General features: G+C 39.0%; 1 protein-coding gene across 3 annotated transcripts; it reads left to right on the top strand.

Annotated features, from left to right (window-relative positions):
- The first annotated feature begins 2,399 nt into the window (after positions 1-2,399).
- LOC126187843 (uncharacterized) lies at positions 2,400-85,170 on the top strand. Of its 3 annotated transcripts, none has more exons than XM_049929152.1 (7): positions 2,400-2,485; positions 2,893-2,963; positions 24,790-24,939; positions 24,995-26,554; positions 41,961-42,129; positions 42,367-42,565; positions 82,894-85,170. In XM_049929152.1, the coding sequence occupies exons 3-7, from the start codon at positions 24,808-24,810 to the stop codon at positions 83,078-83,080; spliced, it is 2,247 nt and encodes a 748-aa protein (XP_049785109.1). In that variant the 5' UTR covers positions 2,400-2,485; positions 2,893-2,963; positions 24,790-24,807; the 3' UTR covers positions 83,081-85,170. The 3 variants fall into 3 exon arrangements, with proteins under 3 accessions (XP_049785109.1, XP_049785111.1, XP_049785110.1); XM_049929154.1 differs by having other exon boundaries at positions 25,019-26,554; positions 82,894-85,169; XM_049929153.1 differs by having other exon boundaries at positions 2,415-2,527.
- The last annotated feature ends 59,009 nt before the right edge of the window (positions 85,171-144,179 follow it).

Raw genomic sequence — 144,179 nt, forward strand, 5'->3', positions numbered from 1 at the left:
TTTCTATGCATGATATGTGTGTTTATTTTCTCTTGTTTTCAGTGGAATAAGCTACACAAATATAGATATATTCAAAACTATTTAGACACTCTTGAGTTCTAGCTTATGTCATTGAATCAGTCAACCTCAACATAAAGTTGATCAGAGTTCCGATGTCTCAGGCCAGGGACGAGTACATGTGGTGTTTTGTGTGTGTGTTTGGGGGGGGGGGGGGGGGGGAATCTAGTTTGCAGCGCCAGAATTTGTTGGTGGTAAGTAATTGTTTTTTTGGGTCTGTTCTTCTCGAGTTGATGTTTTGTGTATTTTGGATTTTTGAGGTGTTGTGGTTTTGTTTTTATTTTTTGTAGTTGTAGGTGTTGGTTTTTTGCATCAATAGTTGTAGTTGATCTATATAGATCAAGGGAAATGACCGATTCTAATTTTCGCAGTTTTAGGTGAAGGTGTTGGTATTTTGGTAGCGTCAGCCGTGGTTGACCTATATGGGTCAAGTGAAATATCAGTTTCCTTTAGATTTTGTTGGTGTAGCCAGAATGTTGTAATTTTTTTTTTTTTTTTGTCATTTAGTGTGTTGTGGGATCATGCTGTGGTTCTTTTTTTTCTATTACGTTTAGCTTGTCCCCACCCTGACACCCCCCAGTTTCCCGCGGTTGTCCCATTAGTTTGACTGTATATTTGAAGGGAGATGTTATTGTCTTATTCATATGTATTTTCATGTTTGTTCCGTGGGTATGTAGTGACATCATAGGCGACATAGTGGAGACGCTTAGAATAGCCATTTCTGCCATATTGCTGACATCATAGGTCAAATCAATCAGGTGGAATCGGACACTTCTGTAATCCCAAACATTCATTATTAAAGAAATACTGAGTATTTCTTGGTACCATGTGTTGGTACGTATAGAAGTTATGAAGGAACACATAATTGGAGAGCAGCTACCAAAACTGCTTCAGTATCCAATGGGTATTTCAGTGGCAGACGAATTATTTGTGAACAAAGTTGTGAAATGCAAATTGTAAAGCAGGAGCACAGAAGGAATAGATTAAGGAATCCAATTTCAAAGCATACGAGTTCATTGAAAAGTAGAGATGTCTGCAAGTATTTACATTTGTAGGACCCTGCTGAATCAAGTCAAAGGTCATGCCAACTGAACCTGGTATACCGGATGTTGGATTTGTCTTGTATCATAATGATGATGTGGTGTATGATGTCATAGATGTGCAGACTGAATGAGAATGGAACACTGACAATATTTATTTTGTGTCTGTATTAATTTTAGGAATGTAGGTTCTGGCGAAGTACAAATGAAAGAAATGCAATGTGCTACTCAAAAACGTTCAATGGTGCTGGAGTCTTCCATTGGTTAAGGCCATATATTTGCTAAACTCTTTAGGAGGGAAACACCAAGACATTAGTCTGACAGAGACTATAATCAGGCATTCAACTACAACCAATCATGTCTTGCTTATCCTCCTTGGATTTAGATAATACCTATTAAAATCATATCTGTTGTTGTTCCTGACAGAAAGTAACTAAAATGTGTATTAAATCAGCTGACTTATCCGGCTCTCCACTAAAACACTTCATAACAACATGATGGCATGGCTGCCTATGCAGTATGGTAATCAAACAATGGGCACCAGTCACAGGCTACCTCCCTCACTGTACTATCCATTCATTGTTTTTTTTTCATCAAGAAGGAGAACCTTCTGGAATGCGTGATAAGTTAACATAGGCCTACACATTAACGAAACAGAAGCAACTTTTATGAACTTATGCTATAATAGACCAAGTTCTGTACGAACTCCTATCACGGTATCTGGGTCAACATCACCTTATTGAGGAATAATACTGTATGAAAATCTCTTCCTACGAACAGTTAATTGTTTTTACATGTTGGAGTCTGGCGCATGCTCCTTACAATGACCGCAAATCATCCAAACTAAGGGTAAACGAATCGGGAGTTTTTGGCAGATTCGTGCCACACAACAGAACCGTTGTCAAACTGATAATATGGACATCGGCAACTTCTGAATGCAGGAAATATGGATCAATAAGTTATTGTTCAGCAATTAAGAAAAAATACTTTCATAACATCCTATGGTGCAGTATCAGTTCTGTAATGCTCCAATAATAGGTGAAAATGCTTTCCGAGAAACAGAAACAGCTTACAGAGAAACGGAAATCTGAGTATTACACAGGCAGGGCAATGATTAATAGAAGACAGAAATGAATAAAAAATGTAGAATGTAACTGTTAAACGATTTTCTCCAACAATTTATCGTCAGATCCTACGAACAGCCGAAACAGCTTCGCATAAGCAATCATTGACAACCGCAAAGTTCGCACTACGTCGCTCTCAATGGGAGATTCCTCGCACGCAGCATCCTGGGTAATGTAGTAAAACAATATGGCGTTACTATCATGTAGTACCATTAAGACAGACAATTTTTATTGATTTATGTATTTGTTATGTAGCTGAGGAAAGTGAGTAATGGAAAGGAGAAACATTCAACTACTTTGATGCATGTACTTATGATATTTTCTTTAACTGTAAACGATGGAAATTTTGTAGTGGATTAAACGTCATTTGATGAATGTAAATAAGCCAAATACGTATTTGATCTTATTTTCGTAGCTTGCAGATAGCTCCAGTTATTTTTTCTGTACGTTACCAGAAAGCCCTGGCTACATAGTTTTCCCTCAAAACAGATTAATAATTTCTTGTTTCAACTTCACGAAAATGACTGTTCTCACTTTGGTAGATGTAATTCTTAAACACAACTGTATAGTAAATATGTACTATTTAGTATCACAAAATTATGCAGTACCAGTAAGAAGTAATTGGATTCAGACCTACTACATAATACATTATTTCATTTTATTCGTTACAGTCATTTGCATACGCACATACTGTACGCCTTAAATCATGCACGAGAAGTCGCGGGGCTGGATAACCTAGCAAGTAAGTATAGAGACGTATAAATTTGACTTATAGTGTAACGTGTAACTCGAAATTGATTCCTGTACATTAAAAGTTAAGATAACGGAACAACTAATTTTTAGAATGCAAGTACCAAACTTCACGGTGATTTTCGGAGCACATACGTCCCTACTTTAGATACCACAGTTTAAAAAAATCCGTACTTAATGTCGATGCCGTAGAATCCACGTCTCCATTTACAACTGCAGCCACTTTATTATTATTATTATTATTATTATTAAAGTTACATTTTCAACAATCTGCTGTGACTTTGCTTTTTAACTGTTTGCCCCTGTGCTTTCTTTTATATTTAATAAATGATTATTACAAGCATTTCCCACCTGTGATTCATCATTTAGGGCCCTTCTATTCAGTCCAATAGTGCTGCTGCATTGTTCTGTGACTGGTTCTCCTGTCTCTTGCTTCACTACATTCCATGTTGCCTTAAGTCTGTTGTTGGACGTACTGATTTGGGACATTGGGTGCAGCTTCTTTGATTTTTTAATAACTTTTCTTTGTAATTTTGTGTAGTGTGCAATACCGCAGAATCCCTACTTGTTCTTTCTGAAAGATACATTCCATTTCATTTCCTTTCACAAGATATTTTAGTGCCTTCATTGGTCCATGTTTTTTTATCTGTCTGTTTAGTGTCCTTTCTGACTAGCTTACGCGAAAGCTGTTTCCAAGTAATGATATGAATTTATCATGGAATAAATTAAATTTTGTGTTAGTGTTTGGTTCATTATAAATTACATCCCATGTCATCTCCTTTAAACTATTTTTAAAAACATTTGCCCTGGAGTCACTAGTTATTCTAACTGATTACTGCTGAGGTATCCATACCAAAAGGTGCTATGTTGTTTATCCTTATTAACTGTGCTTCATGATCAGAGAGACCGTTTGTTACTGGGTAAACAATTATTTTCTTTCTTTGAGCTTCATCAAAGAAAACATTACCAATTAGAGTCCACTTGTCTTTATCCACCCACTGGTCTCACTGATGTGTAGTAAACCTTTTTATGGGATGTATTCATTTTCATCAAGCTGTCACATTTCATTCACACCACAATCCTAGCAGTCAGTTCCTGCCTCCAGCCTTGTGAAAATTCACCCATTTTTCTCTCTCGTAATAATGCTAATCTCAGTGAATTGTTGTTTTCTGATTGTTAGAAGATAGGAAATTGCATGTTTCCACAATAATTAACACCTGTTATATCATGAAATACAAATTCTGTAGCTAAATGAGATTGCATATGGTCTGGTTCAGAACATTATTTTGGTATATGCAGCAAACATATCTGAAGTGGGTGTGAAATTCTGCTTGAAGTACCACAGTGGTTTTTGCTAACTGTGCCTCTTGAAATGGTTGTATCAGTTGTGTACCCAACAATGTAAAAATCTATATCTTATTACCTTATTGTTTGGTATATGTGGAGTTTTTCCCTGATGATGATGATACAAACTTTCAGGAATGTTGGAGGATGACAAATACAGCAATCTAAAATAAAGACAATCAAGTTATAAGTTAAAAGGCTGAAAATTTTGTATCATATGCAAGCAGTCGAATACAATGGCTAGTGTTTAATTGTTTGAGGTAATAAATTGATTTTTAATGGATGTAGGTGCTAACTCTGCTTAGGTAGATATATTCGCATAGTTTATTTATGTGATGCTATTGAAATGACGTGCGTGTACAGCTGTTGATGCATGCTGGCCAGTTTCAGAATAGTAAATATCTCAGTAGCTTAAATAGGTCATCATCGCTTCTCATGTTACAAGAGAACGAGAGATGTAACAAGAAAGTACAATATATGTTTCTACAGTCATCCTCATGCTATAAGCATTAAACTGAGTAATTATCTATAGGTAGGAGATAGTATAGAAGAAATCATTTTAGCTTAAATTTAAAATTTATTGTGTAACTCATCAGATTTCTTCCATGTTAAGCAGCATCATGCGAAACATGACTCGCGCTTTTCTTATGTTACATTCTGTTAGCCGTGGATCAAGACAATAGGGAGTATCTGGTATTTCAGACTCCAAAAACTATTTGACTCAGTACCATACCAACGTTTATTGACAAAAGTATGGCAATTTAAAGTATCAAACAATATTTATGTTAGGATTAAGGATTTCTTGGTAGGTAGGATGCAGAACATTATCTAGGATGGAGGGTCATAGATAAGAGTAGTAGTAGCTTCAGGCATGCCCCAAGGAAGTGTATTGGGATTGTTGCTTTTCATTTTCTGTGTTAATGACCTGGCAGTCTGTATTTATAGTAACTTAGACTTTTTGCAGATGATTCAGTTATTTTCAGTGAAATTCTGTTTGAGATAAGCTGCAAAAATATCAAGTCAAATCTTGATCAAATTTCATTGCGTTGCAAAAATTGGCAACTTGCTTTAATGTTCAGAAATGTAAAATTATGCGCTTCACAAATTGCAGAAAAGCTGTATCTGTGTGACAAATTTGAAATCAGTCAACTTGTACGGATTATTTGAATGCAACATCTTGAAACGGATATGAAATGGAATCATCACATAGGCTCACTTGTGGGTAAAGCTGGCAGCAGACCACGTTTCATTGGCAGGACACTGGGAAAATGTAGCCAGTGTATGACGTGCTTGTAAAACTCCTGTATGGTCCATCTTAGAGTACTGCTCAAGTGTGTGTGACCCATACCAACAGGACAGACACAAACTACGAGACATATTCAAAGAAGGGCAGCACAAATGGTCATAGGTTTGTTTGAATCACAGGACAGTGTCATGGAATTGCTGAAAACCTGAGTAGACGGACATTTGAACCTAAAACACCAGTTATCCTGTGGATGCTGACTTACAAAGTTTCAAAAACAAGTATTTAATGAAGAATCTGGAAATGTTCTTCATTCGTGATGTATCACTTTGTAAGAAATTAAAAAGACAGTCAGTATTAAAGTTGCACTTGGGGGCATTGAAGCATTCACTTTTCCCACACTCCATAATCAGTTGGAACGAGAAGAAACACTAATGTAATACAGTTAATTACCCTCTGCCATGCACTTTCAGAGTGTGTATATAGATGTAGACTTTTTGTGGTTTCATATTGAATTCCTTTCTGAGTCACTAGTAGCTTAAGTGATGAGTAGCTAAGGGTTTTTTTCCCTTATTGTTGTAACTGTGAATGTTACCGTTTTCCTCAAATTGCAGTGGGTTATTTATGACATATTGTTAGCAGATACATGTATAATGTAGAGATATAGTTAGAATGCCTAACTTCTTGGGAGACGCCAATGGGATTACTATGGGAGAATTCCACAAATTATTTTCACTTCATTTTTGTGCAATGAGTACTGTCTTCCTAAGCAGTGAGTTACCCAGGAAATCATGGTGTAAGACATTAATGAATGGATAAAATTTGAAGCTTTATATCCTATTCACGTGGTTCATACACTACATTGATTGTTACTTTTTTGTTATATAGAAATGAATTTAAAAAAAGAAGAGATGAGTCCATTTACGGACAACCACTTATTATTTCTTTGAAAAACTTTACTAACAATCTCTTCTGTTACTGTCTCTCTGACAAGATTGATTATAGCATTTGTGTCTTCTGTGAAAAGTACAAACTCTGCTTGATGTGTATTAAGTGAAAAATTGTTCACATACATAAACAGAAGGCGTGTGACAAAAACTGAACTCTTAGTTACACTTTTCAGTAGTTTCCCCAATAACTGAAATTTTCTCCCTTTCCAGAATTATACGGCACCACTTTTTTTTTGTAAAATGTGATTTAAAGCAGTTGTTTTTAAAAACATTAATTCCACAAAACTTTAAACTTTTTCAAGAGAATGCCAAGATCTACAAAAATTCCTTAGATAGATCACAAAAACTACCAACTGGTGATATTTTGTTATTTGACACTTTCCTGCTGAAACAATCAAAAACTGTACAAAAGGATATAATATTCTAGGGGAATATCACCAAATCAACTAAAATAAGTGTACTGCCTTGTAATGCAGATGTATCTTTTTAAGATTATGTAGGCCTTTAAAATGCAAGTGGGACTTCTGATTTTCATCAGGATGTATCCATCCTACCTGATACTAGTTTACATTAACCATAACAATTCAAAACCAGTTTATAAACATCGAAACCCTTACAATAATGTCCTTTGATGTCAGAAGGGCTCACAGTCTTCTTACAAAATGAACACCACAGCTCTGCAACAGTGTGTCTTTTTTTCTGTCGTCTGTGGCCAGAGATATTGAACTATCACAGCCAAAGAGTTTCCTGTACTACAGCTGAGGTACACAGCTGTCTCAACAGGATGCCGGTACATGAATTCAACTCCATGCTGTTATATGACTCTAGAAGGCAGGCAGATATTTAAGTCCTAGTGAAACACCAGTTTATCAATTAAAGAATTAGAAGAGATATTATATACAAACAAGCTGTTAGAAACTGGTTTGGACCAAGTATGCACAAAGGAGACATTCAACACATGCCATGTTTCTAAGAATGTTCCAGTGGATAAGAGAAATGGGGCCAGTGGTGCCACAGTACAATGAGGCAGACACGAAATTGCACTACCTCTCAACTGGGAGACCGTGTGTTAACCAGCATGGATGAAGAGCCTTAAGTTGGCACTTGATCAGTTGTACATGAAATGGCCTTTGTCCATAGTGACATTCTTCACCTCATTGCAGTATTATCTTTAGAGAAAGTTTTTCACTGGGCTCTGGCCCTCTTTCATAGTATGATAAAGCTTCTGTTTCCTCGTTCATGATATTCTAATTCCATTAGTTATTCAGATTGGTTACTTTGTAGAATTCTTGCTAAATATGTGCTTTGAGAATGGCTGTAAGTGTCTGCATCTCTGTACCTCTATATATTTTGTTAGATATTTGCTTGTTCATTGGATCATTATCTAAAATTTTAGAAAACATTCTTGCCTGGAGGACAGTGATCAGTATAAAATTTTAAAAGTTAATAAAAACTGTCTCCATTGTGTTTTCAGATTTTTTTTATTTTTGACAATGAGTTTTGGCCCTTTCCTTGGACTATTTTCTAGCTTACACTGCTGTAATACAGTAATAATACGGATTCAGTGTAGGGAGATGAAAATATAGCAAACAACATCTAAATTATAAACTACAAAGAATGAGGTTATACCCACTATGGCTGTTGGTGGCGGCAGATAAGTGTGAACCATAGGAGTACAGTTTTCACTGCTGAATAAGGCAGCTTTGAATGAGATTATATACTGTAAGCTCCACCCATCACCACCTACAGCATTACGTCATTGATGACCAATCATGTATGAGATATACCTAAAGGAGGCTTCAAGTCTAGGATGGGGTATGGGCTGATAAATATTGATTCTAATGAATTAGGAGAAAAACAATTATGTGGTAATTACATTGTTTATACATAATTGTGCAAAATTGGACTAAAGTAATTGTAGCGTGATGTGCTACTGCCAAGTAACGTGGCTCAATAAAACTTGGACCATACACAGAAAGGATTGCTGCAGTGTAGTACAGAAGGTAACAGAAATACGCAATGAGATTTAGAGAAATGATGCTTCTATTCAAATACAATAATTGCACTGAAATCACTGGAATTTGTGTGGTCTCCTGTACATTACAAATGGTGGGTCATGATTCTTAATTGGTTGCATGATGACCATGATCTGTTGTGTGCTCTGAATCTGGCCCCAAGGTTGGGAAGGAATTCTTGTGCTAGGGCATTCCATTCTTCCACCAGCACAGTAGACAACTACTGGATGGTCATTGGTGCCTATGGATGTGCTACAACACGTCTCCCATTTATGCTCAGTGGGACTTTAGTTGGGGGCAACAGTAAGGTCAGTCCATTTGCCAAATATCCTTGTATTCCAAGAGCTTCTCCGCCTGCACTGTTGATGTGGTCGCGCATTGTAATCCATAAAAATAAATATCCTCCCCACACCATAACACCTGGACCACTAAAACAGTCATGTTCGACTACCCTTTTCTGGTGAGGGGTGGGTACACATAATACACCCAGCAACATTGTCAAACATTTTTGTGGATGACAACAAGAGGATATTCACTGAATGGAGTGGCCTGCCCATTCCCCAACTTAAATCCCATTGAGCACATGTGGGACGCATTGGGGATATGTATTGCAGCATGTCCACATGCACCATCGAGCATCCAGCTTTAAACTGTCAGCTCCACTGATGGACGAATGGAACACCCTATCAAAATAACTCCTTACCAGCCTTATGATCAGAATGGTATCACCTTGCAGAGTATCCACTGTTGTCTGTGTTCATCACAAACCCTATTAAGAACCTTGTCCCACCTTGTGTACTGTTCAGGGGACCATCATGAATTACAGTTACTTCAGTCTCATTATTTGTTTTTGAATAAAAGTGTCATTTCTGATTGTCTCACTGTGTATTTCATTTAGTTACCATCTGTACTATACTGTAGCAGTTCTTTTTATCTGTGTTCAAAGGATCTTCAAGATACGTTTCTTGGCAATGACACATCATGTGGAATTTGCTTTCTTTGCTAAGTTTTGTACATCATTGTATTTACCAGTGTCACTCAAAGGGTTAAGAACTGATTCTAGCACAGTGTCAGTCTGGACACCTGTAATCTGAATTGGGGTTCTGTAGAGGCCATTGAACAGTACCCAATAATTTGTTGAATAAAGAATTTCCACAGGTGACCTCTTTTGTACTGAACTATACTTCTTTGGGATTCTTCCAATAAATCTGAATCTGGCATCTGCATTTTCCACAGCTGGGTTTCTGTGGTCATTATGCATTAAATTTCTCCAGATGATGCTCATAATTGAAATTTCTGACTAGTTCCTGTCTAAAGACAGATGAATTTAAATTCTGTGTGTACTCGTGTGTGTTGTACGTCTGCTTTTATCATTAATGTACCAGTTATTAATTTCCAAAGCTTATACTCGTATGTACTCACCACACTACTCCTGTGTACTCACCACACAGTGATCATGCAGGCACAAAATATCTTGTCTTTCAGAAATTTGCAATAATTTTGTGCAAACAAGAAAAATATTTATTTTGTTAGGAGTTTCTTGTTGCAATATCCCCCCACTTTAGCTGAACAGATGTATCAGTATTCATAAATTTTTGCATTAAGAACAATAATAAGTGTGTGTTAATAACATCATTTTGAGCATAATTTCATACACAAATATTGCACAGTAATGTTTTGATAAATCTTTGTGGAGAAAAAAAATCACTATACAAAATGTATTAAGATCATTAAGCAGACTCCAATATTAACATTTTGTAAACATCTATTTAAAAGAATATGGACAGTAGCCTTTAAGGTCTTTAGACAGGAACTAGTCAGAAATTTCAATTATGAGCATTGTCTGGAGAATTTCATGCCATTTACAGATTTAATACCAGAAGAAAAAAATGATGTGCCTATCCTCCGCTGACTCAATTTATGCCCAAGGTACAAGTAAAGTACAAAATTAAAAACTGTTTAATAACCCACTGAAGGAAATTAAGTGTGTGTGTGTGTGTGTGTGTGTGTGTGTGTGTGACAGATCAGTGATGATGTGTGTACCATGTATGAATTTATTCATTTGCTAGCAAACCTGGCAATGCTTCATAATTGTTAAATATGTATGGAAATTGCATATACAACCTATATTCCTTGCCTCTCTTCTCTTTCTTTCTGTCTTGATGTTCAGTAGCTCTGTACATCTCCTCCATCCCCCATTTCTCAGCACGTAACCTCCTTACCTCTCTCTCTGTCCATCTCCTCCTCACCTCTCTCATTTCTGTCTGAATGTTCAGTAGAATATTGTGTAAAAGTTTGAAGTAAATTTGTCAAGATCTTTTTGAGATTTATGGTAACAACATTTCCCCTTTATATATTACATATGTATGTTGTAAATTACAATGATATATAGCCTATGTCTGTACAAAAGTTCATTAGAGTATTGTGTAAAAGCTGTAGCAAATTTGTCAGGAACTTTTCGAGATTTATAGTAACAGTATTTCCCCTTTATATATTACATATGTATTATATATACAACTGTCAAACTCAACATAAAATATTTTATTATTTTCTTTTTCATGCCAAAAATACCATTACCAGCCACAATTACGAACACAACGGGAGGGGGGGGAAGAATTAACTTAATTGTTGAGGCTGCTCTGAAGCGGTGATCTTTCACAATTGATTTTAATTTCAGCCTCATCTGGTGGATTTTCCAAAACTTTTCTTTCATACAACCGTTTCCTGAAAATTATGAACACAACAATGAGAAAAATTAACAGAATCTGTCGAGCCATTCTTAATCAGGTATATTTTGTAATTTCTGACCTTTCCATTGAATTTTCCAAAAAATTTCTTTCATTCAAACCTTGTCCTGACAATAACTAAAACAACAACAACAACATCGACCAAATCGGTCAAGCCGTTCTCAGGTGATGACCTTTCATACAGGTGGCAATGAATTTTTTATTTATATAGATTTACTCATCAATAGGCTATTTAGAACCATGGTATTGGACATGTCAGAAACATTACAGAAATAATACATACATATAAAATATTAACAAAATACGATAGGATAGTTGAGTATAGGGCACAAAATCGACTGTGGCCTAATCAAAGGAACCACCCAGCATTCACCTTAACGACAAGGGGAAATCTTGGAAAACCCAAGTCAGGATGACTGTATGGGGTAGAAACAGTGGTCCTCCTGAAAGGGAGTCCAGTACATTAAAACTGCACTGAATTAAAATAAGTTTTCCCTCAATCAAGGAAAAAATCTGAGTAATTCAGTGGCAGCAGTGTGACGGCCCACAGATATTGACCAAATATTTGTTTTATAAAAAAGGGATTACTTAGTCCAACAGAGAGGAGAATAGGAGGAAATGAAGCAAATTTCAAACTATATGCTGGACTCAGACTCAAACCTGGAACCGCACATTCTGCAGTTAGTGGTCAACATTTGTGTCCTCCGCCTGGCAAACACTTTTAATATGTTCCAAAGTTACAACACATGGTGCATTGTGCTGCAGAGTGAAGAATTTGTGGTGTAAACAACCGCAAGGCTGTGCCTAAGCCATTTGTTCAAGGAAACCTTTTTTAAAAGAATGCTGATCCTGCTGGTATGTGTGGGAGCTCGTGTTTTCTGGGAGCTAGAAAGGAGGCGCTGACAATTGGAGCTGTTTGGGCGGGCCTTGAGTTGTGCTTGGGTCAGACAGTCAGAGAGAGTATTGCATGTGAAAATCAAGGTTTCCAGTTAAGGTCCCAGTCTGACATACAGTTCGCAATTTCTCAGGAAGTTTCAAAACAGTTCATACTCCGCTGCAAGTGAAAGATTCATTATGGAGGGCTAAAATAGCATTAAATTGGGCATCAACAGTCATTCTGGTTCAAGGGTAATACAATAGGGGCAAGTTGATAGGGAAGTCAACACTTGCTAATTTTGCTTCCTCTAGTCCTTCCCAAAACTGTCTTGTGTAACTTTTTTGTATGTGTGCATGGCTGCTGTTTATAGGTCATTAGCTTTAGGATTTTTTAATAATATTTTGTTAAACTTCTAATTTGATAGAAACAATCAGCTACCTATCAGTATGCCACATATTTAGTAGCGTATGGTTTTCTATATGTATACAACTGTTGCACAAATGGCACATTCCATGTTGTCATGTGTATCGAGAATATCCTTGGAGAGATGTTGGCTGGATATTGCTGATAGAAGAAAAAGTGGAGTAGCCTGTATTTTTGGCCAAAACAGTGTCATACTTTTTCACTACCATTTGCCCAATATTACTGAGGTCAATCATCCTGCAATTGGCATTCAACAATTTCTGACAGTTTTTGCAAAAGCAACCAGATTATAGGTTTGGTGAAATCATTTTGTGCCTATCATATTGAAACTTAAGATTCTGTTGGAAATTAATCAAACACAGATTCCATGGCATGAAAATGTTCATTATAAAAATTGACAGCTTCGGTCCATGCACACCACACTACATTAGGACAAGCTCGGGCAGCAATGCTAGGTTCAGCAGCAGTTCTCTATACGGCAACACACACTGCAGAGATTTGATAAACACTTTCTTAGTGTATGAAATTATTTTATTTACTTGTGGACAGCTGCCAACACTTCTTCGGCAATACACTGCAGTGCATGGACCAAACTGGTGAAATGGGTTAAATGCCGATAGAATATGTGAAGGGCAGTTGCCACTTTCAGTATGAAGGTCACAGCATCTAAATACATGACAAGAACTTTTTATACTCGGACTCCCCCAAGCCCTAGCAATTTAAGACTGTCATTCACAAAATGAGCTACTGTTGAACGATTTGTGCATTACAACACTTCGCAGGATATCAGCACTGGCTTTGACAATTCTTCTCAGTTGAGGTTGCTGTTGAAACATCTAAATATATCTTCTGCTTCGTTGAAAACTATCCAGCAGTTTTTCCTTATTGTCAGTTCACCAGGAACCTGTTACCCACAGCACTTTCATAGAAATGCACGGTATTCAGGCACTTGAAACTCGTACCATGAGATGATTGCAGCAACAGTAGTGGAGCACATACCATGGAAAAAATCATTTGAGGAGTTTCAAGCCTTTTGCACCTGCATCACTAAAATTCATTTTTTAGAAGATTGAATCACTTTGTTCTTTATGTGCTGTTTGTGTACATGTTGCTGAAGTTGGGCCTTCATAATACATCCGATCCGCTTATTGCATGCTTGGCATAAAACAGTCTCTCCATCAGTACTGAAAGATCATCCTTCGAAACTAAAGATCTTAATTTAGATGATAATTTTGATGTGACAGGAGGCGGCATGAACATAGTCATGAACTCTTAAGAAGTACTATTTAGCAAAATTTTCTTGGCACCCACACTCCTTAGTTCTGCTGAATCTGTAGAAGTTGCTAGTAGATGGAAAACATTGGACTGCTAGTCTTTTGTTTGCCCCATTACCAATCTCGACAGCACATTAAGCCCTTTACTACACACAATAATGGCTACGGCAATGTTACACGTAGTATTGTTATTGTATCTGCTTTGCTTTTTAGGGTTATAAAAACAAATTCAAATAGGGGTAATGCAGGAGTAGGTTTAATAATGAATAAGAAAATAGGAATGCGGGTAAGCCACTACAAACAGCATAGTGAACGCATTATTGTGGCCAAGATAGATACGAAGCCCACACCTACTACAGTAGTACAAGTTTATATGCCAACTAGCTCTGCAGATGATGAAGAAATTGAAGAAATGTATGATGAAATAAAAGAAATTATTCAGATAGTGAAGGGAGACGAAAATTTAATAGTCATGGGTGACTGGAATTCGAGTGTAGGAAAAGGGAGAGAAGGAAACGTAGTAGGTGAATATGGATTGGGGCTAAGAAATGAAAGAGGAAGCCGCCTGGTAGAATTTTGCACAGAGCACAACTTAATCATAGCTAACACTTGGTTTAAGAATCATGATAGAAGGTTGTATACATGGAAGAACCCTGGAGATACTAAAAGGTATCAGATAGATTATATAATGGTAAGACAGAGATTTAGGAACCAGATTTAAATTGTAAGACATTTCCAGGGGCAGATGTGGACTCTGACCACAATCTATTGGTTATGACCTGTAGATTAAAACTGAAGAAACTGCAAAAAGGTGGGAATTTCAGGAGATGGGACCTGGATAAACTGAAAGAACCAGAGGTTGTACAGAGTTTCAGGGAGAGCATAAGGGAACAATTGACAGGAATGGGGGAAAGAAATACAGTAGAAGAAGAATGGGTAGCTTTGAGGGATGAAGTAGTGAAGGCAGCAGAGGATCAAGTAGGTAAAAAGACGAAGGCTAGTAGAAATCCTCGGGTAACAGAAGAAATATTGAATTTAATTGATGAAAAGAGAAAATATAAAAATGCAGTAAATGAAGCAGGCAAAAAGGAATACAAACGTCTCAAAAATGAGATTGACAGGAAGTGCAAAATGGCTAAGCAGACATGGCTAGAGGACAAATGTAAGGATGTAGAGGCTTACCTCACGAGGGGTAAGATGGATACTGCCTACAGGAAAATTAAAGAGACCTTTGGAGATAAGAGAACCACTTGTATGAACATCAAGAGCTCAGATGGAAAGCCAGTTCTAAGCAAAGAAGGGAAAGCAGAAAGGTGGAAGGAGTATGTAGAGGGTCTATACAAGGGCGATGTACTTGAGGACAATATTATGGAAATGGAGGAGGATGTAGATGAAGATGAAATGGGAGATACGATACTGCGTGAAGAGTTTGACAGAGCACTGAAAGACCTGAGTCGAAACAAGGCCCCCGGAGTAGACAGCATTCCATTGGAACTACTGACGGCCTTGGGAGAGCCAGTCCTGACAAAACTCTACCATCTAGTGAGCAAGATGTATGAAACAGGCGAAATACCTTCAGACTTCAAGAAGAATATAATAATTCCAATCCCAAAGAAAGCAGGTGTTGACAGATGTGAAAATTACCGAACTATCAGTTTAATAAGCCACAGCTGCAAAGTACTAACACGAATTCTTTACAGACGAATGGAAAAACTAGTAGAAGCCGACCTTGGGGAAGATCAGTTTTTGATTCCGTAGAAATACTGGAACAAGTGAGGCAATACTGACCTTACGACTTATCTTAGAAGAAAGATTAAGGAAAGGCAAACCTACGTTTCTAGCATTTGTAGACTTAGAGAAAGCTTTTGACAGTGTTGACTGGAATACTCTCTTTCAAATTCTAAAGGTGACAGGGGTAAAATACAGGGAGCGAAAGGCTATTTACAATTTGTACAGAAACCAGATGGCAGTTATAAGAGTCGAGGGACATGAAAGGGAAGCAGTGGTTGGGAAGGGAGTAAGACAGGGTTGTAGCCTCTCCCCGATGTTATTCAATCTCTATATTGAGCAAGCAGTAAAGGAAACAAAAGAAAAATTCGGAGTAGGTATTAAAATCCATGGAGAAGAAATAAAAACTTTGAGGTTCGCCGATGACATTGTAATTCTGTCGGAGACAGCAAAGGACTTAGAAGAGCAGTTGAACGGAATGGATGGTATCTTGAAGGGAGGATATAAGATGAACATCAACAAAAGCAAAACGAGGATAATGGAATGTAGTCTAATTAAGTCGGGTGATGCTGAGGGAATTAGATTAGGAAATGAGACACTTAAAGTAGTAAAGGAGTTTTGCTATTTGGGGAGCAAAATAACTGATGATGGTCGAAGTAGAGAGGATATAAAATGTAGACTGGCAATGGCAAGGAAAGCGTTTATGAAGAAGAGAAATTTCTTAACATCGAGTATGGATTTAAGTATCAGGAAGTCATTTCTGAAAGTATTTGTATGGAGTGTAGCCATGTATGGAAGTGAATCATGGACGATAAATAGTTTGGACAAGAAGAGAATAGAAGCTTTTGAAATGTGGTGCTACAGAAGAATGCTGAAGATTAGATGGGTAGATCACATAACTGTTGTTGTTGTGGTCTTCAGTCCTGAGACTGGTTTGATGCAGCTCTCCATGCTACTCTATCCTGTGCAAGCTTCTTCATCTCCCAGTACCTACTGCAACCTACATCCTTCTGAATCTGCTTAGTGTATTCATCTCTTGGTCTCCCCCGACGATTTTTACCCTCCACGCTGCCCTCCAATACTAAATTGGTGATCCCTTGATGCCTCAGAACATGTCCTACCAACCGATCCCTTCTTCTGGTCAAGTTGTGCCACAAACTTCTCTTCTCCCCAATCCTTTTCTATACTTCCTCATTAGTTATGTGATCTACCCATCTAATCTTCAGCATTCTTCTGTAGCACCACATTTCGAAAGCTTCTATTCTCTTCTTGTCCACACTATTTACTGTCCATGTTTCACTTCCATACATGGCTACACTCCATACAAATACTTTCAGAAATGACTTCCTGACGCTTAAATCTATACTCGATGTTAACAAATTTCTCTTCTTCAGAAACGCTTTCCTTGCCATTGCCAGTCTACATTTTATATCCTCTCTACTTCGACCATCATCAGTTATTTTGCACCCCAAATAGCAAAACTCCTTTACTACTTTAAGTGTCTCATTTCCGAATCTAATACCCTCAGCATCACCCGACTTAACTCGACTACATTCCATTATCCTCGTTTTGCTTTTGTTGATGTTCATCTTATATCCTCCCTTCAAGACACCATCCATTCCGTTCAACTGCTCTTCCAAGTCCTTTGCTGTCTCCGACAGAATTACAATGTCATCGGCGAACCTCAACGTTTTTATTTTTTCTCCATGTATTTTAATACCTATGCCGAATTTTTTCTTTTGTTTCCTTTACTGCTTGCTCAATATACAGATTGAATAACATCGGGGAGAGGCTACAACCCTGTCTTACTCCCTTCCTAACCACTGCTTCCCTTTCATGTCCCTCGACTCTTATAACTGCCATCTGGTTTCTGTACAAATTGTAAATAGCCTTTCGCTCCCTGTATTTTACCCCTGCCACCTTCAGAATTTGAAAGAGAGTATTCCAGTCAACATTGTCAAAAGCTTTCTCTAAGTCTACAAATGCTAGAAACGTAGGTTTGCCTTTCCTTAATCTTTCTTCTAAGATAAGTCGTAAGGTCAGTATTGCCTCACGTGTTCCAGTATTTCTACGGAATCCAAACTGATCTTCCCCGAGGTCAGCTTCTACCAGTTTTTCCATTCGTCTGTAAAGAATTCGTGTTAGTATTTTGCAGCTGTGGCTTATTAAACTGATAGTTCGGTAATTTTCACATCTGTCAACACCTGCTTTCTTTGGGATTGGAATTATTATATTCTTCTTGAAGTCTGAGGGTATTTCTCCTGTTTCATACATCTTGCTCACCAGATGGTAGAGTTTTGTCAGGACTGGCTCTCCCAAGGCCGTCAGTAGTTCCAATGGAATGTTGTCTACTCCCGGGGCCTTGTTTCGACTCAGGTCTTTCAGTGCTCTGTCAAACTCTTCACGTAGTATCGTATCTCCCATTTCATCTTCATCTACATCCTCTTCCATTTCCATAATATTGTCCTCAAGTGCATCGCCCTTGTATAGACCCTCTATATACTCCTTCCACCTTTCTGCTTTCCCTTCTTTGCTTAGAACTGGCTTTCCATCTGAGCTCTTGATGTTCATACAAGTGGTTCTCTTATCTCCAAAGGTCTCTTTAATTTTCCTGTAGGCAGTATCCATCTTACCCCTCGTGAGGTAAGCCTCTACATCCTTACATTTGTCCTCTAGCCATGTCTGCTTAGCCATTTTGCACTTCCTGTCAATCTCATTTTTGAGACGTTTGTATTCCTTTTTGCCTGCTTCATTTACTGCATTTTTATATTTTCTCTTTTCATCAATTAAATTCAATATTTCTTCTGTTACCCAAGGATTTCTACTAGCCCTCGTCTTTTTACCTACATGATCCTCTGCTGCCTTCACTACTTCATCCCTCAAAGCTACCAATTCTTCTTCTACTGTATTTCTTTCCCCCATTCCTGTCAATTGTTCCCTTATGCTCTCCCTGAAACTCTGTACAACCTCTGGTTCTTTCAGTTTATCCAGGTCCCATCTCCTGAAATTCCCACCTTTTTGCAGTTTCTTCAGTTTTAATCTACAGGTCATCACCAATAGATTGTGGTCAGAGTCCACATCTGCCCCTGGAAATGTCTTACAATTTAAAACCTGGTTCCTAAATCTCTGTCTTACCATTATATAATCTATCTGATACCTTTTAGTATCTCCAGGGTTCTTCCATGTATACAACCTTCTGTCATGATTCTTAAACCAAGTGTTAGCTATGATTAAGTTGTGCTCTGTGCAAAATTCTACCAGGCGACTTCCTCTTTCATTTCTTAGCCCCAATCCATATTCACCTACTACGTTTCCTTCTCTCCCTTTTCCTACACTCGAATTCCAGTCACCCATGACTATTAAATTTTCGTCTCCCTTCACTATCTGAATAATTTCTTTTATTTCATCATACATTTCTTCAATTTCTTCGTCATCTGCAGAGCTAGTTGGCATATAAACTTGTACTACTGTAGTAGGTGTGGGCTTCGTATCTATCTTGGCCACAATAATACGTTCACTATGCTGTTTGTAGTAGCTTACCCGCATAACTAATGAGGAAGTATTGAATAGGATTGGGGAGAAGAGAAGTTTGTGGCACAACTTGACCAGAAGAAGGGATCGGTTGGTAGGACATGTTCTGAGGCATCAAGGGATCACCAATTTAGTATTGGAGGGCAGCGTGGAGGGTAAAAATCATAGGGGGAGACCAAGAGATGAATACACTAAGCAGATTCAGAAGGATGTAGGTTGCAGTAGGTACTGGGAGATGAAGAAGCTTGCACAGGATAGAGTAGCATGGAGAGCTGCATCAAACCAGTCTCAGGACTGAAGACCACAACAACAACATTGCTTTTTAGAACTGAAATTACAAATCGTGGAAAATTTAGCAGAAACATGCCCTTCATAATTCAATTCAAAGTGCAGTTAACTCTGTTGTATTGCACTATAATGTGATTTTGGAGATAATTTACTTCCTGTGATTAACTTTTATGGTATGTCTGATTTGGATGTTTTTCTAGGGAGCAGAGATGGTCAGAAGGGTAAAAAAGTGATAATATGTAATTTTACATAGTGTAAAGTTAAAATATGTAAATAGATGTAATCATAGTGAAATACGTAAAAATATGTGATGATACGATGAAATATATCCAAGCTGGCAAATAATTCATGAACATTTACCATATTTACATGCATAGGAGGGAAGGAACCAAATATGTAATTACATAAAAATCTAGGTTCTGTTGATGGTATTAACAACTCACAACAATGACTGAAACACTGGTCTGCAAAACATGGTGAAGCAGTCACATACCTAGAAAAGATTTGATGAAGGAGATGGTGGCCACAGAAATCCATGCTCACATTCTCAAGTTGTTGACTGTAGGACATGGGTGACTAGAAACTGTCACCAAAGACAGTTTGCATAATGAACAGTTCAGTCTTGAGTAAGTAACATTGTTGGAGGAAACAGTTTGATCTTATGCCTGTAGATCAGTGAGAGAGTTTTATTGTGTTAATTGAAGAAAGTTAGAAATAATGGATGAAACAGATTAATGACATACTATCTGTAAAAAGTCCACATACATCCAATAAGATTTCATAGTGGTGCAAATATGTAGAAATATAAAATTGTTTACATCAGAAAATACAGAAAAGTAGTATCCTATGACGACAATATCAATGACTCCCAGTTGGAATCAGCCAATTTATACAAATACCCGGGTGTAATTTTTGTGGGGATATGAAACTGGATGATTACATTAGCTGAGAACTAGGTAAAGCTGACAGCAGATTATGGTTTATTGGCAGCATACCGAGAAAAGAGAGAGTGTTTACAAAAGCTTGTGCATCCAATCTTACAGTATTGCTCATACGTGTGGGACCCATACCAGGACTAATAGGGGATACTGAATGTATACAAAGGTCAGTATGAGTGGTCACAGATTTGCTTAACTCACAGGAGAGCTTTATGAAAGTGCTGAAAAATCTGATTTGAAAGACGCTTTAAGATAGATGCTGATTATCCCGCAAAAGCCTTCTTACAAACTTTCGAGAACCAGTTTTAAGTGAAGAATCTAGAGATATACTTCAGCCCCTTATGCACCACTCTTGAAGGAATTGTAAAGATATGATTACACTAATTATAGCACACACAGAGGCATTTAAGCAGTCATTTTTCCTGCACTTCATATGCAGTTGGACTGAGAAGCAGCCCTGTTTGTTGTACAATGCTAAATGTCTTCTGTCATGCCCTTCACAGAAGTTTGCAGAGTCTGTATGTAGATGTAGAAAGCTCAATAACAGATAAAAATGCAAAAAGAACAAATATCAAAATTGTGTTATCAATAAAGTGAACAATATATATTTATTAAAAATTTCTGTTTATAGTAGAGAGAACATTGAAATGAGCTTCCTTGGCAGATTAAAAATGTTTCCTGATACAGGGACTCGCCCCCCGAAATAGTATGAGACAGATACCCTTAAACGGCAGTTGGTGAAATTATGAATTGTGATCAAATAGTTGATTTGGTAGATTGTTGTTTACGAGAAACAAAAATATATATTCAGGTACCAGTTTGGTATATAGTTTTAATCTGTTAGAAAAGTTTGATCATGGCAGAGGTGCATTTACTGAGTACAAAGCAAGACAAGAAATCCTCTTATCACTACCTCATGTTCAACAGCAATTTGTAAAAGACAGTGAGTGAAGTAAAATAAGTAAGATTGGAAGAAGGGAGAGGAGAGTTGTTTGTTTGATGGCTACATCACATTTCTTGTTGAGAGTAAGAATCACCAGAAGAAATATTGAATGGAATATATAGTCAAGATTGTAAAGAATTAGTGTTGATGGTAAATTAAGGACTGAGTATCACTCTGGGGAGATAAAGGAGTTTGAACTATTGTCAGAACAACACAGTTGAGGCAAGGAAGATTCACTGAAAAATTGTAATAAATTCTATGATCTAGGAAGTGATTTCTACTATGAAAGAGGAGCTGCTTGCCAGTCATCAAAGAGGAAAATAGTGCAGACAAAGAAAACTTTTTTCTGGCAGATATATTTCCAATTTTGAAGAGTGAAGTGCGAAGCAGTTGCTATTTTCTGAAGCTGCTTGTATGAATTTTGGCTCAGTGTATGCGTTATAGATGACTATAAATTCTAAGTGCAGTGACTATGAGATTATTTAGAGCAGTGGTTCTCAACTTGTGGATAATTACCCCAAGGCGGAAAAACTAAACAATTCGATTCTGTTTCAGTCATGAAACTAAATTATTTTCAGTCGATCATTACCATTATCACAATTTTGTAAGACTCATATATTGATTATAGAAGTTATCAATAATTCCTTTTTTCAATTAGTGGCATTAATGCGGTGGAGGTTATAAGTTCCTCAAGTAGTCAACCCACTACACAAGGTGTGCTTTGTTGTGTACATCACTGATGATAAAAGTGAGACGTATGCATAACAAATGCTAAATATCTCAAGAAAATATCTTCTCCAAGTTGTAGATAGTACCTGCAGCAGTACAAAAATTGCTTCACCACTTGCTTCGAAACAGATATATGAATTAATTAACAGCATGACACAGCAGTAACTATGTAAGGGCACAAAGCATTAGCAGCCTGAAGTCTTTCAATTTCTGCCAGTTCAAAAGTAAGGGGTGCAGCAATCAAGTGATTTACAAACAGTAAGTATAGTGCAAGCATTTTAAATATGGTTGCAGTGTGCAGGTCAAGCTAGTGCCACAATGGAGAGGAGTAATGCAGGGGAATTACATTTTGTAACAAGTGGCTATTATCAAGGTGGATAGTTAGCTTTCTTATCTGAGGAGTTGTAGGTAGCACTAGCAGTGCACCACGAATTTCTTCATCATTCATTCTAAAAACACACACACACACACACACACACACACAAAATGACATTCATATTTCATCATTTTGAAAATAAAAGTATCCAAGACAAGTCTGTCATTCTGCAGCTTATTTAGGTGCTAGAGTTTATAGAGTTGGTGATGGTGTTTGTGTGTGTGTGTGTGTGTGTGTGGGGGAGGGGGGGGGGGTTACTAGCTAATGTCTAATTGCACTTGTGGGTAAGGGTCTAAGAAAGTTTGGGAACCAATGATTTAGAGGAAGGATTAGGAAATATCCAGCAAATAAGGGAATTAATAACTCATTGTAATGCTGGTCCACAGTCTCTATAAAGTCTTTTACCTATGTCATTTTCAATTTCTAGCTGTAACAGTTTTTATTATGCTGTTGTTATTTTGCCCCATGGACTATTCTCAGGGACATGGTTATTTTGAACCTGTTTTTATGCCATAATATGACATAGAACCTTATGCATGACAGTGGCACAAGGGCCAAAAATGCAGTGCACCGTCAGAAACAGTCATGGCCAAAAGCAAATGATGACATCATCGAAGAAATAATGAAAGCTAATATACTATCAAACCAATACAATAACAGTGTAAAATTACAGTAAAATATGAATTTCTACTTGTGTATATTATACTTCATTGATGATGTTTTGGACGTCTAGATTGCTCTAGAAATAACCGCCATGAAATTACTATATCTAACCATGAACATTTCGAATGAACAGTCATGAATCATTTCATTGTTTTCTTTGGATCTTCACAAACATGTCACTGTCCTAAGAGTGTCTCATTTTTCAGCAGTCTCTTTAAGTCCCGTGCGGCCCTTAGCAAAAATGTTCAGACAGCTATGTATCTTCCTAGGCAGTGTTACCTGAAAGAGAATGTTAACTGTAGCTGTTTTGTGGTGTCCTTGAAGGCATATATAAGTGTTTTGCCACTCTTCTTCTAGGCTACATGATGTAGATTAAACTGATCGTTCAATACAGACCTATTTAGGTTTCACATTGGACCCAGTGAGTGATTCAGTCTGTCTTTTATTGTGAACTTGTTAAAGTCACAGCTTTAGTTTGCACACAGGTTGTCACTGAATTCTGAAAGAAATGTAATCTAGTGTGGCAGTTGTAGTTATCTTAAGAGAATATGAAGCTTATTTTCAGAAGAAGTACTAAGTTTTCCAGTCATCTTTGGAGTAATGGTAGCTTTCATGAAATTCTGTTTTCTCACATTGGCTTATCTTGCAGTTTTGTGCTATGTGCTTCTGAATTTAGGTCGTCACTATTAAACTTATTGGTCTGGGTTGTTGTTGATTGTTGTATTTACAAATATCCAATTTAATCCATTGTGATACGTTTGCATAACATTCATTATAATGCTTTGACAGGATATTCTGGTGATGTCATCCATGAAGTTGGAATAGCAGCATTTTTGTGCAATAATTTCTTTTTACAAGGTAGTTTGGATTCCATGTCAGTAATTTGAAATTTGGAAAATATTCTTCTTCCATTGCCTCTCAGTGTTTCTTCAGTTGAGAGATAATAGCATGCCCTGAGGGTATTTTTGTTCTGTCATTGCAGTGACAAGAAAATGAGTGTTTTTTTCACCTGATGCAGTTCGCTTTTTTGAGGTAAAGCATCATCAGTGGTGTGTAATTATAGATATTTACAATTTAATTAAGATCAAAAAACAGTTTGTTAATAATATATTGCTTTTTACTTACATTGATTTCCGCTTGGTTTCTCGGCTACATTGGAAAATCCCGTCTGCTGTGAGGTTTCGATGTAAGCTGACAATATATGATTGTGAAATATTTGTGTAATTTATAGCAGTTAATGAAGCATATGTTGAGTGTCCTGTCATACATTTGTAATTGCAATAACTGCATCAAAATGTATTTAATACTTGTGGCAGATTAAATAGAAAGAAACATTAAAAATCTTGAAACTTTTATTTTTTGTGCCTAGGTGACAGTACCATTCTCTTTTTACTAATAGAGAATATCCTTGAAGAATTCTTTTAATGTAAGTTACTGCAAAATTTTAAAGGCTAATCTTGTCCATTTGCTTCCTTATAAGAAGTCAGTGTGGAGCTCTGTTTAGAAATTTCTGCCTTCTCTTACTACTGTGATAAGTGTGACCTAGTAAATATGTATTAGTTTTTTCTTTTTTACCTAAAAATCTTAATAAATATGTGTCTTTCTTTTAACATACACCTTCAGAACCTTTTGATTCATGTTGCTAAACACTTACAGTGACACTTTGGTTTAACTACTTGGCACACTCCACCTGATTAAATGCTGTCTCATTGCCCCTGCAGTTGTATTATATACAAGTATTTTTCACAGATGACTTGAGGGGGAACGATGGAGTCACCGCCTACCTGCTCTACGTGGTCAGAAGTATTTCCAACAAGCGACGACAGTGGACTGCTGCTGACCAGTGGGCACAGTGGCTCCATCTCCAGTGGCAGTGGTGGTGGCCAGTTGCCACTCGAGGTAAGCGACAAAACTTGAGATCCGCAAATCAGAAGACTATTACCGTGTTAATCAGTTTTCAAAACTTGATGTCTTTCAGCTCCTCGAGAGCGACGGAGAAGAAAAGTCTCTTTCGCAAGATGACTCCCTGGACTACTCGGACGGCATGTGTGGAGAGAATTTCAATACACTGAAGAAAGGTCCTGGCTGGCCTGACCTTCCGGGAGATGGCTGCAAGCATGTGATACCTATCGATCCCCCACCAGAATTTCAGGACAGCCCTCCAGAATCACTACTGAAGTTTGAGCGATGTCTGGAAAGGTTTGCATTGCGCCTTGTGGCTGCCGTTTTAGAAGAAGCACTTCGTGTGTCTTCCAAATCTGTGGTGCATCCGGAAAGTGTGAAACCTGACAACAGTCCAAAGAAGGTGCAAGTGACAAATGTCCAGCAGCAGTTCCGCAGTCGAGCGCGGCTGTGTTGGACCCCTGAACTGCTTGCATTCAGCCCCTGTCACCGGCCCAGTTCTCGAAGTTCACTTTCATCTTCGCGGCTTTCCAGCTCACACAATTCATTATCGGTTCCCGCAGCAAATCGTGCCGACGATTCGAGCTTCATCACTTCTGCTATGTCACATGATGTTCTTACTGCTGGTGACATCAGTGATGTGTATAATGTGCCGTTTGATAGTGACATATACGCGGTACCTGTAGACGTGGTGCGCCCCGAAGTGAGAGTACCACCCAGTAGGCCCAAGCGACACCATCGGAAACCGCGAAGAAGACACACCTCGTCATCTGGAGTAGGTAGTGCAAAGTGTGCACCTGGCAACACTGGCTGTAGAAGTGGAAAGCCCACACCCCCTGTGAGTGTGTGCTCAGGAGGGGGATCTGGAGGCGGCAGCAAACGGCACAGTGTTCCTGGTACATCAAAACGTCGAGTTGCCGAGCCCGTCCACATGACTCTCCACGAAGTGAGGCAGTACCTACAGAATTTGTATTCCAGTTCTAGTGACTCTTCAGAAAACAGACCCATTGCAAAACACCGTCAGACTGGCAACACTGCTCCTTCAGTTACAAATACATTCGGAACTGTTTCTGGGAGTACCACAGATGCTGCTGATATTAGGAGAAATAAAAAGAACAATTTTGTAATAAATATTAAAAATAAGAAAGCCAAAGAATCATGTGATATTGTTCAGGACAGGGGAAATATTAAGAATGAAAATTCTGTTTGTGAAAAGGAAAAACAAAAGAAATCATCTGGTAGACATAGCTTTACAATGAGCTTGAAGCAAACACTTTGCAACATATTTAGATTTCGAAAATTTTCCTCGCCTGACCGCAGTGTGATCAAGCGGGAACCTGTTGCACAACAACCGAAGCCTTCAGTTGAACCTTGCAAGATATCTAATGGCACGGTTAATTTGGAAGGAAAACCACCGTTCCTTAGACGGGCTCTTCCACCGCTTCCAGCTGTAACATCAAATGATGCTTTGGAAACAAATGGCGCAATGGATGCAACACCATTGCCCTCTCCCGATGATGGACAGTTAATAAATGAAGATGATGATGATGTGGAAATTGCAGGAGAAGAGTTGAGCATGGACTTTGCTTCCAGTATAGAAAAAGTGAAAGATGTAAGTATACTTACATTCTAATAATATATTTTGATGTGTGATAAGATAATCCGTGATTCTCGTTTGCTTCAATTTCAACTGCATTTCTCATGATTTTTATTTTAGTTAATAATTGTAGTCAAAAGTGGAATAGTTTTGACCTTTTTAAGGATTCCACAAAATCTCTTTTTAAATCTACCATCATATAAACTGAACATTGCATATGCAGAAAAATGTGAACGTCATGTTTGTTTCGAGAACATATCTTTTTTTAGTGTGTATTATTGAGCTGTTTGTAGATTTAATTATTCCATTGTAAGTAGCAGTGTATCATACGTAGAAATAGTCTCATCTAAGTCACTGGTTCAAGCTCCTGAATCCCAAATGTGGCATAAAAATTCATATCATTTGATGCTACACTAACATTCCTTTTTTTTCCCAGTCACAATTTCTTTTACAGATATTCTGGCCTGCATTTGTAATTGTGCAGCATTGTGCAAGTCTGATATCAGCATGTTGCTTCCTAAGAAGATAACATTATAAAGAGCACAGGGCCATAATGTATGTCCTGAACGAAAGAGGTGCTTATTACCTACTAATGAGTGATCACTAGATTGAGAATGCAGGGCGAGTCAAAAAGGACTTTACAGCTTTTTTTTCCCAGTCACAATTTCTTTTACAGATATTCTGGCCTGCATTTGTAATTGTGCAGCATTGTGCAAATCTGATATCAGCATGTTGCTTCCTAAGAAGATAACATTATAAAGAGCACAGGGCCATAATGTATGTCCTGAACGAAAGAGGTGCTTATTACCTACTAATGAGTGATCACTAGATTGAGAATGCAGGGCGAGTCAAAAAGGACTTTACAGCTTTGGAATGCTATAAAATTTTATAAAGAGAACTTACAGAATCAGTAGATGTGTCATTTTTTAGCAGATAATCTCAAGTTTCACATAAGAGTGTGAAGTGTCATTTTGGTTTGATGTGACTGTCATTTGTGATGTGGCGAACATCCCACTGGTAATAAATATCTTCCCACACTCATTGCAGCAAATTGGTTGTAACTTGTGCAATGACAGCATAGATTCGATTTTTCAGCTCAGCTAAATTGTTTGGTAGGGGAGGAACATACACATGGTCTTTAATGCAACCCCAGAGAAAGAAATCCAGTGGTGTCAAGTCTGGGGAGCGAGGTAGCCATGCATTTGACCCTTCACGGCTAATCCACCAACCTGCAGAGCAATTGCCAAAAAAAACCTCGAACTTCCTTGAAAAATGAGGTGGTGCACCTCTTGCTACTAGTAAACCATCCCATCTCTGTCATCTTCATCGATCTGTGGAATTAAAAAATTTGAAGCATATCCAGATACACAATACCAGTGACAGCACGCTCAGCACCAGTGAAAGTTGTCATTTTAACTTTGATGGCGGAATGGGGTTCTGATGCACTGCGTGAATCAAACTTGAGGTTGTTGCTACAAAATGATACATCTATCGATTCTGTAAGTTATCTCAATAAATATATATCTATATTATTCCAGAGTTGTAAAATTTTTTTTATCTCACGAGACTCGGAGGGCTATAGACACAGGTTCCCAGGTAGATGCCATGTTTCTTGACTTCCGCAAGGCGTTCGATACAATTCCCCACAGTTTTTAATGAACAAAGTAAGAGCATATGGGCTATCAGACCAATTGTGTGATTGGATTGAAGAGTTCCTAGATAACAGAACGTAGCATGTCATTCTCAATGGAGAGAAGTCTTCCTAAGTAAGAGTGATTTCAGGTGTGCCACAGGGGAGTGTCGTAGGACCGTTGCTATTCACAATATACATAAACGACCTTGTGGATAACATCGGAAGTTCACTGAGGCTTTTTGCGGATGATGCTGTGGTATATAGGAGAGGTTGTAACAATGGAAAATTGTACTGAAATGCAGGAGGATCTGCAACGAATTGATGCATGGTGCAGGGAATGGCAATTGAGTCTCAATGTAGACGAGTGTAATGTGCTGTGAATACATAGAAAGAAAGATCCTTTATCATTTAGCTACAATATAGCAGGTCAGCAACTGGAAGCAGTTAATTCCATAAATTATCTGGGAGTAGGCATTAGGAGTGATTTAAAATGGAATGATCATATAAAGTTGATCATCGGTAAAGCAGATGCCAGACTGAGATTCATTGGAAGAATCCTAAGGAAATGCAATCCGAAAACAAAGGAAGTAGGTTACAGTACACTTGTTCGCCCACTGCATGAATATTGCTCACCAGTTTGGGATCCGTACCAGATAGGGTTGATAGAAGAGAGAGAGAAGATCCAATGGAGAGCAGCACGCTTTGTTACAGGATCATTTAGTAATCGTGAAAGTGTTACGGAGATGATAGATAAACTCCAGTGGAAGAATTTGCAGGAGAGACGCTCAGTAGCTTGGTACGGGCTTTTGTTGAAGTTTCGAGAACATACCTTCACTGAGGAGTCAAGCAGTATATTGCTCCCTCCTACATATATCTTGCGAAGAGACCATGAGGATAAAATCAGAGAGATTAGAGCCCACACAGAGGCATACTGACCATCTTTCTTTCCACAAACAATACGAGACTGGATTAGAAGGGAGAACCGATAGAGGTACTCAAAGTACCCTCCGCCATGCACCGTCAGGTGGGTTGCGGAGTATGGATGTAGATGTAGATATTACCTTAGCTAGTTGTCATCTACGTTCTGCTGACTTGGTAAACCTCAAGTTGTGAAACCCTTACATCTGGTCGTTCACATAATGGGGAAACTACCACTCGTCAAAATGTGTAGCTTTTTCTCAGGTTGGTGAAACCTGATCATTCTCATAGGAGGTACAGAACTTAAAATGTAAAGTTGTTCCCTGCCTGTAGATTGATTTGAAACACCACAATACTTTATGAGGCAAGGCCCTGTTATAGGTGGTATATCCCATTGCTCTAGTGACCTTTAAACTGACTTTCCCAGCCATTTACATGCATAAAATTCCCCAGCAAAAGTATACAAAAAATAGAATCATGAAGAGAGATGAATTGTCATTGTATACGAACTGTGTAATATTGATGTGCAAGTATTAATATTTTTTCCACACAGTATTAATATTTTTGGATTATCAAAATATTACTATATTGCTGCTGTTTGTATATGCTACTGCAGCTGCTGTGCTGATGTGGAAACAGCAAATAGGAGGAGGTTGTACATAGCATCAAACATGTACTGTATCACGCACAATAATTTCTTATATGATGAGCAGTACATTGTACACAGGACTCTTAACGAATCATACAAGTTTATCTACAATATTAGCTATTTGCCAGGGTACTTCAATATGTTTGAAACTCTGTCTCTCCTGTTTGACATCATCTGCTTCCGGCTGTAGACTTGCGGTACATGTGCCATTGCAACAGCACACAGTGTCCAAAAACACTACAAACACTACAGAACAAAACATTATGAATGTGAATGCTGTCACTTGTTTACTATGTAGGAGAAATTAGTATTTTCAGACAAACTTCACTTCAAACTGCCCTGTAGTGATTTCGGTGTATATATTAGACATTATTGCGCTGGCCACACCCACCCGGATAGCCAAGCATATTAAAGCGCCGCCTCCAGGACGGGGTGTATGTGGTTTTTAGGCAGTTTTCCACATTCCATAAGCTGAATACCAGGCTGGTATGCATGTCCCTCACCGGTTACACAGTTTTCAAATATTTCAAAAATTTTGCTCGCTTTCACCTGAATAACACTATAGATGGATCAGAATAACGAAGATATTAATGTCTAGTTGTTCACTGGGCTGCTACCGCAGCAACAGCCAATCAGAGAATGCACTTGACTGCACCTCCTGTTCCGTTCACCATTGTTGAATCTCCCTGTTACTGCAGGTAGCGGCTACTGTAGCCATTTGTAGATTATGCTTGCAGCCATTAACATTAACAGTTGGAATCTGTTTCATTTTGTGGTTTATTTCTCTGTGCAGCGAGTTTATTTTGCACAGCAGAATGTCTTATACCACTAGCGGAAATGTGCATAAAAGTGTGGCTGCTAAACGGAAAGTTCAGTGATCTACTCATACTTTGTGTGTCAGGCACATGACTTTGTGTGCTCGGTGTGAGAATATTTTGAGAAAGAGAGAGACAATGGTGCAACTCTGTTGCCTCTTAACGAAGGTTGTCGAAAGAGCTGCAGACACCTTGAAGATACACACAAATACTGTCATCAGAATTTGTAAGATACACACAAATACTGTTGTCAGAATTTGTAAGGAGAAATACTGTGCAGAAGGGAAAAAGCCTGATTCATCCAAACAGCAGATACCTAGGAAGAAGAGCAGGAGAGAACCAAGCGTAAAAATTCAACAATATGCTGTTTGGCACCACATATATGGATCTTGCAATTGAAAAGAACATCCAACTATTAAAAAATTGTGGGTTACTCATCGTGAGGCAGAGTTATTAAGTGGCAGCAAAATGTCTCTGTTAATGGTTGTCAGAGCCCTTGGTTTTTGGTAATGGACAGAAAATTGTAATGGGGAGAGGCAGCATTGTAGTATGGCATTGTCGATTTTTGAGAACTGTTGTTCAAGTGCCATTTGAAGACGTTATATGGCTACATCTACATCTACATCTACATCTACATCTATACTCCGCGAGCCACCTTACGGTGTGTGGCGGAGGGTACTTATTGTACCACTATCTGATCCCCCCTTCCCTGTTCCATTCACGAATTGTGCGTGGGAAGGACTGCTTGTAAGTCTCCGTATTTGCTCTAATTTCTCGGATCTTTTCGTTGTGATCATTACGCGAGATATATGTGGGCGGTAGTAATATGTTGCCCATCTCTTCCCGGAATGTGCTCTCTCGTAATTTCGATAATAAACCTCTCCGTATTGCGTAACGCCTTTCTTGAAGTGTCCGCCACTGGAGCTTGTTCAGCATCTCCGTAACGCTCTCGCGCTGACTAAATGTCCCCATGACGAATCGCGCTGCTTTTCGCTGGATCATGTCTATCTCTTCTATTAATCCAACCTGGTAAGGGTCCCATACTGATGAGCAATACTCAAGAATCGGACGAACAAGCGTTTTGTAAGCTACTTCTTTCGTCGATGAGTCACATTTTCTTAGAATTCTTCCTATGAATCTCAACCTGGCGCCTGCTTTTCCCACTATTTGTTTTATGTGATCATTCCACTTCAGATCGCTCCGGATAGTAACTCCTAAGTATTTTACGGTCGTTACCGCTTCCAATGATTTACCACCTATGGCATAATCGTACTGGAATGGATTTCTGCCCCTATGTATGCGCATTATATTACATTTATCTACGTTTAGGGAAAGCTGCCAGCTGTCGCACCATGCATTAATCCTCTGCAGGTCTTCCTGGAGTACGTACGAGTCTTCTGATGTTGCTACTTTCTTGTAGACAACCGTGTCATCTGCAAATAGCCTCACGGAGCTACCGATGTTGTCAACTAAGTCATTTATGTATATTGTAAACAATAAAGGTCCTATCACGCTTCCTTGCGGTACTCCCGAAATTACCTCTACATCTGCAGATTTTGAACCGTTAAGAATGACATGTTGTGTTCTTTCTTCTAGGAAATCCTGAATCCAATCACAAACCTGGTCCGATATTCCGTAAGCTCGTATTTTTTTCACTAAACGTAAGTGCGGAACCGTATCAAATGCCTTCCTGAAGTCCAGGAATACGGCATCAATCTGCTCGCCAGTGTCTACGGCACTGTGAATTTCTTGGGCAAATAGGGCGAGCTGAGTTTCACATGATCTCTGTTTGCGGAATCCATGTTGGTTATGATGAAGGAGATTTGTATTATCTAAGAACGTCATAATACGAGAACACAAAACATGTTCCATTATTCTACAACAGATTGACGTAAGCGAAATAGGCCTATAATTATTCGCATCTGATTTATGACCCTTCTTGAAAATGGGAACGACCTGCGCTTTCTTCCAGTTGCTAGGTACTTTACGTTCTTCCAGCGATCTACGATAAATTGCTGATAGAAAGGGGGCAAGTTCTTTAGCATAATCACTGTAGAATCTTAAGGGTATCTCGTCTGGTCCGGATGCTTTTCCGCTACTAAGTGATAGCAGTTGTTTTTCAATTCCGATATCGTTTATTTCAATATTTTCCATTTTGGCGTCCGTGCGACGGCTGAAGTCAGGGACCGTGTTACGATTTTCCGCAGTGAAACAGTTTCGGAACACTGAATTCAGTATTTCTGTCTTTCTTCGGTCGTCCTCTGTTTCGGTGCCATCGTGGTCAACGAGTGACTGAATAGGGGATTTAGATCCGCTTACCGATTTTACATATGACCAAAACTTTTTAGGGTTCTTGTTTAGATTGTTTGCCAATGTTTTATGTTCGAATTCGTTGAATGCTTCTCTCATTGCTCTCTTTACGCTCTTTTTCGCTTCGTTCAGCTTTTCCTTATCAGCTATGATTCGACTACTCTTAAACCTATGATGAAGCTTTCTTTGTTTCCGTAGTACCTTTCGTACATGATTGTTATACCACGGTGGATCTTTCCCCTCGCTTTGGACCTTAGTCGGTACGAACTTATCTAAGGCGTACTGGACGATGTTTCTGAATTTTTTCCATTTTTGTTCCACATCCTCTTCCTCAGAAATGAACGTTTGATGGTGGTCACTCAGATATTCTGCGATTTGTGCCCTATCACTCTTGTTAAGCAAATATATTTTCCTTCCTTTCTTGGCATTTCTTATTACACTTGTAGTCATTCATGCAACCACTGACTTATGATCACTGATACCCTCTTCTACATTCACGGAGTCGAAAAGTTCCGGTCTATTTGTTGCTATGAGGTCTAAAACGTTAGCTTCACGAGTTGGTTCTCTAACTATCTGCTCGAAGTAATTCTCGGACAAGGCAGTCAGGATAATGTCACAAGAGTCTCTGTCCCTGGCTCCAGTTCTGATTGTGTGACTATCCCATTCTATACCTGGTAGATTGAAGTCTCCCCCTATTACAATAGTATGATCACGAAACTTCTTCACGACGTTCTGCAGGTTCTCTCTGAGGCGCTCAACTACTACGGTTGCTGATGCAGGTGGTCTATAGAAGCATCCGACTATCATATCTGACCCACCTTTGATACTTAGCTTAACCCAGATTATTTCACATTCGCATTCGCTAATAACTTCACTGGATATTATTGAATTCTTTACTGCTATAAATACTCCTCCACCATTGGCGTTTATCCTATCCTTGCGGTATATATTCCATTCTGTGTCTAGGATTTCGTTACTGTTCACTTCCGGTTTTAACCAACTTTCCGTTCCTAATACTATATGCGCACTATTTCCTTCAATAAGAGATACTAATTCAGGAACCTTGCCCTGGATACTCCTGCAGTTTACCAATATTACGTTAACTTTTCCTGTTTTTGGTCTCTGAGGACGGACGTTCTTTATCAACGATGATAATGTCCTCTCTGGTAAGCCGTCAGGTATTTTATCGTTTTGCCCAAGGGGGGGTCCCTCTAACCTAAAAAACCCCCGTGTGCACGCCACACGTACTCTGCTACCCTAGTAGCTGCTTCCGGTGTGTAGTGCACGCCTGACCTGTCTAGGGGGGCCCTACAGTTCTCCACCCAATAACGGAGGTCGATGAATTTGCAACCATTATAGTCGCAGAGTCGTCTGAGCCTCTGGTTTAGACCCTCCACACGGCTCCAAACCAGAGGACCGCGATCGACTCTGGGCACTATGCTGCAGATATTAAGCTCAGCTTGCACTCCGCGTGCGATGCTGGTTGTCTTCACCAAATCAGCCAGCCGCCGGAAGGAACCAAGGATGGCCTCAGAACCCAAGCGGCAGGCGTCATTCGTTCCGACATGTGCTACTATCTGCAGCCGGTCACACCCAGTGCGTTCAATGGCTTGATGAAACCTGAAGAAATGTGGATCATTCTGTCAGGAAAGACTGAACAGATGGTAGTTTATGTTGAAATTCTGCTATTGTCCTGGGAAAGGACGCAAGAATTATTGTCTTGTGTGCTGGAAGTGCATCTGGTTTCTTACCTAACTGTCTCCACATTTACAAATTGAGGAAAACAAACGACTACCATGAGGAGATGAACCACAATAGTTTTCTGAAGTGGTTCAAGGGTCAACTCTGGAAAATGTAAATCAGCTGTCTGTCATGGTAATGAATAATGCCTCATACCATTCAGTTATTAAAGATAAAGTGCCAGTGATGGCAACGAAAATGTTGAAGTGTTGAAACACCACAATGTGAAAATTCAAAATGATTTATGTAAGGCAGAACTCATGGAAATAATAAAGATAAGCCACAGTTTCAACAGTATGTTATGGACAAGGTAGCTAAAGAACATGGCCACAGGGTTCTTAGGCTTCCACCATACCACTGCCACTATACCACCATCGAAATGCTTTGGGCACGAATTAAAAGTTACGTGGCAACAGAAAACAAAGCTTCACTGTTGCAGAAATTCAAAGATTATTAGAGGAAGCAATGGCACAAATAACACCAGAGAAGTGGAGAAATGTTATACACGTTTGTTAAAGAACCGTGGAAAAGTGAAATGAGTGTTGAGACTAATATAGAGACTAATATAGAAAATATAATTATATCCTTGGGCAATTCCAGTGGCTAGTCCATGGACCAGAACTCATATAACAGCAGTGTCAAGGAAGAAAGCAATTATGAAGTGGCATTTACCCTTTGCCTCAATTCGTCTTTATTTTTATGTTTTTATTTAGAATTTTTGACTGAATGGTGTGTAGTGCGGTTGCACAATAATTATCATCTCATTATTAAGGTATACACAAGTGTGACATTCTGCATGCACACTTCAGTGATTGGTAAGTACTCAAGCAGTTTATATTATTTTAATATTATTAGTTATTGTATTTACATAAACAATTCATACCCATTATAACACTCCTTACATATTGAATACGACAACTGAACATGATTTATTCTGATTATTGTAAAAACAGTGCTCTTCTTGTTGCTTTTGATGAGATATACAAATAATAAGAACACAGTATCATTTTATATATGGGAGTGTGTTTGTCAAGCCACAAAGATATAATGATCCTGTAAAGCGAACTCAATACTGTACATTAAAAGGGCAACGTGAGAAGGTACTGCAGTAAGGAACCACACAGCTGTTGCTGCTACAGCCATAGTGCGTACACACGCACCAGCAAACCAAAAACCTCACTTCCTTTCATTCTCAGCTGTGCCTCATTGTCAATCACTGTTATTCTGATCCGGTCATACATACAGACATTTGGGGGGGGGGGGGGCGGTAAACATATTCTATCCTGGTGGCCTAATTGGGTGGCAACAGGAAGGGCATCCGGCCACCCCTTAAACTAATCATGGCAAATCTATAAATAACCTTCCCAATCCTGTGCCGATGCAGGACAAAGGTGCAGGAAAAAGAGATTATTGTGGTAACCTTAACATTACGTCCTGTATGGGAGTCCAATGGTAGAGGCATTATTGCATGCATCACATGATAATTGACCCACATTTATTGAGTGAAATTTGAACAGCAACCACTACATCTGGCAGGTTTGAGAGCTTGTGCAACCACTAAATCTGGCAGGTTTCAGAGCTTGTGATGCTGCCCCTCTTTAAAGCAATTCTGTATGACATTTTTTAACAAGATGATGATTGGCCATTTGTGCCAAGGAATGTACGAACTGTTTCAAGAGAAGGGTGGATGTCAATGCTTTCCTGGTGGCAAATTTGCCAGATATGTCAGTCATTAAACATGTCTGGTTTGACAATTTATTTGTCACCCTCCTTCAGCAAGCACTGTTGTGCTTTGTGGACAGTAATATAAATTATTTGTGTGTGGGGCAGTTGATTTCATAGACTATAGTGAAGCCCTGTTTAAATTCATACTGTGACATTTAAGAGGCTTTGATGGCAGAATATGGAAACTTTGGAACCTTCTTGATAATCAAAGTTAGAGGTTTAAGTTCATGTAAAATGTGTTGCCAACATGCTCATTTTCCTTCAAAGAGTATGTTGTATGAATGCATAGCTGATAATATGGTTTCTTGGTCACAAACAAAACTCTGATTTGATTTTGTGTGTGCCGTGCAGTTAATATAAGACCTATTGAAAATAATTCCAAAAATGGAGTGTAATTATTGCATAAAGCACTGTAGTCATTTTATTTGATTTCATAGTCACTTTCATTTTCTGTAAGTGTCTTAGAATTCCCTCACTGATTTAATCTTTTACCTGTTACCCAACTTTTGTAATTCTGTTCCAGTTTGTTGTCTATACAGTCACAATCATTCATCTTATTTGGATTATTCTGAATACAGATACTTGTTGTATGTTTGCACTATGTGGACTTCCTCTTTTTGCTATTAAGTTTTGTGTCATCATAATTCTCTCCCCCTCCCTCCCTCCCTCCCCAAATTAGAGATTTGATTTGCCCATTAAATAATATCATCATTTGGCATTGGTAACTGGATGTCTTGGTCATTGCATGTAAATTTAATTTATAATGCCATTTTCATAATTCTGCCATTCATGTAATGCTATATGTACAATGTTACTCTTTCAAGGAGGGAGAGCGCATCAGTGTGTAATGCACACATTATTATAATTTTACTGTAGTAAATAGCGTTTCAAAGAGGCATTTTCCATATGTTTTGTGTTCTGTTAGGACCCACTGGCAGTGAGGTACTAACAACACATGTGCTAAATGGGAGAGGGAGTGGTGGTAAGAGAAAGAGAAGGTGGGGGGAGTGACCACAGGTTTTCACTCTTATATTTTCTCTGGGCTTATTTCATTGTGTATTTTGCTTCCCTTTCTGCTAAACTTGGTGATGATGAATAGTTATTCTAAAGAATATTGGCCTGGTGACCAGTCAATGCATCATCCTTGACCTAAGGTGTAATTTGACTTGAGATCAGCAGACAGTTGTCCCAGCTATTGGTGTCATCTTTTGTAACCTGGCCTCTACATCTCCTTCAAGCAGATACTCAATTCTCCCCGAAATGCCAAATGGGACCTGTTCCAGTCCTTTCGCTAGCAGGATAAATACATAATGTGTAAGCCACCAACCTGATTTCCTGCAGTCTCTTGTCACCTCTTTGGTAGAATGTCAGTCTATTGTCTTGAAGTTGAAAATCTTATTTAGTTTTTGATGATGTTTGCGTGGAAAATGTAACCAACACCACAGTTTAGGTTGCTCTGTTTTTTACTCATTTGTTAGCCTCGGTGTTGTATTGTTGTGACATTGACCAGTTTTTCTTTGTGAGATTATTAGCACCGAAAAGCCAGTTGGCACCCACAAAAAACCAAGAGTCTAGTTGCAGAATTACTCAGATAAATTGTAAAGGTACGGAAGCACTAATAATGAAACACTGTCCAATAAACAGTGATAGTTCTGACAAGTCACCAAACAAAAAAATTTAAGTGTGGCATAGAACGCAGCCCATATTTACACAAATCACCGTAGTTCACATACAGCATTTTCTTTTTAGTAATCCACTAGATAGATGTACACTGCAGTAGTTCACTTAGTTCAGTCATTAATGAAAGTCACAATTTTCAACAATCTCTCGTTCTGCTGACAATAATAGTCCAAGCCTTATACCAAGTCCAACACATTTCATTCAAAATATTCTTCAACTTAAGTTAAAAGACATCACTTTAAGCTTTTAAACATGGACATTATTGTTTTCATGTATACCGATACAGGTATTTTTGCAAACAACTTGTGCATGGCAATTGCATGAACATACACTGTGGCCATACTTAACTAAAGTGTTGCATGCTTGATACTTCAACTAGGACTGGGCACAGACTGTAGACTTTGAGTGACGTCTGACTGTATAAAGACTGTTAAATGAACAAATTGTTATTTCAGGAACTCCAAAAGCATTTAAAAATGGCAAGGTTAGATTTTGCTGTTTATTATGGACTATAATTATTGCTAAAACTTTGGTTTACCAAAAATGTGTTACTCGAGAAATTTAGAAAAGTTTATGTCTTCACTTCATGCATCCACATTGGGAGTATCTTACATATGAGTACAAGCACCATTAAGAAAATTATTGTAAATTGTGCAAAAATGTTAATTGATGACTCAGTCAATTAATAAAGTCTCATCTGGTGAATGAAAACCTGGTTAACAAAAGTAGAATGGCAAAGATCAGAAGCTAACGAGTACTGAGGTGCAGTCAGCAATGGCAGATGTAGCTGTTTCTCAAACTGAATATTAATTGTTTCATAAATTAATTAGTTTCACATAAATTTGAAATCCATTGTAGAATTTGCAGTAGCACCAACAGAATTGCTCACATTGAAGTTACAAATTCTCTTGTGTGGGTCTTTGAGGTAGGCCCCATATTTTCGCCATTTTGGAATTCATGATACACATTTTCCAGGATTTCCTCTGGTCTGCTCTTTCCTCTGATGGACACTTTATCCGTTGCACTTTTTGCCATTCTCTCTCTCTCTCCCTCTCCCCCTCCCCCTCTCCCTCTCCCACTCCCCCTCCCCTCCCCCGTAGCGATGAAGCAGATTTGAGGTCAAAACACAGTATGATTAAACTATTTAAGCTGTGCTTGACAGAATGTGGTCCTTCTAGTGGTCGGGGCATATTGCTAATATTTGGTTTTTTGCTTATCATCGACTTTTATATTCAACTTATCTTGAATTTTTGAAGGCTTCTCCTTTGTTTGTTAATTTGTCATAATTTGGTGGACAGTTTAAACAGTAGGGTTCGACATCCTGTTGACAGTGAGGTCGTGGGAGATGAATGCTACTAAATTATGATCGGGCAAGGTTGGGGAAAAAAATTGACAATGTCCTTTTATAAGGAACTATCCTGGCATTCTCTTTAATTAAGTTAGGAAAACGCCAGAAAACCTGAATCAGGATGGCAAAACATGGAAGTTAAACAACACTCATCCTGAATGTGAGTCCAGGGCCTTAACCTCTGTTCCATGTCACTTCATGTCTGTTAAAAGATGCCATTTTGAAAAGTAAAATGACTGGTGAGTGCCCACGTACTATATTACCAATGAAGAAGTTTTGTAGAAGTGGTGCCTTACACAAATCAGCTTTATGGAGTCCACTTAGTAAAAATATGATCATCGGAGATGAAAACTGCCCACTGGAATTATTGATGGCAGATTTGGAAGAACAACTAATCAGATTCAGCATTTTTGTTTATTAACCCAGAAATGGTGATGACATTGAACACAGATATGGAGTTAATTCTGAATTATTTCATGTGTTGAACAAGTGGATATCTGTTTATTAAAACCTCAGGCCATTGCTGAATACAGACTCAACATACACTATGTGATCAAAAGTATCCGCACACCCCCAGAATCATGTTTTTCATATAAGGTGCATTGTGCTATCACCTACTTCCAGGTACTCCATATCAGCAACCTCAGTAGTTATTAGACATCTTGAGAGAGCAGAATGGGGTACGCTGCGGAACTGGTGGACTTTGAACCTGGTCAGGTGATTGGGTGTCACTTGTGTCATATGACTGTATGCGAGATTTCCACACTCCTAAACATCCCTAGGTCCACTGTTTCTGATGTGATAGTGAAGTGGAAATGTGAAGGGACACATATAGCACAAAAGCGTACATGCCGACCTCGACTGTTGACTGACAGAGACCTCCGACAGTTGAATAGGGTCATAATGTGTAATAGGCAGACATCTATGCAAACCATCACACAGGAATTCCAAACTGCATCAGAATCCACTGCAAGTACTATGACAGTTAGGCGGCAGTTGAGGAAACTTGCATTTCATGGTTGAGCGGCTGCTCATAAGCCACACAACATGCCGGTAAATGCCAAACGATGCCTCGCTTGGTGTAAGGAACATAAACATTGGATGACTGAACCGTGGAAAAACGTTATGTGGAGTGATGAATCATGGTACACAATGTGGCGATGTGATGGCAGGGTTGTGGGTATGGTGAATGCCCGGTGAATGTCATCTGCCAGCGTGTGTAGTGCCAACAGTAAAATTCAGAGGAGGTGGTGTTATGGTGTGGTCATGTTTTTCATGGAGGGGGCTTGCACCCCTTGTTGTTTTGCTTGGCACTATAATAGCACAGGCCTACATTGATGTTTTAAGCACCTTCTTGCTTCCCACTGTTGAAGAGCAATTCGTGGATGGTGACTGCATCTTTCAACACACTCAAGCACCTGTTAATAATGCACAGTAACATCTCTGTAATGGACTGGCCTGCACAGAGTCCTGACCTGAATCCTACAGAACACCTTTGGGATGTTTTGGAATGCCGACTTTGTGCCAGTCCTCACCGACTGACGTTGATACTTCTCCTCAATGCAGCACTCTGTTAAGAATGGGCTGCCATTCCCCAAGAAACCTCCCAGCACCTGCTTGAACGTATGCCTGCGAGAGTGGAAGCTGTCATCAAGGTTAACGGTGGGCCAACACCATATTGAATGCCAGCGGTACCGATGAAGGGCGCCACAAACTTGTAAGTTATTTTCAGCCAGGTGTCTGGATACTTTTGATCACATAGTGTAATCTGTCAATTGAACAGTAATATGTATGATTGTGATGGTTACATTCACAAGCTTTTTTGTTTGGAATTTATTGTCTTTCAGGCTAGAGATGTCAACAGATTGTTTCTCGGATTTCACTTCTGTGTAACTGCTATATCTCATGATTGAGTGGTGCCATATTATGATAGTTTGATGCAAAGTATGTATTTAATTTGTTATATGTTGGTTTGAGCTTTGTTGGCCGGTTGCTCATTGTCATATCAGTAGAAAAACTTTACGTATGATAAATGAAACAATGAGGAAAGCAATTTTTGTTGCTAATGTGTTGCATTTCAAATAAGTTTTTGTCAACTTGTGTCCATCTTGCATTGTTTAACAAAATTTCATCTTACAATTGTTGTAACAGTTATGAAGAACAAACCAGCTCCAACTGTTAGTGGCTTGTTTAATTATCCATATGTTTCAATCTTCGCTAAATCCATTTTCAAATAATAACAGAACTTGGCTGAGCAAACTGTTAATCAGTTTCTTGACACTGAATTGTTACTTATTCTACAAGAAGTTATCATGTTTCATATACAATAAGAACATTTTGTATATCTAGTAGTAGCCTTTTTAGTGCAATTTTTGTGAGTGTGTATGAAAATAATTGAGTGTTGGCAAATTATTATTCATTTTTCCAAGTAACAACATAGTAGTTTGGGAATGGTATAGTTTCCCATTTTAATTTGAAGATTCGAGTTCTTCTCCAGTTATACTCTGCAAAATTAGTTCATAGAAACATGATGTCCCACATCCTTCCCATAAATTAGTCTTAGCTCATTTTATACAGCTTATTTATTACATCTTGTCTTACAGTACGGTTGGTATTGGGGTCCAATTTCTGGAGAGGCAGCTGAAAAAATTCTGTCAAATGAGCCTGATGGGTCATTTATTGTTCGTGATAGTAGTGATGATCACTACATCTTCTCACTCACTTTTAAACTGCATGGTTGCATTCGTCATGTTAGGATAGAACATGATCAAGGTATGTCTAATATTAGGTGTCTTTTTTGTAAAGTGTTTACATATTTGACCTTTCTTGAATATTGGGTTGCAGCACATTGTTATATATTGTTGATAACGTTGTCTGGAAAAGCTTATGGTACAAAGAACTACAGTTTTTCTGCCTTTTTTCGTGCGAAATAACCATTACATTTATTTTACATTATATTTATGGTTATACTTTGTGATTTGGCATCAAATTTCATTGTTTTTCTCATAGGAAATTTTAGCTTTGGAAGTTGTACAAAATTCAAAAGTCATACTATTGTGGATTTCATCGAAAATGCAGTAGAACACTCAAGAAGTGGGCGTTATTTATTCTTTCTGCATCGTAGACCAGTACTGGGCCCGATGCGAGTGCAGCTATTGCATCCGGTGTCTCGCTTCAAGCAAGTTCAGAGTCTGCAACATATGTGTAGGTGAGTATGCCTGAAATAGATAAAAATTTTATATTGCCATAAGATGTTAGATTTAGCAACATCATTTAAAAGATTCACAGAATCTTGAAAATTGTGAAAGAAAATGCTTTTTTGAACTCCCAAACAGAAATTGATAGGGGAAGAGTGTAGAGGAAGAACTCCAGGAAGCACAGAAAACATACATAGTAAAAGAAAGGCTCATTTACCAACAAGCTGAACAAACAATTGTAGCAGGGCAGGGAGTCAGATTACAAGCATAGGTGATTCTTTAGCTGTCAGAACAGTTCCTTAGGCAAGAGAGAGGGAAAGATAGGGAGTAGAAAGAAAGGGAAAGATAACATAGAGCAGGGGGGGGGGGGGGGGGGACGACACAATCATGTCAAATGTTTGGTGTCAGAAAATTACAAGGTGGAGGGAGGGAGAAAGTGGTGAATATTAAAATTTAATTGCATTAAAATGAGCTGGCAGTTACTGATATGTCAAAGATGAAACTAACCTCAAATGAAATCACGGGTTGCTAAAAGAAAGAGAGAGCAGACAAAAGCTGATAAAATGCATTGGGAATGGGGGATGAAGTGCATGAAATTATTAGAACAGTCAAACAAGGAGACAATCACTGATAGAGAAATAGAAGTTGAGTGTTTGAAGTATAACGAAGAGGGGTGTAATTAAGGGTGTAATAAGACAGTAGGAAGCATCATGTATCCCTGTACACAGGAATTGGGTTCAAATTACAATTTTACAACTTTATCCAAATTTTCATTTGTCACAAAATATTAACTCTCTAACTGCTGCAGAGGTTGTTGTTACTTGCAATTTCGGCCACTGCATCATCATCAGTTATCTGACTACCTGCTCGCTAAGTTACTTGTGCTCAGACTGCTATTTGGTATTGAGTGACGCATGCAGCCTACCTCACACTGTGCTAGATATTTTCTGGAGTGTACAGTGGTGATTCCATATGGTGCTCTGACTTTGGCCACTGTTAATGTAACAGTTATTCGGACACTCAAAAGTTCCTGATTTCAACGATTCTCTGTGAATGTGTGCATGTCCGAAGGAACATTACGTCATACTTCTTCACAACAGAGGCACTGCAATTTGTATTTATCGGCCAACACCGGGCTTGTGACTTCCAAATAAAATGTCTCCCCTGTGTAGGAATAACATTAAAGGGATGTATAAGTACAGGTAAGACACATGAACGACGATGTATGGAAGTTGGGTTCTGTCCGAGAGTTGTGCTCACACAGCTGAAGCAGTTAAGAGGCAGCCACTTGCATAAAGTGAGGAATCTGTGTTTGAGTCCCAACCCAGCACTAGTTTTCATTCTCTTCATTCCACTATACAGCTGAAGGTGGTTCATATTCACAACTGCGAATACATTTCATGAAATTATATTTGTCTGCTGCCACAGCCATGGTAGTACTACTACTTTTCCAATGCATACTAGGTGGTCATAAAAACGTGAGCTGTGAGGCAAACCACCATACTATAGAAGCCCATTTCTTATATCACTTACTTGTCTCTCATGACGTCTATGAGTTCTTCCAAATCTAGATCATCCATTGCATCCATGTCTCTTTCATCTGTTTTAACTTTGAACAGAATTTAAATCTTCATATTATATTTTATTGTAATTGATTACCCAGTTCTTTTATATTATTTTTAACAATCCACCCTCTTTCTGATTTACTGAGCATTTTGATTCTTTTGTAGGCTACTGTTTGCCCCCATGAGTACTATTTTCCGTTACACCTATAAATATTCCCATGAATCTTGATGGGATTTTTTTATTGTTTTCTTAACATTATTTACTTTTTGTTGACAAATATGGTGAGTTTCTTCGGATGGATCGCTGCTCTATTATTTAAGGTAAGATTCGTACTATAAGGATGACATGTTGAGTTGCAGACAGACACGACAAAAAGAAGCTTACGCACTAGCTTTTGGCCAAAACCTTTGGCAGAAAAGGAAACACTTACACACGTTTGTTCACACAAGCAAGCACGCCTCATGCACATATGGCTGCATTCTCTGGCAGCTCGGACTGGAATATTCCATTGTTTTTCTTGTTTTTTGTTGATTAACCACTTCTATCGCTTCATCACAAATTTGTAAACCTTTTCATTTCCTATCTTTTTCTTTTCACCAACTGCTTCATCAGCACCTTCCTTGATCAATTTTTGTAGACTGTGCTATTCTTTATCAGTATTGTTTTTCGTATTTGTTCTACAGTGTTGTTTACAGCTGAGGCTTAAGCCATTGCACAAGTCAATTTATAACTATACAGATGAAAGACTTCTATGTGTACTTATTTAAGATCAGAATAATTCAGTTCAAACATTTAGTATTTATGTAGCACACTTCATAAATTTATCTATTCTGTAGTTGAATAAAATCAATGATGCAGTAAATATATCTTTAAAGATTTTCCAAAGCTTTTGAGCTTAGTAATTGTTTTTATGTTTCTGAGAAGTTTGTTATAAAGTTTTACTCCCTTGTGGAAACCACTGTTTTGGCACTGGAATGTGTTGATTTGAGTCCTATGTAAGTTTTTGTTTTGTCTGGTAAAGTGATCATGAATAACATTTCTCTCTCTCTCTCTCTCTCTCTCTCTCTCTCTCACTCTCTCTCTATCTTCCCCTCCCTCTCCCCCTCCTTCCCTCCCCCCTTTTTTGTAGTCTGCAGTCATTACCTATATTACATTTATTTTGAAAAATATAAGGGTTTCCGTAATGTAAGTGCATAGTAAAGGACAACACCGGAGATCTTAGAGGTTTACAAGAGTCTCTAGGTTTACATCCAAACTGATTCTAATTGCTATGTTTTGCAGTTTTGAAATGTATTTAAAAGAACAAATTTTGTTTAGAACAGTGGGCAAACATACCATTAATGAATGTGGAAAATAGACTCTCAGTTTATGATATGATTATGACCAGAGTACAAAACACTCCAACAGACTAAAGATTTGTAGACTTAGTGACTATGCAAAAATGTATGATAGATAAGATGCATGTAGGAATGGCAGATGCTGCAGCTGTTAATAATCACTTATTTGACACCAATGAACTGCCCTTTAACATGATTTAATGTTCATTCATGGCTTGATGTTTGCGTGACTGGAACTGGTGTTCAGTGAATAAATACACCTTAGGGGGGTTTTGTGAAATGTTTATTCACTATTCCTAACAACACATTACAGTAAGCTGTGGATTTGTCTGTTTTCACTGCCTAAGGTACGTAGACTGCTCTCATCTTTAGCCCATCTAGCTTCATTTATACAAGGTGTCCATAATTAAAGTTCCATTTTCAACATACTGTAGAAAGAGAACCACTGCTCAGAATGATGTCAAATTTGAAAGGCATATTATCGCTGCAAGGGGAAATGTCATGGAAGGAAAAAAAATTAATGAAAATTTTAGCAATATGTAAATGGGCTCAGCTGGAAATGACAGATAAATCGCAATACGACAGCTATGGTTGGAGTTGCACATTACACCAGCCATACAGTTCGTTGTGCATGGCTGCACAAGTTTGGCAGTCAACAGTTGTGGCACTGTTAGTTAGGTAAGCTCGTCCATCATGGCTAGGTCGTCCTACATTGGATGGGAAAAATCAGTTTTTAATTGTCCTGAGGCCAAAAACCATACGAAAAGGAAAATGACATTGGTTTTCAATTGTCATGGGACCAAAAACCGCGTGGTCGCCCCACATTGTCTCAAAACATTGGAAAGCGGAAGCTGATAAGGCTTGCGCCGGAAGTTGCACTTGGCTTACGCCCAAAGTTGTGGTTGATAAAGCGTGCTCACAAGCGCACACTGCCAGTATGTGTTAAGCTGCTACAAAGGCAGCTACATTGAATGAAGCACAGGGATGCCTTGTTACTTTCATCTTCACCATTCTACGATGTGCAAATCAGTTGGATGTTTGGAGCTTAAGAATGGAGAGAGAACATTTACAAACAAGAATAAGGCAGCAACTTCAAGAGGAATTGTGTGTTATGCACTCTTGTATCATTACGTACCTTTCATTTCAGACAGATAGCAAACAAAGACTTTGGTAATGCTTATTTGATTTGTAATTGGCCAATGACTGTATTTACTTGTGGTCATTGTAAGGTTGGTGAAGGTGTAGGTGTTTGTCTTGTGCACAGGTCATGGTGTCTATGAACAGGTGACCTAGACTGCCGATTGTATCTTATCACAGATAAAGTATGCCATGATTTAACCCAATTGCCCTTTCTTTGAGGGGAGACTTGCCTTCAGTTTTTAATTGTGTTGGTGTGAGAAATCACATAAAAAAAACAAAACGACATTTTCCAGTTGTCATGAGACTGGTGAAGGACATGTTCAATATGCTGTTCACTGTTTTCTGCCAGAAGTTGAAATCGGAGAAACAGCATGTTCCACAACAGGTGGGAGTGTCTTGGGGGATCATGTTCGAATGTATTGCACAATATGTACCTTCAGCTTAGCTATGTTCATAATTGGAGCACTGAACACAACATCTTTCATATAACTCCAGAGCCGGAAGTCACACAGATTAAGATTAGGTGATTTGCACAGTCAAGCTGTAGGGAAATAATGGCTGATAATTCTAGCATTTCCAAATTGTCTATACAGCAGCCATTGCACAGGTTTTGCAATGTGCGGAAGAGGGCCATCATGCACAAAAATGATCCTACCCACACATCCACACTGTCGAAGGTTTGGAATGATGTTGGTGTGCAAAAGACTCACACTATTTACCAGTGAATTACAAGGAACAGGACCCACAGGATTCATCTCTCAAAAAAATGCGGCCCTATGATAAATGATGCCATCAATCCGCACCGCGCTGATCACTTTTGTACTGGTTGTCATCTTTCTCGTTTCTTAGAGATCTGAAAAATTGTTTGTGGAATCTTACGCGGTATATTGTGGTAGGACAACACTTTCACCACATGTTTTTGAATGGGAATAATACGACCAGTTCCAGCACAGTTTCAGCAAGAATTATTTTTTAGTAGCTGCTGAAAGATTACACACTGCAGATCTTGTTTGTCTAGGGTTTTTTTGTAGTTTTGTCTGCAAAATAATCTCTCCAATATCAAGCATGGCCTGGGTTTTGTTCTGTTTAAAATAAACTCCACCAGATTGGAAATACTTTCAGCTAAAAATTTTATTTATTCGTACTTTTTGTTAGGAGCTACACCATTTTCACTATCAAAATTGATAATCTAAATCCATTATACTACACTTGTCATGAAAGCATGTCCATCTTCCTCCAGTACTGATAAAGAAGTGGCGGGCAAGCCAACATGTGCCCGGAGGTTGGAGACATTCCCACTTCCTAGATTCTTTGGATAAACTGTATCTTTGGCGGTTGATTACGTTACACTAGCCCACCAGACTTACAAGTGTACCCTGGTCCACTTGTCAGTCCGATACAGAAATTGCATAACTGTCTTGGCTTGTATACAACTTTTTATGACAACTCTAGTAAATTGTGGTGCTACAGAAGAATGCTGAAGATTAGATGGGTAGATCACATAACTAATGAGGAAGTATTGAATAGGATTGGGGAGAAGAGAAGTCTGTGGCACACCTTGACCAGAAGAAGGGATCGGTTGGTAGGACATGTTCTGAGGCATCAAGGGACCACCAATTTATTATTGGAAGGCAGCGTGGAGGGTAAAAATCGTAGGGGGAGACAAAGAGATGAATACACTAAGCAGATTCAGAAGGATGTAGGTTGCAGTAGGTACTGGGAGATGAAGAAGCTTGCACAGGATAGAGTAGCATGGAGAGCTGCATCAAACCAGTCTCAGGACTGAAGACAACAACAACATCACCCATTGATTCCCTGCTTTGTCTCACAACATAAATTACACAAACACATATATTGGTTTGTTGCCCAGAAACTTACTATAAAATAATACCATAGTTAAAACATTTTCTCATATTAGAATAAACAGAGCGCTAACTCCTATATCATCACTGATGTTACAAAAGTATATCAGTTCAACAATACTAAGCTCTCGTGAACCTTGTAGATTATGTGATATATATCAAGATTAAGAGGTGAAAGAAGCCAGCATAAAGTATCTGCATTGTGTGATCAACACAGCCAAATAAAAATGGTTATTCATGGTGAGCATGATGTGAAACAAAAGCACACTTGCATATACAAGAAAGTATAGTCTATTAACTATAGAACTTATAAGCATTATGGTTTATTTAAGTGAATGAGCAAGATTTCAAAAATTATGAGATTTGCTATTCTCACAATGTCGAGGTGGGTGACATGTATTGTCTCCTAGCATCATCATTAAAATAAAATCCCTCATTTGTCAAGTATACATATTTTGCAATTCATTAAATACCGCACAATTACTTAAACAAGCACGTTGGAATTAAGAAATCTAATCTTATAACAGAATTAAGTGACAATCAGTCTAGATACATCATCATTTTGCATGAGATATGTTACATGACTTAGTATGGTGGTTGCAATTTGTTCCTGTGACTTTATCTCACAGCATTTCATTTTTACAGTAAAATTCTTTCCAGATAAAGGCATATTTGTAGGCTCAATTTGTCCTTTTCTCAATATACGGCTTCAAAGAAACAACATTCCTAAGACCAAACAGCTTTCTCGACTTGTGATATACTAATCGGTCCGCATTCAGGTGGGGGTTCTCAATAATCTCAAACGGCCCAATGTATATATAAAAAAAACTTCTTGAGTTCTGCTGTTAGTAACTTCGATCGTTCATGGGATTTCACATGGTCGCGTACTCTGAATGTGGTAGCTTTTATTTTTCTGTTTCTCCTAGCTTCACCCACTTTCTTCATGGTTTTCTTTACAATATCTTCATGTTCTTTCATTGATATTGAGGCACATTGTGGAAAGTACATTAAGTCAGAAATAAGATTCACTGGTCTGAGATGAAACATAATTCCATATGGTGAAAATCCAGTAGAGCTATGCTGCAAGCTGTTCATGGTGTCCTCAAAGGTGTTTACATGGTCGGACCATGTGACTACAATATGTCCTGCAAAGTCTCCCTCTTTCCCTCATGTACCTTTCTGCTGGGTTTGAAGATGGGTTGTACACTGATATTAAGATGTATTTTGTGTTAATTTTTTCCATGAATGCTCTCCAGTTTTTTTGTGAACCATTATCAGATAGTATTGCTTTAGGTTTCCCTACGCTCTTGAAGTAATCTCTCTCAACCTTTGTAATGATCTCTCTACTCATAGCTTTACGAACAGGATAAAGTTTAATTAATTTGGAAAATACATCAATCATGACGAACATAAAACAGTGACCACCTTTGCTCTTAGGTAAAGGACCATAAAAGTCTACAGCTACTAAGTCTAATGGCTTATCCGGAATAATGTTCTGCATTTCTCCCTGACATGTTCTGTTACTTACTTTTACTCTTTGACGTTTGTCGCATGTTGATATTTCATTCCTCACCTTTACCATGTATTAAAATAGATTTTTTCTTGTATCTTTTTTACACATTTCTGTATTCCACAGTGACCGTAACTTTCGTGGGTGTACCTTATTAACTTCTCTGCATCACACTCTGGCCAACATAGCTTCCAATTGTCAGAGTCCACATCTGTTCTTCTAAAGAGTGTTCCCTTAAAGACCTTATATTATTTGTCAAGTTTATTGTACGTGTTTTGCCTAAACAGTCCTTAACCAATTTCCAGTTAGGATCGTCATTTTGTCCCTCCCGATGTTATTGCAAAGTGTCCTTATGAGCTTTTCATCTTGGATTCTCTTCATGTATCTTATTTTAAATTATTTTTCTTCCTCTTTATCAAAGATTTCCTCATCTCCTCCTACTGGTAACCTGGATAAAGCATCAGCTACTACATTTTCTGACCCCTTAATATACTCAATTTCATAGTCAAACTGTTGCAGGGACATTGCCCACCTGGTTAATCTATTATGATATAGTCTACACTCCTGTAAATAACTTAAAGCTTTGTTGTCTGAATACACTTTTATCTTGTGTCCTAACAGGTATGTTTTAAATTTTGTAAATGCCCAGTGTACCATGAGTAATTCTTTTTCTGTGACGGTGTAAGTTCTTTCATGTTTAAGTAACACTCTACTGGCAAATGCAGTAGTACAATGAAGATGTTTTCCATTCACAACTTTCTCCTGAAATAGTTCTGCTCCTAGTCCATAATCACTGCTGTCAGTGTGAAGACAAAATGGCAAACTAAAATCTGGTCTGTGTAAAAGATTGTTCTTACAAAGTTCATTCTTAATTTTCTCGAATGCTTTCTGACACTCTTCAGACCAATTCCATGTAGCATTTTTTCTAAGTAAGTTGCTTAAACATGTTACATTAAGGCATTGTCCATTTATATATTTTTGATAGAATCCACAGATTCTGTAGAAAGATTTCAATTGTTTTCAGTTTCTAGGAGATGGAAAGTTTACGATGGATTTTATTTTCTTAGGGTCTGCACTTATCCCTTCCTTAGTAATGACATGACCTAAAAATTTGAGTTCTGACACACCAAATTTACATATTTCTAGTTTTAATGTCATTCCTCCTCTTCTGAGTTTTTCACACGCCTTTTTCAATAGCTTCAAATGATCCTCCCAACTTTGATTTGACACTAATATATCATATACATAAATGGTTAATTCTGACACAACTTCTTGGCCAATTACATAGTCTAGTGCTCTTATAAATTCTGTGACTGATGAGTTTAATCCGAAAGGCACTATACAATATCGGTAACATCTCCCATTGTATAAGAAAGCAGTGTACTTTCTAGAACTAATTGCAAGAGGTACTTGATGAAAATGCAAAGTTAGGTCAAGGCTTGACATAATTTGGATATTTTTAAATTTATGTAACAACTCATCAATGTTCTCTGGGGGTCAGTTTCTCTGTATAAACATTTGTTTAACTGTCTGGAATCTAGCACTAATCTGACTTGTCCATTAGGTTTATTTACAATGACCAAGGGATTCTTATAAGGGCTTGTACTCTCAATGATTTCACACACTTCCATCTTTTGTAATTCCTTCTACACTGTTACACTTTTCAAGATTGGAATACTGTACGGTTTTGTAAAGAAAGGTCCATGTGGTTTCAACTGCAAAGTACGTTCGTATCCAATTACTTTACCTGGTATATTGCTAAATACATCACTATATTCCCACAAAAATAATTTCAAATCTTGTTTTTGGTTCTCAATTAGTTCTCTAGCTTCGGCTACTTTTTCATTTACCAAGTTTTCAAACTCTATATCATCTGTATCAAAATCTGTGACTTGGCTTTCAATGTACTTACCTTCTTTTGTAAATTCAATACTGTTCACAGTCTTATTCATACTCGACACACTTGATGTAAGAAGTTTCATAGCAATGACTTCACCACTTGGTAGAGTCATCATTAATTTCTGTCCTACCCAGTCAATTGCTGCACTTACTTTTATTATCCAAGACATGCCTAGGATCAAATCCTCTGTGACATCAGGAATAATGAGACACCCATGTGACCATGATACTCCTTCAATTTCAAAAGTAATAAAAGCCTGACTCCTTACTGATTTACTGTGCCTCCCAGTAGCACCTGTTATTTTAATTCCTACTACACGTAACTCAACATAATCCTTATCAGTTTTCAGTTTTTTACTTAATGATTATGATATCCCAGATATTTGACTTCCTGTGTCCACTAAATACTTTCCTTTCCATGATCTATCTGTACATCAATAAATGGACTGGTTACATCAAAGTCAATTTTTTTTATTAATATTCTCATGTAATAAGTCATCTTCAGTTTCACTAAAACCCATATCCCTTTCTAGTGTCCTTACCTGTATCATTACTTCCAGAGTTATATGCTTTTATTACCGTAATTTCATTTTCTTTGGCCTGGTTACTATTCCTGAATATTTCATTAATCCAACTACATCCATTTGTGATATTGTGTGTCTCTCCTTTATATTTATCTCTTAACATTTGTGAAATGTGGTACTTAATTCTATGCCACCATTCTGGATACAAAGTTTCACATATATCAAGTGTTACCTTTCTGAAATTTTCACCATCCTTAATGGCACTACTGTTAACCCATAAGTTAAACTAAAATTGCTCACTATCTGACATGTCATCATCTACTCCCCTAATGCTGTTAAGATTACCTGCTGTCAATTCCCACTCATTGTTTTTCTTACATGTATTAAGATCAAATAGCTCATTGGCTAAAATTCTGACATCCTTATCATTCAAATTGTCAACTGTGTTCATGTGTACTTCACTAACTTCATTACTATCCTATTTTATATTAGTAGTCCCTAAAGCTCCCAACTACTCACTTACACCAATAAAACATCTTTCTTCACTACTATCCTCAATCTCCTTTTCTTCCCAATCAACATCACAAAAATTATCCTCTGGATCCTCTGCACCCTTACCTTCAGTATGCAGATACACATTTAAATCATCTTTACTATGTGCAATTGTCATTCCTAGCCCACCAAACTCTTCCATAAGTTCTCTAATTCCTAACACACTTTGATCATTTGAACAACTATTTTCCAGCAAGGTGTCCCTCTCCGCCCACTCATAGAGTAAATCTAAGTTTAATTCTTCTTCATAGTTCTCCAAGCAAGCAGTGTCTTTAAATAACTTACCTTTTGTTTCTGGTTTATTTGTATGACATATATTATTTGTAACAGATACCACATTAATGGGATAACACTTCTCCTTAAAATAATTACTCATCATGTCACTGGCATTTTTCTGTTTAGTTTGGCAGTTTGGGTTGGCCCTTTCCATTTGTGTATAAGTAGCTCCTACCTTGCGCACTGCCAGTGGTGCCCTATTCAGTTTTAACTCCTGTCTTGTTGCCTGTTCAGTTCTTCCCATACCATTATGACTATGCAACTCCTTTGGTTTATTTTCAAAGTATCTGTTACCAAATTGATTATGGTTATTTCCATATTGATCCTTGTAATGGAAATTGTTTCCTTATGATCCCTTGAAGTTGTACTGGTGATTTCTCTGATGAAAATCATTACTTCCAAAATTGTGTTTCCCCAGTTTGTATGATCTGTCTTTTGAAAAGGGTTTTGACTATGGTGTTGTGGTTTACCCGTTTTCTCAATAATTCTGCCTAGTTTGTCTACATACTTCAAAAACTGATCTGTTGTGTCATCAGGTCCATAAGCTAATTCCCACTGTAATTCATATGGCTGCCTTCTTTTTAGTGCGTCGATTTGAGTGAGTTCATCAAAAGGTTTGCTTAGGTGAGTGAGTATCCTTAACTGATTTTTGCAAAATTGCTTCATGCTACTAAACTCATGTTTATAAACTGGTCCATTCAAGAATTCACTTTTTATTCGAGCTAGTTCTGTCTCTGACCAGAATTTACTTAAGAACCTCTCCTCAAACTCTGCAAAAGCCATTCCCTCAGTACAATAATGATTAGTCCATGACAGTGCTTCATCTTCTAGAAATCTTTTCACAAATTTAATTTTCAAATTATCATTCATATTTGGAAAAAAATTATCTTTGCATTGCTGCAGGAAATCTACTGGATCCATACTGCTCTCATCTGAAAAGTTTTTTTACTGGAATATTGCACCACATATTGCCAATATTGTTCGCCAAACTATTGGTTTCCATGTTGCTACTAACACTTTCAAGTTTCTTAGTGATGTCATTAATACTATTTTCTAAACTCTTGACTTCATCTTTGCGGATTTGCTTATTTACATCTATTTTTTCAGTAATGATTCCTATGTTTTGTTCAAATTTGCCTTTTGGTTGAAATATTTTATCATCTACATTAGAAATACAATCAGATAATGTATCTTCTGCTTGTTTGATATCTGCATGCACAACTTTAAACACATTATGGATTTTCTCTCTACCTGTGCTAATTTCAGTTTTCAGACTTTTTTACTTTTGCATCTACATTTTTAACCTTTCTCCCAACATAATTGACCTTACCCGTGATCTTAACCATATTATGACTCAAACTGGAAATTTTTGCTTCTACTTTTTGAAAGTTATCGTCATTTTTCTTTTCATATTCTTTGAACTGTTTTTCAAATCTATCACTCATGTCCTTAAGATTCTGGTCTAACTGAGCAGTGTTGTTTTGCTCCATTTGATTAAAACGAATCTCACTATTTTTCTCCATTTGTTCCAAATGAATCTCATTAGCACTGAGTCTGTCTTTAATATTTCTTAACCACTCCCCATTTTGTCTGTTAGTGTCATCAATTGCCTTAAATTTTCCCTCCGTATAATTCATTATTGTTGATAACATGTCTTTAAGTTTATCCTGTCTTTCCATACGAGTTTCAACTTTCTCTACAGGATCCAGACTATTCCTGTTGCATTCACTTTCGTATGATAAATTTACAGTGGTACTAGCATTAGCGATACCATTGTCAATACTTTCCTCTTTTACAATTGTCATCTTTTTACACAGGAATAAACAAAAACAAAAAAATTATCTTTGCTAAAGGATACTAAATTATCTTACTCACAGTTCACTGATTTTCTTATCTTATAACATCTTTGTTGATTGGTGGCTGATGGAATTCACAACACTGAAACAATACACTTACATGAATATTGCTTTTTTGTTGCACAACACTTTACACTTTTATCTTCTTTCTTGACTTATTGCGCAGTTATTCTTGCTCCAGTAACTGCATTCCGTTGTCTTGAAGGTGTCAGCATACGACTTTCTTGAACATTTTCATCCAGGATGTATGAATTCTGTCGTTGTCTTCGCAATCTCTGTGGTAATTTATTTCGATAACTTTTTCAATAATCCCGGACGATGACACCATATTGTACTGGTTGTTATCTTTCTCATTTTTTAGATAACTGAAAAATTGTTTGTGGAATCGTACACGGTATATTATGGTAGGACAACACTCTCACCCCGTGTTTTTTGAATGGGAATAATACGACCAGTTCCAGCACAGTTTCAGCAAGAATTATTTTTTAGTAGCCGAAAGATTACACACTGCAGATCTCGTTTGTCTAAGGGGTTTTTGTAGTGTTGTCTGCAAAATAATCTTTCCAATATCAAGCATGGCCTGGGTTTTGTTCTGTTTAAAATTAACTCCACCGGATTGGAAATACTTTCAGCTAAAAATTATATTTATTCGTACTTTTTATTAGGAGCTACACCATTTTCACTATCAAAATTGATAATCTAAATCTATTATACTACACTTGTCACAAAAGCACATCCGTCTTCCTCCAGTACTCTCTCTCTCTCTCTCTCTCTCTCTCTCTCTCTAACGAAAGCGCTAGCATGTCGATAGACACACAGACATACACACAAAAGTCAAGCTTTTGCAACCAACGGTTGCTTCATCAGGAAAGAGGGAAGGAGAGGGAAAAACGAAAGGATGTGGGTTTTAAGGGAGAGGGTAAGGAGTCATTCCAATCCCAGGAGCGGAAAGACTTACCTTAGGGGGAAAAAGGACAGGTATAGACTCGCACACACACACATATCCATCCGCACATACACAGGCACAAGCAGACATTTGTAAAGGCAAAGAGTTTGGACAGAGATAAACATTAATTTTGTTCTCATAACTAAGTTACGCGAATCCAAACCATTCACACACAGAAGACTAGAAGTAGTTTGCATGGAGAGAAACTTTAGCTTGTAAACCTATGATGGAATGTTACGTTTGTCTTTTACCATTTGCTTAAACCCCACTGTTGCTGCTGAACAAATTACGGTGTAGGGCTTAACTGCCCGTACGGAAGTAGGTCCTAAAAAACACTCCAGGGAGTTTCTCAATCACCTTGTGATGTTCTCAGTCAATGATCTACTAGTATATCAGTGTGGCATCTTCAGTGAATGGGAAAATGAAGGCAATGCATCTGAATAATGATCAGTAAACATCTAATACTGTTTCACTTTTTTGTGTCCTGAAAATTTCTTATACAGTTTTTTAGCCCTATATCGGGCCTTGTCCAGTGCTTCAGTCTCGTCAAACCATAGACAGTCAAGGGTACATCTCGTGCAACAATTGGACATTGTACAAGGTGTTCCATGCCCTGTCACATTTGTTGTCTGCTTCATGTCTGGGCACCCATTTAATAAGATTTGTTTTGATTGACACTATACCTGTTCTGATGTGATTAAGTGTTTTTCACATCTTCCAGCTTGCTGTATTTCCACTGGGCATCGCTTATGAATCAGGGTAGTCTTTCAGGAGTTCACTTAGCTCAGTTGTGAGAAATCTCTTGTCGAATTTTCATCTGTCTGGTCTGCATGAAGCGCCATGTAGCAGCTGATGTGCATTGAAAGTCTGCTTGAATTTTTCTGTATGTTCATGGACAGTTCTTTGGAATTCAGGGTCTGAGAATCTGGCAGCTTTATATAACTTCTCAAGTGGTATGGGTTACAAGTCTTCTGTTGTTAGTCTCCACACGTCATTTAGACTTGTTGGATTGCGCTTATCAGGAGCATGAGGAGCATCCTTATTTTGCTATTGAAAATAATATTCCATCAATGATCACATTCACTTGCACTTTTAAAATAATTCACTGGTACACAATGTAGCCAAATTAAGCTATCATACACGCCTGTTTGTTGACACAATGAAACAATGTAAATCCAAGAAGCAAATCCAGAGCATGGAAATGGACACCCACGTGGCACCATCCTATGCCAACATATTCATGGACCCTCCAGGGGAGTTCTTTTTAACCACTCAGAAGCATGAGGAGCATGCTTATTTCGCTATTGAAAATAATATTCCATCAATGATCACATTCACTTGCACTTTTAAAATAATTCACTGGTACACAATGTAGCCAAATTAAGCTATCATACACGCCTGTTTGTTGACACAATGAAACAATGTAAATCCAAGAAGCAAATCCAGAGCATGGAAATGGACACCCACGTGGCACCATCCTATGCCAACATATTCATGGACCCTCTAGGGGAGTTCTTTTTAACCGCTCAGAATCTCAAACCCCTCCCCTAGTTTAAGATTCGTTGATAACATTTTCATGATCTGTATTGAAGGTGAGAACACTCTATCCACATTCCTCCAGAATTTCAACACCTTCTCCCCCATTCACTTCACCTGGTCATCCTCAACCCAAGAAGCCACCTACCTTGATGCTGACCTCCACCTCAGAAATAGTTACATCTGTATCTCTGTCCATTTCATACCTACCAACAACCAGCAATACCTCCATTTCAACAGCTGCCACCAATTCGATGCCAAGAAGTCCCTTCCATACAGCCTAGCCACCCATGTCCATCGTATCTGTAGTGACACAGTCCCTCTCAAAATATACCAGGGTCTCATTGAGGCCTTCACAGACCATAATTACCATCCCTACTTTGTACAGAAACAGATCTACCATGCCTTTTCTCTCGAGTCACCCCCAGCTTTCTGAAGTCCCACTGTCTGGCCACAGAGGAGCATTCATCTCGTGAGACAGTACCACCAGGACCGGACCAATGAATCACATTCTCCGCTAGGGTTTTGACTACCTCACATGTGCCCTGAAAGGAGGAATGTTCTACCCACTATCCTTCCCACCTCTCCCATAGTGGTATTCCGCCGCCTATTAAACCTACACAATATCCTCCTCCATCCCTACACAACCCCTGCTCTCTACCCCTTGCCTCATGTTTCATATACATGTAATAAACATAGATGCAAGACCTGTCTCATACAGATTCCCACTGCCATATACTCCAGTACGGTGAGAAGCATCGCCTATCCCACCAAGGACAGGGCTACCAGCAAAACCAGTCATGTGTTCTACAAACTTAGCAGCAGCCACTGTGTTACATTCTATGTGGGCATGACAACCAACGAGCTGTCAGTCGGCACAAATAACCACTGACAAACTGTGGCAAAGAAACAGCAGGACCACCCAGTTGCTGAGCACGCTGCTGAACACAGTGCTGTTCATTTTAATGACTACTTCACAGCCTGTACCATTTGGATCCTTCCTACCAACACCAGCTTTTTTGAATTGTGGAGGTGGGAACTCTCCCTGCAATATACCCTACATTCCGGTAACCCTCCTGGCCTCAAACTTTGTTAGTATTTGTCGTACACCCACCTATGCCTTTCCCTGTTCTCACTCCAGCACTAAACAGCCCTCTATTCTACTACTTTCATTTTCCTCTCTCTCCCTCCCTCCCTCCCTCCCTCCCTCCCCCTCGTGCCATATGTGTAAGCTCTCAGCTGCACTTAGCTGCCCTATCCTGTCTCCACCTTGTCCTTGTGTGTTCCTACAAACAGCCCTTTACTGTCCCCCACCCGTACCCTGCTACCCCTTCCCATCCCCTCCTCCTGTGTCCCCACCACCCAGATTGCTTCTCCCATCCTGTGCTGCTGCTCGCAATCTGGCTTCAGCAGGCAGATATGTGGTGGTGGTGGTGGTGGTGGTGTGTGTGTGTGTGTGTGTGTGTATGTGTATGTGTTTTGTCTAATTCAGAGGAAGGCCTTTCTGGCTGAAACCTTACTTACTTGATCATCTTTTTCTTGTGTCCGTCTGCAACTCACCATCTTTTCATAATATTAAACAATGAAAACTCCAGGATGGACTGTAACAATATTATGAGAAGGAAAGTTGCTACTCACCATGTAGCAGAGATGCTGAGTCACAAATAGGCACAACAAAAAGGCTCTCACAATTATAGCTTTCGGCCATTAAAGCCTTCATCAAGAATACACACACACACACACACACACACACACACACACACACACACACACGTGCGCGGGCACAAACACAAACATAACTGCAGTCTCAGGTAACTGCACTTTAAGATGTCAAAGAATTGTGCAGATGTGATTCACAATTCATGTTCAGTTAACTAGATATAAAATAAATTGTGTCATATCTCAAGGAGAAACTTCAAACTTTTAGCACAGTAGAGGAATTATGGCTCAGGTTTAAAAGAATAGTTGACAATCCAGTGCATTGGTTAGATACATACCCAGTAGAACAGTTCATAATGGCAGGGAATCTCCATGGTATTCAGTCACTGCAAAGAAACAAAAACTACGGCGTATTAGGTGTAAACAAAACATAGGACTATAGATAGAGACAAGCCGAGTGAAATGGATTTGGCTGTCAAGAGGGCAATGTGTAAAGCCTTCAGTGTCTACCATACGGAATATTATCAAATGATTCCAGAATGAGATTTTCACTCTGCAGCGGAGTGTGCACTGATATGAAACTTCCTGGCAGATTAAAACTGTGTGCCCGACCGAGACTCGAACTTGGGACCTTTGCCTTTCGCGGGCAAGTGCTCTACCATCTGAGCTACCGAAGCACGACTCACGCCCGGTACTCACAGCTTTACTTCTGTCAGTACCTCGCCTCCTACCTTCCAAACTTTACAGAAGCTCTCCTGCAAACCTTGCATAACTAGCACTCCTGAAAGAAAGGATATTGTGGAGACATGGCTTAGCCACAGCCTGGGGGATGTTTCCAGAATGAGATTTTCACTCTGCAGCGGAGTGTGCGCTGATATGAAACTTCCTGGCAGATTAAAACTGTGTGCCCAACCGAGACTCGAACTCGGGACCTTTGCCTTTCGCGGGCAAGAAGGTAGGAGGCGAGGTCCTGGCAGAAGTAAAGCTGTGAGTACCGGGCGTGAGTCGTGCTTTGGTAGCTCAGATGGTAGAGCACTTGCCCGCGATAGGCAAAGGTCCCGAGTTCGAGTCTTGGTCGGGCACACAGTTTTAATCTGCCAGGAAGTTTCATATCAGCGCACACTCCGCTGCAGAGTGAAAATCTCATTCTGGAAACATCCCCTAGGCTGTGGCTAAGCCATGTCTCCGTGATATCCTTTCTTTCAGGAGTGCTAGTTCTGCAAGATTTGCAGGAGAGCTTCTGTAAAGTTTGGAAGGTAGGAGGCGAGGTACTGACAGAAGTAAAGCTGTGAGTACCGGGCGTGAGTCGTGCTTCGGTAGCTCAGATGGTAGAGCACTTGCCCGCGAAAGGCAAAGGTCCCGAGTTCGAGTCTTGGTCGGGCACACAGTTTTAATCTGCCAGGAAGTTTCATTATCAAATGATCTTTCACAAAACCCAAAGAAATTCTGATCATATATAAAGGCTGTTCATAGCACCACAGTTAGGTCCAGTCCCTAATGAATGGGACAGAAACTGAATTTGAAAGTAGCAAAGCAAAAGCTGAAGTGATCAAACAGTCCACGGGTGTACTGTTGGTTCATAGTGTTCAATGGGCACAATATTTCGGTGAACAGACAACTTGCCATCGTCAGGTGCACTGACTAACTGAGCTCCTGAGGACGTGCAACCGACTAAAAGCGCTGCCCCCGCGAGCTGCTCCTTCCACTCCTGCAGCTGCTCTTCGGTGGTCACAGACACACTGGCTTCAGCATCTGTGATAGCATTGTTGTAAGTACTCTATCTGCCCTGATCGCTAGGTCATTTTATTTGCTGAGATTCTTCTTAATTAAACTCAGTACTGGTTCCTAAGCCTTGCAAAGATTATAGCCACAATTTTGGTTGATGAGATCGTCCCTGGTGCAAATTTCAATTGCTTCTCTGATGACGCTGTCTCAGTATTTGGAAGTTGGTACGTTCATACTCCATCGTGTAATTGTAGGGCAAACAGTGTTCTGCGAGTGCTGGCTTGTTGGGGTACATCAGTCATGTGTGCTTCTGGTGTTATCAGCAACATTGTTTGACAGTGTGACAATTGACATGGAACCTTTTATTTGCTGGCCTTCCGCAAATCAAGATAATCTTTTATGCTTGCCAATAATGCTCATGTTTTATTGGGTGGGCAAAAGACAGTTTTTACTCCATGGTTCTTCAATATGCGTTCAATTTTAGGTATCATGAGAACAAGATTAGAATTATTACAGCATGCACAGAGGCAATCAATCAATCATTATCCAAACGTGAATGGAACAGGAAGAAACCCTAACAGTTGGTACAGATGAACGTTCCCTCTGCCATGCGCTTCACAGAGGTTTGCAGAGTATGGACGTAGATGTAGAATGTCTGCTCATCAGAGGTGCTGACTAGTGTATTTTGTGATAATATGGGTTGTAATATTTTTCTCAATATGTAAATGACACCACAAAGTAAACCAATACAGCTCACTTCAGCAAACCATAGTCACCCACTACAATAAAACGCTTACACCCACTACAATAAAACGCTTACTTTGTGTGGTCTCAGCAGCCGGAGACTGTGGTTGTGTGTGTGTGTGTGTGTGTGTGTGTGTGTGTGTGTTATATCTCCGACGAAGACCTTGTTGGCTGAAAGCTTGTTTTCTGACAGTCTTTTCATTGTGCAGCTCAGCATCTTTGCTATTTGATGAGTAGCAGCTATCCTTTTCATAATATTGCTACAAAACACTTTGAAGCAAATAATACATTCCTTGAAAATGGTAAAATTGTTTCTCAATCTCCAATTGACCGTAGTTAATATCAGTAATTGAAATTATGCTAAAGATATACTATGGCCCAATTGCACATTACTGCATCGCACACTCTATTGCTGGCACTTACTGCATAAGCAACAGTAGACCAGGAACACCTACAACAAAACCTACCAAAACCTAAATGATGCAGGTGCACATTCAAAAAGTAAACTAATGTGGAAAAATGACTGTAGGCTTACAGGTTTGCCAGTTTTCTACTCTACTGGAACCCTGTTGAAAATGTACGTTGTAGAGTCCAGCACTTCTCATTGAACAGTAAAAAGCATCCTGGCGACATGAAGAGCATACCTTATGTGTTATGTTCACCAAATGGATGTTGCTGTTCCTTTCAGACAAGTTCATGTCAACTATAGGCCTCATTTGCGAGTAGGTTTATTGTGATGTGAAAGTAACAGTCCTAGGCTTGTTAACACTAGAACGGTGGAGTTTCTGACATTTCTAGAACAGTGGAAAGCAATTTTCTTGAACCCTATAAAATATTTTCATATTTCACTGACACAAGCACTTTAAATTAGTATACGTTTATCCCTATCTTTTTGCGTGTTACAACAACAATTATTTAACATGATGATTAGTACATTATTTACTTATTTCAACAAAGCAAATCTTACCAGTTTGTCATTATTCATGCTAATAAATTTCCCAAACTGTAGCCTTTATATATAACTAATTTTAGAACCTTCTAACCACATTTAGTATTTGTGGTCCATGTTGAACTCTCATGTTTTCTACAAATGGCTTTGTTGTACTCAAGTCATTGGAATCTGCTAGATGTACTTCACACAGGTGACTTTTGTTTCATGCACATTTTTTCCGCATAAAGCTTTTTGGCACTTTACACAGTTGTCGCTCGTTTTGTTGCCTTTGCAGATGCTAATTTGTCATGTCTTCTTCTTTCTAGATAATTTTGGTCCCATATTCTCTTCTTTTGTCTGTTCTTCTTCTGCTCTTTCAATCCCTTGAGTTCATTTGCCAGCAGAAGTACTAACTTCTTCCTTTCCATTTTCTTGTTTGCTACTATTTTGTAGATGACCCATATATTTATTGCTGCCATGTCCAAGATTATGTAGAAGACATGCATTGGCCATCTATGTGCAAACTTTGTGTTACATGTACAAGTTATTTTATCAGCCACGTCCATGCCATACTTCGTTGCATTGTAGAATGTTATGGTGTCAGGTTTCGACTTTCCTTCTTTGCTTATTGCTGCTTCAGTATGCAGTGTACTCTGAAGAATGCAGTCTTTATTCTATTTTTCCTTGCTATACAGCCATGGTGCAGTCTGTGTTGCCAGTCTGGTGCAGGATGGTGGCAGATTGTATTTCAAAATTTGGTACCTAATGATGTCTGTGAGCTTCCTAACAAGTTGAAGAGATGTGTTGTATGTCATCATGTTTCATTCTTAATTTAGAAATAGCTGCATGAGACACATTGTATTCCCTGCAAGCATGTCCTCTTTTGCAAGGTATGGGAAACCATTACTTCATCTATGCCTGAGCAGCAGTCCAAAATTTGAGACTCAGTTGAGTGAACCTATATCTTGTTTTCCTTGGTAACAGTTGCTCGTCTATATGAATACTGTTTTCCATTAAATTTTCCCAAATTTCAGATACAAGAGCAAATTTGTTGGCTGGCAGGCATTGTTTTCCATTTAAATGGAAAAGTTGGAGAAGCTCTTGAAATCTGTCCCTTGACATAAAGTATTTGATGAATTAGGCACCCAAGAATGCGACCAAAGATCATCTGCAGACATACCTTTTATACAGATGATGCCCCAAGCATATATGGCAGCTATCAATTGTTCCAGTTCTTCAAGTGACACTGTCCAATAATTATTTTTTAGAGTTTTTGAGCATTTCATTGTGTGTGTTTCTTAATGAGTCGTAGCATCACTTCATCAAAAATAAGACAGAAAGCTCTGATGACAAAGTCGTCCATTTGTTGACAAGTATAAGTAGTTGGACCTCCTCTCTCCTTTTGGATGTTCATAGCTGACCTTTCTCTAAAAGCTGAGGAATTGGCAATGTCCCACTCATTTCCATCCCTAACAATCATCTTTGTAGAGGTATTCAACTGGAGCTGCTGTGACAAATAAGGTGAGAATTATTGTAGATCAGTGTCTGAAACCACCTCCACCAGTTCCTCCTCTCACATTGTCTTCATCTTCACTTGTCTGGTACAGAATCGTCATCTTCATCAGTGAAGTCGATTTCCAATTTGACGTTGGAATTCTCTAAGAGACATAACATTTCTTTATCAGAAAGTCCACAATGGCAAGAAGTTCTAAAATGTCTTTCATGTGAAAAGAACATTACCCAAATGATACAATGTAAGCTTTGGCAGATTGTAATGTGCACATGCCTAGACGCAAAAATGTGCAGAAGCAACTCTACATAATTGCTGATTGTTACCACTTTTTAGTTGAATTGTTTACTTATATTCAGAAGAGAAATTACAGTGGTATCAAATTGTCCCAGTTCTAGGTATATCACATGAAATGACCAAAAAAATTTGAATATTTTTGAACTCCTAATACATCATGGTAAAGAGGAGAAAAAATTATGAAGATTCACATAATTTCAAGACTGAAGTAAAAAAAATGGATATGAAATTGAAGGAAGAAAAAAAAAAGTATGATAGGATGCATTTTGATCCGTTCTGCCATTCTGGTGGTAGACATCTACATGAGTGGTGTTAACTAATACTGCATATGACACAGACACTTGCTTTTACACTAAAAATATTATTTCTTCTTGAACTGAATTGCCCTAAAATATTGTCCCTGGTGAAAAGAAAGTATGCAAAGTAAACAAATTACTGGGTATAATTGGTTTCTCTGTAGACAGTCACAAAGATAGCCACGTTGAACTTCTGCAGGAAGCTGTGAATATGTGCCCTCCTTGAGAGCTTACCATCCACTTTGGCTGGTAGTTTCTGCTTCACTAACATGCCTTCTATTGAATGTTGTATAAGAAACTGTTGTATGTGCTGTGTTTTATTATTGTGAATCAGAATTGTTTCTCTCCAAATCAGAATGTTAGTCAATTTCTCAATTAAATCTGAAAGAAAAACTCTTGTGTTTGTATCACCTGCAAACAAAACAGCATTACTGTTATCTTTTGCAGCTGGTGAAGCAGTAATGTATATCATGTAATTAGATAGATAAAAAAAATCTACTCACCAAGCAGCGACAGAACAACATACATATAAAAAAAGGTTTTAATTTATGCAAACTTGTGGAGCCAGTGGCTTGGTCTTTTGGCAGAGGGTTGAAGGGGAAGGAAGAGAGGTGAAGGGAAATGACGGGAGAGGTTTAGGAAAAGGAATAGATTTCGGAAAAGTCGCCCAGAACCCCAGATCGAGGGGGACATTCTGAGTGGGATGAGAAGGAAAGACTGACCAGTAAGTCTCCCCTGACCCAGGGGCTGTATGTCCGAACTCTGCCGCTTTTCCTAAACCTATCCAGTCCTTTTCCTTCAACCCTCTTCCTTCCGCTTTAGCCCTTCTGCCAGAAGGACCACTGGCTCTGAAAGCTTGTGTAAGTAAAACCTTTTTTGTATGTGTGTTCTCCTGCCACCACTTGCGAGGTTTTTTTTTCTCCCCCCCCCCCCCCCCCCCCCCCAACCCAAGAAATGCCATTAGTATGGAGGCCTGAGGAACACTACAGGTTAAAATACCCTATTTATATCTCATTCTGTACATACATTTTTGAGAGACTCAAAAATCTCATCAGGGATGAAATGCAAAAAAATTTTTGAGATTTGAAAGTTGCCTGAAGTGTCGTACAGTAATCCTGGGACCAGTTGGGGAGTGAAGTGTTATTTTTTAAAAATTTGTGACCTAATGAGTTGTCAGTAACCTTTGTAGCTTTGTGGCTACACTACACAGATAGACTTAATCTTTCGTGTGATGCTGCTTCTGATGATTCATTGTGATACTGTATTAAACTTTTACACATTGTGCTATCTCACATGACCCATTTTCCAGTTCCTACAGTCTTCTCTTAAAATGGGTGATTATCTTACCATTTCCACAAAGAACCAGATGACTATGTAAAGAATAAAATTATGATTGGTAAACCTGTGCAGCATCCGTTTCCTAAGAAATTCATTAAAGAGTTGGAAATGGTTTTATAACCTGGTAAAGGTTTTGGTTAAAAAGTGCTGCACTGTTCCATCAGAGTGATAATTCTGGATTTTTACACTATGTGATCAAAAGTATCCGGACACCTGGCTGAAGATAACTTACAAGTTCATGGCGCACTCCATCGGTAATGCTGGAATTTGGTACGGTGTTGGCCCACCCTTAGCCTTGATGACAGCTTCCACTCTCGCAGGCATAGGTTCAATCAGGTGCTGGAAGTTTTCTTGAGGAATGGCAGCCCATTCTGTACGAAGTGCTGCCCCGAGGAGAGGTATTGATGTCCGTCGGTGAGGCTTGGCATGAAGTTGGCATCCCAAAATATCTCAAAAGTGTTCCGTAGGATTCAGGTCAGGACTCTGTGCAGGCCAGTCCATTACAGGGATGTTACTGTGCATTATGAACAGGTGCTTGAGCGTGTTGAAAGATGTAGTCACCATCCACGAATTGCTCTTCAACAGTAGGAAGCAAGAAGGTGCTTATAACATCAATGTAGGCCTGTACTGTGACAGTGCCATGCAAAACAACAAGGGGTGCAAGCCCCCTCCATGAGAAACATGACAACACCATAACATCACCGCCTCCTAATTTTACTGTTGGCACTATACACACTTGCAGATGATGTTCACTGGGCATTCACCATAACCACACCCTGCCATCACATCGCCACATTGTGTTTCATGATTCATCACACCACACAATGTTTTTCCGCTGTTCAATTGTCCAATGTTTACACTCCTTACACCAAGCGAGGCATCGTTTGACATTTACTGGCGTGATGTGTGGTTTACGTGCAGCCGCTCGACCATAAAATCCAAGTTTTCTTACCTCCTGTCTAACTGTCATAGTACTTGTAGTGGATCCTGATGCAGTTTGGAATTCCTGTGTGATGTGCTGGATAGAAATCTGCCTATTACACATTACATGGATATCTGTGTATTACATATTACAACACTCTTCAACTGTCGGCGATCTCTGTCAGTCAACAGAGGAGGTCGGCCTGTACTCTTTTATGCTGTGTGTGTCCCTTCACGTTTTCACTTCACTATCACATCAGAAACACTGGAACTAGAGATGTTTAGGAATGTGGAAATCTTACGTACAAATGTGTGACACAAGTGACACCCAATCACTTGACCACGTTCAAAGTCCGTGAGTTCCCTGGAGCTCTCTCGCAATGTCTAATGACTACTGAGGTCACTGATATGGAGTACCTGGCAGTAGGTGCCAGCACAATGCACCTAATACGATAAATGTATGTTTTAGGGGGTGTCCTGATACTTTTGATCACATAGTGTACCTGTAACATCGTTATCAGTAAGTCAGTTATGGCCTGGAGACCAGAGCATTGGTGCTATTAAAAACATCAAAGAGTTTTCTTATTTTTAGGAGTTATCATCTTATGGAATTGTCTAAATGATAACACTTTCATCATTTATTTCCTTTTTGACACTATTACCATTTTAGCTCTATTTTCAAGTGATTCATTACCATGTTGTGATAATTAGTCTCATTGCAAGCTGGAGAATACGTTATGCAACATCTGTCCACATAGCATACATCATGTCAGTGTTTACTTACGTGGCATGCCAAACCAGCATTAAGTACCAGTTCAACACCAACCCAAATCACAACTTAACCATCTGGCACAGCTATAGGCAGATTTCATTGTAGACACTACATACTGTGTCAGGGGTTAGGTATGTCTGGCTTTAAATGTTTATGCCAGGTGAGCATTCTGACACAACCAGTCACACTCTGTATGTATTGCAGAAATGCAAATTACGGAGCATGTCCTCTTTCCCTTTCATGTCTGATACTTCCTTACACTGTGGAGATTTGCTACTGACAATTACTGTTTATTATCAAAGTTTTCCTTAGATGACATAGTTCTTTGTTAAAAAAAAAAAAGAAAAAAGAAAAAGAAATTGCAGTAGCATTGATACAATATTCTCTTTTGGAAAATGGTCACAATAGCAATACCCAAGAACTTGAAATATCATGTACAGTGGCCTGGAAAGCTTACATTCTTATTTCATTTTAATTCTTTATCCCCTCTGTCTTCCAAATCTGCATCCATTTCTTCTTCTATCACATCAGCAGATAGTTCATCCAGCTGGGAGGCTCTTAACTATCTCATTCATCCTTTCCACTCCCTCTGTGTTTAACAGTGGAATTCTATTTATGAGCATCACAGATTTTGATAAAAAATTTTATGAACTATTGCACACATTCCCAATGGACATTGGTAAAGTTCCATGATCATTAATGGAATACTTCTAGAGATATAATAACAAGGTCTTAGAATACAACATTTCATTCCTCTTCGGCTTTCCAATAGTAATTGAGGGCAAAGTAGACGATTTTAAAACATCAAAAATGGTTGTTTGTGGCCCATTTTTACATAAGCTCTTTTAAACTGTTTTTATTAGAAAGGCCATGTTCTAAACTACCTGAAAGCTATGTTTGGTTTTGCAATGTGATCATATCAGGCCTTAAAAAACGGCAATGAGGTGGAGGTGCATTGAAAGTGGGCCATATTCTTTTGTTACGCAAATTAACTCTCACTCCTTTTGTTATGTTCTACAGTTGTTTAGCAATCTCAGGAGAAGGCAATATCAAAAGTCTGTGTGACTAAGAAGTGAGATGAAGTACAAACAACTTGACAGACGTACAGAAAGAAGTGTCTTTCATTACAATGAATCATGAAATATTTCAGTCTTTTTTCTGCTGTAGCTACAGAATCAAACTGGTTATAAACTTTACAATTTAATTGTGTGTTAGCAGAGCAGTGGAGATCATTGTGGTAAAATTTTTGTATAGCAGCTGCAGCACACATCAAATAAATAGCCTTTAGGTTTTATACCATTCTCACATTGTGTAAATTTTTTGATGTTCATGGCAACCTTGCTGACATTTTTTGGAAAGGATTCATATTATTGAGAATTATTAGTAGGTCTTTTTATTGTGTAATGCTATTGATGTGCTTATTTAATTCTAGTTTAAGATATAGCATACTTTATGTTAGCATTGTTCGCGGTTAATGTGGAACATTAGCGTACTGATGAAAAACTGTGTAAATGTGTTGCTGTGGTCCATGGTGGCTTAACCACTGCTGGTTCCGTTTAAAGTCAGAAAATCAACATCTCCATTGCCGTAGGGACCATGCCTGATAGCTATGCAACAGCAGCCAAGGGTTGTGTCTTTACCACTGTTCCCAAGCCTGATAAAGGTTTCTTTACACAGGATTCCAAGCTGGTGATATAGAATAAGTGTCAGAGGCCATAGCTAGAAGAAGTCTCTTTAGAATCTGAAGCTTACAGTTACTTCAAACTACTTGAATTTTTTATAGGTTTCATTAATTTGCTGTATGTCTTGAGAAAAATTTTGATTAGATAGAACTTAAAGAATTTCGCTTTTCAGGTGTGATTACCTCAAGTTGTTAGAGCCACAATAAAGAGAAAACAAATCTTTTTATTGGATTCCATATTCCATTTAATTTTTTATAAAAGGAATTTTGTAGAACTGAATGCTGTTGAGATTTCTAATTTAAACGAAAGAGCTACTTATTTGCAGTTTTTTCTGACTCAAAATCATTTCCTAGTCATCAGGACTTTTGATATTATCTCCCACAGAGAGTATTAAACAATTGTAGAGCATATTGAAAGATGTCAGATTTAATTTGAGTACCAGCAGAATATTGGCCCATTTTCAGTGCACCTCCACCTAGTTGGTTTTTAGGGCCTTATGTGCTTAGAAAGGGAAACCAAATATAGTTTTTTAGGTGGTTTAGAACGTGATCTTTCTAATGGAATCAGTTTGAAAGAGTTCTGTTGATATTATGTCTCAAACTTGTCAAAAAAGAATGGGTACACAGTCGATAGCTGGCTGTAGAGTCAAACAAATGAGTATATCTGTGAAAGTATTAAAGTGATGAAAGTAAAACTTTACCAATGTCCATTGGGAACATGTGTGAATGTTGCCACAAAATTTCAGAAAAATCAATGAACATGCAGTAACTTTCTCCAAAAGTTGACCACTTGGCATGGAATGGCCCAGCTTTGCTATTAATTTTAGCAGAAGTTATTTTGATTTTTCTGTTTGTTGGATCATTCCTTGTAGCAACCATTTCATTTTGGTTTCTTCACTTTTTCCTGCAGCCAATTCGCTTTATTTTCCTTGCAATTCCAATTGATATCATCCTAAGTGATGCCTGTTTCTGTATTGCTTCCTTTTGTCCATCAGTTAAAGTATTTCCTCTGTTACATGCAATTTCATCACAGTTTCTTATATTTTTATCTGTTCAACTTTTTTATTAGCTTTCATATGCATGTCTTTTCTTCCTGAACTGAGCTTCCTACTGAAGTGTTCATTATTGCTATATTACAGGCTTAGCAAACTTCAGATACACATCTTCATTCCTCAATATTTCTGTTTCCCACTTCTTACATATATTGCTTCTTCCTGGCGATTCTTCTAAACTTTGTCGTATTGTTAATCATTATTGAAGTGTGATCTGTGTCTGTATCTGCTGTGGGGTATTCTTTACAATCTAATACTTGATTTCAAAATCTCTTTAATGTAGGTGATATCTTTTTGTGTCTCTTTGACTTTTCATGTATACCTCTTCCTTTTATGATTTTTGTACGTTTCTAGCATTTGTAGACTTAGAGAAAGCTTTTGACAATGTTAACTGGAATACTTTCTTTCAAATTCTGAAGGTGGCAGGGGTAAAATACAGGGAGCGAAAGGCTATTTACAGTTTGTACAGAAACCAGATGGCAGTTATAAGAGTCGAGGGGCATGAAAGGGAAGCAGTGGTTGGGAAAGGAGTAAGACAGGGTTGTAGCCTCTCCCCGATGTTATTCAATCTGTATATTGAGCAAGCAGTAAAGGAAACAAAAGAAAAAATTCGGCATAGGTATTAAAATTCATGGAGAAGAAGTAAAAACTTTGAGGTTCGCCGATGACATTGTAATTCTGTCAGAGACAGCAAAGGACTTGAAAGAGCAGTTGAACGGAATGGACAGTGTCTTGAAAGGAGGATATAAGATAAACATCAATAAAAGCAAAACGAGGATAATGGAATGTAGTCAAATTAAGTCGGGTGATACTGAGGGAATTAGATTAGGAAATGAGACACTTAAAGTAGTAAAGGAGTTTTGCTATTTAGGGAGTAAAATAACCGATGACGGTCGAAGTAGAGAGGATATAAAATGTAGACTGGCAATGGCAAGGATAGCGTTTCTCAAGAAGAGGAATTTGTTAACATCGAGTATAGATTTAAGTGTCAGGAAGTCGTTTCTGAAAGTATTTGTATGGAGTGTAGCCATGTATGGAAGTGAAACATGGACGATAACTAGTTTGGACAAGAAGAGAATAGAAGCTTTTGAAATGTGGTGCTACAGAAGAATGCTGAAGATAAGGTGGGTAGATCACGTAACTAATGAGGAGGTATTGAATAGGATTGAGGAGAAGAGAAGTTTGTGGCACAACTTGACTAGAAGAAGGGATCGGTTGGTAGGACATGTTTTGAGGCATCACGGGATCACAAATTTAGCATTGGAGGGCAGTGTGGAGGGTAAAAATCGTAGAGGGAGACCAAGAGATGAATACACTAAGCAGATTCAGAAGGATGTAGGTTGCACTAGATACTGGGAGATGAAGAAGCTTGAACAGGATAGAGTAGCATGGAGAGCTGCATCAAACCAGTCTCAGGACTGAAGACCACAACAACAACAACAACAACATATTTGCCATTAATAACTGAAACTCAGTATCTTTCTCCTCTCTCATTCCTATTGCTGAGCCCATATTCTTTCATAACTCTGCTCTCTATTCCTTCTTCTACTGTAGTGTTTCAATTCCCCATGATTATTAAATTTTCACGTACCTGAACAGGCTAAGTTACGTGTTCAGTTCCATCACATACTATCTCTATCTCATCATCTTCTGCTTGTGATCACAGCATCTATACCTAAATCACTGTTTTTGGCATTGGTTTGGTTTAGAAGCTGTTTAGAATAATCCTGTCAAACTGTTTACAGTAATTCACTTTTTGCCCTACCTTCCTATTTAATTCTGTCCTATATTCCCCTTACTAGAATCATTTATCTTCTATCCATATAACTTCACTGAACCCTTTTACTTATAGACTTAGCCTTACATTTATTTTCAGAATTTATAATTTCTCTGCTACATTCAAAATTCTGTCATTCCATGATCTAACTCATAGAATGTTACTGCTTTATTGATTTTTCAGTATTTTTCTCATGATACTCTACCAGAGATCCAATTATCTTGGAGAACTAATCTGGTATCATTTTACAATGGAGAGATCATCCTGACACCTTTTCAGTTGCAAACCACATTTCCTGTGGATACACTTCATGGCCTGACAAAACTCTACCATCTGGTGAACAAGATGTATGAGACAGGCGAAATTCCCTCAGACTTCAAGAAGAATATAATAATTCCAATCCCAAAGAAAGCAGGTGTTGACAGATGTGAAAATTGCCGAACTATCAGTTTAGTAAGTCATGGCTGCAAAATACTAACGCGAATTCTTTACAGACGAATGGAAAAACTAGTAGAAGCCGACCTAGGGGAAGATCAGTTTGGATACCGTAGAAATATTTACACGTGAGGCAATACTGACCCAACGACTTATCTTAGAAGCTAGATTAAGGAAAGGCAAACCTACGTTTCTAGCATTTGTAGACTTAGAGAAAGCTTTTGACAATGTTGACTGGAATACTCTCTTTCAAATTCTGAAGGTGGCAGGGGTAAAATGTAGGGAGCGAAAGGCTATTTCCAATTTGTATAGAAACCAAATGGCAGTTATAAGAGTTGAGGGGCATGAAAGGGAAGCAGTGGTTGGGAAGGGAGAGAGACAGGGTTGTAGCCTCTCCCCGATGTTATTCAATCTGTATATTGAGCAAGCAGTGAAGGAAACAAAAGAAAAATTCGGAGTAGGTATTAAAATCCATGGAGTAGAAATAAAAACTTTGAGGTTCGCCGATGACATTGTAATTCTGTCAGAGACAGCAAAGGACTTGGAAGAGCAGTTGAACAGAATGGACAGTGTCTTGAAAGGAGGATTTAAGATGAACATCAACAAAAGCAAAACGAGGATAATGGAATGTAGTTGAATTAAGTCGGGTGATGCTGAGGGTATTAGATTAGGAAAAGTAGTAAAGGAGTTTTGCTATTTGGGGAGCAAAATAACTGATGATGGTCGAAGTAGAGAGGATATAAAATGTAGACGGGCAATGGGAAGGAAAGCGTTTCTGAAGAAGAGAAATTTGTTAACATCGAGTATAGATTTAAGTGTCAGGAAGTTGTTTCTGAAAGTATTTGTATGGAGTGTAGCCATATATGGAAGTGAAACATGGACAATAAATAGTTTAGACAAGAAGAGAATAGAAGCTTTCGAAATGTGGTGCTACAGAAGAATGCTGAAGATTAGATGGGTAAATCACATAACTAATGAGGAGGTGTTGAATACGATTGGGGAGAAGAGAAGTTTGTGGCACAACTTGATTAGAAGAAGAGATCGGTTGGTAAGACATGTTCTGAGGCTTCAAGGGATCACCAATTTAGTATTGGAGGGCAGTGTGGAAGGTAAAAATCGTAGAGGGAGACCAAGAGATGAATACACTAAGCAGATTCAGAAGGATGTAGGTTGCAGTAGGTACTGGGAGATGAAGAAGCTTGCACAGGATAGAGTAGCATGGAGAGCTGCATCAAACCAGTCTCAGGACTGAAGACCACAACAACAACAACAACAACACTTCATGGGTTTTTAATGCAGTGGTTTCCATTGCCTTGTTGACCATTAATGATTCTTCTGCCATCTGAGGCAATTTCCCATTCCCAAGTCCCTGAACCGCTACCCACTCTCTTTTGACAAAGGCATTGACAGAATGTGGGCCACTCCTTGGCCATCATATGTAATTATTGTTATTCAAAACTTAATCAGTGGCTGGACCATAGGACTTTTAGATTAGTACACACAAAGATGGTAGACCTAGACCACAGTGATACAGTGGGCCTAGTAAAATCCATTTTTCAGGTTTGTCTTCAGTTTAGTTTTATTAAATTGCACAGAAGAGTTTCACAAAAATATCAATTTCTTGTACAAAGTCCATTATATACGGTGTTCATTTTAATTGAAGACATTGAAATATCTCAAACTACACATCACATCAAGAAAGTTATAATTCCAATTTATTTGTCTCAGAGGGAAACATTCAACGATACCATACTGGACCCACTACCCCAAACTGTACAAGGGCAGCAGAGGGCAACTTTGAAATTTTCAATGGGAACCTCCCTTTTTTATTGCATATTACAATTCTATGGCAAAATCTACGTGCATTTCGTCGTAAGCATTTTCTTCATTTCTCCACAGATGGCACTGTAATCAGAGGAATAGAAACGGGTATACAATATTAATTTATGATATGCTACTCAGTGGCCCTTAAATATCCAATGGCACGTGAAACTCCATCTCCTTGCTGTGAGGGTAGGACAGGCCAGTAATTCACAACTTTTTGTTGAAAACCACATTTGCAGTGTTTTATGCCTCTGACACATCGAACAGGGTGCTACTTGACGTGCCCCTCTGGCGAAATGCAAAGTATCATAACAGACAGTACACTGCGACTTGAGCTCACTTATTATGCAGATGTAGAACATTATTGTATTTGCGCAGTATTTATTGCCTGCACATCTACGTATCATTTGGAGAACAGATGTGCAAGTGGATTATTAATGTTGCTACCACAGAAGAAAAAAATTGAAATGATACTGACTTGTGTAGAATGTAGGAGAAATGTTGAGGCTGCTGTTGCCGTGTGTGCAGAGCATTTTTCAGGGAAAGGTCACTCTCATTCGTTCTTTTACAAAGTTGTGAACACTTTTTTATGTCTGATGGCAGCATACGGACCGGCAAAAGGAAACGAAGCAAACATGTTACAGGGGAAGCCAATGAAACAGATGTACTAGCAGCAGTGCAGCACAATCTGTGGATAAGCACTCGGCAATTACGCTGCGATTTCAATATGTCCATAGGTAGTACTGCATCCTCATAAGTATCATTCATACCATGTGTCACAGCATTGAAACCTCATGACACTTATTTCCATAATCAGGTAGTGGTTTGTGTATAGGCACATCATCAAGTGCAGACGCCCCCCACATTCTTTGCTGAGGTACTATTTTCCAATGAGACTATACTCACAGACCATGTTAATGTTAACCGGTGTAACATGCATTACTGGAGTATAGACAATCCCCACTGTTTACGGCAAGTTGTCTATCAATGTCTGTGGTTGATTAACATATGGTGTGGCATCACGGGGAGTAAAGTCGTTGGTCTGTATTTTATTGATGATACTTTGAATGGGCATAACAATTAAACATTTTTGGAACAGGAGCTACTAGTACTATTGGAGGATGTTACACTGGGTGTTTGACAATGTGGTTTCAGCCTGACAGTAGCCTAGCACATTACGCAGCTGAAGCATGGGAGGTGTTAGACTGTGTTTACTCTTGATCAGTGGATCGGCGGATGTGGCCCTATTAATTGGCCCATTATGTTGCCAGATTTGACGTTTCCAAATTTCTTTTAGTGGGGATATTTAAAAGATAAGCTGTACCAGCAAGTGCCAACAACCGTGATGTATCATAACAGAATGTATCAGGATGACCAAATGTAGCAGGAAGACACCAAATGTAGTGGGCGGGTGCCAGGAGGTGCCGTATTAAAACTTGGCGAGAAATTTCCAAATAATTTATTCATTTCCACTACAGTGTTCCGTTCACCTCGGTCTGCGTCACAGGACCCAGCAGTGCTGAGGAAGCACCCCAGCGGTCTGTGCAATGCAACGCTGTGCCGTGCCGGCCTTGGCCGGCCTGCTGAGTTCCGATAATGTCAGGATAGCTGCACCAGCAGCTGACTCAGCGGCCACTGTCCCCGTTGACTCCGCGCTGCTCTGCCGGGAGTCGTAGGCCGGCCCCGCTGCTGCTTCTTTCTCGCTGGCGAAGCTAAGAACACGGAGGCAACGACCGCCCACGATCCGGCGTCCGAATCTGTGGCCCACGCCTCGGAAGTCCCTGGCGTGTGTCGGGAGCCGAGACGACTGCCTGCGTTAGCGAGCTGAAGAGTGGCCCGCCGCTGGCTAGCTGTGGACCCTGCGACGGCCTCAGAGGGTCGAACCAACGGCCCACCGTGGACTGGGACGCTGTCACCCCATCTGCTGCTGCGTGTAGCCCAGCAGTGTGACACGTCCCGCCGTCCAGGAGAGCTGCCACACTTGAATGCCCCGCATTGGCCTCGGAGGGTCGAACCAGTGACACGCTGTGGACTGGAATGCTGGCACCCCATCTGTTGCTGCGTGTAGCCGGCGGTGTGGCATGCCTCGCCGTCTAGGAGAGCTGTCACACTTCAATGAATCTCGTTAGAAAATGGCACCTATTTATACTCGGCTGTGTGCCTCTGTTTTGTCAAGCATGCCACTTCGCATCACGTATGCCTAACACTTAGGTGGCCCTCTTCTGCATGTGACTTGCGCCATGGAAACTGCTGTGTACACCCTCTCCGGCAGTTCTACACCCCTGTGGCCTCTATTTGCCCTCGCAACTGCTGGTATGCGTAACTTACTGCAATCCAGCCCGCACCTGGCTGTAACTCGTGCTCCGAATATCACACAAAACTAACTTTCCCTATCCTAAATGGTGGTGCCGCTACAGTGAAGACATAATCAACCACTTCAGAAGCGCCTGTGCTGACATTGCCGCACATATGCTTCTGTCCTGTGTATGTTCATTTGAAAAGCAGATCACAAAGAGTACTGAAGTCAGTGGTACTACGTTTGAACACTTACTCTATTTGGAAAATTGTAGTAGCGTTTGCCTTGAGCCATGTCCTCAGTGGTGTGTCGAGTAGCCCCCTGTTCTACATCTGCATAGTAAGTGAGCTCCAGTCACAGTGTACTGTCTGTTATGATACTTTGCAGTTCAGAGGGGCATGTCAAGTAGTACCCTGTTCGATGTGTCAGAGGAATACAACACTGCAAATGGGGTTTTCAACAAAAAGTTGTGAAATACTGGCCTGTCCTACCCTCACAGCATGGAGATGGAGTCCCACGTGCCATTGGATATTTAAGGGCCACTGAGTAGCATATCGTAAATTAATATTGTATACCCGTTTCTATTCCTCTGATTACAGTGCCATCTGTGGAGAAATGAAGAAAATGCTTAAGACGAAACACACGTAGATTTTGCCATAGAATTGTAATATGCAATAAAAAAGGGAGGTTCCCATTGAAAATTTCAAAGTTACCCTCTGCTGCCCATGTACAGGTTGTGGTGGTGGGTCCAGTGTGGTATCATTGAATGTTTCCCTCTGAGACAAATAAATTGGAATTATAACTTTCTTGATGTGATATGTCAGGGGAATACAATGTTGCAAATGGGGTTTGCAATTAGAAGTTTTGATTTACTGGCCTGTCCTACCCTCGCAGCATTGGGGTGGGGTCCCATGTGCCATTGGATATTCAAGGGCCATTGAGTAGCATGTCGTTAATTACGATTGTGTACCAATCTCTGTTTATCCAATTACAACACGATCTGTAGTAAAACGAAGAAAATGCTTAAGACAAAATGTGTGTAGATTAAGCTGTAGAATCATAATCTGCAATAAAAAATGGGGGCTTCCATTGAAGATTTCACAGTTGTCCCTCACCATGCATGCATGAAATAGGGTGGGGGCGGTGGGGGGGGGGGGGGGTTAGAGTGTGGTATTGAATGTCACCCTCCGAGATGAATAAATTGGAATTATAACTTTTTTTGATCCGATGTATAGTTTTCAACATATTTCAGTGTCTTCAGTTAAAATGAACCCTCTGTATGATGCCTGATCATTCCTGTAACTTTTTTGTACCGATTAAACCAGTCAGTATTTGCAAATTTATCAACACAATTCTAATTCCTTAGTTTTGTTACTGGAATCTGATTTGGGGAAAAACCTAACATTCAAGCTGGACCTGAATTGGTTCCACAAACGTCTTTCTCATAGCTGCTTTGCTGTTGTGCTACATTTTCCCAGATTTCTTCCAATAAATCCCTCACAACTGACTTAGTGCATTCATCCAAACTTAACATTACTTTGTTTGGTAAACCTAGGTATTTTATTGATATAACTGAATCCAGTTAGTTTCACAACTATTACTTAAGTACAATACCTTCCTGAAGACACATTCATTTGCAGCAGAAATCTGTGTGTGCTTCTCACACTGTGGGATAGATTGTTTACAATGTACTCTCGGTTATCCATGGTAATTGCCATCTTGAAAACTGCAGATAATCGAATTCTGTAGAGAACCCACAATTGAAGTTTGCGGTAATGTATTAGACTTTTTCAAAAACGATGATTAATTACACTGTCGTAATTAAAATAACTTGACAAATTTTTGTAATAAATTCTACTTTGTTCATCATATTATGTGTGATAATATAGTATTTACAAAGAATAGAGTGAAAAATAATTTCACATTACACCACACTACTTTTGAAATAAAATAGTCAACTGATTTCTGCCTCAGTGAGGTAGCTTGTCTTTTACACATCAGACTATGAATCTTACACAATACCAACTTGTCAGAAAGGGGAGCATCTTCTTGCTGTTGCAGATAGTCTAGTAACCCTTTGGCCCATTGAAGTGCTGATGCACGACTAATTACTCTTTCTGAAATTAGAGGAATATTTTCGTCTTTGTCCTTGTCGTTCACCACCTCAGATTTCCCATTTACTCAACATTTCATGACCTGGCTCTGTACAGCGCACATCAACTATTCAGAAATATTTTGTTTGTCAACAATTTCACTGCCTAGGGTACGTTTCAGAACATCAGCTAATGTTGCTAATGAGCAGTCTTCTTGATCATCAGAATCACTGATTTCATTAATTTTATGATTAATGTTTTTCCAAGATTTGGGTATGGTTGAGTGTTTTACCTTACCTTGCCTTCAAAATTTCTTATAGTGCATTTAGCACTGTTAGTTATTTCCAAAATGTTTCAAGCTTGCTGCCCTCATCATTAAGTTTTTGTATCAGATTTTCTCTGTAACTTTTCTTCGCGGTGGCAATGACACCCTGATCCATTGGCTAAATTAAGGCTGTCACATTAGGGGGTAAATGTTTTAATATCATCATCCTGTCATCCAATTTCAGAACAAATTCATTCAGATGTGATGATGCATTGCCCAGTAACAATAATGCCCTCGCAGGCCTGACACCTGTGACACAAAGCAGTTATTGAACCTGTTTGAAATATTATGCAGTCCATCCCTTTCTGGTGAAAATAATGGACAGGTAAATTGTACATTTGTTTTCCTCTGAAATAGCACTGTTTTTTAGCTTTACCTCTGTACCAAACTTAACTTTACTTGATCCCATATCATTAGCACAACACAACACAGTCATCCTTTTGCTACTTGGTGTATAACCAGGTGCATTGTTTGGAAAACTAAAGTCTTTGCTGGTAGAAACTTTCAAAACAGCCCAGTTTTGTTTGTGTTTTGTATTTGCTCCATCTCTAAATTTTCTCATACAGTAAACTCCTTGAACTCATTACAAAATTCAGAGGCAACCTTATTATCTGCACTTAACTTTTCTCCTTGGGTGGCAATGCCCTGACTACCATGATGTTTAAATCTGATTAGCCAGCTGGAAGATGGATTAAAATTTCGTTCAGTCCCCAAGGTTTCAAAGAAAAACTGGGACTTTTGGGTGCATGTTGGGCCAGATACTTGTGTGCCCTCTGCTCTTTTATGCTGAAAGCATTCCAACATGGCTTTATCCAGTTCTGCATACGGAGACATTTTAATAACTTTCCGCTTTGACAAACTGTTAGATGAGTCAACAATGTAGGAAAAGATGATTAATACTCATAGTAAAGAAAGTACATCAAGTTGCAGACAGGCACAATTAAAACACGCTTACACAAAGCTTTCGGCTACGGCCTTCATCATGAAAGGAAAAGAGACACACACACACACACACACACACACACACACACACACACACACACACACAGATTATAGAGGAGGCAGAACTACTAGCAAATTAAATTATTTTATCTTTTTTCCCCAAGTATCACAGATCATAGTTTCATCCGCATTGTAAATCAGTGCCAGATTCCGCATATTGTTACTGCCTTATTCAAGTTTGTTTATTATTTCCAGTTTCTGCTATGTCATCAGCACAGCAAGTCTTTGCTATTCATACATTCTTCAGCACTAACAGAAACCAAATAAGTACAGTGTCCATCAGAACAATACAGTCCAGTGCATGAAGTGTTCGTGCAGCACATCGTTTACTACACTCATGTTGTAATGTGACATTATCATTCACCGGTGACTACTTATGGGTAAAAGAAAAATTTTGAGCAGGTTAAAAAAATAGGGAAAAATAGGTCGCAGGTAACCTGCAAAGGGGATTATCCATAGTTTACTATATATGTACCGAGAAGTACAGATATCCTAGCATGTTTCATTGAGTCACTTCCACCAAGTGAGGTGGCATAATGGTTAAGACCTGGTCTCACATCCAAGAGGGCTAAGGTTCAAATCTATTCTGCAAATACAATTTATTTTTTCTGTGACTTTGCTTAATTGCTTAAAGCTTGGCTAACCATATATTTTGGGTCAGCACATAGTTTTGAAATTGCTGAAATGTCTTTAACAGTTTACGGAAACATTAAAAATGTATTTATTCAGTTATATTTTTCACTGGACATGACTCTTCAGAATAGGTTTGTTTGAATTACAACATAAAACTCACAATAAGGAAGTTTTGCATTAATTTTAACACTAGCAAGTATTTAACAGTAGATGCTGAAAGGCTATACCTTTCTGCAAGCCAGATGTACCCCATAATTGAGAAAACTCTCTCAACTGGAGCAGATGTTCTAAACCATGTGGTTTTCAATTATCTGGTTCAAAAATGTATGTTCATGAAATAGGTCATGTGTATTTATGGAATCTTTAATAATTTCATTGACAACTTGTGCACACTCTAGACCAGGCAATTTCAGTTCACAAATTTATCCATTTACCAACTTTATCGAAGCTGATTCTCCACAAGTCTAGGTATTGGGTATTAGTATTACAAAAATTTATACACTTAAGAAAAATTTTGTTCCTGAACATCATTATTTTCTTTTAGAGTGGGTAGCAGATCTTTGGCCGAAGATGGTGTAAAACTTTAAATACACATTCTCTTTTCCCCGTTGCCAAATGATGCAATGGAAAACATATACAGAGAGAATTATTGAAAAGTGTAGATGAGTTACTTTACAGATGAAAGCATCATGAACAAGTTGCACCTTTTGTGTTGTTAAATGACTGAGTGAAAAGATGTTGTGGAACCAGTAGCCATACCACCTAACCAACATCATTGCTTGCTCATGGTCAGCTGAGAGAGGCCTGGCATTTTTAAACATTCTCTTATGAAGCTTTAAAAATGTGATGTTGATTTTATAGATCTAAAATTTTAAAAAGTCCTCACCAGTAATAAAATGCTCAAACCAAGGACACTTTTGGAACACCAGACATTACCTTGGACTGCATTAAAAGACCAGGGCTGTTTGGTCTAGACCTGGACATATGGTAAGCCTACTTAGCAACTGCTGGTATAGTTCCTTTGGAAAATATGTGGCAGTAGTCCTACCACATTCTTCACTGAGCTTATGCTCCATCTTTAATGACCTCGCACCACTTTTTGTACTATTGTGTACAGAAGCAGATATTTCAGTCAACGTTCGTCTTTATCTTCTTAAGGTGTTTATAAATATCTGTCTTCTGGGAAGGGGGAGCAGTGTGAGTGAAGCTCCTCTTTTTTCTGCTTGTGGACAAAAATTATGAAGCCTATGTTTGCAGTCTGGCTCCTGTTAAACACCCTACTACTGTGAATGACATTCCAGCTTTAAATATTGGTTAAATAATATATCAAAAATCTGGTTAGTGAATTCTTGAAAACATACTTACTGATCATTCAGTTATTGTAAGATTTTCTTGCAAATTACATTTATGTAGTAACAAATCACTTCTTGTAGTCTGTCAGCAGCACAATTAGTCATACACTCAGACAATTGTGTTGTCTGTTTTATTTAAACTCATGGAGTTCATTAATTATTGATTATCCTTCATTCTGTGTTACCAGATGAAACAGATGTACATAATCATCTGCTCAGAAACTCCCATATGTTTGTTAAAATACCATTGAGAGTCAGTAATCACACACGAAATTATATTGTAGAATCATTTCATACTGATTACTTTACAGGATCGGAATGTGACACATAAGAGACCCCTGAAGTATAACAGCAGTTAATTAGTCATTCCTTAACAGTCTAGTTCTGTGAAGAACTGTGTAACATTCTCCCTCGCAGTTGGATGAGAGGTGGTGGAGGGAAGAAAACTGATTGTTATCCATATCCATTCACTGTTGATATTTCCACTCTTAACTGTTATGTACCTAGTATAGATGATTAAAATATTGTTATCCATAACTGTATATGCAGTTTATTTACTTTTTTTTAACGGGGTAATGCAGAGTTTTAACTTTCTGCACTGCTAGAGTATCCTTTTTATTTCTGCATCATTGTTATTCTATAACCTTTGTACTATAATGCCAATTGTTACAGGTTTGTTATACTGAAACTAGTACGGCGTGACTTGATTCACACCCTGCCACTGCCTCGCCGAGTCATAGACTACTTGAATACCCCTCACTACTACAGTGAGCAGTTGCTGGAAGATGAACGCAGTTCCTCCCCCTCTGCAGACGCTCAAGTGGAACTGATTTCTTTTGTACCCCACCACGTCTCTTGAGGTTGCTGCCTTTAGTCATCAACGATTTGTCATGTCTCTTGCTAATGTGTTTTAATCTGTACGTGTAATTGTTATTGTTTTGTATCAAATATGAGTTGCTGTATGAGCAGCATAATGTAATTGTATTAACGTTGGCTCTTTCTTTGAAAGAGCAAATCATGCCAATACAGTAAATGTCTAGATAATAGAATTGTCACTGTGATATAACTTTTAAGAACTTCTGCTCTATGTGGAGCATTGTCAGAAGACTTAATGGTTTAGATTTGGGTATTTTCCTCTTAAATTATGTTTTCCGGTGTGTTATTTAGGACAAGACAAACAGTTGTTTTGTGTCCTAAAAGTTATGTATGTATGGTGGCTAAACATTTAACTCATTTAATTGTGTGCTACATGATAGCAAATGTTTGAAAGTATTATGTGTACTTCAAAAATGTGTTAGAATGTGTTATTTTTGTACTATTAAATGTGTGTTTGATGCATGGTGAGTTTTCTCTTTGCAAGTGTTTGCTAAACTTTAAGTGTATTACTTTTATTTCATGAGAAAAAGAATTTCCTGTAATATACCAAAGCCATCAGAATTCTGAGTATCAATTCAGATTCAAATATGATAACAAAATATTTATTTCTGTGTATCATTTTAAAGACATAGCTCGTTTAATATTTAATTTTGGCTACAGAACAGGTTTACGTACTCTGAGAATTTGAGGGTATCTTGGTGCTACACGACAATTTTTTATTACTTTAAATCAGATATTGATTACAATTTGTCCCATACTTGCTGCCATTGACATATTGTAAAATAGTGTATCACTATGCCTCATATATGGTTTATTCTAAAGAGTAATGTGTTTCAAAGTGAATTAATTAACAGTTTTGATTTACAGTTTCTAATTTATTTCTTATGGAATAATGCTCTACCATAAATAATTGCTTTCATTGCAGTTATGAACTGTTATTTCTTTGTACAGATATTGTTGAAAATATCTGGCTTACATGTCTTTTCAGGAAGCAATTTCCATGGTGTCTTGACTGATACATATTCCTAACTAGTTTTTATCCCCCTCACTTATTTATATGTAGGAAATACAGAAACTGTATTTTCATGACTGTTCCATGAAGAAGATTCTGTTTATAACATATGTTTTCTAAAACCTAATTTGAAGATTTTTTAGCTATACAGTTACAATTTTTTATTTCAAATATGTCTCACGACAAAGATTTTGAATCAGTAGTACCTGTATCATTGTAGTAACTGCAGTGCAATACCAGTCACAATTTACATTCATAATGGCTTTCCAGTTTATAGTTTCATACTGAGCCTGTTGAGGCTGCTACAGTGTTGTGATATTTTGAACTAAAGCTAAAGTTTATGTGACTTAAAATATACTGTCCAGAATGATTTTTGTTACCTTCTTTTCTATTTTGTTCTATTATTTGTGTTCATATGAATATTCATGTTATGAAAGATAAATATTTTCTAATATGAATGAATCACTTGGTATATTAATTATACTCTTTCTTGTCCTTTATTATTTTGTACATTGTGATGTTCTTTACAAGATTAGGTTTAGCTCTGATTGAATGACCTTCCAGTGGAAGAACTTCTAAACCACATTTACAATCACACTTAAAAATTGTGATATTTGGCTGCTGACAATTCTGTTTAAATATTTTACAAGTCACTGTGGACTCCGGGTTAAGGGATGCTTGTTGTTGTGCTGTATTTTGGATGTTTCTTATACACCTTCCTCCATTTCACATAATTTGTTTTATATGTGATTGTTGTTCTCATTTGTAGACTTTTTTCCAATATAAATATTGTGCTGCCATTTATAAGAGCCAGCAGTGCCTCTCCCTCTCTACACTCTTTCTTCTCTTTGTGATTTTGCCTTTGATAGTCGTGGCACTGTCCATATATTGAAGAAAAGAGAGGAGAAAAAGTAAAGATGGGAACTGTCACTAAGCAGTTCCATTTGAATGCCTAATGTGGCTAATTTTCATGGTATAATGGCAGTGCATTAATAGGTTTAAAACTCTCCCCTCCCCCAACAGTCTCTCTCTCTCTCTCTCTCTCTCTCTCTCTCTCTCTCTCTCTCTCTCTCTCTCTCCCCCTCCCTCCCTCCCTCCCTCCCTCCCTTTTACCATCAGAATATTGTACAAAGCTACAGGGAAAGTATGAAAATATAATTCTCAACTAGTGAATAGACATTTTGTAAATGCACAACATGTAATCCAGAAACAAAATAACTTTAGCTAATTACAGAAAGTTTTGCTGTCTGAATATCTTGAGATACTTTGTTTGAAATTAACATAATTGTTAACAGTTCCAAATGCTGTTGTGAACATACAATACAGGAGAATTCATGCCATATGTGTGCTCATTACAAGTTAGATTTTCTGTTCTACATGTATGCTGTATTTTTTATCAAGTTGGCTACAGCAAATCAAATTCACAACTTATTGCTTTATTTCACAATCCATTCAGTTTAGACTGTGATTTTTGCATAATGGCACCAAGCAACATGACATTGTAGGAAATAAATTACTTGGTTGGATGTTATAAAAGTATTTTGACACAGAACATTAAACATACTTTATTGTGAGAAGTATCAGCAAGCTTTGTACCGTATCTTTGTTTCCAATACTGCATTTGTATTCTTATGCCTGTATGGCCAACTCCTGAGATTTTAATTACACGAGAGAAGGTAGTAGACTGCTCTGTTGTGATAAAGGAATTGGCAGTTCCTGTTTCTGCTGACAATCGTGGCAAATAAAGAAAAATATTAATAGCCAGCAGGTAAAGCCCATTATTTTGCACTTTTTGTTGGAAATAAAGGAAAATAGTAATTCTACCTGTGCTGTTATGGCTGTGAAAGTCATTAAGAAAATAAATTGTAAATTTACACAAGAATTCATTTTGCCTCAATGAATACAATAAAAACAAGCTGCACCTCGCCCCTTTTAATTACTTTGCTGTTACTAACACTGTGTTTTGTTGAAACAGTGGCTTCTCTTACATAATTTGGTGCTTGCTTTCAATAGCTATTGTTGCATCGAACAGTTATGTCACATCTTTTCAAGATTTACCAAAAAGATACTGTTCTAATTTAACACGACTGTATTCTAATCATTATTAAGACTATAAAATCTCTTATTAAACCATTTAAATGCACAAAATTATTTAATTGGTTAGATAAAAAAATCTACCCACCAAGTAATGGCAGAACACACACATAAGACTGTTGTGATTGGCAAGCTTTCGGAGCCAGTGGCTCCTTCTTCAGGCAGAAGGGTTGAAAGAGAAGGAAGGAGGGTGAAGGAAAAGGACTGGAGAGGTCTTGGAAAAGGGGTAGATTATGGAAAAGACACCCAGAACCGCGGGTCAGTGGAGACTTACTGTACGGGATGAGAAGGAAAGACTGATCTTCCTTCTCGTTCACTCTTTCCTTCTCATCCCGTATGGTAAGTCTCCCCTGACCTGCAGTTCTGGGCGACTTTCCCATAATCTATCCCTTTTCCAAGACCTCTCCAGTCCTTTTCCTTCACCCTTCTTCCTCCCCTTTCAACCATTCTGCATGGAGGAGGAGCCACTGACCTCGAAAGCTTGCCAGTCACATTGTCTTTGATGTTTGTGTTCTGCTGCCGCCGCTTGGTGAGCAGATTTTTTATCTATCCAATTAAATAATTTTATCAATAATTGATTGTTTTCCTTGTTACATTTGAATGTACATACTTTCATATTGAACTTGGATCTGTTGCAGTTGGAACTGATACTTAATGCACAAGCATTCATTGTTTTTATTGTACCATTTGAAAGATGAGAATGCATAGTTTTTAGCACACAAAAATAAATTGCTTGTGCATGTTTGTTATTATAACATTCATTGTATTTTATGTTCAGTATAATCAGAGCAGACATGCTTTTTATGTATTTATATCTGCAGTAAAAGATAAGTTACTTGAAAGGACACGTGGACATATTTCCAGGTAGCAGGCATTGATGAAAAGGGGTGCTAGTGTGGAAATGAATCATAAGTGTTAGTTAAAAAGTTTTGATTTTGTACTAATTTTATAGAAAAACAAAGTAATTTTGGGAGAAAAGGTAAAGTGCAGTAAAATGAATACAGAATTTCCACCTGTGATATATTAATTCACTTTGGTAGCACAGTGAGGACATTACTGTGTGCAAGCCTTGTTTTTCACAAGTACTGGTATATTTGTTTTAAAGTGTATTCTCCATGTTGATTTTAATTTGGCAGGAAATATCTAATAGGCAGACTGTAAGCAATGAACAGGAACATAAACAGAAAGAAGGTTCTTAACTTGTTCAGTCTGTTCTGCAGATTATCAGTCCGTCTGCTTAGCTGAGTGGTTACGTGCTTGCCACCTGTGCAGCGGGCCTGGTTTCGATTCCCGGCTGGGTTGGAGATTTTCTCCGCTCATGGATTGAATGTTGTGTTGTCCTCATCATCATTTCATCCTCATCACCGGCATGCAAGTTGCCCAATGTGGCGTCGACTGAAATAAGACACACTTGGTGGCTGAACTTCCCCGGATGTGGCCTCCCGGCCAGCAATTCCATACACTCATTTCATTTTTTTTGCAGATTATCAGCTTGAAGGAACGAATATTGTTTATGTAACCATATGAGATAAAGCATTGATTCAAATTTGAAGACAGAAGACAAATAGGAAAAAAGAGGTGCTCCTGTAAGTGGGAGACGAGAGAGAACAGGACAAAATATGAGATGCCCCATCAAGCATGCAACGCAGTACAACGAACAAATGTGATTTCAATGAAAAGTTGATGGAACATGCTATATACTGTGTGGGACAAAATTCATGATATCTCACAGTGTGTGGAGAATTTGACAGAATATCTGTTTGCTGTGTTATTTTGCCTTATACCAGCCTTTTTGTAATTTAGCATGAAACTTCATGATGGGCCTCAAGTGACCAGAGTAATATGTTTAGTAACATCCTGTAATTATGTGATTTTATCCTAATCCAAGACAAATAATTTGGAAATGTTTCCTTGATCCTCCATGTATCATATTAATTGCTTAATGTTTTTCTTACTTACTAAAGAAACAGTGTGTGGATACAAACTTTACATTGTACTTATTTGACCTTCATTATTTTTCTGTAATGAGTTCTATTTCTTAGTACATTATATCCCATTTGCTGCTTAGTAAACAATGTGTCAAACACTTTTGATGTGCTTTGACTCTGCATTTTAATTATATTTAATTGAGTCCCTGGAGTGACTCTCTTCTTTATCTCAGAATTTCTTCATTCTTTTACTGAGCATCTTCCTCCTTTCTTCTGAAATATGCTGTAGGCTATTGTAGTTTTTATTTCGTAGGGTCGCTTGACATATGTCTGAAACACTTGGAAGTATCCATTTAATCAGTTATAACTTGGGTGTATTTTTTGTATTTCCTTTTTCCATTTTATGGTTTGATAATTTAGCTGTCATTTTAGAATCTAATTTATCTGTTTCTTGCAATGCACTCATAATTTTAGTGTTGTGTTGCATAGGGTGTCCGTTATCTTCTCTAGACATCTGCATACATATTTATTTTCACCTCCTTTCATGATTTGGCTTTTTGCATCATAAAATGTTAAGTAATTTTTTTTATTCTTTTTCTTTATTGCTTATTTTTTGTTCCATGACAGGCATTCTGAACTATAAAATGCTTCTGTCTTTACTAATTTGGTGTAATGCTTTGTCATTGCTTTGTTGTTAACTCTCTTGTTGTGTACAATCCTGTATGCTAGTTCCATCTAGATAGCTATTCCTTTATTTGCTGTAACAATTCCCCAAAATGATTAAATTTGTCTGTTCTCTTGAAGTTTTTAAACCTCATTTCCAGATGGTTTTGTTTATTGTATTGGTATAAATGTAATCTGTCTGTTTATAAGATGGCTTTAGTTCTGTCTTTCCTGCACTTGTAAGTAGCTTTTCAATCAGTTTCTGGTTGTATACTATAATTTTTTGCTAATAATGCCAGATCACCTGTGAATATTAGGCACTCTAATCTTTATTTTCAACATTTCCTCTGTTCTATCTTTGTTTATTGCGATCTATCGAGTTGTTATTTCAACGATCACTAAAAACAAAGCTTTAACTCAGTTCCACAGAGAAGTAATGGGAAATCGTATAATAATGGCAAGACAGTGACCTGAACTTGGCAGCTCTTCAATGAAACATCAGAATTTCAGCTATGGTACATCTTGGTTAATGTCTGTTAAATCCTTCTCCATTCTGGTTATTATTAAATTTTGCCATCTTCCAGTATACTATTTTTAATTGCATATTCTTTTTTTACCCTTAGAGAAAAATTCAAATATTCTAAATTTTGATTCTTCATCATTGCATGAAAAATTGATGTCCATTAAGTGGGGAAGAAATGCTTTCATCCAAATTTGAAGTGTAATAAAATATCTATTTGTAGCAGCAATGTTTGTTATGGGAAGGTAAGAATTTAATTGTGTAATATGTACAACAGTTAGAAAATTTGTTTTCAGTTAAGTAAAGTGTGTCATGCCACTTATCTTACACTGCTTTCTTCAGTTTAAAGTAACTGTTAATGATACATTTGTTGTGGACTGCTGGAGACTGGTTTAGTTTTATTTGGATAAATCACAAGGTTTCATGTCATATTTGTGTGGTTTATAAGTTGAAGTTCTATCTGTGTTATGATCTTTTAGCTTATGATTCATATGTGATGCAGTTCTTCAGATTAATACAGATAATTTATTGGTGTAGCTAATGTTTCCTATTTTACCCAAAACCAAGAACTTTTTTGTCTTATCTGCTTTGAAAATCATGATCAGAAGATTCAGCAGATCACTTGGGTTTCACTTTTTTTAAATTATTTTTCAAGGAAAAAGTGAAACAAAAAAAAAAAAAAACACTGAAGGATAATAAATGCTTTGTGTTATTCATCAGCAACTACTCAAAATTTAGTTATGACAGGACCATTTTGTAGAGACATTACATTTGTTGAAACACAAAGCTCGTGTCTAAGCAAACTTTTGTTAATAGTGTTGAGAACAGAGTCTACATTCTGTAAGGTGTTCACAGACATTTGCAGGTTCATGTTGAACAGTGTACTTGTGGGCAAAGTTAACTGAAAAGAATGTAACAATATTATGAAGAAGATAGTTGCTATTCACCATATAGTGAAGATGCCGAGTTGCAGATAGGCACAACAAAAAGATTGTCAGAAAATGAGCTTTCAGCCAACAAGGCCTTCGTTGGAGATACTACGCCTGCGCGCGCTTTGTGTGTGTGTGTGTGTGTGTGAGAGAGAGAGAGAGAGAGAGAGAGAGAGAGAGAGAGAGAGAGAGAATTCGTCGTATCTTCGACAAAGGCCTTGTTGGCCAAAAGCTAATTTTTTGAAACTCTTTTTGTTGTGCCTATCAGCAATTCAGCATCTGTCAATAAGATGAGTAGCAACTATCTTTTCATAATATTGTTACATTCATCTTGGATTTTCCATTGTTCAATTTTTAACTGAAAGGAGGATTTCCTAAAGCACCTTCCCTCCTCCTCCTCCTCCCCCCCCCCCCTCCTCCTCCTCCTCCTCCTCCTCCTCCTCCTCCTCCTCCTCCTCCAGCAGGTACAAAACTGAAGTTACAGTAGAAATTGTTCATGAATGACTAGTTGAAGATTTTAATTATAATTTGTGATTATAGATACAGTTTGATGCAAAAAGTTATGATAATCACAGATATTTAACAGAGTAAGCTGTTTGTGTATTAGTTCTGCAAGTTGTTTAAAAGAAAGTGGGGGTTTTTAATAGTTTAAATTTGCACATTGGCATGTATTTATCCATGTAAACATATACAAGTGTAATTATCCAGTATGACACTTGTGAATAAGTTTACTTAATAACACATTTCACTGGAGAAATTTTGTTAAAAGAGAGAGAGAAAAGTTTAAAAGAAGGTGATATTACATTCCAAATGATTTTGTTACATGAACTGGAATGTAATATGTCAATTATTGTATTTGACCGATTTATTTCTTTATCTTATTGATACACGATTCAGCTTTGAAACTGTTGTTATACCTGCCAGTTTATCAAAACAATTTCCGTGTATAATATCACAGTTAGAAAAATTATCAGGAAGTGAGTTTTCACTTTCTTAAGTCACCATGTGATATTGTCAAGCTATCATGAATACATCACCACAGATTAAACACTAGTTTTCAGGTACTATTTTTATTTGTTTCATGTGTTATCTAAGACAGTAGGGTGATAGTTGTATGAACTTTAGGCCCACATTTATTACCAACACAGTAAGCTGATCTTCACAAGTAAAACAAACATTTTCAGTGACTACTGGTAATTGAGTAAGTGAAGAATGTGAGGACAGAAAGGGAACAGTAAATATTTTATTATGTTTATACAGAATCCACAAACATGTACTCACTGGCTTCAAGTCTGAAGTAGCTTAAAGTAATAGTTGCAGCCCTCGAAAACGTATTTCATCAACAGTACTAGTCTTTCTGTTCGTATTTTTTATATATATGTATATAAACTACTTTATTGTTTAGGTCAGCTGTATTATACTGGAATAGTTAAACAGAACTTTATAAAGTGCTGTATACCACAAAAGTAATCATCCAGTTTTAATTTGTGTTACTTATAACAGATGATCTTTCTGGTCTGTCATTATTCTGGTACTAACAGAACATGGCGTCAGTTTTTGCTTTTTGTCTAGCCTAAGCAATCTGAATGATGTTTGTGTCTTGAAATTTCTCATGAAAGTGTACAGTGTATACAACATAAATGTTTTTGTAATTGCACAGTGATGCCCAGCTTAGTTACATGCTGATGTCCCTAGCCATTGGCCATACAATGCTGGTTTCACAGCCAGTATTTACATTCTTAGCAACTTCGGGCATTAGGCTATGGCTTAGCACGTTAGAGTGCTGAGTATTTCATCTCCTAATGCTGAAGAAATTCTCAGAGACTAGAAAGATGTCATTAGTTGATTTTCAAAATCAAACAGTCTCAGCAAATTGAACAGTTTTTTTAAGTTTGAAAGTCAACTGAAGACGTCTTTATAACCTCAAGATGTCTCCAGCTTTACGAGATGAAATTTTTAGACACTGAAACTTGCCTTAGTCCACAGCCTAATGTCCATAAATCAGAAATCTCAAAAGATCCCTATCTACTATGCACATTGCAGTTTTGAGTTGTTTTAATATTGCTGTATTGTTATGCTTTATGTGTGAACAAATGATGTAATTAGAGTTTTCAGTCAATACTGTAGTATGTAGTTACAAAAATATATACTCATTGTGCCTACTATTTTATTTGTCCATACAGCTGTTGTGGATAGAAGACTGAGTCTGTAATGACATTAGCAAAATAATGAGCTTTGGAGTCATGAAACAAATGTGACCAATGGAATTTTTGGAAACACTGCAATCATTTGTTTCCACACAATACATTTTATGTTAATTCTTATGGCACTTGAGAATATTGTGTCAATTGTATGTGATTATGAATTGTGATACAGTCTTTTCGTGAAATTTACATTTCTACAAGCTAAACTAGAATGATTAACCTTGAAAGATGATGCTCATTTTTCATTACTTGTAACAGCTCTTTGTGTTATTAGGAAGTGTACGTATAAATGTAAACTTGTGATGTTGCATGAATGACACTGAAAAGGATATAGAATCCAGAATAGAAATAATAGAAGCAAGAAAATGGTCATTTGACAGCAATCTGGCAAGTGAATTTGTCTTCAAGCCAAAGGTGTGTTTGCACATGACAGTGGTTTATTAGGCATGGTCCTAATGGAGGATTCACCCTATCTTACTCCAACCTATGGAGTTTAGGCTTTTACCCACTAAGACATGAATAATTTAGTTGTGCAAGTTAAAATATACTAGTATTGTTTTCCAGCATTGTGATTGAGTTCACAAGCATTTTTTAATTCATCTTCCATTTCTGTTTGTCACACTGCAGTGTTGTGATTGCTTTTAATTCCATCCTGCAGCGTCACTGTTTTGGCACAGACTTTTTAACCAGTGATTCAGTGCAGAAATCCTCACATAGTGCTCATGACCTTTTTTTTTGAAGCTGTCAAAAAGTAACTGGATATTTTTGAACATTATTCATGAATTTAAGTAATTAACATTTGCACATGAACTGTAATGAACTACAAAAGATGTGATCTTTTCTTAACTAAAAGTGCCATTTTCACTTATTCCTGAAAATGTGTTCAGCACAAAGAGGAAGAGCATGACAGCGACTTACGACTCCACCTTTTCAGCTTTGATGAAGTTACTGATGAACCGCATATTTGATGTGATTGGAGACAGAACACATTTCTCTGAAATTATATCTGCCATTACATTTATATAGCCACGTTGTGATAGGCTGCCTCAATTCAAGCCAATTGTAATGGCAATGGAGCAAATGCCTACTTGGAAAAATAATCGTTTCATGGTTTTGTTGATTATATATATATATTTTGTGTTACTAGTGTTGGTAATAACAGAAAGCAAAATACAGCTTTTTTTCAGTACCCTTAAACTGAAAGTGCTCCCAAATACTCTTTTCTTTTGTGTAATTACCTTTCTGGTACTGAAGCATGTTACATTTCAAATTTACATATGATGATAGTTACAAGGCTATATGACCTGTACGTATCAACTCCCAAGCTATAAAGAGAGTTTAGTTAGTTACAATATAAACTTTAGTGAGTAGATTTCAAGGGCAGGGGGGGGGGGGGGGGGGGGGCAGCATCTGATTAATGTTTTCATTATCACTGACACTCTCTCAGTTACAAGGCATACTTGCATTTCATTTATGTAGGTATGTGGTTTTGGTTTCTGTCTGTTGAAAATTCCAGAGGTATTTCATAAAGGAACTCTGTCAATGTAGAGTTCATGGTACAATTTGACATTTTAAAATTAAGATGATAATGAGTAGAGTTAGCGGTGAACTATTATCACTCAAAAAACCTAATTGATTTCAAAATCTCATTGTACTTAATTGGTGTGTAATCACTACATAAAAAGGTGACTGAATTTTGAATTTATAAGAAATAATTTCATGCGATCTAAGACAAACTGTGAAACAATGGACAAATCTGTGCATGAAAAGAAATATTTGGAGTAATGTATTTTGTGAGTCTGACACACCAGGAGGCAATTGACTGTCAGATGAAATTTCTTGAAAAAGAAATGATGGTGGAAATATTTTGGCTTAAATTAATATTTGATAACATTTTCTATAAAATTACATAATTTAGTAATACACTACACTGTTTATACTTCTGATAGAAATAATCTCATGTGGTTTTTGTAAAACTGTTATTAGGACTGTACACCACTTGTCTCCATTCCAGGTGTTGATTCTCACAAGATGAGGAGTACAATTTGGTACAGTCACTCTGTGATACTGGTCATTTGTAAGCAGACAGGTTAAGAAAGATCACAAATGTAATGGTCTGTTCATGGCCATGCTAATTGCTACAAGAGCTTATTTCCCATTTTGTCATTATTGTCATCAAAAACTTGTATAAGAATGTATGTATGTGTGTATGTATGGAACAAAAAGTTGCAGTTTGTCCCAGTTCTGTTTTACATAATATCCTTTCAGTTTCTGTCATATGTTAACAGGTACAGTTAAATAATAATGAATCAGAATACAGCACCAGAAATACATGTGTGGAATGGCCAAGTCAGAAGTACATTCCATAAAACTTTCCTCACATGCGAAGTGATGTTTCTTGACTTCAATAATTTTCATCTGCCAGCAAATGTGATTTTATTACACTAGTGTGCTCTGTCTTGTTCATTCCAGTGGCAACCATGCTGGTCATGTGCCCACTCACGAGACATTTTATTGCCACAGGTGCAACTCTTATTAAAATAAACCAGTCTGTATTCACAATTTAATATTTAATAAAATGGAATGAATGAAACTTGTACTCTTTGCACTTTTTCCACTATCACTATGGTATTGTTGTTACCTTCATCACATAGCAAGAGGAAAGGTAAATCATTGTGTAACACGACTTTTATCATTTTTTATGGAAGACCTGTACAATGTGTGGCAAGTTCCTAAAACATATAAGCTTACTGGACAAAATATTAGTCACTACCTTAAAAGTGCACACTGGTGCTTCAGAGCATTTGTAGATGGCGTAGAACCAGTACCAGGTGGTCCTGTGACTCTTGAAACCTTCCTGCTCATGACTAAGACATAAATTGCTTATAAATTTAAGTGCATTAATTTCAATCTTCGCATTAATTTACAGAAATTATTGTAAAAGATAAACGTCGAAGGAGGAAAATGAATCAGTAATATTAAAATACTGATCTTGATGTATCAGAGGTGTTGATGATTGTTGATCAAATTGACACATTCTTTTTGTTTGGTGCAGAAAGTATTGCATTGGTTATCTTCATATAAGTTGCATCCTTACATCATTAGAAATTAGGTTCTCGTAATCAAAATTTTTCAATATCCAAAAATTTATTTGTTGTTTCTTCTGTTCTCCATTACAAAACTTTTCATTAACAATCAGACTGAGAAAATATTGTGGCAAAACTGAGACACAACTGTGTTGAACTAAGCAAAAACTGTCCCAAACTGAACTGCAATGCACAGTCACAGTCGCATATATAAACTTTTAACAATGGATTAGTGCTAACCTCCTTGTTAAGACATGTAGCATAATTACAAATTTATAACCCAGATGATTGTGCTATGAGGTTCATGTTAAAATTTACTTTACCATTCAGGCTAACACAATTACAATGACAATTTTATCAGCCTTTTTTGTGATAGCAAACTTTTCAAATTTAACTTACCTAATTTTTTTATTTACTTTGAGCTTTAACATTTCCCACAAGAATTAGGATATTAATTTGTACAATCATCTTTCCAGTAAATACAGTTCTTCAAAATCTGGCGCCTTTAGATGAAAATTACATGAATTATGTGATTTTAACAATCCAGTGATGTAAGAACATCTATTATTATTTCATTTGGTTAGATATTTAATTTATAGATGAGTGTAAATGAAAGAAATATTACAGGAAAATTAGCATTTTTGATTAGCACTAGTGTAATGTAAAAATTGACAGGTTTGCTACGAAAGATGAAATAGACAAGTGTATCAAATATTTTAGTTGTGGTTATCATATTATTCAGTATGTGAGTCTCGGTCTGTTTCATTGCGCACACTCCCAGAATTTTGTGCATACAATTTATACAGGAGATTCTGCTGATACATAAATGTAAAAGAAAAAATATACATTCTAGGTGTCTGAATTGTGTAGACACTGGACGAACTGAATCAACTGGTATCTTTTATTACAGGTGCCCCTGCATACTGTGTTGTTGTTTTTGTTGTATGTGACAAATTAAACAAATGCATATACTTTCTTCTACCCTGTTTCTTGTCTCCTGGTACAGTCTTCTTTCTTCATCTCCTTTGCTTGTATCCTGCTTGAACTCTACATTAGAGATTGCTTTTTTCCTACAATTCGTACACCCTAATTATCATTGTATACAATTAAGGGATGACAGAGGCATTAAACAGATGAAACTATAAATATCGGAGGGATGGATACATATGTTAGTAGGAACGTATTCAAAAAGGCCTACTAATACACGGTCCAATTGCATAAATGAGATAACTGGTGCATGAAAAATGTTTTCAAAAACTGTAGTGTATTTATACATCACTAAATACACAAATCCAAGTACAATAGCAGCAAAATGAGCTCAATATCTGAAGTAGTGTCTCAAATCCTTTATAATTAGTACTGCTGTGGCATGTTTGTCAAAACTGACAAAGTGAACAAACAAATTGCCTTTTTAGAAAGAATATGCACAACATTTACAAGACATCATACACTTGTACAGAATTTCATGACAGTGGCAAACATTAAGCAAGACAGCACCTTCACATTACGTAAGTATTCTGATCACAGTGTTGGAATAGATTCATAATTACTACAAAAAACACAATGCACCTTTATAATTGTGGTTGTATACTGAACTGATTACTGTGTGCCTACATTAGTAACAACGAAAATGAAATTTTAAATTATTTTGCTCATTAAACATTAAATTGGTTAGTAACCCTTCCTACTCCTTACACCTATTTTCACAAACATTCCCTCATCTATCACAGTATATACAGATTCATCCTTAACAAAATTAGTGAATAACGGTGGTTTCCGTAATGTATTGAAAGAGTGTCTTAAAATCACCATGTATTTATTATGTACGTATTGTACCAACAAACTAGAATATGCTTAAGCAAGACTAATCCTAGAAACGGCAACTAAGTGCTAATATATACAAACATGAAACTAAAAGGCAGAAAAATCTGAAATATGACCTGTCAATACATCATAAAAGAATGCTGATTAGTAAAAACTGTATAATTATTTCATGTAAATTATTCCATGACGAAGTTTTCGCCTCATTCGTGATATTTAACCCCCCCCCCCCGCCCCCCCAAGAAAGTAAATAAATAAATCCCATTCCTAAATTTTCCATTAATTGTAACATTTTTGTCAACACTCATTTCTACTTTACTTTTAGAGGGTACACAGTTATGGGTAACATCATTACATCTCATCATCATTAATTCACTATCCAACATACTTGTAATTGCTGCTAAGTTATCAGCTTGACCCAACCACTACAAATCATCATAATCACTAAGTCGGCAAATAAAAATCCATTTTGTCAGTGACCATCCTTGTAATTATTCTCGTAAATTACTTATGCCACTTAAATGTTTGATGTAACGTAATTAATAAAGTCCTGTACATTTTCATGACAATAAAGCCATAACCCTAACCTCTCCATTGTATTGCTCATAATAATAATAATCCACAAAAATCCCTTACACATAATCATATCATCTCATAATAAATCACAAATATTTTGTGAGGACAGCACCACAAAGACTGTCACTGAACAGGAAAGTGTTGGTACCCAAAATGGTTAGTTCAGACCGAGCAACTGCAATTGCAAGATGTTTGTGTATTGTGCTGTGTAAAATAAATTATATTTGTTGAGATTCTACATCTCTGTGTAGCATTGGGTCATTTCTTGTTTACGCCATAGAGGAAACTAACCACGTTAGAGACCCTGTCTGTGAAACCGCCAGAATTACTGTGGTATTCCATGCTGAAGTGTTTTTTTGTGTCTGCAATGCAATCAGCAGACACAACTTCATGCCCACTAGCCATTTTATGAGCTCCGATTATATGGGGTATTAAAGGAGCTCGGTACTCACAACAACAAACAGTGTGCAGATTAGAATAGGACCTGAGTGCTAACATTGCTGCACAGATCACAGTGAGTGTGATGCAACAATGGCAGTCTTTAACTGTGAACTGTTTCTCCAAACTTAATACAGTGAATTTTGGTGATCCCTCATGGTCTACATATGTACAGATTGATTTTACACCTACAATATTGTATATACAGGCATACGTTATGTCCGGTCCTTACTCACAACTATTGTGCAACATTGACGCCATGTGCAGTGAAACTACAAATTCATAGTGTTTGTGAGGGCAAATAACATTCTGATGGTGCATCATGTACCTCAGGGGTGCCCAAGAATTTGCTTCCGTTCCATTCCTCGGTACAAGTGCTGTAGTGCACAGCCTTACTGCACATTTCCCCAACATGCAGACTGAGAGGGAAACTGAGAATGCACCACATTTAATTCGCACTAGAGTCACACTACATACGACTCTGTTTTGTATTTCACATTTATCAACAACACAGACAAAAAAAAAACAAATTTTCACTATTATTTAATTATTTTTGGTGTGCTGTAGACATAATCTAATTTTTATCTGCTGCACATTGTTGGTATATGGACAGACACAGACAATTTCACAGATATTCACTCTCAAGTTGCCAAGTAATCATATCTTACTTAGTTTCATAATCTAAGAAACATCTTTCACACATGTTGGTTAAAATGTTGTTGTACTTCTGTGACTTCATCATGTAGACATGGAAACTATCTGAGGAAATCAAAGTAAACGTCCTGGACAGTCTTAACACTAAAGGGATTTGCCTTTAAAATGATAATTACTTTGCAGATCAGTCAGTTACACCCACAGGGGCACTTTCAACTGAAATGGCAAACGGCCTCAAAACATTTACAAAACGATCCTTGTAATTCTTTCAAGGCCACAATGAATTCTTTAATGCCAGTGGGATTAGAGACCTGGTCTGTTTTTGTCAGAAAGTGTCCCTTCTACAATGCAATTTTCTTTTTGAATGCATCCCCATTAAATGCGAAAGCAGTTGTTTCTCATCTTGCAATGTCTTACTGTGGGCAGTGTTCATTCAAGTCCACTTAAAATGCAATGTCTGCAGTCCATTACAAATGTTCTAATTTTCGTTCCTGTACTCCTTTTTTCTCCATAAATTAAACAATAGCACTTTTAAATTGAAAAATCATTTTAGGCATGGCCCTTGACTTAACCAAAGCACTTTGCAGTAATTATAATGTCTCTATACTCTTCGTTCAGAGCCATTGAAAATTGTTGCATCTGACAGTGGAATTACGCATGCAACTTCAGAAATTTTGCTATTCATGCCACCAGCTGATGTATAGAATGATTAATCCCATCTTTTTATCATTGTAATTTTTTGCTCTTTCATTGTCAACTAAATCTTTAAATTCTGTGTGTGCCAACATCACAATTCTGGGTGAAGCGAAGAGAGTTGTGCTGACTGAAAAATGCCATGCTGCAGTACTCAATGAAATGCCACACTGTTCTGGGTACTTCCAAGAATGACAAAGCAAAGCTGAGACAGGCCAGGCCTTGGCCTGTACGCCATGCACAAATGAAGTTTGGATGCCATGCCCGACACTGCTATACCTACTATAATGTATGTGACCGCTGCGCATCTACCGTGCCACAATTATGAACTTTCAAGATGACCATTCTGCAGCAAAACCCCGGGACAGTAGTATTGCTATGGTTTGAAGACAGCTACACCATGTCTATAACAGATGCCATGATAGTGCCTGACATAATGCATCACAGGCTCTACTTTATTAGTCAGTATTAAAAATGGTACAATGTACACATCAGTACGGCAGTGGGTTCCTCTGTTTGGTACAGAGCATGCCACCTTGCTCCAACCGTCCTGCTAGCTTTTAAGATAGTAGTAAATGACAGGTTGCACGTGGGCATTGTATGGCCATCAGACAGTGCACAGGCATCTGTCATTAAATTAATAATGAAGAAAGATGGTTCTGTTTGAATATGTGGAGACTATAGAACACTTAACTCATGCATGATTTACAACAGTTACCCTTACCAAATACACAGAACTTTACTCATGCACTCACACGGGAAACAGTTTTTCCATGAGGGATTGTAAAAAGGCATACTACCAGACCAGATCTCTTTGCAACGAGAAAATGTTGCTAAAATGGCCATCATCATGCTAGTCAGCTTTGAGTTTCTGATGGTGCCAAATGGCAAAAATAAAATAAAATAAAATAAAATAAAAATAAAAAAAAATGCAGCTCAGACCTGGCAATGGTTCATTGACGGGGTATTTTTTAAATTATGCTGAAGCTATGTGTTTTTAGGTGACATTCTGATTTTTTTCCCATGGTCATCAGAACCACGAAGTTCATCTCAAATGCATTCTCATTACCCTCTACCAAATGCAACGGATCCAATGGCTGCCACCGCCTTGCACATATCACGATATTCAATGATTCTTGGGAATCCTTAATTTTTACAGATGGTATCCCCATAAGCTGTTCATTTTGAAGCACCAATAATGAACACCCTTGTCAGGCCTCACATGCAAGGCAAGTATAGATTACACTGATCAGCCAAGACATTATGCCTATAAACCTACTATTGATGTAAATCTGTCCAGGCCATATCAACGTCACCTGGCCAGGAATGTCCTCTAGCTAGACATGCACGGTGCACATAGTGTCAGTGAGTGTGCTCTCCATGTGTAGAATGGGGAAGATGCATGATCTGCGTTTGCCCAAGAGCAGATTGTGATGGCCCGGAGGCTCGGCATAAGCTTTTCCAAAACTGCCCGACTTGTTGGGTATATAAGGAGCGCTGTGGTGGGTGTTTCAACACATGGTGATACCAAGATGAAACCACATCCAGACATGGGGTGGGCGGCCACCCCTCGGACATTGTAGACTGGGCAGACTGGTAAAACAGGACAGGTGGCGAACTGTGGTGGAACTAACATCAGACTTTAATTCTGGACAAATTACAATTGTGTCTGAACAAACAGTGCACCAAACAATCCTAATAATGTGCCTCCAAGCCAACAGCCATGCATGTTCCAACGTTAACACCATGACGTCGGCAACTGTGACTAAAATGGGTGTATGGCCGTCAACACTGGATGTTGGCACAATGGCAGAACAGTGCATGGTCTGATGAATCCTGATACCTTTTTCATCATACTGAGGGTGAGGTGTGAATCAGTCATCTTCCAGGCGAACAGCTTTTTGACACCAGTACTGCGGGATGGAGACAAGCTGGCGGTGACTCCATTATGCTCTGGGGAACATTCATGTGGGTATTGATGGGGTTAGGTGGAGCTCGTACAAGGCACCATGACAGCCAGGGAGTATGATACACTGGTTCCAGACCACATACATCCCTTCATCGTGACAATCATGTGTACCAATGGCAGTGGCATTTTTCAACAAGATAATGCAGCATGTCACAAGGCCAGGAGTGTGATAGAGTGGTTCAAGGAACACAGTGGTGAATTCCTATTGATGTGCTGCCCCCCCCCCCCCAACTTGACAGATTTGAATCTGATCGAACACATCTGGGATGTGTTCGATCTACCAAAGCCTTCTTGCTTCTCCGTTATCCATTCCAAACGTATATGTACTGGCTATACGTAGGTACTCATAATGTTCTGGCTAATCAGTGTATTATGGACACTGAAAAAGCTATCAGCATTTGCCTGCATGAAGGCATCTGGTACCAGATGCAGAGCTTACAATTATGATGATTGACGCAAGCGACACAGCTTTAGGTGCTATCCTCCAGTAGGAAGTAGTAGGTGATACACAACCTCTGAGATTTTTCTCCAGAAAGCTTACAGCCTCACTGAAAAATTGGTCTTCTTTTGACTAAAAACTACTCATGGTTTACGAGGCTGTATGCTGTTTTTGTGAGGATGTTGAGGGATGTCACGGATTATCTGTACTACTCATAAATCTCTGATGGACGCCATTCAACACCCTTCACCTATGGTCACTTGAGACAATTTCAACATCTTTATCTGATTACACAGTATCCTATGGATGTCTGCCACCTCTATGGGGCAGATAACATCATCATGGATTACTTGTAGTGAGTCAGCACCATATATATCCCTCACCCTCAACTTCAACAAAGTTGCAGAACAATAGGAATGCAATCAGACAACTGGTACATTGCTTGAGGATGTGTCAACTAACCTCAAGACAGAACTCAGACTGATTCCAGGAATGGATGCAGTTCTTCTATGTGACATGTCACAACAATGTATTCGGCCTAATATACCTTCATTGGTGCAATGCGTGTTTTTCAACACACTACATAATCTCAGCCACCCAGGCATTTGGGCAACAACTCCGGTCATTACTGAACATTTTGTTTGGCCATGTGTTAAGCGTGATTGTCAGGAATGGACAAAGGTGTGACTAGACTGTCAACACAGTAAAGTGGACTGGCATGTGCGAGCTCATCTTGGCAGGTTTGAAATTCCATGTGTATAGTTTTGACATCTACTACACATTCTTGTGGGATGCTTACCAGAATTGTGGGGACAGCGCCCCAAAGACTATTACTGACCAGCGATGATAGTGCAGAGTGAAGTGTCCGCACTGAAAACAGTTAATTTGGATGAAGTGACTGACTGTTTTCTAATATTTTTTTGGAAGACACAAGACAGTGTGGTACTGGGGTGCAAGACTCACACGTCTCTCACAGTTGACTTACATATTTTGTGCAGCCGATCCTCTGCTCTGAGTAATCAGTTACATCGATCTCTAAAAGCTTCTTCTCCGAAGACTATAGCGCGTTACAGGAATTTATTAAGCTACTTCTCTATTCTTTAAATAATTTGTGTACTCATGGAGCACTTTCAATTCATTCATGATATATTTTCAACTCTCAACACAAAGCAACATTTACTCATTTTCACATAAGTACGTAAACTCTGGCAAGCCAACTGATGTCTTTAAACGTCAGACTCGATAAAACACAAGTACAATATAATAGGTTGTGTTGTTGCTGTCTTCAGTCCTGAGACTGGTTTGATGCAGCTCTCCATGCTACTCTATCCTGTGCAAGCTTCTTCATCTCCCAGTACTTACTGCAACCTACATCCTTCTGAATCTGCTTAGTGTATTCATCTCTTGGTCTCCCTCTACAATTTCTACCCTCCATGCTGCCCTCCAATGCTAAATTTGTGATCCCTTGATGCCTCAAAACATGTCCTACCAACCGGTCCCTTCTTCTTGTCAAGTTGTACCACAAACTCCTCTTCTCCCCAATTCTATTCAATACCTCCTCATTAGTTATGTGATCTACCCATCTAACCTTCAGCATTCTTCTGTAGCACCACATTTCGAAAGATTCTATTCTCTTCTTGTCCAAACCATTTATCGTCCATGTTTCACTTCCATATATGGCTACACTCCATACAAATACTTTCAGAAACAACTTCTTGACACTTAAATCTAAACTCAATGTTAACAAATTTCTCTTCTTCAGAAACACTTTCCTTGCCATTGCCAGTCTACATTTTATATCCTCTCTACTTCGACCATCATTAGTTATTTTGCTCCCCAAATAGCAAAACTCCTTTACTACTTTAAGTGTCTCACTTCCTAATCTAATTTCCTCAGCTTCACCCGACTTAATTCAACTACATTCCATTATCCTCGTTTTGCTTTTGTTGATGTTCATCTTATACCCTCCTTTCAAGACACTGTCCATTCCGTTTAGCTGCTCTTCCAAGTCCTTTGCTGTCTCTGACAGAATTACAATGTCATCGGCGAATCTCAAAGTTTTTATTTCTTCTCCATGGATTTTAATACCTACTCCAAATTTTTCTTTTGTTTCCTTCACTGCTTGCTCAATATAAAGATTGAATAACATTGGGGAGAGGCTACAACCCTGTCTCACTCCCTTCACAACCACTGCTTCCCCTTCATGTCCCTCAACTCTTATAACTGCCATCTGGTTTCTGTACAAATTGTAAATAGCCTTTCGCTCTCTGTATTTTATCCCTGCCACCTTTAGAATTTGAAAGAGAGTATTCCAGTCAATATTGTCGAAAGCTTTCTCTAAGTCTACAAATGCTAGAAATGTAGGTTTGCCTTTCCTTAATCTATTTTCTAAGATAAGTCGTAGGGTCAGTATTGCCTGACATGTTCCAAGATTTCTACGGAATCCAAACTGATCTTCCCCGAGGTTGGCTTCTACCAGTCTTTTCATTCGTCTGTAAAGAATTCGCATTAGTATTTTGTAGCTGTGACTTATTAAACTGATAGTACGGTAATTTTCACATCTGTCAACACCTGCTTTCTTTGGGATTGGAATTATTATATTCTTCTTGAAGTCTGAGGGAATTTCGCTTGTCTCATATATCTTCTTCACCAGATGGTAGAGTTTTGTCAGGACTGGCTCTCCCAAGGCCATCAGTAGTTCCAATGGAATGTTGTCTACTCCTGGTGCCTTGTTTCAACTCCCCATTTCCATAATATTGTCCTCAAGTACATCACCCTTGTATAGACCCTCTACATACTCCTTCCGCCCTTCTGCTTTCCCTTCTTTGCTTAGAACTGGGTTTCCATCTGAGCTCTTGATATTCATACAAGTGGCTCTCTTTTCTCCAAAGGTCTCTTTAATTTTCCTGTAGGCAGTATCTATCTTACCCCCTAGTGAGATAAGCCTCTACATCCTTACATTTGTCCTCTAGCCATCCCTGCTTAGCCATTTTGCACTTCCTGTCGATCTCATTTTTGAGATGTTTTTATTTCTTTTTGCCTGCTTCATTTACTGCATTTTTATATTTTCTCCTTTCATCAATTAAATTCAATATTTCTTCTGTTACCCAAGGATTTCTACTAGCCCTCGTCTTTTTACCTACTTGATCCTCTGCTGCCTTCACTACTTCATCCCTCAGAGCTACCCATTCTTCTTCTACTGTATTTCTTTCCCCCATTCGTGACAATTGTTCCCTTATGCTCTCCCTGAAACTCTGTACAACCTCTGGTTTAGTCAGTTTATCCAGGTCCCATCTCCTTAAATTCCCACCTTTTTGCAGTTTCTTCAGTTTTAATGTGCAGTTCATAACCAATAGATTGTGGTCAGAGTTCACATCTGCCCCTGGAAATGTCTTACAATTTAATACCTGGTTCCTAAATCTCTGTCTTACCATTATATAATCTATCTGATAACTTCTAGTATCTCCAGGATTCTTCCATGTATACAACCTTGTTTTATGATTCTTGGCCAAGTGTTAGCTTTGATTAAGTTATGCTCTGTGCAAAATTCTACCAGATGGCTTCCTCTTTCATTTCTCTCCCCCAATCCATATTCACCCACTATGTTTCCTTCTCTCCCTTTTCCTACTCTCGAATTCCAGTCACCCATGACTATTAAATTTTCGTCTCCCTTCACTATATGAATAATTTCTTTTATCTCATCATACATTTCATCAATTTCTTCATCATCTGAGAGCTAGTTGGCATATAAACTTGTACTACTGTAGTAGGCATGGGCTTCATGTCTATCTTGGCCACAATAATGCGTTCACTATGCTGTTTGTAGTAGCTTACTCGCACTCCTATTTTTTTATTTATTATTAAACCTACTTCTGCATTACCCCTATTTGATTTTGTATTTATAACCCTGTATTCACCTGACCAAAAGTCTTGTTCCTCCTGCCATCGAACTTCACTAATTCCCACTATATCTAACTTTAACCTATCCATTTCCCTTTTTAAATTTTCTAACCTACCTGCCCGATTAATGGATCTGACATTCCATGCTCTGATCCGTAGAACGCCAGTTTTCTTTCTCCTGATAATGACGTCCTCTTGAGTAGTCCCCGCCCGGAGATCCGAAAGGGGGACTATTTTACCTCTGGAATATTTTACCAAAGTGGATGCCATCATCATGTAACCATACAGTAAAGCTGCATGCCCTCGGGAAAAATTACGGCTGTAGTTTCCACTTGCTTTCAGCCATTCACAGTACCAGCACAGCAAGGCCGTTCTGGTTAGTGTTAAAAGGCCAGATCAGTCAATCATCCAGACTGTTGCCCCTGCAACTACTGAAAAGGCTGCTGCCCCTCTTCTCTTCAGGAACCACACGTTTGTCTGGCCTCTCAACAGATACCCCTCCATTGTGGTTGCACCTACAGTACAGCCATCTGTATCACTGAGGCACGCAAGCCTCACCACCAACGGCAAGGTCCATGGTTCATGGGGGTAAGTTGTAATAATCCAATAATTTATGGACATCAGATTCATCCAGCCTCATGCAGAGCTAAGACATGAAATAAGTTAAAAGTATATAGTCAATTGTTTTCTTCTCTTTTTCTACAATAATCACTTTCACTAACACATCAAAGAATACTACATAATTATTCCTTGAGTTTTCATCACGTCTCCTGTGGCATGGTGGCAAACACTTGTCATCGTCAGTGACTCGCCCCTCTTACAGTCTTCTAATAACAAACTTCCGACATGCACGTAGAAACAGGTGGATCGGTAGAAACGTTCTCACTCTCCTGCACTCCTAAAATATCAGGTGTTTGAGAGGCGGAAGGCCTAGTGTTTCTAGAATTTACACCAAAATTCTTGAGGCACTACAGTTTTTATACCATGCTATGTAAAATAAATGATATACAGGGTTTTTGAAAAAGAATATACATATTTCAAATGCATACATTTAGTAAACTTTAAGACACACAAATATGAAATTTTACACACATATTTACAAACCTCTCAAGTCCAGATTACAAATGTTCAATATGTCCTCCATCAGCAACACAAACAATATCACATCAATACTCAAATTCCTCTCATACTCAGGCAAGCATGTCCTTCGTCACTGATGTTATAGCAGTACGGATCCAGTTCTTCAACTCTTCCAGGTTCTGGGGGAGTGGTGGTACATAAACATTGTCTTTAATGAAACCCCAGAGGAAGAAGTCAGAGGGTGTCAAATCCAGTGACCGTGGAACTCAGCTGAGACATGCTAAGTCGCCAGCTCCTTGACGACCAATCCAATGCTTTAGTAGTTTCATTCATATGTTCATGCACTTGGTAACTCCAGTGTTTTTGTTGTCTGTAGCTGCAATTGGCACAATTTAATAGTTTTTTTGGTACTCTTCACAACCTCTCCTAGTCACTGGGTGTCCTGACTGAATGCAGTTTGCACTCTTAGAAGGTCTGTTTCATTGGTGTTTTAACACTACTGCTCCCTTATGTCCAATCAAAAGTCATTGTTATGTAGTGTCAAGAAAATGAATTGCATTTCTTTGGCTAGTCATATAACTATGTAAATGCCAAGTTGGACAATACAGGAAACATGTAAATTCCAAGTAGTATAATGCAGGAAACAGTAATATTTAAAGAAACAACACTTACAAAATGTAGTTGCATGAGAAAAATATTTTAATACTCATTTTATGGATATATTTGTCCAAATGTTCTCTTCTCTAGGAGACGATATATAGATCCAGGTTTGTTGAACATTAGTGAAGATACTACTCAACTACAATACTATTGCACTTTGCTCTCATCAAAAATGTGCAGTAACATTACAGTAAACAAGTACTGTGGTGACTAAGGAAAATACATCACACTGTCAATGCTTTCACATCAGTTGTGTATATACTATCAACCCCAATTACATGCTGACTCACTGCTCCCAGGAGCAATGATATGGGGGTTGACTTGTTCTTTTCATCACATTTTGGTTTATTTACCATCCGGAAATGACAAACAATGAAATTTATGCATCAGCTTTCTGCACAGTGCTTAAGAGAGTCATCTTGTGTGCATACACAGATTTCGTACTAATCACTGTCCTTAAGTAACAAGTTTCTAAAACATTTTGAATGCATTTTGCATACAAATCACACTTTCCACCATAAAAAGTCTTACATGGCACACATTATGTCCACAGCACCAAGAATAACTTATAACTCTGCATCCAAGAAAAGATTGCCCCACCTGAACTCAAAACAAAGACTAGCAGAATATTACAGGATGAAGTTCAAGATTGTTCTAGAACTAGTAAGTTATAAGATTAACTTTTGTATGTAGTTTTCCACATATATGTGTGAACGCTTCAAAGAAACCACACATCTAGAAGCGACAAAATTTATTAAAATAAAAATAACTACCCACTATCATATATCATTTTGAAATGGAGTTTTCATAAAAATTGCAGAGTATGCCACAACACCAAAGTAATACACACATTATATTTTTTTTTGACATGACTATTTTTTATGAAAAACTGAGTTTGCTTTTAAAAAATTATAACTCTTCTTGATTTAATGAATAATAAAATGTTATGAGAAGTTCCGTACCTAAACAATTTCAAAGTGAGAAACATGTGTCATTTCTGATCAAATGAAACAAATAAAATTGTAGGATACCGTAATTACCTTCTATTAAAATCAGAAAATAAAATTAATGTTCTAAAATATTACAATAAAACTTGGAAAGGTGTGCAATTTAAACAAACGTTTCCATACAGCACACAAATTCCATAGGCTCTTCTATCCCCTATTGTACTTAAGGCTTGCACTTTTATGTAAAACAGCTGAGAAGAGGGTAGAATCACAAATTTCATCAAACAGGCTTACTATCATAATCTACACTTAATCTAAAGTCCCTGTACTTCTGGTTTGTAGCAAAAATAAGCTTTGCTGTGGATTAATAGAGATCATGGTGATCAAAAGTGAAATGTTTTTCATAATTTTACATAATTCTGAAAGTAACGTAAAAAGATAGATATGAAAGGAAAATTTTGGCAAACATGTCTGTAATGTATGTGGATTATTTACAAAAATGTGTAAAAATTTTGGTACATCTACAATTAATTATATGATGGAAAGGAAACATCCATATGAAACCTAATTAACTGTTGGAAAGGTCTTCTTTTGCTCAAATGGAAGATTACAGATGTTTAGGAAACATTTACAAAAGTTCTTGAATTATTATGTTTCATTTTTGTTTCTACATTCATATGGTTTATACACATTTTCCTTTATACAAGAAAATACAAGAAGAATATGTAATTACATAATTTTAATATACTTTTCCCCTCCAATTTTTTACTGCCTGTATAAATGCAAACGGTAGTTCATTTTTTTTATTAATCCACAATTATTTATAAAGAGATCAAGTTCCTTTTTCGCTCATCCATATTGGTCGCTATCCAATCACCGTAATCATGCCCATTCTCTTGGCATTTGGTCCTTTCCACATTTGTCACTCACACAGTAGCTCAAAGTGTCTTCATTAGCTCCTTTCCCAATAGTCTCTTTCTTCCAGTAATCTCAAATACAAACACTGAAAATATTTAACATGTAATACCACAACCCCTTTTTGGGATCCTGTATCGTACTCCCATCTCATCTCCACTCTCCCGAAGAGGGCATATACGTAATATTAGTAATTTACACTAATTTAAATTGTTGTTTTGACATTGTTTACGTTGGGCCTCACCAGCATATAGAATGAAGAAATGTATTGGATTAAAAACTAATGTACTAACATAATTTACACACAATGCAAACTACAGGCGCATGGGAGGAATAAAATTGCTATTGTAATTACGGAGTAATTAATGATTAAAGTTCTGATATTTCAAGTCATCTAGAGACAGCTATTTTTATGAATTTTAAGTCAGAAATTGTTCATTCTCCTAACGGAAATATGACATGATGATTTTTCATTCAGAATCAAATATACTCATGTTTTAATTCGTGTTAGTTAATTCAACTGTTATTATGACTATATAGAAATGTAAAATTTTACTCATACAAAATTCAGTTAATTGAACCTAGGCCTTTCATTCAATAAAACTAATCATTCTGTTCACCTGAAAATGAAGGGATGATTTTAGAATAAGATTTTCACTCTGCAGCAGAGTGTACGCTGATATGAAACTTCCTGGAAGATTAAAACTGTGTGCCGGATCGAGACTTGAACTCGGGACCTTTGCCTTTCGCAGGCAAGTGCTCTACCATCTGAGCTACCCAAGCTTGACTCACGCCCCGTCCTCACAGCTTTACTTCTGCCAGTACCTCGTCTCCTACCTTCCAAACTTTACAGAAGCTTTGCTGTGAACCTTGCAGAACTAACACTCCTGAAAGAAAGGATATTGCAGAGACATTTCTTAGCCACAGCCTCGGGGATGTTTCCAGAATGAGATTTTCTCTCTGCAGCAGAGTGTGTGCTGATATGAAACTTCCTGGCAGATTAAAACTGTGTGCTGGACCGAGACTCGAACTCGGGACCTTTGCCTTTCGCGGGCAAGTGCTCTACCAACAGCAGGTAGTCGGACTTTGTACGTTTGCCACTGAACATATAGCATGTGAAATAAAAATCTCTGTTAACAAGGAGTACTGAAACTTATTTATACTGTTACATGATTCTCGTTTGGCGATGCAGTAACATTGAGATGAACCTCCAGGAGCATCAAGAAACAGCACCCCAGATTGCATAAGATACATATTATTTTTTTGGTGGAAGATATCGGTAATAAGCCGTGGTATACTGAACATTGTTTTTCTTGTGTTAAGCAATGATACACATCCAAAACTTCACCACAGAGAACATTTCCCCTTGTTTTATTACAAACATCACAGTAGACTGGAAAAATGCCCCCCCCCCCCCCCCAGTTTTACAAGAATCACATTTTCTTATACTTAAAATATTCATTCCATATGATAATTATTTAATTCTTAAAACGATCACTAAAAGAAAACTGATTTCTAAACAGTGTTGGCACTAACCCACTTTTGGTTGCATAGCAATTATTTTCTTCCTGAGTACTGACAATGATTTAAGGAGTATATAGAATAATAATAGCATGAACACAACCCTACCTTCTCACTCCTTACCAAGAGGTATATGAACATCTTAATATCATTTAACTTCCTGATTACTGACAAATGAATCAGGGAGTTCTTACAGAAACAGTAAAAAAATATTTCATAAGATTATCCCTTTTTCTCACCTCCTCTCAAGATGTGGTTAAACATTCACTTCATTTCTTACCCTCAAGAATACTGACAAATAAGAGATGCAGTTTTTGTAAAGCAATAAGAAAAATATTTGAGTATGATGAAAATTACCCAACTTTTTTCTTTTCTTTGAGACAAAACAGTCTCATAGTCACAGCACTTGTAAATGGAACACGATACACATGCAGCCACAGTTTTTCTGCCTCTAGCAGTTAAGGCTCCACCTCTCTCAATGCTGATCAACACTCTCATTACGGAAGACCACACCAACTTCCCCTCACCTCTTGCAATGTCATGTATACTGACCAGCAGCAACCACGCTTTGTTCTATACGCTTGATGTGACGAGAAATGGTCCAGCCATGCCGTACTTAGGTAGCCACCCACAGCACAACTGGTCACACGTGCCTTCATGAAGGGATCAACAGCAATGTCATCCACTTCTCCCCCTGTGCTCTGCCCTATCAGGGGACAGTGGGCTGCTCTGTGGCAATTACGTTGGCTGGCATAGAAAAAACTGTGGCTCAGCAGCTCAGCTGTGTGGCAGGGTGATCATTGGAGTCAATTTGTTCTTAGCCTTTGTAATATGTGCACGTGTTTTGGATTGCAGAAAAGTTACTATTTAGAAAATACATAGACAGTGTTTCCCTTCTGCAATGTGAATCCCCTCGTTTACATCAACAGACACCATACTGCAAATAATGGTAAATTACATTAAATTATTAATTAGTTCATTAATTATCAATACTGTGTCTAAGATGGTACAGAAAAGAATAAGGTAACAAAAGTATGTAGTCAAAGTTTGGGATCTAATAGTGGTCCTCAGAAAATCTGTGATGGAAAATGATACTATTACAGATATTCAAGTTTAATTATTGTAAGAGGTAATTAGTTTCTGGCAATTTACAGTAATGTCAGAATGCTTCACTTTCAAATGGTGCAGGTAAAAAATGGCTCTGAGCACTATGGGACTTAACATCTGAGGTCATCAGTCCCCTAGAACTTAGAACTACTTAAACATAACTAACCTAAGGACATCACACACATCCATGCCCAAGGCAGGATTCGAACCTGCGACCGTAGCAGTCGCGCGGTTCCAGACTGAAGTGCCTAGAACCGCTTGACCACCATGGCCAGCTGGTGCAGGTCACTTTACCGAATTATGTTGATAAGCTCATAGGTTTTTACATGTAACTAACTGTTGTGCTGACTTTAATTAGCTGTAACTTTTAATTAAAAGTGCCCTAATGAAAACTTATTACACCTATGATATCAGAAAAATTGAAATAATATGAATAATAAATTTAAGTGACATTAAGGCTAATCATAGTTTTTGAGATTTGTAGTCAAGTACAATATGTCAATGAATGAATGTATTCAAAAAAGGTGAAAATTGGCAAAAAATTTTGGTTATTTATGGGAGAAGAGAGACATAAGAGATGGGAAGAATCAATCTACTCTGTCAAAGGTTGAGCTGTCCATGCCCATGCTACAGTATTTGTGGTTTTGTTGACAAACATCAGCAACTGGTTTCTCACGATCGGTCGGAGGTCAGCACTCCTTTCTGGTGCCAGCTGCGTGGCTGCCAGCAGGTCCTTGTTCATGCACAGAATTGCACCCAGTGATCCCACATGTGTGCACTGTGTGGTATAGGCGGACTCGTCCTGCGCCTGTGTAGCGCTGACATCTGGACCCGGTTCAGCTCTCTGCCTGGTGGGTGTGCAGCCCTACACTGTGCCTGCACAGACTGTACTCATCTTTCCTCCCACTGTTGGGAGTCTCTATTCACCTTATTTTCCTCACACTCGAATCCTTCTCCCCTAGCACTGCTGCCTGATTAATTCCATTCCATTTCATAAATAAAAAAAAATTGAAAATTTGTAGTTATTTACACTCATAAAGATTTTATATAACATCTCTATGTCCTGGCAGTCATTCCTTTTTCTTTCTTTCTTCCATTCTGTCCCATGTCATAGAATATCTTCTCTCTCTTCTTCTTTGGTATCCGTTTGATGTTTTTGAGATCTTCTGTCTTGTTCTGTTGTCCCATCTTATCCTTGCTTCATTCTTTTTCCATTGCTGTGCATTTTCTCTGTTCTTTCTATAGTATTTTGGCCCATTGACTAGTGTCCACTTCATTTCATGCTGTTGTTGTTCTGAGCAGCGTTCTTCCATTAGTTTTGTTGATACAATTTTGATGTTTTCCTGTTTTGTACATCTAGTAGGTCAGCCTTCTTTGAATGTTGTAAAAGATGTGACAGGACTGATTGCACCTTGTGGATCAAAGTTGCCACATTTGCTTAATTGAGACTGACATTCTACTACTGTAATTTCACTGTGTTCACTACCTGATACTGTCTCCAATTCCTCTTTATTGTATTCCTCTTTGTGTTATTCCATTTTGATATTGTTCCCAGTGATTTTGTTTCTTCACTGTTTGGTTATATAATCCATCACACTTTTTGTTTCTTTCCATTACATTACTATGTATGTTGGTTACATTACTATGCACTACTTGTGTGCAGTATTTTTTTCTTCCTTATTTAAATGTTCACTGACTTTGAATTCTTCACCCGTAACTGCAACTGTTTCACTTATGTTTTGTTTTTGTAGTTCGGCATTCAGTTTGCAAGTTCCTTCTTGATTTCTTCTTATTTTCTTTCCTGTTGTGGATCTTTTTCCTCTTGTTCTTTCACTAATGCCTCTAACACCAGTTTATCATGTTTTTACATTAATGCATCAGACACCATTTGTATTGCTGGCTCATTAATTCTTGTTTCCTCCTCTTCTCAATCTTCACAAAGTCCAGAACAAGGCATGCTTCTGTATGTAATACTACCCCCATTTTGAACAATGTGGGAAAAGATAGATTGCTACTTATTGTAAAGAAGACATGTTAAGTTGCAGACAGGCTCAGTTAAAAGACACTTACATAAAGCTTTTGGCCACAGCTTCCATCAGCAAAAGAGAGACACATACACCAATCATACACACAAGCAAGCACACCTCATGCACACATGACCATCAACTCCAGCATCTTGAGCTGGAGTGCAACTATCATGTGAGATGCAAGCAGCAATCTGGAGGGGGCACAGAAGGGGAAGAGATACTATTTCTTCCACAGAAACTTACTTTTGAAAACAAATATATATTTTTTCTTCTCCTTTGATTAGCACTCCTGGTACTGTCTTAACTTCCTACAACAACACCATTGTGATCAACATACTAGCCTTAACAATCTCACACTGACTGAATAAAAAATGATTTATAGACAATTACGTTTTTCTACTTCTTTGTTCATATTCTTATCTACTTGACACTTACGCAACCTATATGTTTCCTAATAATACATTATTACATCCACTCCACGTGCAACTTCATTAGGCACACTGGACACCACCTCTACATAAACCGAAGACTCCAAAAAAAATAAAGATACCTTACAGATGTTATGGTGTGATGGGATGCCAATGGGTACACAACACAATCATCTCTGCTTCATAGCTACTAATTTTGACAGTAGGAGCTACATTTATGATGTGTTTAGGCTTGTGGCTATGACTTACCATCGAGGTCTCCCTGACATTATCCATGAACAATGTAATACAAGACCACATGCTGACTGTACTGTCTTGACCAATCTTAATAAAAGAAGCATTTGACTGTTGAAATTTGATGGTGTAATATGGAACTTTGTAAGAGCTCACCTGTTGTCAAATAAATATGGTCAAATCTAGCGCTTCGCCATAGATTTGATCATAAAAGTCATTCATCTTCTGTTCACTGCGATGTGAAATGCTGAACTTCTGGCGTCAATACAGTCTCTGTAGTGCATTTCCTCCGAAATTTTTATTATTTTCTTTTTTTTTATATAAAAACTTGCTTCAACTAGGGTGGTGGGTGAGCGAGGGGCACATTGTATGCTATTAACTGTGTGTTGGTGGGCAGGTGGTATAGACTGCAGGCGACTTCTTGTCCACAGTCAACACTAAAGCCATCCACCTCTACATCTGGAAACATCCAGGCAGCTTTTCAGCAAGCTGGAATAGAAGATGTGATTTTTGAACTCTGGATGCCACAAATTAAAAAGCGCTTCATCTGTTTCATACTTTTTATTAATTTTGTGGTTGTTGGAATGCTAATCCCATTAATTAAATCATTCAAAAATAAAAATAGTTCTTATAGCCCATATAGTGTATGAAACATTTATTTACCTTCACACAAATTAAATGAAACAACAAGTTCACCAGTACCTTCACATATTCACTCTTCAGTGCTTTATAAATCACTTCACACAGTTCTGGAATTATTTTGGATAATGTGCAATGTGATATTCGAGTTCTGTGTTGTAAACTAAAGTAGATCTCTCCTGTGTCAAGAAATCGCAGTGTCACAGTTTGCTTGTCTTCTGCACATATAGCATTTCTCAAGGGAGTATTCTGTTCTGTAATATGAGGAGGCACTTAACTGAGCAAATACTGAAATACTTTCTCATCCACTCATAAGTAATTTATATATATAAGACTTGGTGTCCTCCACTTGGAGGTCTCATAACAAATTTTGCTAAATGCTTTCATTATCTTGATGTAATACCTATGGCTTCATCCACATAGGTTTCCTTTTTTTCTGCCACTTTTCTTCCAAATACACATACAATGCAATTGTGGTACTAGCAACTGCAGCACATAATAACAAGTTGTTGTCCGCCATCTTGAAATTTGCAAAAAATATGATGATAGTGTAATACTCCTTTTAAGTGTCACCTCAAAGATTTTTGTCAAAGAAGTTTGATGATTATTTTATCATATTTCTTTGTCAAAGAATATGATACTGACCTATTCACCTTATAGAAGAGATATTGAGTTCCAAACAGACACAACAACATCTCCCCTATATGGTGAGCATCAAACTTCCCTTTTCTTAATATTGTCAATTAAAGCCATTGTTGATTATAGAACGGCAAACTCTGCACTAAAACTGCACATCCTGTAGACACCTAAATTTGTTTCTTGGTCTCTGTCTCCATCCACAGTGATGTTTATGTAGCTGGAAGGGGCTAAATAAGTGAAGACTTACTATGTTTATGGTGTTTGAGAGGAGAGCTGCCAAGAGAAACCTGTGTCATAGTTGGTGTGTTGGAGCCACTATTAAATTGTTCTCTCAAGCCAACAAATGCATACTACAGTGTGGAATAATATACACCTTCAGTTGCACTTGAAGAAAACATGTCACAGATGTACATGGTCATGTTTGCCTTATGTGTCAGGCATAATGCCCACATAGTATTAGGAATAGAAAGGTGGATGAAACCGTAAGTGAATAACTGTGAAATCCTGAATTCAGACTGGAATATGCAGGGTTTCCATAATTACAGCTCCAGTTTCAAGACACTGTAGAAAGAGGACCACCAATCAGAGTGACATGAAATTTGAACAGCACATTATTGACACAGGGGAAACGTTATGGAACAAAAAAATTAATGACAATTTGACCAATAAGTGGCACTGTAAGTGTCTTAACATAAATGGGATCAACTACAAATGACTGATGAATTGCAACACAATGTCTATGGTTTGAGAAGCACATTACACCATCCATATTGTTCATTGTGCATGAATGCACAATCTTAGCAGTCCACAGTTGTGGCACTGTTAGTTAGGTAAGACCATCCACCATGGTGAGGTTGTACCACATCAGATGGGAAAAACCAGTTTTTCACTGTCCTGAGGCCAAAAATCACATAAAAAGTGAAATGATATCAGTTTTTAATTGTACTGGGCCCAAAAACTACAAAAAAGCAAAATGACAATTTCTAATTGTCATGAGACTGGCACAAGCCATATTCAATATGCCGTCCACTGTTTTCTGCCACAAATATAAATGAAAAACAAGCATATTCCACAACATATCGGAATGTCTCATGAGTCATGTTCAGAGTACATTACACAATGCATACTTTCACTTTGGTTATGTTCATAATTGAAGCACTGAACACAATATCTTTCAGATAACCGCACAACTAGAAGTCACACTGATTAACATCAGGTATCCAGATGGCCAGGGGGTAGGGAAATGACAGCTGATAATTCTAGTGTTTAGGAAATGCCTCTGCAGGAGCCACATCACTGGCTGTGGCTCTCTTCCTGCAGCATTTAGAAAATTGAACTTTAATTATGGACATCCTGTATATTGCAAAAATAGGCAAGACACTAATGACGATGTGTATTTCTTGCAGTACAGAACAACTCTGTGATAGCAGAAATGTTATTACAGAATCAAAATAAAGATTAAGCTAAGTGAGGGTTAACATCAAAGGTGGGTCAAAAATAGTAACCAGATACTTTTCAAGGCCACCTACCTTAGCGGCTGCAGTTTCAGTGTGTTCCCGAAAAAATGTGGAGAATAATGTAAGTGTCCTCATCATACTACTCTATGAGGGACAGATTTCAATTTGCTTATGTAAATGGAGAGTAATGCTATTGAGAATGGGGCCACAGGCAAGGACTTATGTGAGAGTAAGATTATTCTGAATGTTTTTGTTCTAAAAAATACTTCAAGCAGTTAGAGAACCAACTTGTGAAGGGAACGTCTTAGACTCCTAGTAACTAACAGACATCTTCATTTACTTCCCTACTCTGTGTATGACTGTGAAGTACATGGCAGAGGTCTTTCCATTGGCCACATATTAGAGTTCTTTCCTGTACCATTTGCATTTGGAGTGTGGGAAGAATGACAACTTAAATGGGTAAGTGCTCACTGTAATTAGTCAAAACTTGTCATCACAATGCTTACAGAAGGATCAGTTAATACTGATGCTGAAACTCTGTAAGTAGTCTTTCCCGGGTCTATCTTCAAATGTTCACCAATTCCAGGTTTTGTGGAACTTCTGTTACACCCTTCATTATTTACATCTATACTCTGCAAGCCATTGAAATGTTCATAGCAGAGGGTACACCTCATTGTACAGTTATTAAGGCTTTTTCTTGTTCCATTCATGAATGGAATGTGGGAAGAATGACTGCTTAAACGCTCCTGCGCATTCTATAATTACTCTTGTCCTTACAAGTCCTACGGGAGTGATAGGTAGAGGATTGTAGTATATTCCTACAATCATCATTTAAAGCAGCTTCTTGAAACTTTGAAAGTAAATATGTTTCTATGTCTGTGTAGGCCAAAATGTGTATTTAAACACTGTCTCTAGATGAATGTACATATGCTCTATCTATCTCTCTCTCTCTCTCTCTCTCTCTCCACACACACACACACACACACACTCTCTTAAAGATGACAACTTGAGTTGTAAGCAGGAATGACAAATTTGATTATCTATCATAAAATCAGGTACACCCTACCAGAGGTCCTCCCCACCCATCCTAAAGCATATGCCTGTTGAAGACCCAAGTGCAAGACCTGCCCAATCCACACACCCAGCTCTTCCTATTTCAGTCCTGCCACAGGGTTATCAGACTCCATCAGAGGCTGGGCCATCTATGAAAGCAGCCATGTAAGATACCGCTCTGCTGCAATAATTACCCAGCTTTTTATAATGGTATGACTACAAACCACCTGTCCACAAGGATTTATGGCCCCTGCCAAACTGTGGTCAAGAGCAAAATGGACCAACCTGTGTGGCACAGCATGCAGCTGAACATAACATGCTTGGTTTCAATAGTTTCTTCACAACCTGGGCCATCTGGATACTCCCTTCCTCCACCAGCTTTTCTGAACTGTGCAGATGGGATTTATCCTTACAACACATTTTCCTCTCCTGAAATCATCCTGAGCACAACCTAATGTTCCTAAAGCCTCCAACCAACAACCAACTGTTTCTGCCCCCTTTGTCCTATCACCTCCTTCCAGTTCACATCCCCTTACTCTCATTGCAGATGGCTCTCTGCCAATGCACTCACTGGTCTCTTCCCCTTTTCTGCTGCTCTTCTGCCCCTTCCCCTACAACCTCTTGATACTGCAACTGGCAGCCTTGTCCTGCCACCTCCAGGTCCTGCAATCTCCACCAGGAAGTGCTGATTCCTCTTACCCCACCCATACCCTGATGTCCTTCTTCCTTTCCCACTCTGCTCTGGATTGCTGCTCCCATTTGAAGCATTTAAGTTGATATCTGGTCAGAGATAGTGGTCCTGTGCGTGTGAGATGTGCTTGCTTGTGTGAATGTGTATGTGTTGTCTTCCAATAGGTGTAGCACCACTTCCATCTTACCTGCTTATGCCAGAACTCCATTATTTAATCATTTACAATATTGCTTTTCACCTTTTATGAAATACATATTAGAGTCACGTCAGACTTTTCCATTGATGGGCAACTAACATGTGATCTTTCAGACCCACTAAAATCATATGGTATCTCAAATAAATAATCCTGCAACAACAATATTAAAATTAGTTCATGTGAAATCAGATATTTTTCATTTATACTTGTCTGTTTCCCAGTGTATGCTACAAGTGTCGCTCTGCTCATTAGACTCAAGGGTGACTAAAAACGAGTAGTTCTAAGGCAGTTACATCCTAAATTGTTTCCACAAGTAATTTCATTTAAAGAAACAGATCTCATCTAGAGGCTGAAGCTCTTGTTTCCACGTTTGCATACAAATAAATCTGTTTCTGGATGTGATCTGCTCTGAGCAAAGCCAACCCTTCCATCCAGACAAGCCTTGCCAAACACACAGCATCACTAGTTTCCTTGCCAAACACACAGCATCACTAGTAGTTTTTATTATTTTCCCTCTATCAAACAACAAGAAAAATGTCCTTTAGTACCAGTACATATACAAATTTGAGCCTTCAAGAAAGCACTCCCAAACATGAAAACAGTCAAGAACCCCCTACATATACCCTGCTACCACATGTTACGGCCCTCCACAACCTGAACCACGGTTGCTCCACCTACACACCCCACCATTTGCAGCCACAGAGAACCCAATACCGAAATTCACCACTGACAACACAAACAGTGCACTCGCGCCAAGCGTTTCGCCCGCGACCGTGCTGCCACAGGCCGCGTCCTTGGACAATGGACTCACTGTCGGCTCACGAGCTCTACCGAGCTCACCCGAACACGGTGCCACTGCTATTCTTTGTATATATACATAGTATCTATTTAGTATCCTATGTTAGTCCTATTTGGCATGGACCCTGTGTATATGAGCAGTGTGACTTGTAAGCTACCTCCTTTGTAGACAAAACATATTTTCCCAGTATCTTGTCAATATACTGGACTTACCAACCTGCTTTAGCTATGATTCAGTCTATGTGATCATAACATTTCATTTTCTTACAGATGTTTACACTCAGGCACTTGTATGACTTGACTGATTCTTAACTGTGATTCATTGTATTCTAGTGATAAGATAATATGTTTCTGCATTTAGTTAAAACCACAGTTTTACATTCCTGAACAGTTAAGCAAGTTGTCAGCCTTTGCATCACATTTAATTCATTTCAAGATCTCACTGAATTTTGTGCAGCATTTTTCAGATAGTATAGAATTCTAGAGAACTGTATGGTCGAAAAAGTCTGAGGCTACTATTGTCTTCCATGTCATTAGTACACAACATGGACACAAAGGGTTCCAACACACTTCCCTGGTAATGCTTGAAGTTACTTTTCCTTCTATCATTGACTCTTCATCCAAGATAACTCTGGTTGACAAATAAAAGCTGAACAAAGTCAACATGAACTTAAAAAAAAAGAGAAGCACTCAGTTATTTTGAATGTAAGATTTTGTCATATAATCAGATGAAAAATCTTAACAAGTTTTGATGCTGTGAAGAGTCAGTAAAATTATCTATAATGTTGCTCAGTGATAACACTGGTACCAAAACTGAGGGGAAACCAAAATATATAGTATCACCATCTGAAAAAGTTTCATTGCAAAATAATTTAATGTGGATACTCCTTTCACTTATCATATAAGTGCCAAAATGACAGATATTGAGGCATGCAATTTTGATAAAAAATCAATCACTTAACAGAGGAAAGGCAACTGGATCTGACAGCAAATCCATGGATTATGAGAAAGAGCAGGCACCCTGTCTAAGAACAGTTTATCATTGTTTGCTACAACAATGAAACATCGAAAACAATTGGAAATAGTCACAGACGATACTTTTGTGGTGCCGATGACGTCGACTCTGAGCATTGTCTTTGGACTCTGAGCATTGTCTTTGTTCTGTTCCACCATGTTCAGTTTCTTGTGAGCCTTGCATGTGTTTAGGTGAATAAATGAACTACTGCAAAATGGGTGGTGTTTGGTGTAACCAATCCGAACAAACTCCTCACTGGTGACCACGAGTTGTAAGCTCTTGCGTTTTCGCCATTTTACTGTGTCCGCGACCTCCGTGTCCGTTATTTTCGCGTGTATTACATTGACACAGCATTCGAATAATGACTTTGGCCCAGCGCCTAACACCAGATTTTGTGATCGACATGCATCGTGTTGCGGGCGACATACACCCAGTAGGAGTGCAACACGATGCCTCTCACTCGATGATTCTGCCGATTTCACCGGATGTTTTCGAGCCTGCAACAATAAGTGAGGTTAAGAGTGCGCTTGACTCCGGCTATCAAATGCCTTTGTTCCCGCCATATGTGCCCTCCCTCATCGACTGTGCAGTTACCTCTTATGGGTCTCCGTGCAGTGCGGGACCAATGCCGATTTCTGCAAATGCTTTGTCGGACAACCTACTACCGCCAGGACAACGATTTGCCACGCCAAAATCCGTGCAGTACCACGTGGATACCTGTCACGTGGCCGGAACTGCTTCATCCACATGTCAACCTCCTCAGCATCTGACCATTCCCGCACCTGCCTCGGTTCAGCATCAGCACATGCCTTCCTACTTCGATACCTCGGCCTGCAACAGGAACAATAACTTGCTATCTGTGCCTGACCTCCACCTCTGTCCCACTGCTACGCCTCAGTGTTTTGTGCCACGACATTCACCTTATCTGCACACTATTTTGAGTGGAGTGACTATGAACAGTGAACATTCGCACATTCCGTCCCATGTTCGACATCATTTCCCACACTGTGCTTCTGGACAGCTCGCACATCTGCAGCGTCCCTGCAACACAGGTGGCCCCGGCTCTGATCATACGTCGAGCATTCCATGGACTAACACGTGTTCTCAAACTTTGAACTTTTTCTCACCTGTCGCCCCTGCACCGGCTCCAGTCAAGCTTCCGCTACCGTTCGTGGCACATCTCGGTGCCTCATCCGCGTCAGTCTTTCGCGACGCGTCAATCCGAATGCACCCACAACGTGTTGAGCTTCCGCAACTGCAATCGACACATTACGGTGTCTCACCTGCGTCGGCCTTCTGCGTCACGATTGATCGCGCTCAACCACAACGTGTCACCTTGACGCTGACACCCGAACAGGTGTTGCTGCCACAACGTCTGGAGGCACACTCTCCTGGAATATTACAGCAACAACAGCTTGATTCAGGCAGTGCCCCAACGAACTCAACTCAACCTGTTCTTCCGAAGATTTTACAACGTTTACCGACGCTGCCGCCATTTAATCCCGACAGAATACACAGAAAGATAGATCCTTTATCATTTAGCTACAAAATAGCAGGTCAGCAACTGGAAGCAGTTAATACCATAAATTATCTGGGAGTACGCATTAGGAGTGATTTAAAATGGAATGATCATATAATGTTGATTGTCGGTAAAGCAGATGCCAGACTGAGATTCATTGGAAGAATCCTAAGGAAATGCAATCCGAAAACAAAGGAAGTAGGTTACAGTACACTTGTTCGCCCACTGCTTGAATACTGCTCAGCAGTGTGGGATCCGTACCAGATGGGGTTGATACAGGACATAGAGAAGATCCAACGGAGAGCAGCGCGCTTCGTTACAGGATCATTTAGTAATCGCGAAAGCGTTACGGAGATGATAGATAAACTCCAGTGGAAGACTCTGCAGGAGAGACGCTCAGTAGCTCGGTACGGGCTTTTGTCAAAGTTTCGAGAACATACCTTCACCGAAGAGTCAAGGAGTATATTGCTCCCTCCTACGTATATCTCGCGAAGAGACCATGAGTATAAAATCAGAGAGATTAGAGCCCACACAGAGGCATACCGACAATCCTTCTTTCCACGAACAATACGAGACTGGAATAGAAGGGAGAACCGATAGAGGTACTGAAGGTACCCTCCGCCACACACCGTCAGGTGGCTTGCGGAGTATGGATGTAGATGTAGACAGAGCAACAACCTGGTTCAAAATTGTGGACAAAGTGTTCGACCATTACAAACTCGACGAGTCAACCAGGTTTATGTGCCTCATCGCCCACCTGCACGACCAGGACGACTTGATTGCTGACCTGATCGACGCCCCGGACTCATCTACCTGTTACACTCTAGCCAAAAAGGCAGTTCTACGTTGGCTTGCCCACTCAACTGAGGCAGCAATACGGCAAGTGCTCCACATCGAGCAACTAGGCAACGGCAAACCTTCCCAGTTCTGGAGACGGCTACGTGCCCTGGTCAGCGTCAATCTATTCTCTGACACAGCTCTCCTCGCCATCTGGTCAGGTAAACTATCTCCTCATATCCGTTTTGCTTTGGCTCAAAGGTCTCCTGAACCTGTCGAGCAAAGAAGACAATTGCTAACAAGCTACACGATGCATCACTGCTCTATTTCGCCAGCCACTGCCTACCTGACAAGTCTTAGGTTCAGGCTCATCACCCTGCGGCCGGAGCTGTGCTGTGCCGACTGTTCCGGGAAGCAGTAAACAAGCAACTGGGATGTCACCAGCTCTGCCCACAGGTACGCCCCCTCCTGCAACCGAACCTGCTGTGGCCACTGAACCTCGGCCACCGCCACTGGCAACGAACTTCCCGCAGGAAATAAAACTGCACTACCCGTACTGTTACTTCCACACACGGTTTGGTGAGACAGCATGGAACTGCAGACCACCCTGCTACTTTCTGCTAGGTCCGGCTGCCGCCTCCTGCGCACAACATGACAGACACCCCCCAGTGCTCCATTCTGTCTGGGAACGACCGGATAATTGCGGACGACTTTACATTAAAGACATTTTTTCAGGATACCTTTTCCTAGTGGACACAGGCGCCGATGTTTCGCTGCTGCCTACATCCTTAACGTCGTCGAACATCCACCCTCATCATACTTCACTGCAAGCCGTGAATTCAACTAAACTACAATGCTCAGGTTCAGCTTCCCACGTCGTCTCATTCTCCGCAAACTGCAAACTCGAGTGGACTTTTTTAGTGTGCGAAATTGACGAACCTATACTAGGCATTGACTTCTTACAACACCACAAACTTTCACCGGACCTAGTGCGAAACACCGTGTTTCATCTTCCATCCAAAACTCTTCCCCTGTGCTCCGTCGAGCAAACCCCCCCCCATGACACATTGGTCCAGGCTCATCTCATCCGTACATGCTTATCTCTGTCGACGATGTTACAAGAAACCACGCACAAGTGCCTTGTCGAGCTTGAACACGTTGCTAGCCTACGCTAGGAAAACTATGAGCTCTCCCTCCGGCTCCACGAAACACAGCTCCAGCTCTCCAATGAAGCAAAGGAATTACAGACTCTACAGCAAGAACAAAGCAAGGTCAGTAAGTGTGCTGAATCTGCTTGCAGTCCCAGCAATCGAGCCTCCGTGTGTTTACCTCCCGCTACCCCTTGTAACTGTGCTATCAAGACTGCTATAACATGTACTGACAGTTCCGCAGGGCCACACCCTCCTAACACGGCAGCGTTTGACACTCGGCTGGACACAAGTGCTCATGCGCGATGAGTGTCACGTGTTCCCGGACTGACGGTTCCTACCCCGCCTCTCGCGGACAGCACCTCAAACTATGCAACTTCGGCTCCTGCGTGCTGCCATGCGACCACCACCGACAACACAATCAGTGCACTCGTGCCAAGTGTTTTGCCCACGAAGTGCTGCCGCAGGCCGCGCCCTCGGACAATGGACTCACTATCGGCTCACGAGTACTACCGATCTCACCCGACCACAGTGCCACTGCTTTGGGCTGGCGGCCATCTTGTCGCGTTGACTACTGGGACACTTTGCTGCCTCGGCTCCCGTTGGATCCGCCAAGTGGCTCCAAAAACCACAACCACACGTTGCCTGCCCTGCCCACCACACATTGTAAACAAACCGCCTCCCGCACCGCTGGCAACATTTCCGTTGTCACCAATGGCACCGTTCACAAGCTTCACCTCATGCCAGGTCCCCCGATCTCCAGTAAACTGTGTCAACTTTGTCCTGAGCACCTCTCCGACCTTAAAAATCAGATTTCTAAACTACTAAGCTCCGGTGTCATTGAACCCTCTGCCAGTAGCTGGTCTATGCCCATACATATGACACCCAAGAAAGACGAGTCCTGGTGCATGTGCAGAGACTACGATCGACTAAACGCACGAGCAATTATGGACACCAACCCCATACCCAGGATTGCCGACTTTACCAGTTCCCTCGCAGGTGCGACCACGTTCTCTGTTATTGATTGCAAATGGGCCTACCACAAGATCCCCATGGCACCTGAAGACATCGAGAAGACAGCAATCACCACCACAATCGGGTTATTTCAGTTTCGATTCATGCCCTTCGGTCTGAAAAACGCAACCCAGACTTGGCAACGCTTCATCAACGAAGTGCTATTCGACCTAAAATTCTGCTTTGCATATCTTGATGACATTCTTGTGTTCAGCTCCTCCATCGAGGATAACATTCGACATGTGCAAACTGTTATGAACACTCTCGTGGCAGCAGGCATCAAGACCAACCAGGACAAATTGCAGCTTCATCAACCCGCTGTCACTTTTCTTGGTTTTTGGGTCTCTGCCGACAGCATTTCACCACACCCTGAGAAAGTATAAACAATACTAAACCTACCAAACCTTCGTCATTCAAAGAGATCTGCACTTTCTGGGCATGGTTAATTATTATCGTTGACATCTACCTTGGGCTGCGGAGATTCAGGCTCCACTGACGGATGCCTTGGCAGGCACCAACACTTCTGGATCTCGGCCCATTCCATGGACCCCTGCTATGACTGACTCTTTCACTGCACTCAAAAATCTTCTTGCCGAGGCCTGCACCATCCCGCATCCTCATCCCAATGCGCAGCTTTTCATCACCACAGACATGAGCGATACTGCCATCGGCGCTGTCATTAGCCAGACAATCGACGGACAAACTTCGCCTCTGCAGTTCTTCTTGCGCAAGCTCACCAATGTACAACGGAAATATACCGCGTGTGACAGGGAGTTGCTTGCAGTCTACGACGCGATCAAGCATTTTAAGACTGACATTGAGGGACATCCTTTCTATGTTTTAACGGACCACGAATCCCTGGCTGCGGCAATTACAAACCCGCCAGCTGACCCGCCTCCTCGCCGCTTCAGATACATGGACTTCATATCTCAGTTCACCACTGATGTAAGATGCGTAAAGGGTGCTGACAATATAGCTGCTGATTTCCTTTCACGAGTTGAAGCTGTCCATTTGCTGTTAGACCTCTCTGAACTGCCTAACCTCCAACCCGCCGATGAGGAAACACAAAACCTGATTTCAGACTCTACTTCTTCACTACACTTTGTCCGGACCAAACTCCCCGGCATTTCTGGTGAGATCTGGTGCGACAACAGTACGGGCACGTTACGTCCCTTCATCCCAACCATGCTCAGTCGAGCTGACTTCAACGCATTGCATAATTTAGCCTACCCCAGTGTTCACATGTCCGCCCGCCTCGTAGCGGAGTGCTTTGTGTGGAGAAATGTCAACAAGGACTGCCAGCAATGGGCACGCTCCTGCATCGCATGCCAACGCAGCAAAGTACACAAGCACACTTCACCCCCCCCCCCCCCCCCCCACCAGCTCCTTTTCGATCCCTCCTGGGCGTTTCCGACATATTCATATTGACATTGTTGGCCCTCTCTCCCCCTCTAATGGCTTTCATTATGTTCTCTCATCTATCGACCAAACAACTCGCTGGGTCGAGGCTGTCCCCCTCCCCAAATATTATGGCAGAAACAGTTGCTCGAGCTTTCATCGAGTCATGGGTATCGCGTTTCGGATGTCCAGCTATCATCACGACTGACCATGGCAGACAATTTGAGTCAGCCCTGTTCAATGGGATCTGTGACATTTGCGGCATCTGGTGCATCCATACCACAGCATATCATCCGCAAAGTAACGGGCTAGTTGAGCGCTGGCACCGCACTCTCAAGGCGGCTCTTCAATGCCACGACTCTCTATGGACGGAGGCCCTTCCCCTTGTGCTACTCGGCATTCGTACGATCCATAAGGAAGACCTCAAAGGCACAATAGCCGAGTTTGTATACAGCCAGAACATTGTTCTCCCTGGTGAACTTGTGAGCCCTTCCGCTTCTCTCCCTCACTCTGACTTACCTTCCTTCGTTGACCACGTCAGGCGCCACTTCATCAACCTCCATATCCTTCCGCCCGCCAGCCATTCCCGCCCTAAGGTTCACGTCCTGAAATCTCTGGACAATTGCGAGTACATCATGCTCCGAAATGACACTGCCCCTGCTCCCCTCCAACCTCCATATTCCGGACCGTACCGAGTTCTCCGGCGCTCAGCCAATACCTATGACATGCAGATGAAAGATTCAGATGTTACAGTCTCTCTCTCTCAACAGACTTAAGCCTGCTCATGTTGAGCCTTCTTCTACTCCCCTTCAGGCCACAACCACGCCACTCAATGTAGTTGCTCACGACGCTCCGACCACTCGCTCCACGTTGGACTTACACACTTGATCGAGTGACTTCCAGCTCCAATCATCGAGCTCTCCTCCGGACCTCGCCCTCTACTCCGGTCTCACACACTCTGTCGAGTGACCACATACTCCCCACATTGAGCTTACCTATGATCACGCCCTCGCCGCCGGGCCCTTCACTGGTCCATTCGACCTCTCCACCGTCGCCTGCCTCACCCTGTCAAGGTTTTTCATGGCCCTCCCATCTTGAACATGCGCTCGCTTGAGGTGTTTGTGCCTGTCCCCCCCTGGACGTAATCCACATCATCTCAATAATACTGTGCGATTATACACTGTCCGTTGTGTGTGTGTCTTCATCTCCAGTGCTCATGACACAACCTCAGCTGTTCCCTGCCACCTGGTGAAACGTGTTCCCCTCCCGCCCGACGTCAACCTGGAAATGCTACATGTGTTCGCCACGCCCACTGGAGACATTGTCGTCATCGCTCCGTTCCACCCACAAACCGACGGCCTACCTGTCGCCGCATGACCAGCACGCCCAGTACGATGCCCGGCTCACTTCAATGACTTCCAAGCTCAGTGGCCGAAGCTTCCTTCATGACATCTACCCACACAGCTCCCCAACGACACTGTTGAGCTGAGCATTGTCTTTGTTCTGTTCCGCCATGTTCAGTTCTTTGTGAGGCTTGCATGTGTTTAGGTGAATAAATGAACTACTGCAAAATGGGTGTTGTTTGGTGTAACCAACCTGAACAAATTCCTCACTTTCAATAAGAGTCGTCTGCCATACAGGACGAGCCAACTACACAAAAAGGTTTAATGACATTCCATTTACAGACTTTGACAGTTAAGTTTAGCTTAGGAATTCATGTCCAGAAATTTATCATTTTCCTGTAACACCCAAAACACCAAACTACATGTTGCTCTCTGAATCCTGCTGCTTGTTGTTACAAGCAGGGCTCAATGTGACAATCACCGACATCAACATAGGAACGATACCTGTGTACCACATTCTGGTACATATGATCACCAGTCCCTAGCCCTCCAGCATCTGCCACACCTATAATCCACACCAGTTGGGTTTTCCTTGGATGCAACAAGGGTCTTGTAAATGAAGGACTTCATGTGACCCTGAAGGTAGTACTCTCGTGGGTTCAAGATGGGAGAATGTGCAGGCCAGGCAATTGAGCTATCATGACCTACCCACTGTTGCCCAAGTCATAGGCCTAGATAACTTTGGACTGCACATGAAAATACATCAGTGTGCCACTGTTCTGGAATCACGTTTTGACGCACTGGTGCATCTTTCAACAGCCCTTGCTGTATGCCATAAAGGAATTGCAAGTACGCGAGCTGTGGTGTAAAAAGGTATGGCCAATTCACGCTTCCACCCATGAACACTGGCCAAATGTTCAGACCACATTGTCCCTGAAACCCATGGAGGCATGTAGCATGTTGGTTTTCATCAATCCACACAAGACTGTTGCGAAAATTGAGAACACCCTCCCTGCCAAACTTGGCTTCATATATGAAAAGGATGTGCCATGGGAAGTCAGGCTTGTCCACACAATGGTGGAAGAAACACCCACAAAAGTGGGCTTGTGACACAAAATCTGGTGGCTGCACTATCAGTACCTTCTTGGGGTGGTACAGGTGTAGCTCCTGTTTACCTACAACATGCCAGATAGTATGATGATTCACGTTCAGTCTATCTGGTATTTTTCTGGACTTGTTGTCATGTCTTCCTCTGCAGCACGGAGTACAGCCTCTCCAAACTTAGGTGTGCACCGCCGCCATGAGGCACGACAGATGGCCCTGCTGATGATGAATGTACCTGTCTCGAAGGCATACTGGTAAACCATAGCAAAGAAGCTGCACAAAAATATCTGGTAGTGTGGAAAACTACCCCCATACAACTGCCAAGGAGCCCAACAAGCTTCACCATTCAATAACATTAAGTCAGCACATTCAGTAAACATGTGTTCAACAACAATACACTAAAAATGAAATGTACATATAGCTTGCATCCTGCTCTGTAGTGACTGACAACTACTGTACAGCAGTGCAGTATGAACTAAGAGCACAAGCACAACAATAGCAAACGTCTCTGGACATATCACAAACTCAGCTGAATGGCATGTGAGCAAACCTCTGGCAGGCATGGGACATCAGATGATCAGTGAATGGTTTTTGAGGCGATCAGCGCAACTGTGGCCTAACCCACATTTTTGGAAAAAATGAGATATTCACACAGAACATCACTTTACGCCCTACCATTATGTCCTACAATCGCCAGGTGTGTATTCGGACACCATGGACAATGTGGCAGCATCAGATGTTGTTTATGCTCTGTGCAGTGCCATACGAAACGGGCCGCAATAGTGGCCTATGCTACATAGACCACTATTGCACCATGTATGCATAGTGAATAGGCCAGTGGGACAACATATCATACGTCACACAGCACGTGATGGCCGGTGGAGGACACAACTGCAGTATAGACACACACTACTGTGGTCGACACACCGCTGAACGGTCATTAGTACGTGTGTATTACCGAACAACATGTGCAGTAGCCTTGGTGACGATGTCGAAGCCACATTGCGAGGTAAGGATGGTGTTATGTTCCCTAGTTGGACTCATGTGATTTGATATGGACACTGGTGCAGATAAGGAACATTTCCATTTCAGACCTATTTGGATCGGACACTACTACTGATGCCTCAGACGTGGAATGTGCACCTGGCCAATTTAGCCAGCGTGTAAGTGGTACAGAGGATGAGTTACGTGTCATGTTAGCAGAGCCCAATGTACCCGGTACATCGAAGGATACCACACTCACTACATCAACCATGGACATATTGGAGGGGGATCGTAGTACTGGTACCGTAATTGCACCACTGATTATGTATTCGGATCAATGTGGCAGGCAAAATTGGAATAAAAAAATGGCCTTACTGTGTCAATTCATGGTTCTGCATGCAGACTTTACTCTGGAAGCAATCCATCGTACATTCCTAGTCAGTGGGCATTCATACCTATCATGTGACCAGGACTTTGGTATCATCGCGAAGAACAGGAAATTTCACACGAACATATACACACTCTCTGATTGGATGAATGTCATTATCACTGCACAAAAACAACAATCCTTCATTGCTATATTGATGACAGGGAATGATTTCATGGCCACAGTATGTTTAGAGAGAAAAATACGAAACCGTAAAGTGTCGACACAAAATACCAGGATGCACTGGTTCCATATTAAGTGGCTTCAGTATAAAGCATTCTCTCACAATGTCATGTTTTATAAGTACTCCAGTGAGCCAGATGTCCCATTTGCCGATGTCTGTTTTGCTAAATGTGGGTTGAAAGTAATTGAGACTCTGGATGTACTATATCCCAATGGACACGCTATTAGCATGTTGAAAAAGACCGATTTAATGACCTTGCTGCAATTCGTACCCCCGGTGTACCATGGTTATTATTGTAACTTGAAGACATCTGCACAGCCGTGTGGCAACACCATCCCTGTAAATGATGATACGGATGTTGAACATTAACGCCTCATGTGTATCTTGTCAATGTTTGACTACAGTGTGTAAAGCGATAATGACCTATCCCATGTTTCATGTATTACAGCCAAGTGTGCCGAAACGATAGTGGCCTAACCCACACAAAAAACAGTCTAAAACACTTACGGTTAACTCCATGTACAGCCAATTACCGGACACCATACCACATTATGTATACCACAATCATTGCTATACACCGCAATCACTACCTCAAACATCAATTCTGCAAATGTCAATATCTTCCAGTGGCCATTCCCATAAGCCAGTGTGTTGTGGGTTAGTCCACTATAGCACTGATAGCCTCATATGTAATACCCTAGTCAGTGGCACCAAAAATGTGTGAGATTTGAACACGTTTTTTGGTATCTTGCATGTCGCATGAAAACAGTATGTTTCCAGACATGAGGTGCTGTGCTAAACTTAACTGTCTTGATCCCCACTAGTATTCTGAAAAAGCCTGTAAAGGGAACTTAGTTACATCCTGTATAAACCTATATCACTGATGCCAAATTACACTTAGATGGTGGTGGTTATGAATTGTAGGAGATGCTTTAGTCTTCACACATTATGACTTTGTTGGAGAGTAAAAATTTTCTCTCTGTGGAACAACATGGATTTTGGGAAAAGCACCTTTTTGAAGTTCAGCTCACTTTGTTCCAGCACCATGTTGATACTGTGATCTTTGACTTCTGCATGATATTACATAGAGTTTTGCACTGTCACTTATGGAACAATATACAGTCTTACAGAATATCATACCAGCTGTGTAATTGGATTCAAGGCTTTCTAGCATGTGGAACTGAACATTCTGCAAAGGGCAAAATGGCCATACGGGAAAGTAACTTTCAAGATCAGAATGGACTAGGATGTTACTGGTTCTGCTCTCATTACACAGGGTCAACACAAAATCTTTACAGAATTGTTTAAGTTATTGTAATTCTGTTTTCACCAAAAAGAATCACAAGAAAATTCTCACTACATGATACATAGCCTTTAGTTATAGCATTATACAAAAAGTATAAATATATTGTTCATCATCATCATTATCATCAGTTTTCTGCTATATTAGCAGGTCCTTCGCCTCTCCATTTTCTGCGATCCATTGCTTCCTTCTTAAGGCTGCTGTATGTTGTACCATCCATCACATCATCCAGTATCTGAAATCTCTTCCTTCCTCACTTCCTTTTCCCTTCTACATAACCTTCTAAAACTGTTTTTATCAGTCCATCATTCTTTCTTAATATATGCCCAATCCAATTTCTTTTTCTTCTTTTTATTACTTCTAGTAACTGTCTCTTCTCAGTACCTCTTCATTTTTTACTCTGTCCATCCAACTTATTCTTTCCATCCTCCGCTGTGTCCACATCTCAAAAGCCTCCAGCCTTTCTCTGTCTTTCTTCCTCAAAGTCCATGTTTCAGTGCCATATAGAACAACACTCCATACAATACATGTTATGAGTCTCTTCCTGAGTTCTCTGTCCAGACTGCGGCAGAAACTTCTCCTTTTCTTATAGACTGCCTCTTTTGCCATTGCTATCCTAGTTTTAATTTCTGTGGTACACTTCCAGTCTGTGTCTAGCCTGCTTCCAAGATACTTAAAATTTTGCACCTGTTCTAGTATTTCTCCATTCGGCATAATTTTTATTTCTTTATTTCCTCCTAGTGCCAATACTTTTGTTTTCTTTGTGTTAGCTTCAATGGTGTCCACCAAATCCTGCAATTCTTTTTCCCCTATGGCTAGAAGGACCATGTCATCAGCAAACCTTACACACCCTACTCTTCTTCCTCTAATTTCTACTCCTTTGTCATCTAATGAGCATTGGTTACACATATTTTCCAAGTAAAGGTTGAAAAGAGTAGGTGATAGACAGCATCCTTTCTTACTCCTTTCCCTAGTCCAATCCAATTTGTACTTTCTCCTCTCACTTTAACTGAGGATTTTTGATTAAGATATAATGAGTTTACAAGTCTTCTGGTTTTCCAGTCCACTCTCTTTTCCCTCATTATAGACTCCAGCTTGTCCCAAACCACATTGTCAAATGACTTTTCTAGATCGATGAAGCACATATATAGGTCTCCTCCTTTTTCAATAAACCTTTCTCCCAAGATTCATAGGAGCCCTATTGCATCTCTGGTGTCCATATTCTGTCTAAAGCCAAACTGCTCCTTGCCTAGATTCTCCTCCATTACATTACTTTTTCAAGTCTTTTATTAATTATTCTTAAGATCACTTTGGCTCCATATGGAATGAGGCTGATTGTCCTGTGCTCACTGCATTTCTTGGTTCCTTGTTTTTTCAGTAAAGGAATCATTACTGTTGTCAGAAAGTCCTCAGGCCATTCACCACTGTCATATATTTTATTACATAACCTCAATATTTCTCTTATTCCATCTTGGTTCAAGCATTTTAATATTTCTCCCGGTATCATATCTGTACCTACTGCATTGCCATTTTTCATTGCAGCTATGGCAGACTTTACTTCTTCCATTATGATGGTTGGTCCTTTCTTGTCATCACTTACACTGTTGTGTGATTCAAGTTACAGAGTTTCTGGTTGCGATTTGTGTCATATAGCTCTTTCAGGTATTCCTCCCATCTCTGGAGGACATCGTCACGATCTTTGTACACTAACTCTTCGTCTTTACTCAAAATTTCCATAGTAGCACGTCCTGCTCTGTTTTGTTCCCATGCCATAGTCTTTACATTGTTGTACAGTAAGTCATATCTTCCCTTCCAGTCCAATTCTTCAATTGCATCACATTCCTCTTTTAGCCATTTTTTCCTAGCCTGCTCCGTTTCTCTCCACAGTTCATTATTTAACCTTCGGAATATCTTTCTGCATCTTCAGTGTTCTTGTTTTTAAATTTTCTTCTCTCCTCCATCTTGGAAATCATTTCTTTGTGTGATCCATGGTTGTTTTCTGCTTTTCCCTTTTACATATCCTATATTTTACAGTCCTGCTTTAATGATTCCTTCTTTCAGCATATTCCAGTACTCATTTACATTATCAGGTGGTTGTTTGTCTCGTAATGTGTTTAGAAATTCACTTGACAGCATTTCTGTAATTTGTTCTTTGTTGGCTCTTATCTTCTGTAGATCTCACTTCTTCACCATGGTCGCCTTCTTCAGTTTTTTCATTCTTATTTCTATTTCTGCCATAAATAAGTTGTTGTCGCTATTAATATCTGCACCTGTTAATGTGTGCACCTTCTTGATTCCATTCTTGTATCTTTCTTCTACCAGTCTAAAATCGATTTGGTTTCTGTATTTATCCCCTGGTGATTTCCAAGTGTAGAGCCTCCTCTTGTGGTTCTTGGATCATGTGTTTGCCGCTATCAGCTGCCTTTCCCTGCAGAAGTCAATTAGCCACTCATCTCTATCATTTCTCTTTCCAAGACCATGACTGGCGACTATGTTTCCCTCTTTCCCTTTTCCCACAATGGCATTCCAGTCTCCCATTACTATTTTGCAGCATTTTTTATTTTTGTCCATTATTCTCTCTATTACATTGCATGTTTCCTCTACAATTTGGTCATTGTGCCCTGAAGCTGGCATATACACCTGGACAATCAGTAAATCTTTTTGTGCTCCTTTCAGCCTTACACCAATAACCCGGTCATTTGTATAGTCCACATATTCCACAAATTTAGCCAATTGTTTGTGAAACGGGAAACCAGAAAATATGTGGCATTCAATGTGGCTGGAAATGGACTGTTGAATTGTCGTAATGTTGGTAAAATGGGGCACGGAGACTACTCGACCTTAAAAATGGTATAAATTCCATCAACTACTGAAATGAATCTGTGGATTAGTCAATGTTTATTTATTTTTATTTACCTTAGTCCATCAAATCCTAAATGTACAAAGTATATACGGATATTGGACAAATTTAAAATTTTTAGAACATAACTTAACTTTACAATATGTGATAAAAATTTTAAGCCATAAATTATACAACACTGCTGAACAGATTAGCTTATGTGTGCTAACACACAAACAACTGAGCACAGCTCAGGTCATCAGACTACATCACAGTTAAGAAACTTAGTCAGCTGCACATGAACAATACCAAAAGTTAAAAATAAAACACAAAAACTGTGTCATGAATAAATGTGTGCATCAGTCCCTAAAGTATCACATGAGAATTGTTTTGGGTCTTTCATAACAAGGATTTAAGGGTTCTCGAACCAATGAATTTGTGAGTGTGGGGCGGCGGGTTAGTAATAATAATTGTAATTATAATATATATAATCTCAGTCATAAGTAATAGGAAAAAATATATGAAATATTAGAATACTGTTAATATTGGAATATTGTTTGCCATCTTTTACAAGAGCCTGGAAACTATTCCTGTGGTCAGCCAGAAAACGATAGAGAACATACGGACCATAGTGCCCAGTCTGCAAGTCCACATTCTTGTCCAGCCCACTGAAAGAAATGTTTCTATTCTCTATTTGCTCGGCAGGCTCAGGACTGTGATTATAAATGAAGATTTTGAGTTCTAATTGATAGATAGTAAAGTTTCACTCGCTCGACATTGTAATATTCATTATATTAATACTGACATAAAATCTCTCTATCCTAAATAGCATTATGAGCAGTTCGGAGACGACCTCTACAGTAAGTTCCTATTATATTGTCTTTTGCCCTGACTTCTGACAATCAAAATAATTGCTCACCACAAAAGTGGAAAATAAGTGTCACTACTTGCCACGCGGATTTGTTAACATTATGGGCAGCTCACTAACAGTTACTTCTGTGAAATGTAAGTGATCCACGACGGTGTACAGTCCTCACAAGTTCACTTTCTATTATTGCTGAAAATATATGCTTAGTAACAGCCCGTCTCTGATGTCATCCGAGGCAGCGTGCACTAGGGTATTTGATTGACGCACATCGTACAATGGCTGGGTGCGAAGTGAAGCCTAGTCTTGCATCTCGGGCTGTATTTATATATGTGGCGCAGTGGGTGGTCAAGAGAACACATGCTGTCATCCGCCCTATGCGCACAGTAGCCGCCTCTAAATGGGTGCTTTCTCAGATACATATTATTTATAACAGTGTTGTGTATTAACTTAGTCTTCGTAATTTTTGTATGCATGTAGTTAAGTTAGTTAAAATCACAGAAAAAGTTTTAGCTCACCTGCATTTAAACTTTTCCATACAGAATTTTCAGAATGGAACTGACAGTTGTACATTACCTCTGAAATACAACTTTAAGATACCTTGTATTTATTATTATTTGCATCCAGGCCTTAAAACTTGTTATAGCTCTATTATTTAACAGGTTTCATCACGTGCTGTAAACAAAACTTTCTAGTATTAATATAACAGATACTTAATCTACTACTAATAAGTACGTTTTAGATCCAAATTTAGTTTTCTGCTAATTACTCGAAAACTGTTAAAGGTAGCTCAATGGGGTTACATAATTAGTGTTTTTATGTTGAACTGAAGCTTCATATAAATTTTCGTATTTCTAAGTCTAATATTTAGTGCCTTCAATTGTTCTTAGAAACGCGGATTCTGAACAAAATATTTCTTTAATCACGTCGAGACTTGTACCAGTTAATTTTGACATACATCTGCACATTATGACCGATTTTTGGGTTTCTAGCTTTATTATTTATCTCCACATTTTTTTCTTAAAATGTTGTATTTAGGGAAAAATATTGTCTTGCTCATTCTGAAATTTGACAGATTCTTACTATGTACAGATGCGTTGTGGTGACATGTCGCTACTAGCAGTGAACTGGGGTAAGTCCTGGCACACTTGCACACCTTTGTATCTCTCTCAATTGATACACAGCTCGTTTCGCCACATGAGGCTGTAGAGAGAAGAATTTGTTTTAGTATAAAACTTAGTGGATTTCTGCTGAACAACATGGAATATTAATGGTTGCCCAATTCTAACACCAGGATATCACTGAACCTGGCCCTCAAGACTTGCTCCCAGAGATCTGAGACCTCACAGCAGAATACGATGGGCAGGGGCAGCTTTACTGTGACACTACTAATCGAAGAATGCTGTGCATCCTGAGTACTGGTTCAAATATGAATTACACAAATACAGAACCCATTGTTGGAATGAAAAGCTGGGATCTGATGAAGTTGATGAAAATCCACAAAAAACATGAGACATAATCAAGCAGCAGAAGAAGCCTGCCACTATAGTAAGGCCACACCCCAGTGAAATCTGTCTAGCCTATTCAGAAAATGATAAAGCAGAGGTTACTGCTATGTCATTGCAGTAAAAAATCTTAAGTCATGTCATCAAACAATGGAAGATCCAGGATGGAATGTAACAATATTATGTAAAGGATAGTTGCTTCTCACCATATAGTGGAGATGCTGAGTCGCAGATAGGCACTACAAAAAGAATGCCACAAAATAAGCTTTCGGCCAACAAGACCTTTGTCAAAAAATAGACAACACACACACACACACACACACACACACACACACACACACACACACACACACACGATAACAGTCTCTGGAATGCAGCACAATAATTGCAGCTTAGCTTGTAGATCAAATGACTGGTTTCACAGGTAGCCCTGTACCTTTGATGGGATAGGTGATGTTTGTGAACAGACTGGAGTAGGTGGTGGTGGGGGGATGTATGGGACAGGTCTTGCATCTATGTCTATTACAGGAATATGTACTATGAGGTAAGGGGTTGGGAGCAGGAGTTGTACAGGGATGGACAAGTATATTGTGTAGGTTTGATGGACAGTGGAATACCACTGTGGGCGGGGTGCGAAGTATAGTAGGCCGGGCATTTCTCATTCCATGGCAAGATGAGAGGTAGTCAAAACCCTAGCAGAGAATGTAATGCAGTTGCTCCAGTTCTGGGTGGTACTGAGTTATGAGGGAAATGCTCCTCTGTGGCCATATGGTGAGACTTTTGGGAGTTGGTGGGTGACTGGAAAGATAAGGGACAGGATATTTGTTTTTGTACAAGGTTGGGAGGATAATTACAGTCTGTAAAGGCCTCAGTGAGACACTCGTTATATTTCGAGAGGGACCGCTCATCGTAGCAGATGCGACGACCATGGGTAGCTAGGCTGTATGGAAGGGACTTCTTGGTATGGAATAGGTGGCAGCTGTTGTAGAGGAGGTACTGATGAAGCCATCTTCGAGGTGGAGATCAACATTAGGAAGGTGGCTTGTTGGTTTCAGTAGGACCAGGTGAAGTGAATGGGGGAGAAGCTGTTGAGGAATATGGGTAGGGTCTCCTCATCCTTGATTCAGACTGCAAAGACATCATCAATGAATCTGAAACAGGTGAGGACTTTAAGGAGGATTCCTCTAGATGGCCCACGAATAGTGTAATCTCTACAAAGGATAAATATTTGTGGGTGATGATATAGTTGACCATAGCAACCAGGAAGGAGGTTGTTGATTTGGAATCCGTCAGGCATTGGGACAGGTAGTGTTCAATAGCGGTAAGACCAAGGGCATTAGGGATGTTAGTGTAAAGGGAGGTGGCATCAATAATGATGAGCAGGGCACCATGTGGTAAAGGGACAGGAACTGTGGAGAGTCAGTGGAGGAAATGGTTGGTATATTTTATATAGGAGGGTAAGTTCCGGGTAATAGGCTGAAGGTGTTTGTCTACAAAAGCAGAAATTCTCTCTGTGGGGGCACAGTAACTGGCCACAATGGGGTGTCCTGGGTGGTTGGGTTTATAGACTTTAGAAGGCATGTAGACGGTAGGAGTCTGGGGAGTGGTAGGGGTGAGGAGAGAGAAGGACTCTGGGGAGAGTTTCTGGGAAGGGCCTAAGAATTTGAGGAGTGACTGGAGATCCTGCTGAATTTCTGGGATGGGGTCACTGTGGCAATGTTTGTAGCTGGATGTATCTGACAGCTGGTGGAGTCCTTCTGCCAGGTAATACTTGCAGTTCAAAACAACAGTGGTGTAAACTTTGTCCACAGGTAGGATTATAAATTTGGGATAAGTTTTTAGATGGAGGACTGCGGTTCTTTCTGTGGATGTAAGATTAGTTTGCATGTTGACCAATTTGGGGAATGATGTTGAGGCAAGGTCTGAGACTAAAAACTTCTGGAAAGTTAACAGGTAGTGATCTGGGGGGCCGTGGGGGTGGATCACGGCTGGATGAACTGAGTCAAGCAGGGTTCCAGATTGGTCTTTGGTTGAGTCTGACTGGTAGTATTGGTGGCAAAAAAGTGTTTCTACTGTAGCAACTGGGAGAAGGAGAGAAGGTCTTTGCAGGAGAACTTTATATATGGAGAGACGGTATTGCAATGAGGTTTGGGCTTGGTTGATGTAGTTTTGCAGGACTATGTTGTTGAGGGCTAAGGATTGGCGGAATCTGAACAGGTGGAGGTCATTGTGAACGTCCCCAGCAATCGGTCTTTCCTTCTCATCCCATGCGGTAATTCTCCCCTGACCCGCAGTTCTGGGTGACTTTCCTGAAATCTACCCCTTTTCCTAGACCTCTCCAGTCCTTTTCCTTTACCCCTCTTCCTTCCCCTTCAACCTTTCTGCCTGCGGAAGGAGCCACTGGCTCCAAAAGCGTGCCAGTTACAACTGTCTTTTATTTGTGTGTTTTTCTGCTGCTTGGTGAGTAGAATTTTTATCCAAGCAGTTAAATTATTTTGTCAAAAATTGATTGTGTCTGTTGTTATAGACATGAATACAAAATTTATATAATCTTTTAACGTACAAAAGCATGATGTATGAATTAATAAGAGTGAAAATCTAAGCACATTGTATGTAACAGAGGTGGGATGGGGGCAGTGTAAAATAGATAACTCAGTGAAAGATGTAGAAAACTAAAACGGACTGAAGAAAAGAGTAGTTACTGTGAAGAAATACTGAGACAGAAGAAATTGGGGAGTGACCTCAGAAATTCCTCTGCTACCATGAGGCAATATGCAAATGAACTATGGGCTGAACTCAGAATTCTATTGTAAATTCCCCCAATGCAATTCTTGTGCACTTAATGACATCTGACTATGCAATACAGGCCTCTGTTTAATAATTGGATTGGGTGAGGTCGCTTGCCTCATAGAAAGTAATGATGGATGTGAATTATTAACATCAAGTTAACCTCACCAACATTTTTGACTGGATTGTACGATAGGGTGGGCTTGCCAATGCAGGTGGTCTGAAATATTGGGAAAGATAATCAAATTTATTCCATTTGAGAATTTACATATGGTCATAAATCACATTAACAAGGTGATGCCTCTCGAATGTGGACATATTAATAACTTAACAAGGAAAAAAAGAGTATAGCATGAATCTACAATTATAAAACCTACACTATGCGGATTGGCACTTCCCTTTAACTGAATGAGAGCACAATATTCTAGATCACATACATTCCATCTGTATCTAATCACAGAAGTAATGTGACTGTGCTGCGATGCTCAATAGGTCAATGGCCACTCGTTTAACTTCTTTGAACTGCATGACTGATCATTAGGGCCTGGATTTTAATTACCAAAAAACAGTGAAATATGCAAGCATTTATGACCTAAAACTTACACAAAGATGGCCTTAAAAATAAAATATGACTTAATAGAAGTTTATTTAAAGCACTCTTGTTTGTTTATTTAATTTTTTATTCACCATAAAGTAATAAAAAAATTCACTTCTCAAAATATTGTAAGTATCGTTCATTCTTTCTGTAGGGTTTGTGGCTAATTTGCACGTACTTTTTGAATATCTGATTGTTTTATTTTCTAAACACAAAGCACATTGAAAAGATCATCTATTGAAACAGTAAAACAATATTTTTATTTATAGATAGTATTTAAAGTGTTTCAGATTATTTAATACCGTATGTCAATCTACAGTATCTGCAAAGTTGCACTGGATCACATGGTGCATTTTCAGGTTTTCCATTGTCAAAGATCTTCGGTTATCACTGAGGATAGTTTTGTACCTGGAAAAGCTCCTCTCAACTTCACAAGACGTCACTGGAGCGCATTTGAAGGCAGCCAGGTCACTGGAGTTCAGCTTTGTTTCAGTATCTTCAAATGTTGCAGCATTCCCCGAAAGATTGTCACTAATTTTGCACAGTGTAGAATATCCAGTATTCCGTTGGAGAACACTTTGCAATTTGGTTTTCACTTTGTCAGCCACATGACCATGAGCTCGACCCAACTCACTATGTAAATGTTGCACAATACTCAGGGCCTCGCATAGCTGAGTGCCAACAGGTTCCAGTTGTTTGATGGCTTTTGATATCAATGAAAAATTGGCATTGATGTGTGCCAAGTTTCGAGATAATGTATCTGTAAAAACTTCTTTAACAATTTTGATAGTACTTGATTCATCGCTATCAAGCTCACAGAAGATTGTCTTTATTTGGGTGTAGCTCATGCAGTAATACTCAGCAGCATTAAGCCAAGAAACCCAATGTGTAAGAACAGGTTTAGGTGGTAGGGGCGTTGAAGGTGCTCGTTCCTTGAATTTCTGCACCCGTAGTGGAGCCTTCACATTGATTTTCTTACCACTGGAAATTAATTTGTCCATGTCAGGGTAATTTGATCACACCTCTTCAGCAACTCTGTGCAACCCATGTGGCGTACACCACACTGGGGTAGAGAATCTGAAGCCCTTAGGTTGCTTTAGCCATATATGAAGCACCATCTGTTACAAGCAGCAAAACATTGTCTCTTTTCACACCATCCGGCCACAGTAGCTTCAGAGAGTTGTCAAACAAAATAGCAATCGTCGAATTGTTTACTCTATCGAGAGCTTCACACGTTAGTAGGAATATATCTCCAGGGCCATCAACTTTTAGAACACCAACAACATTTGCAATATATCGCCCACTAATATCAGTAGTTTCTTCTATTGACAGCCAGATCTTTTGCTCAGCAATAGTAATTCATGTTTTGTTGAGCACATCATTGTAGTATACAGATAAATAGTTCTTTCTCAGTGTAGATTCATCTGGAACTGGATGTGTTGAGTACTTCTCCAAGAACTGTCTGAATCGTGGATTCTTCAGCTTTTCCAATGGGATGTTGCAGGACACCATCATCTCACACAAAACCTTGCAGAATGATTGCACGGTTGACCTGTCTGTTCAAATAACAGTGTTTGCCTGCTGTTATTTACAGCACTTAATTTCACACAGCTGGTGTGTTTAGTGGTATTGTTGCACATTAAAGTGCTTTTCTGCACTAACTTTAACTTCACACAGTTTACAAAATAATATTTTCCCATCAGTACTAAAGAACTTCTCTCCAAATTCTCGAACATATCCTCGCAATTTCATGCTGTCGGAGCACTTTGCTTTAGGCATGTTGAACAAGGCAAAGGCTGTATTCAAACTGGTTACTGGGAACACCTGTGCAACTGCGATGATTATTATGGCAGAAGCTGCCTTTGTTGGCTCTGGGAGTGTTTTATCGACTCTGTGCAACAATGTTTTATGTTCGCGAAATGACTGTTGTGGTACACCGATTTTCTGCTACAGTCGTGAGAAATAAAGCTGTGTACTAATTTATCTTTCATAATAGCATGTTAAATATTGTCTCATGAGCAACATATTCATTTTCTTATTCGAGTGTTCCGTAAGATACGAGAAAAACGGTATATGCATTTTTGGCAAAAGTTGACGGAAATATGACCTGTTATATTAAAAGTTAGCCATAATATGACCTATTACTAAAATCTGTTGAAATATGACTTTATATGCACAATCAAAATACAGTTTTCGACACTAAAATGCCTAGATTTGTGTATAAATTGTTCTAAAATTCACCCTATAGTTCAGAAAATATAACTTGTCATTAAAATCCGGGCCCTACTGATCATGCTGTGTGTATTACCCATTCTACTCTTCTGCTCCATGACAGGGTCCCCAGCTGCCTGTTCTCATCGTGTTATTATGCCAATCAGGTGTGATGTCTGCAAGCACAGCAGCGCATGTACGTGACACAATGCCGCAAAATTATCCTGAGTTCCAGATAAGGTACACAGCTACTCCGCAATCATTCTGTATCACCCAGTACAGAGTACTGCATCCTTATCAGACAGATGCTGAAATGCAAGAATCTCATTTCTACCAAAAATCTAGTGTGGTGTGCTGCTCTGCTGGTGTGGCTGTCCAATCACACCATTGCAACAAATTTTTCACCAATGAATGCTACTCCTGCTCGACTGTGAGTGTGCAGCGAACACCGCTTATGTCAAGTTGATCTGGCCAACAGTGGTCGCCTGTGGGAGTGCCACTCGTCCGAACTTTCCAGGCGCTTTCCTGGCGCCAGCATCTAAATGGACACATTCCGTTCCTCTGTCCCAGGTTCAAAAACTATGGAGTGGGGCAGTAGTGGAGGCACGTTCCTTGCTGGCAATTTTGCCTATGAAGCTTTTGTGAGCCCAGGGCGACACAGTCGAGGGGGAAACGGTGTCTCCCTGCGTTATTCACTTTGGGGAGACATTCTTCTTGACTCACAGTGTTCTGCTGGAAATGCTGCC

This window comes from Schistocerca cancellata, chromosome 5 (genome assembly GCF_023864275.1).
Source record: "Schistocerca cancellata isolate TAMUIC-IGC-003103 chromosome 5, iqSchCanc2.1, whole genome shotgun sequence".
In the NCBI taxonomy this organism is placed as follows: Eukaryota; Metazoa; Arthropoda; class Insecta; order Orthoptera; family Acrididae; genus Schistocerca; species Schistocerca cancellata.

What these genes read in the sequence shown, in the direction of transcription:
- LOC126187843 (XM_049929152.1), top strand. Translation starts at nt 24,808, where the DNA reads ATGGAGTCACCGCCTACCTGCTCTACGTGGTCAGAAGTATTTCCAACA. An exon ending in GTGGCCAGTTGCCACTCGAG is followed by an intron (nt 24,940 to 24,994) that starts GTAAGCGACAAA and finishes CGTGTTAATCAG; the next exon opens with TTTTCAAAACTTGATGTCTT. An exon ending in AGTCTGCAACATATGTGTAG is followed by an intron (nt 42,566 to 82,893) that starts GTGAGTATGCCT and finishes CAATTGTTACAG; the next exon opens with GTTTGTTATACTGAAACTAG.